Below are 132914 nucleotides of genomic sequence, written 5' to 3'. Positions count from 1 at the left end.
CATCTTGAGTCCCACTGATTTCAGCAGGATAAGCGCTATAGTAAACACTGTCACGTACTCAGCGTACAAAGCTTCCATTTTAAAATCAAGCATTTATTGTCCGTCTTACTGCTGGAAAATACTGAACATTTGCATGCTTTGATCACATACTTTAAACAAAAGCATTAAGAATAATTTTAATATAGTTTTATGCCATGGTTAAAGACCACTAAACTAATTAACTTGAATACTGATATGGAGGCAAAATGACTCCTCAGCTAAAACCACATGACTTCCAGAAGTGACAGAATCATTATCACTTCTTTTTAACTTTGTCTAATTGTGTATGAAGGGTGATAACAGTCACAGGCTGAATTCAGAATAACCTAAGAATATCTTTCAGGTTCAGCAGCAGAAATCTGTTTTTCCACAAAGCCTTTTAAGAACAGAATGTTCAAAGATTATTTTCAGCATGTATCTTCTGTAGAGCGTGTTCAAGAACTATATATCTTCTGCAATATTTCCCATAAAGAGAGTTTTCCAGAAAGGCAAATGGTATTCTGATGTGTGTGAAGGCAATATAGCATTCCCTGAGTACAATTTGAACTTGAGTCACAAAACACTTATGTCCATTCATTTATGTTAAAATCTGCATTGGAAATTAACCTGACAGCTGTGTAATATGTTTCCTTTGTATCCCAAGAATTAGATGGCAAATCAATAACAGTTCAGTCTGAAGGAATAGACTATGCATAAAACTGAGCATGATATTGGATTTATTAGATCTGTTTTAGTTCTCGGCAGGATTTTGCAACATATTTTCCTTTGACAATTACTTGAGAAAAAGACTAGCTAGCTAAATGTATTCACCTATGAGCTTGAATAAGCAGGTGGAAGTCACAATTTCAAAACAATTATTGTTAAGCACGATTAGTTTCAGCTTATTTAGTGGGAAGTTTACACTGGACTGAAAAAAGTTCCTATGCCTTTTACACCAAGATTGGTACAACTGTATCTGTTTAAAATCAAAGGGTGACTGTAGTCAGCAAAGTGACTATACGAAAATGTCATCTTCCATTACAGTCTTAATCCTGGTGTGAATTGAGTCATACCTGCTTTTCCTTCTTCTATTTCCCCGTGATTAAAATGTATTTTTTTTAATCACTTTTAATTCCTGGTAGTTGTGTAGACTCAACACAGCTGTGGGAGAATGAGCTAGATACTTTTCCATTTATATAAGATAAGCAGATTTATTAGCTAGTCTCTGATTCTTTAATCTTTATTATCTGTGATATGATGTGATCAGGTTAAAAAAAGCAGCTTTATTTTTAGAATGTAGGTTAGGTTTTTAGGACTGGCTGCACTGGAGTCCCTCAAAAGAACAAATGCAATGCAGGAACTCTAAGAGACGATGAAAAACACAACCTTCATTACACTATAGTTACAGCCACTTAAAAGCCACATTTTAAGGATTTTTCCCATGTGAAGTTGGTTGGAAAAGTTCACTAGTATTTAATATCTTGCATGCTTGATTACTTGACTTATCTAAAATATTTTTTTTATTAAAAACACCAGTAATATTTCATATATTCTCACAAATCTTGGAAACAATGGCCCAAGAAGAATCAAATTAAGATTTCATTTTCATAAACTTTTAAGATTTCACTTTTTACTTGGTGAAAGTCAGATCACTTACTGAAATATCACAGATAATTTCAAAATATTCTGGAGACCAGATGTTGACATTAAGAGTACTTGACTATATAAAACCATTTAAAATAGTATACTTTGCAAACAGGAATGAACCGGTGTTTTGGCAATATTTTCAATAAACACAAGAAATACCAAATGTAACCAAAAAAGGCTGAGAATAATACATATTAGTTGTCTATGAGATAAGAATTGATAAAAGAAGGGATTTGATTTACAAGACAGGAATACCTTTAGCGCTGATAAAGAATGCAAAAAGGAAACTAGGTGCAGTTCCTTTCTGGAACCAATGACTGGTAATTTAGCTTTACATGTCTCAGTTTTACATTTTGAGGAAAGCTAAGCAAAAGACCAGCGCTAATAGACACAGCACTATGAAATGGAGTGATCTAACACCTGAATATCTAAGCATACCTGCTGACTGTATAGCATTAAATTACATCTGGGCAAATGATTACCCAGTTGACAGTCCTGTACATATAAAGTGTCCTGGAAGCGAACATTTTGCAGACAACAAAGATTTGCTCTGAGACAGATAGAGACTAAAAGAAATAGAACCTAAATCTGTCTATATCATGAATAGTGTAAACAAAATAATGACATATACATAGGCTGAGAAAGGATGTCTGAAAAGGCATGAGATTTCAGTAATGATATCCCTATCTTCATGACCCTGTACACGGATAGCTTGGTTTCTGCTCCCAGCGTAGCTACTCTCCCCAATAACATAACAGGCAAACTTCCCTGTCTGCAACAGTATTTCTAACAAAACATTAGTTCTTAGCCATCTTTGTAAAAAGCTTTCATACCTTCTGATGAAAAATGGTATGTGTGGCAGGTATTACATCTATTAATTGAATTACAGTGAATAAACCCACACACTGAGCAGATAAGTTGGTTATTAACCATCAGATCACTTCTGCTTGCCTGCTTTTTGCTCTGGTATGCACAAGATACTCTTGAGTGTGTTTGCTTGTGAATATATGCATGAGAGAGACAGACAGAAAGAGAAAGGCTGAATGATTGTGAGCATAACAGGTCTCAATGAAAACAAGAGCTAAATCAATCTGGGTTGCCAAGAGACCTAATATTCTATTATGATCAAAATAATGCCAAAGGAAACACAGAGGTCAAGCAGCAGCAGCAAAAAATTCATCATCAGTCAGGGTATGAAGATCAAAAATAAACTCTTAAGAATATTGTTTCATAGTGCAGAGGACAGGGTCCAGCCTGACAGGAAGCCAAGAGACCTTCTTTGAAAGATATTGCCCCATTTGCAATACGTTACAATCACTAAAATAATAATAAAAAAAGAATGATGACTGAGTACTAGATGGCAACATGCTGGATCTTCTATTGGTAACAGATTTTTTTCTTAAAAACTGGACTGATAATTGTTTTACTTTGTGGCATTATTAAGAAGTTCTCCACCATCAAAGAAAGATTAACAATGTGAGAACCCAGAGGGATTAGAGAATCAAGAAAAACTGTAACTGTTTAGACCAAAGATTTGGCAAAACATAATAGTGTCCTGAGGTGCTGGAGCATTAAATGCCAAAAGTATTTGTAGCGTGAGTATTTTGACAGGCTCAAGATTTGGAATTACAGAATTGTTAGTGTTGGCAGCTTCATTAGAGGGCAGCTGACTCACAATGATCTTAATTTTGTTCTCAAAGCGGGATGTGAACAGTTCATAAAGTTCTGCTGATGGAGGAAGAGCCAGATTAGACAGCTTCCCTGCAATAAAAAGTTACAAGAGAGTAGGGCAGTCTGCCCGTTCAGCAATTAAGTTGGAATAATAAGCAGATCTGGCTTGTTTCAAAACATTGCTGTACACATTTATATGGTCCAAACTTGTAAGCGTACATGCAGTCAAGAAGTCCTCAAACAGCGTTTAACTTGCAGCCTAGAACATTCACTTTTGAGTACATCTGCCAAAAAGAAGTCCACAGAAGTGGTATGTCCTTTAGGGCATTATGAGGGTTGTTCAGCTATTATTTGCATACTTCGGAGAAAATCTAGAACTCCATGAAGCACTCAGTAGTACAACAGTAAGCTGCGTTTATCTGGCAGACAATTATGTTCAGTTAAAAATGAATAGAAAGGTAAGGTATCGCAAACCTTATCTAAGGTCTACTCAGACTTTATTCCATTAAGATTTTTTGGAGTCGGGCCAAGAATAAATGGTAGGAACAAGTAGAAAGGAAAGGTGGCAAATAGCACATCCTTTGCCATTTTTATCTACAAAGCCTCTTATCAATATCACTAACATAGCAGATTGCTATCCTCCAGATGAAGAAACAAAGTCTGTGGAAAAACAGATCTTGATTCTATATGGAGTAACTATGGATTTAGTCTTCATACATAAAAAATACATTCTTTGAAACCAATCAAACAAATGTAATGTGAACTGATAAATATATGTATAATATTTGGGGGGCTTTTGTTAAGTGCCCCAGGACAGACGCATAATTATTAAGAAGCAGAATTAGGACACTGGAATCTCCTGTTCCCACTGTCTCTGCCTTTTACAGCCAACCACAAATAGAGATTGCACTGTCACATTTCATTCCCAGCAGCTGAAGAACAGACGACTTTATAAAGCACTGTCCACACCTCTGGCACTTCTGAGGTGACAACCTGTGTCAGAACAGCTTTATTTATACTGTTTTCCTTCAAGTGGGCTGTCTCAAATGTTGCTTAACTGATATTAGCTGAGTGTTAAACCTTAAAGATAAAAGGGATGAGAATTATTAAGAAGAGAAAAATCAGACATGCTGTAAAAGTATCTGAAATGAGTTCAATAACAAAGTGTGTGTGTGTGCAATAACAAAAAAGGTAACCTGTTATACAGAAGATACGGAGAGAAGGTTCCTGTGCCATATGGAAAACAGGCTAGTGCCTAAACTAGAAATATGAGCAGCAAAAAAAGTGCAATGCCTTAAAATTATGCTATTGCTGATAGTGAAGGGCTGAGGTAGACTGACAACAAAGGAAAATGGGTTTACTTTATTCCATGGCTCCACCTTCTATCACGTGTCTGTCCTAAACAGCTTCTTTCAGGAAGTCCCACAGAGACAGTCCCACAAATTTGATTCAGACTACAGAAAAATCATTACTTGGAGTCATGATTTGTAGAGTAGTTCTGTGCTGTCAGAAGATATTGCGCAACCTGCAGCTTCAACATTTGTAGTGATTTTGATTCTGTGCTTCAGCTATAGCCTCATTCCTATTATGGTATTAAAATAACCATGAAGCTTACACCTGGAAAACAAACTTGAACAGCAATCCACACGCCATCATAAAGAGATACCAAAAATTGTTCCACTCCTGTAACAGTGCTTGTCTACCACAAGGGGCACAAGTCTGGGAAGAAAGATCCAAGAGTTCTAGATATTATTCGTCTATCCCTGCTTGTTGTATGAAGTAAGTGTTGTGTACACACAATAACAAATCACAAGGAGCTAGTGACACATGTCTAGAGAGGGTGGTGCAGGGGGCTTATCCAATTCCAGCTGGTGGTAGCCACAGGACTATAGCATTCAGAGTCTTTATTTAATGAATTTCACAGTGGAAAGTCATTCAGTGGAAAGTGGTCCAGAAGTGAATAGATTTCTTTTGCCTGCGCCCTTTAATTTGATGAATAGAGCCTCTGGTAATGCAACTGAAAGTCCTATTTGTGCCAGCTAGGTCATGGGGGTATGGTGTTCTTGGAGCTAACTCTGAGGATGGGACGTCTAAGATTTGGGGTCTAACTACATATTGCAAAATCCTTCCTAAATTGCCTCCACATTCATATAGGTTTTGCCTTATTTGTCTTATGTTTTTTTTTTTTTTTCTGTATTAATTACTAGCAGACAATTCTTCAGTTACTTCTGCATGTTGAAGAAGAGGATAACTTGTTGCTGTTTGTTCTATTTTTGGAAACTGAGCAATTTGCTTCACCCTCAATGTCTTCAGTGTTTATTTTTCCAAGATTAAAGACAGAGTGCATATGGCAGTAATTCTGGTATTTCTTCTTAAGGAGGAATAGTGAAGAACAGTTGGACACATTGGAAAATTAAATTATTGTGTATCTTATCATCAGGAAGGGTCATAAGCAGTGATAGAAGTTCAAACTCTCAGTAAGAACAGGAGTTTAGTAGAATAGAATAGAGTTATAGCACATTTGAGCTTGGAAGAGACAGCTGGAGGTGATCCAGTCCACGCCCCTGCTCAAGCAGAGACACACACAGTCAGTTGCCCAGGATGGCTGTTGAACATTTTGTAGGAGGGAGACTGCACGCTTCCCTGGACAACCTGCGTCAGTGCCCAGTCATAGTAACAGAGATGATATATTTTCTGTTCAGAGGAAGATTTCTATGTTTCAGTTTTGCATCATTGTCTCTGGTCCTGTGATGGTGAGATCCCCCTGAGCCTTCTCTTCTTGTAGAATCACAGACTCATAGAATAGTTTGTGTTGGAAGGGACCTTAAATATCATCTAACTCCCACCCTGGCAATGGGCAGGGACACCTCCCACTGTATCAGGGTGCTCCAAGACCCATCCAGACTAGCCTTGAACACCCCCAGGGAAGGGACACTTACCACTTTCTTGGACAACCTGTTCTCCAGAATGAACAGTCTCAGCTCTCTCAGATATGCTACAGTTCCGTCATTGTCTTTGTGGCCCTTTGCTAGACCTTCTTTAGTATGTCCACGTCTCTTGTACTGGGGAGTCCAGAACTGTGGTCTAACCATCTCCCCCAGCACTAAACCTGCACTAAGTAAAAACTCTTAAAATTAAAATCATGCCAAATAGTAGCTATTTTTCCTGATTTGGTATGTTAATTAATAATAGAAACGAATAATGTAACTTTCAGTCATGCGACAGGGAAGAGTTCTGAGGAAAAAAACAGAGTGGCAAGAAAGCTGTTAGCAAGAATTTTGCATGTGTGAGCACAGCTGCATGCTTTAGCTCAACTATCTGAATGTTTTGATCAAAACGAAACCAACAGCATCATTTACCACCTACCTAATTCTTAACCAGTTGTGTGAATAAGAGGAATTCACTCCTATTCCATTAAAATGCCTACTGCAGTCAGTCCTATCCTGTAGGCCTAACCAAACAATATATGTGGTACAAAAGCAGAGAAGAGGAAGCTGGTGACATCTTGGGAGTGCAACATGGGCAAGTCATCACGAGAATCTACAACAAATCCGCAGAGGAACTGTGTTGTTGAGTTAGTCTTTGCAATGCTTTGGAACGAAAACCACAAAAGCATTTACACTCTGTTGAGTGGAAAGGAAATAGGTATGGAAATATCCAACAGACTATGAGATCCTAGAATAAAGCATGTCCTAAATACCTGCTATTTTTCAGGGTGTACCTACGTGTTCTGTTTAATACTACATGACAGCAGGCATGTCTCACTATCCCATTTCCACACTCCTTTTTCTTTCCTTCACCAATATAAAACTGGATCTATTAGGAGGCTTTAGAGTGGGCTGTTTGATGCTCCAGACAACTACTGCACAAAAAAAGAAGCATACATTCTCTAACAGATCAGCAGGTTCATCTGGCACACTATATATTTGCAAGATTATTTCATATAACAAAAAGGACTGGTTAAACTTTGTCACTTGTGATGTACAGGAAGAGACAATAAAGAATAGGATCACCTCTTCTCGGCTATAGCCCCCAGTTAAGTCAAATCAGGGGCAACACAAAAGGAAGCCATCACAGTGCAAGCTTCTGAATCTGGCTCATCCTGTTTAGTCACAAGGACTCTGATCAGTTTGTGGGTTTTAAACCACATCACAAACCACAGTCAGACTTCTCGTTGATAGTAGCATCTCATGGGCTATGTGCTAGACCCTGTACCGTCTCTTACACAAGTTCTTACAGAAGTATCAGTTCCCCTTTTCAATGCCTGGGGAAAAGGCCTTGAAGAAAATCATATTAAGGAGCTTAGACTATGAAACAACAAAAAATAATGTGTAGTTCCACTTACAGAGAAAGAGCATAATCTTCTTATCAGTGTTGCTCATTGCCTAATCCTCAATAACATGCAGTAATGTGCAGGAGCCTAATATAAAATGGGAGGCTAGTATTATCACTAATGAGTGAGTACTGAGACTTCTTATCTTTTCCTCTCTGATTTCATATGCTACAGAGATTTTCTCTTGAAAGGTTTTCTGAGTAATTATCAGTAAGCACAAAAGGTCTTGATCCAATGTCTCTAACCCTCCCCCCCAAAATTCAATAGGAAATGCTCCTTTGATGACCTTTGTATGTAATCCTACAATGATAGCCTCATAACCGCAGATATGTTAAAATTACAAGTCGGGCTGATGAAACTAAGAAAATCTTTGGGAACTCTTGTATTGTGGAATAATCATGGTTCTAGGCAGCTAGACATTACATTAAGGAAGGGAAAAGGGTCAGCAAAAGCAACTGAGCTCCAAACTCAGCTCCTTATCTACAGTACTCTTTTGTCGGGCTACTGTTCCACCAAGTTGAGAGAGGAAGAAGATAGCTCTGCTTTTAGTTTTCAGGTGTCTCTTAAGTGGCAACTTCTGAAAAATTTATTTCAGTCCTTCTGCAGAAAAAGACATCCTCTGTTCACCAAAGAGTATTCCAATTCTAATCAAAGTGATTTCTCCCTATTTCTCTATATTTTTCTCAAAGTCCAGTGTTGCTACTTCTCTTTTCTATCTGGCTGAACCAAGGCAGGTAAATAGAAATAAATAAAAATTAATAAGGGAAAGATGCAATCTGTAACTACATTCAGAACAAAGGTCATGCCTACATGATTCATGCCAGTAATCCTAGGAAATAAAAAGCATATTAATCCCTGAAAGTCTTTGAACCTATTTCTTCCTAAACTAAAGCACTTCAGCTGTATCCTGTCAACTAGAATTTGAGTAAAGACTGCATTTTCTGACATTGTTTCTGATCCTCACACCTGTCAGTCAAAGGTAGTAGCCAGTAGGGCTACATGTTGTCACTGAGAAACTTTAATAACACAATTATTTTTCCTTCAAGTGAAAAAGGAAAAAGAAGTGAATATACATATGTCTGAGTGTAATTTGGCCTTCTTATTATTACTTTCTTCACCTTTCTTCACTCTATCTTTTTCTTTTTGCACCGTTGGTATTTCTTGGGGGAAAAATGGCATACAAGATAAACTCAAACCGCTTGCCTTTTCACTGATTCTCCTCTTCATCATTATAACCTTATTTCCAGGATAAACTCGAGTAAGTCTGTTCTCCAAGTCCTACTGAATTTACCACACTGCTCATGAGACAGGGCTAAACCAGATGTGTAGTCTTTAAGTACACATGATTTCATATAGTTGAATATAGACTTTCCCGGTGTTGAGGAGATACCAGTCTGAACTAGTTTGCCATGCAAGTCTTGACTTATCCTGATTTAAGGTCTTCTGAAGTCAACAGCAGCTTTGATGTCACCTAAGTCATGCACTCTACTCCCACGTGCATTTCCTGGCTACCTTTTTTTTTAAATGATTTCTTTCAGAGTATGTAAAATTCCGAGGCTGTTTTGAAAGCCAGATTCTCAAAATACTAAACTATCTTTTTGACTGCCAGTATTTTTATGAGAGAAACAAAACTGCCACAGCAGCTTCTGAGTTTTTATAAGTAGCTGGGTTTGGGTCAGAGATGGCTGTGGCAGTGCGTGAAACCTTTTTCCTGCTCCTCATTCACAGAGTTTTCTTACATGGAATATCCTCATTGCTCCTGCTCCAGGACTGCCAACATGTAGGATCTGCTAGCCTTTGAAGTTTGTAGGCATAATACCCCTAATATAACAACAATAGCTCATGATCTATACCTATCTATAATTATATATGGTGATTCCTCAGTTCCTTGAAAATGGAGCTGAGCTGCTTTGTTTGGAAAGGCAGCGGAGTATTTAAAAGACTTCTTCCCTTCCCCAGCCAATTCTGAAAATCTCTGCCAGAATTCTGTTAAAAACAAATTCTATTATTCTAAAATACAACGCCTTCCAAACACATCTGTTATTCAGAAAACACAGTGCAGATAATTTGCAACTGGTTAGTGGACTACAGTTTTAGAATCAAGAAAGTAATTTAATTAATTTCAACTATTTATCCAGAATCTTGAGCTCAGTCTTAGAGCCTTTACTTGCATGACAGCTTTCTACCTCATTCAACTCACTCAGACAACTCTTTGAAGATGATCCTGTTGGAAAAGTAGATGCAAAGCTGGATAGGAGTTCAGCAACTGAGATTTGTTCAAGATCTGAACAAAAGTCAGTGTTTGCGAGTCTTTGCCCAGCAAGGAGATACTGTTTCCAGGCAAGCTACATGTTATGTAAAGCATTTGTAGATACTGATGCTACCTGGTTATCCAATTTCAGACATGATGTCAAGGCTTCATAGAGTGACACAGAGGTCTGTATATTGCTGGAATCAGTATCTCAGGCAGATAGTCGAAGCATCATTTCACAGCACAATTTTGACCCTGTTGTGATTTAGGATGTGCTAGTTGTATTTGACTTCCTGTCAGCATCCTGCTGTCTTAATAGCAGTGGCAACACCGTCCACTGGAAGACAGAGACACAACGGTGGCTGTACTGCTGCAAGCTGCTCCAGTGAGGACTTGTCACTTACTCTTCTAATGGTTTACTTTTGAAAAATACAGATGGGACGTGCAACTGAGCCACTGACCTCTGTGTAGCAACGAGGCAGTGATACGAGTCACTGTGCAAGCAGATGGGCTAAAAGTTTTCATGAATCTCTGAGGAAGCCAGTGGGAAAAGAAAAGAAGGGAAGGAAAGAAAAGGAAACATGAAGCTGTAACTTCTTGTTTATCCCAGCTTGCCACAGCATGAAGTTGTGCCTGTCTTTTTTAGCTGTCCCTCACAGATGACCTATTCCTGTCCCAGCTTCCACAGAGGAATTCCTTCTAATGAATTGATCTGACAGCAATCTCCTTTTCCTCTAGAAATCGTGTTTGGGACACCTGACAATTTTGCTCATTCAGGTCATGTCTGAAATATGATTTGTGATATCTGTAGTCATGCTGATGTGTTCTAGGTCTGAAGGAAGAAGCATATGAATTCTGCCTCTATCTTTGAACCGGTAAGAGGTTCAGACACAACTATGGATAAGCTTAATTTAATCAGATCATAGCCGTGAAATATCTCCTCTACCACTCACACCCTCGGGCAGAAAAATGGCCATGTGTGGACACACTTGGTCTCACTAGAAAAACATCCTTAGCCCAGCTGATCCTTACAGCCTGCCAAAAGTATAAATCCTACACTACCAAATGTAGAAATCCTGCTCAGACTGAAAATGCAATTAATAGGGAAGCATCACAGACAGGGAGAAGAGAAGGTCAGCCAATAAGGATACCCCTGCTGGAAGGCTTCACTAACGCACCATTCATGTGTTCTTGAATATCCTGCTTTGACAGAAGCAAACACCACTTTGCAAGAACTGAGTTTACACTGATGCTTAAGAGGAAGAAAAAGAAAAGATCCCAGTTCTAATTTACATTTCAAACACTCATCTTCCTTTTGTAAATGGTTTTAATCTAATTTCCTAATGACATTATAATTTATGAACCGTGTCATTAAAAGACAACATTTTAGCTGTGGATGACATTGTTTATCCTCTGAGGGAACATTTGCTGCATTAGACACAATATACATAGTCAATGTGTTTATGAAAGGAGTACCCATTTTGTCTTCACATTCAAGAAGATTTACTGGTTCGAATTTACAGATTGGTGTTCCAAGCGTGAAAACAGTAGTTTTCACATCACATGATAGATCAGTCTGCTTTTATAGCAATGTATGAGCACAACAGTTGTGAATAAACTCTGGATTTACAACACTACTGAGGTCTTCTACAAAGGGATACATATAAAACTGTCACTTCCCTGGCTATGCTGTCTGAAGTTAGAGAATTTTGACACAGAACATTGCTAAATCTAAGAAAGTGCTGGCTTTTCTGTCAACTGGGAGAGAGAAAGGGCATAGCCCCCAAAAAGGGAAAGCTTTCCTGGAAGTGAATTTTAAGTATTCACTGTAATCCCTTGCTTTCAGCAGCAGCCACAACTGGCAGTCTTAGGGGTGACTTTTTTCTTACTTGTCAGGTTGATGGAAGGAAAGCTGTGAAGGAAGAGTCTGTAAAAAGTGAGTTCCCTAGAAGCCTGCAGTGCCAATGAAATCATAAGAATGTTAATGTTTAAAGAAGCCTGAACATTTTGGAACAGAGCAGTGCATGGACTTTATCAATCTGATGTTTTAATGAGGAGAAAAGTGCCACCAGTAGTTTGCCAAGCCAAAATTTCTCTATTTTTAAGAATACCACTGACATATCCCTAGATACGATCAGAGAAACATCTGCTCTGTTTCCACTCTTCTGCTGCTTCTGCTAGAAACTAGGCCCATATTTTAAGACATGTAAAGGCTGACATAGAAATAAATCAGGTAGCATTTGTAGGATTAGATTTAAATCCATGAAAGTCTATTTTGAACTCAAAACTAATAACCAATGTAAGGCTTTTGGGCCTCTAATGAGGATTATCTAGAATTTACGGAATTAATAATATAAATGGGAATCTGTAATCTGCTTCACCATCCAAATCATTACTTTGTCAACCAAAACTCTGTGAGACATGCCATCCAAAACATTACACAATCAGGTTATGTTTCCAGACATAAGGAAAATATGGCATCCAGCAAAGACTAAGCCATCTAAAGACTGAAAGAATAACAGAAGTTTCAATGGTGTTACCAATGCACTAAGCATTTCGGCATATAAAACACAACACAAAGTCATATTTCTGAAAGCATTTCCCAGTAAAATTATATTAACCCATCTGATTCTTGAGCTATTTATCCCTTTGCTCACAGTCACAAATTTGATTCGTTTTCAGAGAATCATAGGATGGTTTGGGTTGGAAGCGGTCTTTAAAGGTCATCTAGTTCAACACCCTGCAATGAGCAGAGGGACATCTTTAACTAGATCAGTGTGGTCAGAGACTTGCTCTGTTTATTTAGGGAAATTTAAATTCCCCAGGCTGCCAGGCTATTTCCAAGTTTTCTGACATTTTACAGCATTTGTATCAATGTGTGATAAAAAAAAAACCCAAACAGTAAAACATTTAACGGCCGTGTACAAAAGACCAAATACTTAAAATGAAGTCTTAGCAGTCTTGCTTCACAGGTAATAGAGAGAACACAAACAGCAAGTGGGAAATATGCCATCAGCATCAGTTTCCTATGAATTAAATATTGAGAAGTGACAGCAGTATGAGCAAATTGTCATTCCAGACAATTGCATTTCCATGCATTATGTATATTCTATGTATTTTGTAAGAAGTTCTTGTTTTAAAATGGTTTGTGAGGTCTGCAGAGCTTAGGGGGGGTTGCTGACACTTTTAGAAAATCTTTAAAACATTACACTTTTCCACTAGCTTAACCCTGTGAAGTCCAAAAACAATACTGAAAAGTTCCCTAATTGCTGAAGCTCCTTTCCCAAAAGTGAACAAAGTGTTTAAAATCCCCAGGTTTTCACGTCAGGCCTCTTGGTTCTGCTTTTGATAACAGGTATTCAGTGCTGAGATCGTTGGAGCACCTCTGAACATCTAACTTGTAAATATAAAGGTGTACTGGTTCTGGCTGAGATGGAGTTAATTTTCCCCATAGCAGGTCTCACAGTGCTTTGCTTCCCATTGGTAGCTAGAAAGGTGTTGATAACATCAGTATTTTGGCTGCTGGTGAGCAGTGCTTGCACAGCTTCAGTGACTCCAATATTCCCCCCTCCGTATCTCCAAAGGCCAGTAGGCTTGGACTGGCCAAGATCTTGGGAGGTGACACAGCCAGGACAGCTGACCCAAACTGACCAAAGGGATACTCCATATCATATGGCATCTGCTCAGCAATAAAAGCTAAGAGAAGTTGGAGGAGGCATTGTTATTACAATGCTTGTCTTCCAGAGCAACCAGCAGCTGTACTGAAGTACCTGCTGAAACAGAGAGTAAATCTTCTGTTTTCCTTTACTTCTGCATGTGACCTTTGCTTTTGCTTTATTAAACTACCTCTACCTTGGCTCACGAGATTTTTCTCCATTTTATTTCTGCCCCCCATCTTGCGGAGAAGGGGAATCATAGAGTGGCATGGCAGGCACCTGGCATGCAGTCAAGGCCAACTCAACCTAAAAGAAGTCCACTGCCATCAGTGCAGCTCTCCAAAACTGAGAATCAGAATTATCTCCAAATTTTCTAGAATTCCTTTCTCAAAATCAACATGCTTTCATTACCATTCATTACGAGCACTACTACAAACCCTGTGATGAAATACCAGGGTGACAGCTGTAACGAGTTACTAGGTGAAAAATGTAGTTTACAAAGCTCCAGAATAGGCCTTTTATAAAATAAATGACTTCAAATAAGGAAAATCAACTTGGAATAGGTAACAGAAAGGGGGAAAAAAAGTATAGCTTCAATGGCATTCATTGGAATGAATGCAAATCCCATGCAAACAACGCTAAAATGTCAATACACAGCAAGTTGCTATATCATGCTAGTCAGGACACTGCTTTTTTTCCAAATGCGAGAAATCACCCTGCTTTCCTAGATGCTGTGACACAGAAATTCTTAACAATGATCACTGTACAGAAGTTTACATATGTCTGACCACAAAACTGTTCAGAAAAAAGACATTAAGGGGAAACACCAATTATACGCACTTGCCTACAGCTGAGCACTTACTGCTTATCTTGTAAGCAGCACTAGTGGCCTTTCCTAGGTGCTCACATAATCCTGGCAGAGTTCCTTCAGCTACTGCAGTCCATTTACTGGACTTCTTTTAGGTTGAGTTGGCCTTGACTGGATGCCAGGTGCCTGCCATGCCACTCTATAATTCCCCTCCTCTGCAAGATGGGGGGCAGAAATAAAATGGAGAAAAATCTCATGAGCCAAGGTAGAGGTAGTTTAATAAAGCAAAAGCAAATTTGCTTTATAAGCACACATTTAATGTACAAAAATTTATACAAAATCATTTCACATAGTCAAATTATAACGGTATGTATTTCTCAGAAGTTTCAGCTCTGACTGACAACCCTTCCAGGAATAATACTACAGCTCTAACAAAATTTTCTTTACATCAGTGTATATTTTCATAATGTCCTGAAACATGCAACAAATAGAGTGATATCTAGGCCAACTGTATGCAGGCAACTGTGTATGCTTAAATATGAAATCTCTTTCAAAGTCAAAAGGAAATACGCAGGTGAAGAACTAGCCCCAGATCTTTGTACGTAGCTTAAGGTATTTCTCATGCACTATACTCTGTAAGATAGTTAATTATTCATTCTTTCAATAACACTGCATCTTACCAATTAGAAACCTACTAAGTAGAAGGGATCTTTGATCAGACACCACTTTTAGCATGGTAATAACAATGTTGGACTTCAAGGACACTGAAATTACACATACCTGTCTTCTCTGTATCTTCTAAGCCATATTTCCTATACTAATGAAGCTAACTCTGTATTTCTGTCAGCACAGCAGGCTCCAGAGTGAGTCAAAGAGAGAAATATCATTTATTCTCATCTTTCACACACTTTGAATCAAATCACCAACTCATATTTGTCCATTTAAAACCACCCTTGAAGCAGCTTTCTCCCTGGTTCTGGATACTCAAGTCTTTTCTAAAATTACCAATTTCTGTATAAAAGTTCTCTAATCATCTGACCACCTTCTTTAGAACTTGTAAAGGAAAACTTCTTGTATTTGTTATTGTCACTTTCTTGAACAGCTGCAAGCCCCATTTCTCCTCTTCACTACCACAATTTTCTCTGGTATTTGGAAGGTAGGGACCAATCCCATTCAAACACTTTCTCAGTGTTAGCGGTCTTCCAAGCATTACTTCTGAGTTGCTTTTTACCTCCTATGAGCTTTCCCTGTGCCATTCTTCCTATTTCCTTCTTCCCTTACTTTCCCCTTGCTAAACAAAACCTCAACCAATCACTACCTTAACAATAATTAAAAAACTCACGTGAAAAAAAGCAAAGCTGGATCAATTATTCACCATAGTCACGTGATGAGATGCTGAATCACAACTTTTTCAACTTATTACTTATTTTTTTGAGGAAGAAATTTTCTCCTCTTTTCTCTTCAGGCTGTATATTCTGATTTGCATATCCAGGCATTACCAGCCTAGAAGTATTGATTACTGGAACAGTTATTGACAACGGCATACTTTTCAAACACCTATGAAGTTACCTTTAAGTGTGAGCCACTAGATGGAAGACAGACCACAGACATAGTCAAGAGATATACAGAAAGTGTTTGGAGAACTAGAATCTTTACTGTAAGTAATAATCAGAGAAAGAAACACATAATTTCAAGATGCTATGACATTTTAGCTTCTCAGCTATGGTTTAGCTTTTTTTTTGCCTTGAAAACAAAGAAATCTGATGCTATGCTTGCTCCCTTACTACTGTTTTTTGGGGGTTTTTTTCTGCTAAGGAATCTTATGCAACTCTAGATTTTATGAAAAACAGAATTCAAATGAATGACTATGTGCTAAATGCTCACTGCAGTGAGATGTGCAATTACAGATAGCTCTGATATCCTGTAAACAAATGTGCTCAAAGCAAAAGTGGTTCTGGCTCCAGCTGCACTATTTTGAAAACACATTGCTGGTATATCACCTAAATAAATGCTTTGACCGTTAGAGTGGAAAGGGTGACACTTCAAATTGTATTTGGATACAAAATCTAAAAAGCTTAAAAACTATTCATCAAAAGGAAGACACTTACCCGAGCATAGGACACATTTATTTTGCATAAGTGCACCAGATGACAGGAGAAGTCTAAGCCATTTTACAAGTGATTTAATAGAAGAGACAGCACATATGATACACTCCATCTTTCTGAAGTCATATAAAGGAAAAGACAAAAAACCACAAACAAAACTCCCCATAAACCTCTTTCTTAATTATTCATGAAGGCCATATATAGTGACTTACTTACAATATGTGGACCTTAAGTTGCTTTTTTAAGTGTGGTCTCTTAGAAACAATCCAAATGGCCCTGATATTTTATAGGTTTTAGCCAATTTACAATTGAGAAAATGTTTGAGATGAAGTGGTGTCATTCTGAGTATTTATGGGATTAAAGTTTAGCTTAAACATATGATTTTACTCTGCCAGTGATACATTAAAATCCCAAGAGAAGTTATATGATGGCATTGTGAAACCATATGGACAAAGATCAAGCCTGGGAAAGATGACACACTTTCAGTGCTTCAGGCTGGAGAATCAAAAACTCATTTCAAAGTGAAGAAATAAAAATAAAAGCTCACTTACAGCAGACTTACAGAACACAGCGCTTAGTCCGAGTTATAGCCTGGCAGCTGTCAAGCAGTTAACATTGATGAAAGTGCCTATAGAACCATAAAGCATTATTATTACGTATGTCATGCCCAGAATTCTTTTTACCTGTATAACATGATATACTAGAGCAGTTTGGATGTGAAATATTTCTATATCACTACAATAAATCATAGCTCACTAAAATGCCATAGTGCTGAAAGGAAGTGCTAGAATTATTGCCAATGCTAGCAGGACTAGAAATCAAAATCTGTCAGATGCTGTATGCTTAATATATCTGTCTTCTGCACCCATTTTAAATTGTAGAGAGAGCTCATCAGAAGCAATGAAACACCTCATTACAGATACTATTACTTAAATTTAAGACTGCCAAACAGTAGAAAGTATTCTTCTAGAGGCTTGATTACTTTAGAAAACCAAGCACCAAAATAACACATCTGCTAGTCCTAAAATGCAAAATGTCCTGTAAGTATGTTACAAATACAAGATAGTTTGAAAATATTCTTTTAATGGGCTGTGTAATTATCACAATAGCCTCGTGTCACTTGATCAATAAAAAAACCCCAGCCCAATAAGTTATAATATGTGCTTGTATTATAAATGTGCTTATCTGTAACTTCTACTTGCATGTAAGGATAAAAGTAATATTTCAACTAAAATCTGCACAGCCAGATGACGTCCGCTCTAATATTTGACCCATGTGGAAAGATTGAAGGAATTGGGGTTGTTTAGTCTACACTAAAGAAAAATGAGGGAAGAAATGATAAGGTCTTCAAATAAGCTGCACTGAAGAGGTGAACAAATTGTTCATGGATAGGGAAGATGGTAGACCCTCTCCTGATTTTGCATTTTTTTTTAACATACAGAAACTGTCCCTGTGCAAAGCCACAGTGAATTCAGTGTAATTCTCAGCAGACTGTACTCAGTTTGCCTCTGTAAACAGTTTGTCAAAACCTCCAAAATTTCCAAGATAGTTGAGAATAATAAAAACAGGAAAACAAAGAGGTCAAACCAGATTTTTATCTATCTTCCCTTATTTTTATTGTAGGGATTTCTTTCTTTTCACAATACCAATCCTACTGTTTGTCTGGCATTTGCGTACTTTCAGTTTGATAGCCATAACATCAAATTCCAACAAAAAGAACACATACATCTTTCAGCATCAGGAAGAGATTTTCCATAAAACTGAGTTTTCATTGACTATATTAAGTTTCTGCCTCTTTTTGAGTTTTCCTCCTTAAGCATTGTTTTATCTCCTTCCAAAAGTTATTTAGCATCATCACCAATGTGCGTAAACTTTCCAAGATAATGCAAACCAGATCATGTCTGATCTTGCTGTTTTCAAACCTCTTCAATGCTATTAACCACTCATTTCATTCTTCCTGTCCTGTACACCCATCCTGTGCATGGATGAAACATTCTTATTCATACTTCAACAAACGGGGAAGTCATCCTTACAAACACCAACATTTTTATTGAGAGTGGAAGAGAATTTTGGGGAGAACTGTGGATAGTGTTTTTCTTCATATTTACACAGAATAGACCCTTCTGCATGAAGGAGTATGAAATTAAGGAGCCGCCCAGCCAGATCATCTTTTCTTGTCTTCCCAGCTCATTTCTTGTTGCTCAGCACCCCATGATTTCAACCAGTGTACTACTCTGACTGAACCCCTCTGAGAAAACAGTCTCATCAACCAGTATTTGTCCCCTTTCAGATTCAAAACTTAGAATTAGCTATGGCTCCACCTTCTCCCACACTTCTGTTAACATTTACCTTATGGCTTACACATATCTGGAGTATGAAAAATGTTCCATCCCACATAGTTCTCTTCCCACTCACCCCAAACTTAAAAATATTACTGTCAGAGTGCCGAATAATTTTAACATGGCCTTATATATGCTCCAAGGGGAACCTTTTCCTATTTTCACCATATTCCTCTGGATATCCCACAGTCTGTAATATTTCCTGTTTAGTGTAAGCATAAGCTTCAGAGCAGACAAATACTGAATAGGCAGCCATAATAAAGGTAGATTATATTGTAGATTATAGCGATAAAGAAAGATGGACATGGCAAGTTTTCACCTTCTGGATATTGGTATTTATGAGACCAAGTACATATATGGGATGCAAATGGTTTCTGTGAGTATTTACCTAAAATCTCTAACTATTTTCTAACATATCTGTACAATAACACAGTCCTTTTAAAGTTTGTACATAACTACAGAAATAGATCTGTATATCTTTGGATTTTGTTATTTTTCTGGAGTAAATCTTAATTCCAGAGCTAGTCAAACACCATTATTATGTGGTGACGCAGTGCAAGGAAGGCAGCTGAATCATAATTTTAAATTCTCAGCACCTTATCAAGCTGGCAAAGAAAACAAGCACATATTCAGTTTACCCTGAATAAAGTCTCATATTCACATACTTGCTGAACGTGCACTGAGGTATAGAAGAATCTAGCATAAAAGACAGTAAAGATTTGGGCCTGCTTTGATAGTTAAAAAAGAATGTGAGTATGAAATACAACAACCACTAACAACAGGATGAAAGAAGTACTTTAACCACCCATACAAACATGAACTAGTTTTGGTTCAGCACTAAGACAAACAGATCTATTTAGCTTCAGGGAAACTGGGTAACTGTTTTGAACCATCCCCTGAAGCCTCTTAGGCTCAGTGCTGAGCGGTGAGTGTCCACTGGCAGGGCTTTGGTAAAGCCCTCAGTTTAACAAAATGCCAGCACACAGATTAGGTGCCAAAGTTAAGCCTTAGATTAGTCCAGGTGGTTCTTCAGCTGGGGAGGTACAACCACAGGTATTTTACATCTCTTGAGGAAAGGGCATCTGCTTGTGTCGGTCATCAGTTAAGCAAGATGATAATCTGCTATTTCCGCTCATATGTTATGCAATGTGGAATCAGTAACTACCACTTTCTGCTGTGCCTGGGAAATGATTTTTACTACAGTCACCTGATGAGAAATTTTGTTGCACTCAGATGCACTAATGTAGGCAGCATCTGGGGCAGAATGGAAAACAGAAAAAAAGTGACATCCTCTGAAAAAAAAGAAAGTCTATGACCAGTCTTAGTCAAATCTGTGCAGTAGGGTATGTTTGTGGTGCCTTTTAGTTTGGATAGGGAGACCACTTCTGAAGTGGATCTTTCTAACACTACCACCTACTGTGCTTTGGTTCACACAGAGAGGTCTTCTATGCACAAACTAGCTTCCCATCAATGAAAATAAACCAGAAGATGTTCCAGGAGCAAGCCCAGCACTCTTCAACTGCTAGTGGGCATTTGGTCAGCTGGTCAGATCACCTGAAAAGCATGCAGCCTGGATATCAACATTTCAGCACCGACTGTTGTGTCTACTATTTGCTAGTTGAGGCACAGTCTCAAGCTGAGAATCAGAGACAATGTCAGTGTAGCTGTGGCAACGCAGCGCTTATTGTCCCTTGGGCACTCCACCAGAGCTCTGGCTGGCTTTACAATCAAACCCTCTGCACAGGTGCTATGCCATATACCCATAAACACAGCGCTGATCAGCTGAATGCTGAGTGTGTTCACATAAGCCACTGTCAGCCTCCTGCTTGCAGTCTTTCAGTATTTACTAACAGTTTTTTTTCCCCATATTGTGGCACTTGGGAGGCCACACATTTTACCATGTGCTACAATTTTTGCATTTTCCAGAGACTGTAGCAGCAATGCCATTTGCGATGGGCCCTGAATGCAAATAGTTTTTGAGAAGAGAAGGTAACAGGCCAGTACAAAGGTAATTTGCTAGACTGGGATCCCTCTTCCCTATCTTGGTAGGCAATGGCTTGGGGAAGATATCTGCATTTGATGAATTTGTTTGGTGCAGCTCGCTATTGCTCAAAGCCAGGGACACTGACGTGGGTGCTAAAATCATAGAATGTCATGAGTTATGGATGATCGACAAGGATCATTAAGTCCAACTCCTGTCCCGCATAGGACAACCCCAACATTCACACCATGCATCTGAGAGTGTTGTCTGAACGCTTCTTGAATATTTTCAGGCTTGGCAACATGACTGCTTTCCTGGGGACCTCCACCACCCCCTGGGTGAAAAAAGGTGCCTCAGAGGCTTGCTTGTCTACCCAGCATGTTAAATATGCCAAGGAGGAAAGACCAACAATCCACTTTCAAAAACCTTCAAACAGCCAAGTAGAGGGAGGTGATTCTGCCACTCTGCTTCACTCTCCTGAGACATTACCTGGAGCACTGCATCCAGCTCTGGAGTCCTCAACACAGAGGGCCCCAAAGACCATCACAGGGCTGGAACACCTTTCCTACAAGGACAGGCTGAGAGAGTTGGGGTTGTTCAGCCCGGAGAAGAGAAGGCTCTGGAAGGACCTTACAGAAGCTTTCCAGTACTGAAAGGGGGCCTGCAGGAAAAATGAGGACAAACTTTTTTAGCAAGGTCTGTTTTGACAGGACAAGAAGTAATGGTTTTAAACTAAGGAAGGGCAGCTTTAGACTGTTTATAACGAAGAAATTTTTTACAGTGAGGTTAGTGAAACAGTGGAATAGGTTGCCTGGAGAGGTGTTAGAAAGTAGAGGAGGTGGAAATATTCAAGGTCAGGTTGGATGGGGCTCAGAGCAATCTGACTGAATTGGAGATGTCCCTGCTTACTTCAGGGGGGTTGGACTAGATGACCTTCCTGTTCCCTTCCAACCCAAACCATTCTGTGATTCTTGTGGGATCCTCAAGGAATCCCCCTGTACACATGGACTGGCCTAATTAGCTCCTACAGGTAATTCTAGTTCCTGTTCGGCAAGGCTGAGCCCCCGAGGAAGTCCCACAGCTTCCCACTGACCCTCCAAGGAACTGGCACCATTGACCCCCCCCGCCAGTTGTATTCACCTCAAATGCAGCAAAGGTCCTGTGGCTCACATAAAGAGCAGGAGAACCCACTCAGAAGACATCCATGGAGCCTGAACACTGTAACCTCACTGCTTCCAGCCCAGGCAGGGACCCTGCTGGCTGTGCTCTGTGGTGCTCCCCCCTCTTTCTCACTGAAGTGAAGCAAGGCCAGTGCCGGCTGCCCTCCTTGCAGCCTCCCTGCTTGAGAGAAGTTACTATTCTACTGAGAAGCAGTTACTATTACAGAAACTGGAATATATTTTATTTAAGTTAAAATCCAGTTAAGTTTCATCTAAGTAATCGTATTCTTTGAAAGTCATACAGAAGGCCCCTCTGATAGCATGTTTTTTTATAGCATGTTTTTTTAAATAGTGTTTTTCCTGACACTGTTATGTCTTGTGTTAAGTATGATCTATGCTGAACAGATGTGTCTTCTACAGTCACCTCTGTTTGCAGTCTTTTCTTTTCTCAAATGTAAGGTCAGGCAGAGCTGGCTCCAAAGCTCCAAATTAGCAAGGGTTTTGACTGTTGTGAAGTTCATAATAACAATAAAGTTAGCCCTTAGAAAGTAACAGTGTGCATAAGATTTCTGTGAAAATTTATACACAGAATCATAGAATCATAGAATGGTTTGGATTGGAAGGCCTTAAAGCCCATCCATTTCCAACCCCCTGCCAGGGGCAGGGGCACCTCCCACCACACCAGGCTCCTCAAAGCCTCATTCAACCTGCCCTTGAACACCTCCAGGAAGGGGGCATCCATAATTTCCCTGGGCAACCTGTGCCAGTGCCTCACCAACCTCATCGGGAACAATTTCTTCCTAATGTCTAATCTAAACCTTCCCCCTTCCAATATAAAACCATTTCCCCTCATTCTACCACTATATGCCCTTGTTAAAAGTCTCTCTCCAGCTTTCTTGTAGCCCTTTCAGTACTCGAAGTTCGCTCTAAGGTTCCAGAGCCTTCTTTTCTCCAGGCAGGTTTGCTGCCGCTCTTCCCCCAGTCTGTAGCACTGCACAGGGTTGTTGTGCCCCAAGTGCAGGACCCGGCATTTGGCCTTGTTCAGCCTCATGCCACTGGTCTCAGCCCATCAGTCCAGCCTTTTCAGATCCCTTTGCAGAGCCTCCCTACCCTCCAGCAGATCGACACTTCCTCACAGCTTAGTGTCATCTGCAAATTTGCTAAGGGTGCACTCAATGCCTTCATCCAGGTCATTGATAAAGATACTGAACAGGATTGAACTCAGCACTGAGCCCTCAGGGACGCTTGCTACAAGAAGGATGTTGAGGCTCTGGAGCGTGTCCAGAGAAGAGAAACGAAGCTGGTGAAGGGGCTGGAGCACAAGTCTTACGAGGAGCGGCTGAGGAAACTGGGGTTGTTTAGCCTGGAGGAGACTGAAGGGAGACCTTATTGCTCTCTACAACTACCTGAAAGGAGAGGAGGGTACTGGCCTCTTCTCCCAAGTGACAGGGGATAAGACAAGGGGGAATGGCCTCAAGCTGTGCCAGGGGAGGTTCAGACTGGATATCAGGAAAAAAATATTCATAGAAAGGGTTCTGAAGCACTGGCAGAGGCTGCCCAGGGAGGGAGTGGAGTCACCATCCCAGGAGGGATTTAAAAGACAGGAAGACGAGTTGCTCAGGGACATGGTTTAGTGGCAGATGGGAATGGTTTGACTCGATGATCCAAGAGGTCTTTTCCAACCTGGTGATTCTATGCTTCTATGCTTCTGACAGCACTTGTGACTGGCCTCCAGCTGGATTTAACTCCATTTATCTCCACTGGAGTTAACTCCCTCGTGCTGCCCAGGGCTGATAAAGGATGGAGACTCCCCATACCGGGACAGGGGCTCCTCAAACCGGGACAGGAGCTCCCCACACCCGGACACTCGCTGCCCAAGTACCGACTCCCCAGACGGCAGCAGGACCGACCGCCCGCTCCCAACCCCCGTAGCCGCCCCGGGCGGCGCCGCGCAGGCGCCTCAGCGCTGCTCGCATCGCCATGTCGCGGGGGGGACGGCCGGCGTTCCTCGCTGCTATCGCTTCCCTTTGCCTCCTGGCCGGATCCGCCGAAGGCTTCAAGAAGAGGGGACCCAGCGTGACGGCCAAGGTGAGTCCCGGCCCCCGGGGACGGCGGCGATGGGAGCGGGGTGGGCGCTCCCCATCCCGATCCGCCGTGTAAACGATTCCCGAGCCGCTTCCCGGGGCTTGGCTTGGACCAAAGCGTCCACTTTGCCATTTTATAAGTGTTTAGGGTTTGGTTTTTATCTCGTTTGGGCCTCGCAGAGTGTTGGGGTTGTGCAGCCTGAGGAACGAAAGCCTCCGGGGGGACCTTCGAGCAGCTTCCAGTGCCTGAAATGGAACGGAAAAGGCTGGCAAATAAACTCTCTAGGGCTCGATATGGAGTTTTAGGAAGCGAGCACCCTGTGTAAGGCTGGGACAACACGAGGGAGCGATCTCCATCCGTCGTGTGCAGCCAGAGCAGAGCTGGGACGGGATGTATAATAATGACATAATATGTATCTCACTTAGATGTATGTTATCCCCAAGATGAAAGTGATATAGAGCTGTTGGAACGGGTCCAGAGGAGGCTACAAAGAGGATCCAAGGGCTGGAGCACCTCTGTTATGAGGACAGGGTGGGAGGGTTGGGGTTGTTCAGCCTGGAGAAGAGAAGGCTTCAGGGAGACCTTTGGTTTTAACTTGCTGTTAAAATGAAGGAAGTTTGAATAAAGTGTTGAAGATGTGCTTCTGGGCAGTGTACAGTGGGTATGGAACTGTTGGAACGGGTCCAGCGGAGGGCTACGACGATGATCCAAGGACTGGATCACCTCCCATACAAGGACAGGCTGAGAGAGCTGGGGTTGTTCAGCCTGGAGAAGAGAAGGCTTCAGGGAGACCTTCCACTGACCTTCTAGTACTGAAAGGGGCCTACAAGAAAGCTGGGGAGGGACTTTTAAAAAGGGCATATAGTGAAAAGACAAGGGAGAATGGCTTTAAATTGGTAAGGGGAAGATTTAGATTAGACAATAGGAAGAAATTGCTCCCAATGAGGGTGGTGAGGCACTGGCACAGGTTGCCCAGGGAAATTTGTGGATGCCCCATTCCTGCAGGCTGAGAGTTGGGATTGATCAGCCTGGAGAACAGAAGGCTCCAAGGAGACCTTATTGCGACCTTCCAGTACCTGAAGGGGCTACAAGAAAGCTGGGGAGGGACTGTTCACAAAGCCTTGTAGTGATAGGATGAGGGGCAATGGCTGTAAACTGAAGAGGGGCAGATTTAGACTAGACATAATGAAGAATTTCTTCACCATGAGAGTGGTGAGGCACTGGCCCAGGTTGCCCAGGGAAGTTGTGGCTGCCCCATCCCTGGAGGTGTTCAAGGCCAGGATGGATGTGGCTTGAGCAGCCTGGTCTAGCGGGAGGTGTCCCTGCGCATGGCAGGGGTGTTGGAACTGGATGGGCTTTGAGGTCCCTTCCAACCCAAACCATTCTGTGATTCTCTGCCCCCTTTCTGTACCCCTTCAGACTTTGGGCCAGCTGAGCTTCCAGGAATGGCTACTTCCCGACCCGCTGTTCCTCGGTGGCTGTCACCACAGGCAGCTGGGGAATGTGTGGCCACGTCCGCACTGGCTGAGAAGTTCAGCAAGCACATCTGTTGTGCTATAGCCCCAACAGGAAGAACTTGTAATTTTTACATCATATATTTCTCTTGCAGTGGTTGCTGGGCAGTGGAAGTGGCCAGCTGTTATTTTAAAGAGAAATACTCAGAATATTGGGCGTCAAACAGCATAAACTGTTACCCAGCAGCAGGGTGGAGCAGCATACTGTCTTTGAGATAGTTTGCTTTCTTTTTGTTTTTTTTTTTTCCCTTCTGTATTTTATTTTTATTTATTTGTTTTTTTATTGGAGGTAGATCAATGGTGCCCCAAATAATTGCTACACTGCCCCATCCAGCCTGGCCTGAGACACCTTCAGGGATGGAGCATCCACGTCTTCTTTGGGCAACCTTTTCCAGTGCCTCATCACCCTCACAGTAACAAATTTGTTCCTAATATTCAATCTAAATATAAAGACGGAACATAAATTCTCCCTTCGATGTTACTGTGCTGCTCTGCTTGTAGGTGATGCTCTGAGGTTGTGGGACGACCGTAAATCTCCCTTTTGGTGAGGTGGAACTTTGTTAAGTGACTACAAAGGTAGAAAAGGAGGTAAACACATGACTTCCATGCAGAGTGGGAAGAGGTCTTGCCTGCCCTCCCCCCCAGTCCCCCACTTCGCTGAAGCTCTTGGTATTAGGAGCCATTTTATGGCCACCTTATTTCCCGCTCCCTTGTTGTTCCTGCCTGCCACAGGCTTGGGCATCTGGTGTGGGTTAAAACCTGACCCTGACCACATCAAACCACTGAGTGTGCTGCCAGCGTGGCTCAGTGTTGCAGATCTGTTTCCCTAGCCAGATGGGGTTTGTGCCAGAGGCACATGCAGTAATTACAGATGGCACTGCCCAAGAGACTTGTGGGAGATGCTGCCTGGTAGTGGGATGGGGTTGCACCTGGTTATTGCAACACACTGACATCTGTTTCCAAAGCTACATCTCTTTCCCAAGTCTTTTTGCTGAAGCAGGAGGTGCGATGTGTGTTCTGGTGTTGGATAAAGTAGGGATTAGATGTTTCTGCCCCCAGGTACCTCTCTGCCTTCTCTCAAGAGTGAGTGCCTTGTTCCTGCAGAAAGATGACTGGACTCGTGAAAGCATAACAGGGCAGAGCAGAGGCAGAGTTGCTTCTGTGCCTTTGTTTCTGAACTTCATTACCACTGTTGTCTACAGGTGTCTACAGTTTCATTGCCATGGGCTTCTAGTCTATTCATTTGGGATTTTTTTGGGGTATAAATCTCATACTTTTCAGCCTACAAATCATCTTCTCACAATATATTTCAGTTTAAATATGCATAAAGTACTTTGTTTCTTCAGACCTTCTGCCTAGAACTTCATTCTGTGCCATTTTCTGATTCCACATTGCAGGACATAGACAATTGCAGCTGCCAGTTGTTCTTGTCCAAGCCACTCATAACTTTACAGAACTCATCAAATCATAGAATCTTAGAATGATAGACTAGTTTGGGTTGGAAGGGACCTCAAAGCCCATCCAGTTCCAACACCCCTGCCATGCGCAGGGACACCTCCCGCTAGACCAGGCTGCTCAAGCCACATCCATCCTGGCTTTGAACACCTCCAGGGATGGGGCAGCCACAACTTCCCTGGGCAACCTGGGCCAGTGCCTCACCACTCTCATGGTGAAGAAATTCTTCGTTATGTCTAGTCTAAATCTGCCCCTCTCCAGTTTATAGCCTTTGCCTCTTGTCCTATCACTACAAGGCTTTGTGAACAGTCCCTCCCCAGCTTTCTTGTAGCCCCTTCAGGTACTGGAAGGTCACAATAAGGTCTCCTTGGAACCTTCTGTTCTCCAGGCTGATCAACCCCAACTTTCAGCCTGTCCTCGTATGGGATGTGCTCTAGCCCTCTGATCATCTTTGTAGCGTCCTCTGGAGCCGTTCTAACAGCTCCACGTCCTTCTTATGTGGAGGATTCCAGAACTGGACACAATTCTCCAGGTGAGGTCTCACCTGGAAAAGAGAGAGAAAAGAGGGGCAGAATCACCTCCCTGGCCCTGGCTTCTTTTGATGCAGCCCAGGATTCGGTTGGCCTTCTGGGCTGTGAGTGCACATTGCCAGCTCATGCTGAGCTTCTCATCGGCCAGCACTCTCAAGTCCTTCTTCGCAGGGCTACTCTCAATCACATCATCCCCCATCGTGTACTGAAAATGGGGATTGCCCGACCCAGGTGCAGGACCTTGCACTTGGCCTTGTTGAACCTCATAAGGTTCACATAGCCCCATTTTTCCAGCCTGTTGAGATCCCTCTGGATGATGTCTTGTCCTTCTGGTGTGGCAGCTCACCACTCAGCTTGGTGTCATCTGCAAACTTGCTGAGGGTGCACTTGATCTCACTGTCTATATCATTGTTGAAGATATTGAACAGCACTTGTCCCAGTACAGACCCCTGAGGGACACCACTTGTCGTGGATCTCCATCTAGACTTCGAGCCATTGACCACTACTCTCTGAATACAGCCATCCAACCAGTTTCTTATCCACTGAACTGTCCACCCATCAAATCCCTGTCTGTCCAATTTAGGGAGAAGGATGTTGTAGGAGACCGTGTGAAAGGCTTTACAGAAGTCCAGATATATCACATCAGACAGTTGACTTGTGTCCACTGCTGCAGTTACCCCATCATAGAAAGCCACTTGTGCCTATGCATTTCTAATAATGTCTAACATCCATTTTCCTTTTCTGACCTTCACAAGCCCGGAGCCAGACTTTTCATCGGACTGCTCAGGGTGACTCCAGGTGTCTTTTCTGAGTGGCAGCTGATTTAGGACCTCTTGTTGTGACTGTATAGTCCTCTTCCATGTGCAGTATTTTGCATTTAACAGTAGTTCATTTGTCATTATATTACCTAGTCTGTAGTGATCATGAGATCTTTCTTTCACATTCAGCCTCCCTCCTCCCCCTGAAAACTTCAGAACTGAGTAATAGCAAAGTGATGCCCCACTGGAATGCTCTCCCAGCTTTCACATATCTAGAACTCAGGAACTTTTGGAGATCATTAATAGCTTTTGATACACTTTGGTCCATAAGTTCTTAAAGTGCTTTCTAAACTCTTGCGAACCGGTGAGATTTGCATTGTTCCTGCATATTTTCAATCAAAAATGCAACCAGCTGTTCCAGTATAAAGGATACCAGTGAGAAGCCCAAAGTCTGTCCCTTGATTTTCTTATGGTTTGAGATCTCAAGAACTAATAGAAGCCTGCAGGAGGGGGGAAATGCCTCAGAATACAGAACCTGGTAGAAGCCTGCGCATAAATACACACGTGTCAGGTACCCGAGGAGTCCTAAATGGCTGCTACTGCCAGCTGAGTACTGCTGTCCCTTTTTTCATTTTGATACACAACATCTTGTGTGCGTTATATATGAATATGTTCTTGAGAACCAATTGCTCTTACTGGTGAACTATTTTCTTCTTTTCAGTCTTGAAATACTTACTGCAAATTGTAAATAAGATTAATATCTATAAAAATAAGACTGAAAATGTATAGTCTTTATTTTCTTTAAGAGTTTTTGGTGAAGAATCTGTCCAGAAGTTTTCTAAGATTTGACACTGCTGTGTGGACCAGCTTACTAATGTCTACATGCTTATTGACTTCCCAGAGAACTGAAGGAAATACAGTTAAGGCAACATGGTTTTTCTATGCAAAAGTTGCATCTAGTGCTACCAAATATTTTGATATTTTGATTTCCTAGCCAGAAATATGTACAGATGTGCAGTGTGGCACATAATGAGGAAGTGCAGAGCTTTCCAAAACTCACCAGGGGCGTAGGACAGGTATGTGGGGTGCTAACAGGAAGGCAGACACTTACTGTTTGTTCACAGATGCAGAATGAGCTGAAACAACACTTTCTGGAAGTACTGGGCTTGCTGCTTAGGTGAACAGCTCTGCCATGGATGAAGCCTTCTGCTTGGATTAGGTTTGCAATATGTGGTGGTCTTGTCTCCATTGTGAAAGCGTTTGATGTTACTGCTATCAGGAGTAGCCTTGGTTGGGCTATTTATTTCAGACAGTGCTTCTACTAGGACAACGTTTCAAGGCAAAATAAGGTGTGTTTAGAAAACGAAGGCAATACCCTTTACCTAGATATGCTTGGCAGTGAATTTCAGAGCACTGTGTGTATAAAAACATTTAGAAGTTAGTGAAAGTGTGCTGTTAATACTTTGGGAGCCACACATCTAAGAAGTATGTTATTTAGTGCCAAGGAAATGAATGAAGTGTATCAAAAGGAATTTTATTTTCTTTATAGCGCTTTTATTGCATTAGCTGAAAGTTCAACAGTCAAAACCACATGGAAGATCAAGAAACAGTAGAAATGTTTAGTAGGAGAGCGTGAAAGAGGCATTCACGTTGGAGAGACTGTGGTCATTTATTATCATCATTGGAGTAATTTCTTAGCGTTGCAGACAAGTAATACTTGGTCGAGTGCCACAAGGAACAGCAAATACCACATCATAGGGATACACATTGCTGTTTCCTAGAAGTTGTAATAGTCTTTATGTAACTTTTTCAGAACTTCAAAATCCCTCATTTCCTGACAGCTGTTCCTATTTTCAGTAATTGTTGGAACATTTTTGCACGTTCAAATAATGTATTCATATATTCTGAACTGTATTAAGGTCCTTTATAGCTCATTTGCCTTTTTGAAGTTGCTTTCCAGCAACATCTACATTGAAGCTTTTAGGCAATCAGCTGAACTATGTAGCCTGGTTATTCTTTATGAGATTTGAGTTCATATTTAGGAAGTGACTCCTTGCTTGAGGCATGGGATTTTCTTCCCACTGTTTGTCAGTTTAATGAAGTTTAGGCTTTCATCTGTACTTAATCACATATCACTAATGCCTAGAACAGTTAAGATTATGAGTGGAGAACCAACTATTGTTTGTGGGGAGTGTCAGTACTGTAGTTCCTCGTTGTTGTTCACCACACTGGAATAGCATCAGCGCTCTTCCTTACTTTCAGTTTTCAGTTTTTCTGTATGGCTTTAAAGATATGTGTATCTGGGAGAAATCTTGAATGCTTGAATCTTCTAACTTGTGATACAGCAGTCTCACTGAGCCGCTAAGAGCAATAAGAATCAAAATGAAAAGTTGCCAACTCTCAAACAGTTTTCTGCATAATCTGATATGAGTAGCTCTGAAAGGATTTTTCTTAAACAGCACCATCAGGAATTCAGACTACTACTAACAGAAACCAGCCACAAGCAGTTTCTTAACACCTTACGCTTTCAGAAGTTTGGCCATTTTGTTGTGCTCATGTTTGTATCACTTATTCTTTTCATGAAAATATTCAGGTGTTCTTTGATGTGAAGATTGGAGACAAAGACGTTGGCAGAATTGTAATTGGATTGTTTGGAAAAGTTGTCCCAAAGACTGTGGAGAACTTCATTGTGCTGGCAACTGGAGAAGTATGTTTGCTGTCTTCTTCCACTGTGCACTCAAGTATGGATTGGGAAATGAATATTTGTTTAATGCTGTTTCAGTTGTGACCTGTCACTGTTGATTCAGTGGAGCCTGTACAAGAGTTCCATCCCTGCTTGGGCAGTGGTGTATCTCCTCAGGTCCCTGGGGCTTGGTTCACAAGATGAAATTATGACATATCACCATCTCAGTCTGTCCCTGCCAGGCAGATCTATCATGCAGAAGTACTGTGGTAGATACCAGTCCAATAAAGACTATGGATTTGGTCACCCCACTAATACCTGCTTTGTGGCAGTGCAGCCCAGCTGCATCTCAGTTCAATGTGTCTCTTGCCAGTATTTGTCTCCAGTGGTAGTATAGTCTGTGAAACCTGCCCATTCACCTCGTGTATTTCCATATGACTGTATAGAACTGGATGTTTTATTCATTTAAAGAATTATTTCATTTTCTTAGAGAGGATATGGATACAAAGGAAGTAAATTTCATCGTGTGATCAAAGACTTCATGATTCAAGGAGGAGACTTTACAGCTGGAGATGGATCAGGAGGTAACATGCTTAGTATTTTCCAGGTTCCTTTTCGTTCTCCGAATATCTGCTTAAAAGATGGGCAACCAGCATATTGTCTCATTCTTTTGGCCCACATAAATGAAAAAAAAAACAACGCACAAACATTTGTTTTAGAGCGTCTAGTACTTTTCCAAGCATCTTGAAACATAAGTTGCAATTATTTGGATTGCAATTATTTGGATTGCTGATTACATGTATGTGTAGAGCTTCCTTTGTCCTGAATTTCTGCAGATAGCTCTTTTCTGTCTGTGACTATCCCCATTCAAGAAGCGTGGCTTTGTGTGGTGAGCTGCTGCCACTTGAACAGCTGAGCTGCTTCTATAACATACTGTCTCCAAAAGGTGGTCATCTCCACACCCCCCCCCACCTGCTCTGGCTTTGTGACAGTGCTCTTTCTCTGAGGCACTCGCTGATTGCTCATATACGTGAACCTATTCAAGTCATCCAGTGGAAAACTAATCCATGATGAAACAGTGAAAGCATGTAGAGGGAAGGCAGGTAGGGAAGGAGTAGGCTGTCCTCTCTGCCCTCAGCTCAGCCAGTTCTGTGGGACCTTCTGACATGTGCAGTGGGGAGAATTACAAAACAAGGGCAGAGAAATTAGAACATGAGGGTCATGCCATGGCCTCTTCCCTTTTTTCTCTTACTAAGTTTAAAACCATAAACTCAGTGGTGGTGTGAATGGTGGCTGTGTGTATCCGTTCTCCCTCCTGAGCCTCCAGAAGGCCAGTTCAGTCTGCTAAGGAGGACAGTCCCAGTGCACAGCTCTTGCATTGCATGCATTCTGGCTTCTGATTTCTTCTCTTCCTTTACATGCACATTCTTCACGTGCTACGATTTGAACTGTCTGCACTCAGTGTTAGTGATTTCCCCGCTGAGACGGAATGGAAAACACACATTCCTTTTCCTTGCAGCGAACAATGGGGAAGACTAAAATACCAAAGGCACAGTTCTAGCATTAAAGGTAGGCACTGTTTGTTTGCCTGCTAATACTCTTTATTGGTATAGTATCTGTTGGTGTGTTGAAATCAGTGTCCCCACTGTGCTAGGCACAAAGAATGAGACAGACAGCCTTCTCTTTTCAAAATGATGGTGGTTTAAACGTGACTCAAGTGTTTTCTGAACTATTTTAGAAACATCAAAATCCTTATGTAATGCTTGTACAAATCCACACCAAGTCTTCTGGGCTAACTTCCATTTGGTCTTTGTATATGTCCAAACACGTCTAAAGTGACTTCTTATTAGGAGGAAAAAGTTGTAAAATCTAAATTGTCACAAAACACGGCAGCCTTATTTTGGGTGGCTGTAATTATGTAATTAAAAATTGTTGAAGTATATCATTGTTCAGCAGTGTATGTTAACAGGACCCTTGAAGGTAGGGGTTGCTTGCTTGTTAAACTCAGAGGATAAAGGATCATCAGCTTTAAATCTCTCTCCTTACATGTGGCGTTTTAGCTTATCTTTTTCTTTACACACAAAGTCCTTTTAGTTATGGAACCACTGATGAGGGAACAGTGACATTGCTGCACTTACTCAAACAATGAATCTTCAAGCCCTGAATTTATTAATTGTTTTTCCTGTTTTTTAACAAAAAGGGATTTTTTAATTTGATTTTCTATCATAGGAAGAAGCATCTATGGAGAAAGGTTTCCAGATGAGAACTTCAAGCTGAAACACTATGGCATTGGATGGGTTAGCATGGCTAATTCTGGCCCAGACACCAATGGATCCCAGTTCTTCATAAGTGTGACAAAGCCTTCCTGGTTAGATGGAAAACATGTAGTATTTGGCAAAGTCCTTGATGGAATGGTGAGTCAAAAGTAGTAGATTAATCCATGAAAATCTGAATAAATTCTGTTGTGTTCTATCTGTGTTAGCGTAACTCACACCATTGTGGTTCAAAACAGTTGAGTGTTTATCTAATATGTACGTGGTAGAAAACAGTTTTGAAGACCCAGGAGCTGAAATAGCAAATGGCGACTGCAGAAATGGAAACATAAATTACGCCTTTGGCTTTCAAAGCTCGTTTCACACCACAAGCCACTGAAATCAACACTGACATGTTTGCAGATTAGAGATGGAGTGAGTTCAGGTTCACCTTTTACTAACGCTGTTATCCAGGAAACAATTGTATTGCTACAAGCTAAAATCTGATTTTGTAGCATGTGTTAGTTATAGATAACACTTTCACTGTTAAGGGTTTTTAGAAGCATGTGAATGTAAAGCATACAAACACCGATATTTAGATCTCTTTAAAAAGAAGGAAAAAAGTCTAGTTAATTGCCTCAGCTTGTACACAGCTGCAAAACTGATCAAAAGCCAAACAAAATTCAAGTTTAAAAATGCTACTTCCAACTTTTAGTAGTCTGCTTTTCCTTTTAAGTTGTTCCATTTCATCTGTTTTGAACTGAATGGGGAAACACGAACTGCTGCACTGACCAGTTCTTTGAGGAGTTTGGAAACCTCATCGGAACACTTACCTCCCGTTCCCGCATTCATATTAAATTCAGTTCTCACAAGCTACAGTGGTAGCAGAAAATTTTTGCAAGACTTGGACTAAGTTGATATTCCTAACTCAATTTTTGTCCTTTTAAAATACTACTTTAATTAGTTGCCCAGCGTGAAGCTGCTGGTAGCTCACCTCCTTCTGTCTGACTGGAGAGCATGGTGTCATGACCCAGCCAGGACAGTCCATGGGTTACCGGGATGACACTGTAAAATTTATGGGTACAGTACCCATGGGGCTAAATGAAGGCAAAATGATGCCGAGTGATTTGTCTAAAAAGGAGTTCATTTGTACAGACACTTGTAGAGATAAGATTGGCATTGGCTGCTAAATCTGTGTTAAGGGAAAAGAAAGAGAGAAAAGGAGGAAAGGGAGAGAGGAAAGTGCAAGGATACCACTTGGGCTCCACTCCTTTTCTCTCTCCGAGGATGGCAGGCGCACAAATGGCATCTCTGACAGAGAATTATTTATAAGTTTTGGTGGACCTGCACCTTGCTTCTTCTAGGATAGTTCTGGAACTGAGTTTGGGGTCTGAGATACCGTTCTGCCCCTGCTCTCCCTACTTGCAAGGTTGCAGCATAACCTCTCTGCGCAGCAAGCAGAGCTGGGCCGCTTGTGAGAGTTAGATAAAGTGCTGAAGGGCACTGCCTCTGCCGCAGTCTCAAACGTGATTTAAGGCAGTCAAAAAGAATCACTTTTACACATGGTACCACACTTAAAATTGGTGCGCATGTTACACTCAAGGTAAAAGCAGTCATTAGATTTCTTGAAGCACAGTTGTGTTGTATGATTAGAAAAATAATTACTGCTTATCCTTTATCATTGCTGGATCCACTTTCTGCTCATAGGCTACGGGTGGACCCTGTATATGCTAGGCTGATGAACTGAAAGGATATTTTCAGTTGCCCCATCACATTTTTGTTGGCTGGAAGCTTTTATAGAAGGACAAACAGCCTTCCATGTGCTTGTCAAGTTTGTGTGCATTGCGGAGTGCTAATGTGGCGAGAAAAAAATTGGGAACTCAACAGGGTATAGGTCTTTTTTCAGAAGTTGTTTAATAAATAGTAGTGCTAGGAGCACTTCAGTTGTTTACCTGGTGCCAGACTTGAGCCACTGGAGTTGCCTGGGCTAAAATGAAGTCTTTTTTTTTTCTTTTAACAGTCTGTGGTGCACTTGATTGAACTCCAGCAGACAGATGAACACGACCAGCCCCTTCAAGACTGTGTGATTGTGAACAGTGGCAAAATAGCTGTAAAAGAGCCTTTTGTAGTTGAAGTTGATGACTGGTAAGACCAACAGTCAGAATAGAAAGTGAAACTTAATAACTTCTCTGTAAGGCCTGTTTTTGACTGATCTCACTATCCATTGAGTTTTCACCTTAAAACTGAGGCTGGATTTCATAGAATCATGGAACAGTTTGGGATGGAAAGGACCTCAAAGCCCATCCAGTTGCACCCCCTCTCCCATGGGCAGGGACACCTCCCACCAGACCAGGCTGCTCAAGGCCCCACCCAATGTGGCGTTGAACATCTCCAGGGCTGGGGCAGCCACAGCTTCCCTGGGCAACCTGCCCAAAGACCTCTCCAGCCTCACAGGAAAGTATTTCTTCGTAATGTCTTAGATCTAAGTCTCCCCTCTTTCTGCTTAAAACCATTGCCCCTTGTCCTATCCCTGCACTCCCTGATATAAGTATTTACACAATACTTATCATTTTCCAGATACTTGAAATGTGACTATTTCTATAACAACTTGATGGAGCTGTCACTCCTTGAAGTTCAAGCATATTCAACTAAATCCTAGATCTTGCAGAAAAAGTCTTTCATGAAAAAGTTTAGAAGTACTTCCATTTTTTCAAGGTTTAAAATACATGAGTTTTGTCTCTGGAGGTTTTTCCAATATTTGTTTCTACTTTTTCAACTGAAAATGTTATTTTCTGTATAAATATCAGCATTTTTAAAAATTAAAAAAAAAGCAAAACACAGAAGTGTTTTGAATAAATAAAGTGATTTCAAATAAATACTTGATGAAAAGTGTTTTTTATTCCTCCCTTGCCCCTGGCCTTTTTTCTTACCTCAGTTGATTCTGCAAAATATGCAGGGAGTGCCGCTTTCCAGGAAATGAGATTGCAAGGTGAGGAAGGGTGGTAGATTTCTCTAATCTTAAAGTGTCAGATAAAGTCCATGCTGTCTTTTGAAAAAACAGAGTACTCAGATACAACCCTGTAATCAAGAAAGAGCAGCTTTCTCTGTTGTTAAATAAGATCATCAGTTAGTAACTGATTAAAACAGAGGAGTCCCTGTTTTACAGCACAGTGGATTTTGTAACACCTAGCTATTTATTATAAACCTCATATGCTTTTTTCTTGCAGTTTTGCTATATGTCACAGATGCAACTTCAGCTTCGTTATTCTTGTAATGCTTAAGTAACTCGTAGGCTGACGAGTTAACTGGTAGCTCTTTGACAAGGTCACCATAAGGTGAGTTGCTATGACTTTCATATAGTTACATTACTCCACAGGATAAATGTGTAGATATTTTTTTCTCTTAAGTTTCCAGTGGTTTATAACTAGAGACAGAAGAGCCGATGCCAAGATCTGATAAGGGATCCGTCTATCTGCACAGCAGGTAACACAGCACTTATCTCTGTAGTGACCACTTTCCAGAATGATGTCCTGGAGCCCACGTGAGGGATCCAGACTTTGACCGGTGCTGGGGAAGAGGGAATTCAGCAAAGAGCTTGTAGGTACCTACTGGCACTCCTGTTGTGAGTGAACAGGAAAATGCTGCAGGCAAGGATTTACCTCAGGTCCTCCCATCACACCATTTGTGGCTAGAGGGGTGCTTCTGCCGGTGCACAATCCACAGTCCTGGGGCCTCCTCAGGGTAAATGCCAACGCTTTTCTTCAGAGAGCTATGAAAGGATTTCTCCTGTTTAAAGCAGAGCTAGAGGAGAAATTGTTGAGTGCTCTAAATTTGCCTAGTATTAGGCAATCAGATGTCCATTTTAACCCTGTTAATTTTCGTTTATACTGTTTAAAGTAAAATTTGTCTGAAAAGCAGCACTGGGAAGCAGTGTTATGAAGTAAGAGCGAGAATGCTTCAGGCTGTCTTGCTCAAATAGCTTCCTGCTAGTAGCTGAAAGCTTTCCTAGGGGTTGATCTGTAGACAGTGGAGAGAGTTCTGTTACCTGAACAAGTGCTGCAGGCACAGACCAACCTTTTATACCAATCCCAGCTTTTCACCTTCCCCAGGCAGCATTAGCACAGGTTTAGCAGTCAGCAGGAGGCAACCCATGTGTCTCCAGGATCAGAGATCTGTTTGTGTGTAGCTCTGCAGTTACTGGTTTTGTACAACACTCACTTCTGCTGAAGAATCCAGTGACTTACTGGCTGTTCAACTGCACTGAATTCTCTTGCCCAAGACATGCACTTCTATAAGCCTCACGTGTTCAGGTGCCACGTGGCTGAGAACTTAAAATGAGCGGATGAGTATTTTCTCATGTCTGATGACATAAGCTCAGAGTAATGCCTTATTCGAATAAAAATGCACAAAACCCACTGAAGCGGTACATTTATTTTCTAGTAATTTATTTGTAATGCCCAGTAGCACACATACAAATTTCCAGTTAAATCTGAACAAATACATATATGTGTGTATGTATATGTATCAGTTTTAGTTTTATCATTTTACTACTTAATCATATTCTTGCTCTAGCTTTACCACAGAGCTGGATGCTCTGTGACTTACAAAACATTAAGATATGGAATACAATCCGCAACTTGATGCGAGGAGTAAACATATACACAGATTAGATGTCATAACTGAATTGAGATGCGTAAATGCCATGTAAAGTATCTTGGTAGATTAAATAATTTTGACTGAAATCTAGAAAATTTCCTGAGAGCGCGCTATGAATTTCAGAATGTGGAAGGGTGTTTTCCAATAGAAACTCTCCATACACCTGCACTGGCTCTTTTCCAACCTGATACTAAGGAGCAGATTCAAAATAATTTAAGAAAAATGAACAAAATACTTTGAAATTGCTTTAGTTTTCTTAATAATTTTTTTTTTGGGCAATTTCTCACAAACTCTCTTCAGTGCCAGCACTTTTAATGCATCCCACTGCCAGCAATGGGTAACGTGCTGGGAAAAATCCTGATGCAAAAAGATTTAGTGTAATTTATTACAGAAATTACAGAAATAATTAGTAAAGCTTTCATTTCATTTCAAAGGTTAGTGTAATTCAGTGTATCACTTTCAGCTTTTAGTGTTAAACAGTTAGAGCATGTCAATATTTAGAAGGTATAAATATCTTCAGTATTGTTGTCTCCATATCTTATTTTTTTAAAGCAGCAATTGTAGTGACATTGATTTTATTCAAAAAGAGATAATTTTGAACTTAAAACTGAGGCTGTGCCTCTTCTCAGCATAAATTTTCACAGCAGAGAATGTCAATCCCATTAATTTAATTAAACATGAGTCAGAGACTTGCTTCAGCTTCTTCTATTCACGCATCACTTCTACCTGGGCAATAAATGAGGATAAAATATTCCATGTAGAATGCCTTCTATAACTACGTTCGGGAAGTCATCTGAAGAAAAAAGAAAAGAAAAAAAGCTTGCTTTCTTATCTTTTTCAGTACAAGATAAATGTTTTTGCGAAACTCAACTAGGCAAGGCCTCGTATAATTTGGGTTACTGCATCACTCAACTGTTTATCCGTGCTGCGGGTATGCTATTAGTAATGCTGCTTCAGCACTAAAGCCACTTTAGTGAAGCACTGGGCATTGCATGAATGCGCTGCCAGATTTGTAGCTTATTGATTTAAAGGGGTGTTCTTATACTTAATGCTGCTAGGCTCCAGCTCTTTATCTGAATCTTTTCTCACAAGGAAGATGAATTACACTGGCAGTTCAATTTCTAACAAAATCTCAATATACTTGAAGGAATTCCAAGATTGCTACAGGGAATACTTCAAAGCTGTTTTTCCACTGTGGTTTACAGCAATGTTTAGACTTAGGAGACTTGAGGATGGCTCTACAATCAGAGATGATTATTTGAGGCAGGAAAATTTCAGGCTGGCTGACCAACACAAAATGTCGTGTGTTACAAAAAGTCATCCTATAACATCTGGAGAAAAAACAGCCCACTATGTTCTTACGACAGATGTAGAGGAAGGTGACAATTTTCATGTTCAATTTAGCATGAAAAAATTACATGATAGAACAAGTAAAAGATCCACTCAGAGGAAGTGCACGATATACAGTACTGAAGTGAAAATATTATTCAAATGTACCAACTAATGTGTTTTTAATGAGGAGTTTACTTAAATTACTGGGCATTAAGAGTAAGAATTCCTGATAACACCTTGCAGTCCTAAAATTGCTAGTACACTAGGAAATGGGTTTGCCTAGAATTACAGACTATTTCTGATACAGAACTTTCCACAATAATCAAATACGTCCTTCACCTATTGACAGGATATTTAAAAAAGGGGGATACAACATTTTTAAAAATCATTAGACACTTGATAGATTAGATCACATAATGTAGGTGGGATAAGGTTTTGCCCGTATTTCTTTTGCTAAAAGGTAAAAATTTTGAACAAAAAGTAGATTTGGATTTGGTAAGAAAAAAAAAGAATCCTTATTAGCTTAAAGATGTTCTCTCATAGGTATTAGTAAGGTGGTTCCAGTGTATAAAACATGTTAAAACCAGGTATTTTAGCATGTTCTAACGAACTGCAACTTGCACTATGCATAATTCTCTCCGGCTTCTCCTAGTAAGTCATCATTATAAATTACTTGTTAATATTTTGAATCCAATAATGAATCCTCAAGTTCTGCAAGCTCAGCTATCCCAAATCACCCTGGTAGAATAACCCTATGCTGTTGTCATTAATGTTATTAAAAATACACTTGTAAGGGCAATCTGATGCTTTCCTTCTAAATTAAATGCTGCAGTTTCAGATACCAGTTTTTACTGGTTCCTCTATAACATACAGTATACATAAGAAAATGAATATTGATCAAAAAAATTATACAACTTTAAAGCAGCTGATATACTGCAAAGCTTTGTTGCTTAAAAAAAATAAAGCATACTAATACAAGTTAAATGTATAAATACACCGAAGCACAGTCTTGCAGATCTGTGATACTTAATGGTTTATAGAATCATCAGAACAATTTTCAAACAAGTGACATTAAATCTGAGATTCCACATTTTATCACCTTACGTATTATTTTCAACTTGCGGCATTTTAAGTTCTTTCTTCATTTTTTCTTCATTTTTCTTCAAAGTAGTATGTTTTTGTTTCCCCACCCCCTCAAAAAGAAATGGCCACCTTACTCAAAAAGTAATGTGCTTGTGCATTCAGATGGCGTTATATACAGCATGAAAAAGTGAGTCTGAAAATCTGTTAAGTTTGTAAATATGATTCTCATTTTTTGGTAAGTTGTCCTGCAACCCAACAATGCTTGAAGTCCACTCACTTGAATAATGGTGAGACTATAAAGACAGTGCAGTGAAGAGGTGAAAAAAATTCTTTGAGTATTATGTTCTGGAAATAACTATCAAGCTCATTAAAACCCCACAAATACACAATTTCCTATTTTATAGGAAGATGTTAACACAGGCATTCCTGCATCCAGGAAGGACTAACTCCATATCTGATCCACACAACTGTCATACTTCATGTTCTTCAAAAAGTACATACAATGAATAGTTATTTGCTAATGGACACTTACTTTTGGTCATAGTTTGAACACCATTGGTGGCCTTCTACAAAGGAATCAAGGATCTATCAAACTAAGAATCGATGTGAAAATTTTAGAAAGAAATCTAAATTTTCTCTATGTTGCAAACTAAAAACAATTAAAAAAAAACAATAGTAGTTGTGTAAAAAATCTGTTTCTTCTAACGAGACTCAAGTCAACAAGTAGAGCCTCTGGCTTATGACTTTTTTTCTTCTTTTTTTAAACTTCAGCTGACATTGAAATTTATGTTTTAACTCAATAAGTTAAAGAAGAACTTGCAAATTAATTTGATGTTTGAGGGTCTTCAAATAGAAAGAATATTCACCTGTCATATGAAATTCTCAGTATTGTGTGTCAAGGCCAAAAAATGCCTTGGCAAAAGCCTGCAAAGTCCTTTGTTTCAGATGTAATTAATGAGGCCTACTTAATATTTAAACATGGAGGCACACAGTAGAGAAGGAAAATAAATACCATGACAGAATTGCAACATCTCAGATGGGTGTTTTAGATGTTTTAGAGCAAAGCCCTATGTGGGCTGAAACTTTTAGCACTGTCTTAATTTTTCAGGATAACTGTATAGGAAATCCATTTTCTCTGTCAGGAATGGTACGAAATTAAATGATGTTAATAACTTACATCTTGCTCTCAAGGAATCCAAGTTTGCAATTAAGGAGTATTAAACAGTAAGATTACGACACGTGGCTCACTCTGAATGTCAGTATAGGCAGTAATCTGAACCGGGTTCTAGACACAGGTAACTCTGTGGGTGCCTCTGCATTACTGTTGTCACTTGAGTCAGGAGTGACCTTGGGAACTGACCTTACTGTGCCCAGGTTCGTCAATTTTGTGATTTGTAGTCCAGCCCCAAACAGGCATTCTGTCCATGTGACCGGACTAGTGCTAAGCCAAAGTAAAAAAATTACCCTGTCATGTGTCTTCCAGTGTGGACCTTGGTCACACAGGACCTCTGCACTGGCTGTTTCACCATAGAACTACAACTTGAAGTTCAGTAAGACTCCATGGGCTCAATACTGTCGGGCCACACTACTAGCTAGAGAGACTATTTAACCCTCTCAAAATACATGAGCCCAGTCCCTATAGTTTAGACAAACAGCTTGAAAAAACAACAGTCACAGAATGGTTGCACCTGGAAGAGTCATCTGGTGGTCATCTGGTTTAACGTGCTGCCCAAGCATGGACACCTATAGCCAGTTGCCCAGGACCATATCCAGACAGCTTCTGAGTATCTCCAAGGATGGAAACTCCACACCATTCTGGGCAACCTGTACCAGTGCTTTGTCACCTTCACAGTTGACAGTACTTCCTGATGTTTCTTATGTTCTTCTCCTGCCACTGGGCACCACTAAAAAGACTTTGGCTTTGTCTTCTTTACAACCTTCCTTCAGGTATTCATATACAGCTTGAGAAAATCCCAAGGCAGTACACTCCATTGGCTAAGAAACTACAAACAAACAAGTATTCTTTCCTAAATTTACTCTTAAAATTTTCATTGCTTTCAAGGCAGCTCAAGAGTCTGAGTCTTGATTTCAACACAGTATTCTGTAAAATAAAAAAAAATGCCACATCTAAAAAAAATCTTAAGTTTCAGTTCTGAAAGAAAATTCTCTCTTGAAACTGTGTTGTATTTTTAATACAAAATTTAAGAGAAGTAATAGTTCAAAGAAGTAAAATGACAAAACCAAGAGGAACACACTACTAAAAATGGTATTTTTTTCCTGCACACATTTAATTTAAGACAGAGGGTAAGTGCTATGAATTAATAATGCAAAGAACTTTTTATATATAAAAAAGGGTTTATAACCAGCTATTTCAAACACTCCCTTTGAGCCATGTATTAAGAGATGAAGGCTAACATAAATGTCCTGTGAAATACATCAATTATACTTAAAGTATACAGTCTTTTTTTTTGTTCCCCCTAAAGAGCTCTAGAGGTTATAAATGATAAGAAATAGTAATAATCCAAATGGAAATACAAACACGCTCGCAGTAGATCGACTGGTGTTTAGGGAAAAAGCACTTACAAACGACTGGGCCTCTAAGTTCACATCCTTCAGGCAAACACCCCGAAGGGTCAACAAGAAGAACAGAAAAGCAATGTTCTTCATCTTTTGATTTGAATTCTCAGCAGGTTTGTCTGAGAGAACAACTGGGTGAGAAAACCCCACCCTTTTATAAATCACCCACTCCACTTAGTGTTTTAATGGTTTCTTACACAAGAACTATCGTTTTATTGGCAGGTTATTAGATTTTGGGCCACTGTCATTTGACTAGGCCAGTATTAATAATAATGGGGTTTATGCGGTGCAGGGTCAGATCAGTAAAGTGCTGTTAACAGATGACAGGTTTGATTACCGTTGGCTTTAGGCAAGACATATGGATCTCTTAGGAACAGCAGCACAGGCTGGTGGGACAGTTTGCTGGAAAGGTCAAGAACAGGCATGTCAGTATCAAGGGACAGCAAACAGAATATTCTACAAACTAGCTTTGATAAAATGAGGTGGTTGAGCCGCGCAAGAACCAAGCCAGTGTGTTTATGCACACCAGTGCCAATCCCTCCAACTCCTGGAAGAAAAGGTCCCCGCTCCTCATCCACACAGTGAAACCATCAACATGAAGCTGGAGGTGAAGGGGCTGCAACCCAGGAGTGGTGGCTTGCAGCTGGCTTTGAGATCGCCTCCTGATCCCGCTCTGCTCCCTGGTATCTTGCATAATACAGGCCAGAAAACCACCTACAACCAGGGTCCACAGTCTACAGGCTCTTCAGGCCACCAAACAGACTCAAAATCTCATCATGTTCTTCCAGCCCCCCAAAGCAATTGCTGTACACATCACCCATGGAGAGAAAGCTCTCAGGAAGCCCCTCACATGGCTGTCTCCTACCCTGGTTGTTGTACAGACATCACCCCACAGACAGCACCAACACTCTCCTCTCTGTTCCGTATACACATGTGCCAAGTAGTGCAACCACATACAAACAAAGCTCTATCAAATGCATAGGGGAGAACCCAAACCTTGAATTTCTTCTGCTAAATCTTCTTGTTAAAAAAATTACACTTCAATGGATAAAAAAACATTCCCAGTAATATTTCAGAGCTAGCAGCATTAGGGTTTTGTAAAGAATTTCTCAATACAAGCCTAAGTATGCTCAGTTCACACTACAAATGGATGGATCTAGCACAGAATACCCATGATATTTAACAAATACAACTAATTTTAATGCTAAACTAATGCTATTTTGTTGACTACAAGGAACACATACAGTAAATGGCAAAATATCAAGTGGTTTATTAATCTGGTGTCCTAGAAAGAGTAGAAATCAAGCTCACCTTGATTCTTCAGATTCTGTTTCATCAAAAGAGCTGCAAGTATAGGAAGAGGAAACTTTGGTTACAACACAATTAAATGTAGAGTAAAAAAACCCAAAGCCTGTAAGAACCATCAAAGACAGCAACATTCTCCCGGTCAATAGCTGCAAAATTAGTTTGATGTAATTGAATGTGGGAGAAGAAATCATTCCACAACAACCACTACTTGGAAATGAGAGTCTTTATTTTACTATCAGGTTCACAAGCTTCTCTATCTATCTATGAAGTGATGGACTACGTCCAGCTGAGGGTACTGATGGATGTCATTAACTACCAATGAAAACTACAAGTCTGTTAGCTTCTGAATCACTCTGGAAACCACCCCAGGCACAGATACTTCTGAGCGTAAGAGGGTCTCAAAGCGATCTCCATTTTTTAGAACTTGCCTTCTCTCCACTGGAGATCCAAACAGCCTCCCCTGAAGTGGAAAAGGGCCTCATAGCTTTCAGGGGAGCAAGTCCTGATAACACTGCTGGCCTTTCCAACCATGTCAGTTTGCATAGCAGATGTTATTCCCCCTACAAACCTTACAGCTGCAAATGGTGGCAGAGCTTCGAGTTGCACTGTTTTGGGTACTTCTGTATCACTACAGTCATCATAATCATACTAAGATTCTTTTCTCCCACCATGACCAAGAACCCTTCCCAGAGGAAAGGCAGTAGGACTTTTGGGGCAGACGTCATCAGAAAGGCAAAAGACTCCATTATCAAACACACAGAGGTAGATCATAAAATCATCACAGAGAGAACTTCTATTTTATCCAGATACTTTAACTGTAAAACACATGCAAAGACTTTCTATGCAATTTTAGTGTTTATGAATATCTTACAAAATTAATTTCAGTAGATACTTCAAAATTATATTTTTCTCATCTAAACTCTCCCTTGCTTTCCAAGAACATTACATTAAACCTCACTTCTGTCTCTAAACAGGCTGGATTTATTTTACCACCTTTTGAGGATATATAAACATACTTAACATGAACCTAATGCCCATTTATTTTACAGTGTTAGAGTTGGCAGCAAGACCATTTTAAGTCAATGGAATTGCATCAGCATTGAGTGGATCCGGGCCTTTTGGCCTCCCTGTATTTTTCAGTAAATGAGAGCTTACCCACAGCTTTCTGCTTTTGGCAAGGTAGGTAGATGGCGAACATTCAGGAAATCAAGAAATATTTTAGGGAGCTCTTCATTTTCTAAAATGACTGTCTGAAAAAAAAAAGGCACAATAGAAACCCAAGATTTTTTTCAAGTTTAAGATACTGCACACTTGTATTCAAGCTGCCAAAACATTTCCCACTTGTAACACTTTTCAATTCTCATTTTTTTTACAGCTATTTTGGAGTGCTTAATTTCAAAAGGAAAATCACAGTTCTTAATGAATCACATATAAATACATGCAGTGTATACTACTACAGTCTTTCACCTGCCATGACCAGTGCCAAACTATATGCCTCTCAAGCACAGATGTCTGCTTTTGGAACTAAGTTATTGACACACAAAATCCTGTTTATTTAAAATACAAAATAAAGCAGCTACAGTTCAGTGTTTTCATGTTCACCTCAGAGAAGACTCCTGTCTGGCACATTGGTGGAAAAAGGAAGTCTCCATTTTGTGCAATTTCATTAATGCATGCCTTAGTAAATGCCAACAAGGGAAACTCTTTGCTTGGCTTGACAGATCAGCTTACAATGTACTTCTTATATCTGTGGTGTGACCCCTAATGACAAAGCTCTGATCAAAGAGCCGCTGGCTAGACCTGCCACATTCTTCCACAGCAATGACATAAAGGCCAGATTTCATCCTCTGTTTCTCTATCAATAAGATGATTTACCATTTTCAATAAATTAGTTACAAGTACACTTAAAAATACAGAGCAAATAAACAAGATGTTTAGGTGCAAGTTCATCATGGAAGAGTAACTTTTAAGGGAAACAATAGATCCCTAACAGTTTCATAGAAGTAGACTAAAAGTAATTGTGCACCTTTAATTTCCATAAGACAAACAAAACAGCCCATAAATTTAACAAAATCTCACTTGAAATGTTAAACCCCTAATTAACTACAGTTCATACTTCATATATTCAGAAAAAAATATGTACTTCACGTGCAAATGAAGACCACAAGCTCTTCCCTGAAGAGCTTTCCTTCATAGAAACCCATAGTGAAGGAATGAATGGAAGAAACTTCACTAGATTTATAAATAAAATGACTTGTACAAGAAAAGCTATCCACCTTTATCCCGTTCAATTTCACATTCTATGTTTGGAGGAGCAAAACCTAGAGAAGAAACAAGACTGCTGGTGGGAAGAAACCCTCCTCTGATTGCATTCAGGAGATAACTTATGTGTATTCTTTTATATCACAATATCACTACAGAGACACAACATTACGTAGAGGATAAAAGGATTATAAAAAAAGTTAAGACTGGAAGAGACATCTAGAGGTTACGTAGATTTTATAGCAGGTTTTATAGGAAATGATTTGGTTATTTGTGTAATAAAAACCTAGTTAAGTGTAAAAATTACATAAGATGTGCATAGAATTGAAGAGAGAAAAACATTTGAAAACAAAGGTATTTCAGAAGTTTGGTTTGTTATGTTACATTTGCAAATCTGAATTCGGAGTCTACATTTCTTCAACAGCTAAGTCCATCACTAAAGTGTTTGAAAAGAAGAACAGGGAAAGTGCAGCTTTTGAAATTTTCACTTCTAGACTGTATTGGATGTTAATGAGGACGTCTGAAATGCTGGCAAGTGTTAAGCCTTTCAGTTCACCTCTATATGAAGATGCTGCATTAAAAAATGCCACTTCATTTGCATACTGCAAAATCAGCACTCTGCTGTTGCAGAATTTATCCTGTTCTGCATTCAGGTTATGCACAGAAGGAGGGGTAGAAACAGATGCATATTCAGAGGGTGTGTGAACTGCATAACAATGTGTATGATTTGCTCAAATAAAACCATCTTACTAATTATATACAATAAAGAACTGCAAAAAAGTGGTATGGAGATGTTTAAGGGCTTCAAATGCTTACATGCAACCTCATATTTGCACCTTTTGGCAGGTTTTTCCAGAAGCTGAGTTGCCTGCTGAGGCTGCTGAACAGAGCATCAGTTGTCAAAGAAGAGAAAGGTACAATACTGTATAAAAGGAAAGCTCCCAGTAGCTCTTACAAACCTATTTGTTTCTACTTCCACTCACTCCAGATTAATATCTCAGTCTATTTCTTTTAGTTCTTTTTCATGACACGCACCAAGTGAACCCCAGCCCTGCCAGCCCTGCCCCAAACAAATGTATTTCACAAGAAGGTGTAAGCAAATAGTGCCTGTTTTAGTGTGTTAATCCACAGAGTCTGTTAACTGTGGATAACTCTGCTTTGGTGATTTAATAAACTCTGAAATGCAGAATTTCCAGAGAAGCAAAGGCAATTTTGCACTGCTCTGTATTTTGGATGTTGCCTCTGTTGATTGGGAATTTTGTCATTCCCAGGATTTTATGAAGGGAGGAATGACTCCACTGAACCAAGGAGGAGCTTTCAACTGATGCAACATATTTTGGCATACATTTTAAGGAACTAAAAAAATAAATGAAAGTACAAGATAATTATACTAATAAGAGGGCAAATTATCTTATGGCTTGACTTCATTGGCTTCAATAAAAAAAGTCAGCAGATAATCCAGTCCTTTAGTATACATGGTAGAAACCAAAGGAAAAGAGGAAAAGAACCCTCAGAACAACAACAAAAAAAGCCAGGCACGCTGAAATAGGTGTATCTGCCTACCTGCATTTCCTGCCTCTGGTGGTGGCCCAAAGTGGATGTCCAGAGTAAAACGTAAGCATTCTCAAATTCCTACTTAAGCTGTTAAAAAAATCCTCTTAAAGCACAAAAAAATGTCATCATGGTTGGCTTAATTTATCTGGAACAATTAATGCAACAGATTTCTGACTGGAAACTTGTAAGAAATACATATTTTTGCAACTTGATGTTCTTTAAATAACAGCTGGGCAGAAAAATAATCATTAGGTTAAGTCTGTAAACAACTATCTATAATTCGTTATTAATTACATATTCAACCATAGCCATTGTTCAAGTGAATATATGACATTGGCTTGTAAACATGACTACTACCTTGTTTTGTCTGCAATCAGGGACTTAAACATGTATATTTAACATAAAGATATAAAGAAATAAACCCTCACAATTAGTTGTTAGTAATATGTATTTCTAATACACCTGAATTCGCCAAGATTGTAGCAATGAATTTCAAGTATGGTCTCTGGAGTGCTAAGTAGATTAATTTAAGGAAAAAATAACAGTTTGTGTATTTCCTACCTAAAATAAATTTTAAAAACCCCAAACAAGCATAAACCAAATCTAAACTAAAACACCTAATACAACCCCTGGCAAGTGATTTGGGAAGTGTCTCCAGAAATACATTTTTCAAACTCATTGATTTCAGCTGAACTAAGCGCATAAGCGCCATATTTTCTTAGAAAATCGTAAAGGGTGTTTATCTGTTACTGTCACACTTTAATGAACTACTTCACGCTTCAGGAAAAAAAAAAACCCAAACACACAAGGGAAAGCCTGATGTTTACATCAGCAGAAATGTCTTCTTCATCGAAAGGGTGCAATTATTATTATGTAACACAAATCACAAAAATTCCAATTTTTCTACCTTATCAGTTTCATAAAATCATATTCCCTAAGGATGTAATTGATTAGTTGCACATGTTCTTTCAGTGACATCTGAAATACTTAATTGTCGGTTATCTTTTCTCCTTCAGCAAGTAAAATATAGTCACAAAATTGCAAAGGGACTTGTTCTGCCTTAACCTTAGCTAGACGCCATCATGCAGTGGAAAACAGCGCGAAAATATCACAGGATAATGTTCTCCAACAAGGGAGACATATAAACAGCATAATGATTTCCCACGAGTTTCCTTTTTAGAAAATTGTCACTAAAGCCAGGGTAAATGGTGACATATCTTCACAGAGGACACTGCAAAATCGAACACCGGCATTCTATTTAGGTCCAAACCTACTCATCAGCCAATTATAACAGTAACTGAACATCTTGCTGAAAACCTGAACAAGACCACTTTGCTAACCTTAGGAGATCATGCCACAAGAATGAGTAGTTTTCATGGATTTTCATTGTTATTGTTGTTGTTATTTTTAATGAAAAAAGAGTTAAAAATTAATTTCTTACAATCATCTATCATACATTCTCAAGTTTGCTGCAGCAGCTGTTGGAAAAGGAGAGATAAGAGCAAGGAGCTGAGTTACAAGGTTTTTAAGAGTCCTTACAGACTTTTCCACTCAATCGGCTTTAGTTTGAAATGCTATACTGTTGGGGTGAAAAAGTTCATGACAGTTTTTCCTCTCTTCACAGGGAAAGATGCTTCACAATATCTAATTCCATGGTGCAGCTAAAATGGAGGAGAAGAAAATCAATACATTCCAGCTGCAGTAAGTAGGCTGGAGTGTCAGTCTCCACTGGGAGCAAAATCCACATCTTTTAGAACACTTTATAGAGTCTATATTCTTCTATTAACCTGCTTTTCCTGAACTGCTTTACACAGTCCCATGAAATGATAAAAAGGTTACCAAAAGAACACATTAACTAAAAACCAAGTAGACGAAAGAACCATACTTCTAAGAGCAAGCTTTCCTTTTTTTAAAGTAATAGCAGATACAGTAATGTTATATATTACCCATTATGAAGAACCATGAAGAAACTCAATCCCTTCTTCAGTAATGATTTTGTCATACATTACCAACAAGAATTATTCCTAAATAAATCATCACTTAAATTGTCATAGTAGGGGCCTTCCGCTTTTCATCACTGCAGGAAACATTTATAGAATCAGAATTGTGGAATGGTTTGGGTTGGAAGGGACCTTAAGTATCACCTAGTTCCAACCCCCCTGCCAAGGGCAGGGACACCTCCCACTAGATCAGGCTGCCCAAGGCCCCATCCAACCTGGCCTCCACCACCTCCAGGGATGAGGCAGCCACAGCTTCCCTGGGCAACCTGTGCCAGTGCCTCACCACTCTCATGGTGAAGAAATTCTTTCTAACATCTAATCTGAATCTTCCCCCTACCAATTTAAAGCCATTCACTGATGGGCAGTTTCGCAAGAACAGGAGGACCTTAGAAAACATGCTTAAAACTCTGCATAAAGATACAAGAAGCATGAAAACACCCAAACAGTAACACAGAAGTTATACTCTGTGTGGAGTAGCAGCTAGTTAACACTCTCAGGCTGCATATCAAATGAAGGTCAACAGTAAGTGTGACATCTACACACTGGAGCTTGAAAAAGAACAAGATATTGACAGTAGGTATTACATGCCAAAATACTTCCAACAAAGATCCGTAAGTTATTATCTGAAAGTTAACGTAGAAAAGAAATAATAAAAGACGTGCAGGGGAGAATTGCAACAGAGAACAGTAGAAAAACTCCTGCACCAACTTTCAGATCAGTTTGTTATACTTCCAATAAGCTTAAAACTCACCAGGTATCTCATGAGTGACAAATTCATCTATCACAGCAGTCTCAAGCTACACAGAAGATAAATTAACTGTATGGAAGAGAAGTCCATCCAGTTTCATCACTGAAAACACGCATGCAGAAATTCATGACAGCACCTACCATGTTTACTTAAACATTATCTAACATAATAATGTGACCCTTTACTCATTTTGAATAAGAATACTACAAAGTAAGTTTTAAGGTATTGAGTACTTCAGTTAGAAAGCTAGTTAATTACACCTTTACAGTTTCAAATATTTAACTAGTAAGTGGAGAGTAGGTTGACTTGAGGCTAAGTGTACAAATATAACCCATTTGATGTGAAAAACACAATACTGAGGTTTTTTTTCAGAAAAAAAAAAACCCAGGGAGGTTATTCTCCCTCTATACTCGGCACTGGTGAGACCACACCTTGAATACTGTGTTCAGTTCTGGGCCCCTCACCACAAGAAGGGTGTTGAGGCTCTGGAGCGTGTCCAGAGAAGAGCAACAAAGCTGGTGAGGGAGCTGGAGAACAAGTCTTACGAGGAGTGGCTGAGGGAACTGGGGCTGTTTAGCCTGGAGAAGAGGAGGCTGAGGGGAGACCTTATTGCTCTCCCTACAACTACCTGAAAGGAGGTTGTGGAGAGGAGGGAGCTGGGCTCTTCTCCCAAGTGATAGGGGACAGGACAAGGGGGAATGGCCTGAAGTTCCGCCAGGGAGGTTCAGGCTGGACATCAGGAAAAAATTTTTCATGGAAAGGGTCACTGGGCACTGGAACAGGCTGCCCGGGGAGGTGGTTGAGTCACCTTCCCCGGAGGTTTTTAAGGAACGGGTGGATGAGGTGCTGAGGGGCATAGTTTAGGGATTGTTATGAATGGTTGGACTTTGGTGGGTCCTTTCCAATCTGGTGATTCTATGATTCTATGAAAACTGCGAACATAATGTAGTAGGAGCAAACAGTGAGTCTCTCTGCAGCAAAATAGACTAGCCCTTGAAACATTAGAAGTAAAGTGCAACAGACTACAGTTCCTTTGAAAAACAGAAATGAAAGGAAGCAGTCAATATAATTTCCTGAGACACTTCTCAAAGGATTGTAGGTTAAGACAAAGCTGGATGTGAAATGAAGAAATCAAGAGAGCAAAAGGAAAAGAAGCAGAAGGGCAGGATGAGTTAACGCTATTAAAAAAAGCAGGGACAAGAAAGGCTTTTGAAAATAATAAATAGGAAGAAATAGTACAAAGAGTATGCAGATCCACTAATGACAAAGAAAGACACCAAAATAAATGTTGATTTTAAAATGGCTGGATTGAAGTGTTTTTTAAAAGTCAACGGACCACCATGACAATGGACAATTAACAAGTAATTAAGACCATGTCAATAATGCTGCTGATAAAAAATAGGTGCAGGAATACCTTAGACAATAACATATATATCAATTAGTAGAACCAGAAAACACACAACTAGGATGGTAAAGAAATTCGGTAGTTATGTTTGGAAAGATCATCACAAGACTACAGGGAAAGAAGGTCTTGGAAAAAACCAACCATAAAAAGAAGCAGCAATACACAATTCAACAACATGCAAAGCAGAAGAGATATTAACTTGCAGTGCTGTTTTCTGAAAGCTTAAATGAACTAAATACAAATACACTATAATGAAAAAATTGAGGTAACATTCAGGTTGCAAACTACAACACCTTGAAAGTCTGGAAAGCGGTAGGTTTTTTTTGGTTTCTTGCACAGGCAGATGCTGCTCTCCTTCTGTGCCGATCCTTGGGCACTGAGGAGGAGGTTGGATGGGAAAAAAAGATGGAAAAACTTGCAACAGTATCTGATCAGGTAATTAAAGACTATCATAAATACATACTCCACTTTTAGGGCAAACAAAGCTGGTACTGAAAATGTCAGTTCTAGAGTTTCCAAATTTGCAAATGTTTCTTCAGTCCAAAGACTTTTCTTCTGAATACTGGGGTTTGGTGCATGTTCCTGTCCTCTGTGTATATGAAAACCCTTTCTTAGAATCATAGAATCACTTAGCTTGGAAAAGACCTTTCAGGTAATAAAATCCAACCATAAATCTAACACTGTCAGGTCCATCACTTGTCCAAGGCATCACAACCAGTGGCCTACCCTGTCCAGATCCCTCTGCAGAGCCTTCCTTCCCTCAAGCAGATCCACACTCCTCAACGTGGTGTCATCTGGAAAATTACTGAGGGAGCACTTGATACCATCATCCACACCACTGATAAAGATATTAAACAGAACTGGCCCCAACATTGAGCTCTGGGGAACACCGCTTGTGACCGGCTGCCATCTGGATTTAACTCCATTCACCACATCCAGCCAGTTTTTTACCCAGCAAAAGTACACATATCCAAGCCAAGCCACGAGCAGCCATCATCGAGCCATCGGTATTCAACACTGCCAGAGTTAAACTCTGAACCCTCAGCATATATTTTTAGTTTTCCTTTTTTTCCCTTTGGATTCTCATCAAAGGATGTCTCTAATTGAGATCATAAAATACACAGAAGAGTATTTACTTGTTACAGTAACACATCAGCAGGATCACAGAGCATTGGTCCAAAGGACCTAAGGGAACTCATTCATGAATTTTCTGAGTTAATACCCGTGTACACCTCATTGTTTGTGGCTGCCCTAGAACTAGAGGAGTAAAAAAAATTACAAACATATTTTTTTTAAAAAAGAAGAGTACTATGAGAGAACTGGGGATTTATAAACTCATACACCTACACTCATACGCATGGATAAATATGTCTCAATGGAAAATGTCACAGACTGTCCTGTTAAAATACAGATGCTGGATTGAGTGTTGGATGTTTTGGTTGGATAATATGGTTGTGGTCAAATACCATAGCTTTAAAAGAACTGAAAGGGCCCCCCAAAGTACTGAAACATTTAAAAATAGCCTTGAAATAGCATTTTGATTTATTTATTGCTTCATAAGAAACACCCCGAAGCTCTAACTTGTTTTGCTGGGAACGAGGAAAGAGTCAGGTGGTTGGTGAAGACTGAGGACGTTAGCAATGAAAATAAGTCTCGTGCCCCACAAGAATGGTGATCTCACGCAAATGTCATATCGGAAATCTGAGGATGATTTCCTCATTTGCGTTGTTTCCAGAAGGTATTCTTACAAAAATGCAATTTAACTCTACAATAACTTATATTGTCTCCCTGGTATTTTCTTGTCGGAGGTTTTAGGTCAGAATAAACTCTTGAGAAATGACTCGACATTCCCTTTGAAACTAATTAGACTAAGCAGCAGGTACCCACTCCAAAGAAAGAGAATGTAGAAAGCATGGGGAATTCACTGCACCTGGGGGTTAATGAACTCCTTGTGTCATTTTTTTCAGAGGTAAAGAAGGGGTAACATAGCTGAACAAATATATTTAGATTTATATGGCGGGTGGTGGAAGGTTTTGGGTTTTAGCTTTGACTGTTGGTAGCCTTTTCAGTACAAAAGGTGGTGTTGAATAAGGACTCCAGGCTATTATGTGTTGTTGGAAGAGTAACTGCAAGGAAATCAGTAAGCTTAATTTTAAAAAATTTGAAGCTTATGTTGAATTTTAATAAGCTTACCAAGAAAATATGTATTGCATTTACTTACTGTTAGCAGCAAAGCAAGGCAAAAATCTGATTTTTTTTTGCTGAATTATTAATATACTATCTATTTACTCTGATATCCTAATCCTGTAGTTAATGAAGGGGGTTGCTTACATAAGGTCAAAGAAGCATGAGGTAAGTTTTGACCACTAACCAACTTAGAAAGGAGAGAGACAGGGGAGATGAGGAAGACCAGTAAGTCCTAACAATATAAATAGACACAAGAATGGAAAAATAATATAAATGCATTTATTTGTGAAGCAAATGGTTTTATCATAGGACCACTGTAACAGAGAAAATCCCGTTTAAAAACATGCACTTTTCCAAGCCCCATTAAATTATTGATAATTTCTGTTTGTAATAATTCTTATGTTTAAAACATTTCCCTAGCCCCACAGGACAGCAAGACCAAAGCAACTAAGAACAATGTGGTAGATGCTGTGCTGACAGCAGTAGCCATTGATACAATAGCATCTGCTTTCTGAAAAACTTTCCAGGTTTTGTTCTCTTTGAAAAACATTCATAAGAAATTTCTACTCTAGATTGAAACCAACAGGTCAAAGTCAAAGATTCAGACTATCTCTTCTTGCCTGCTTATGCTACAGAAGCATCAGACAAATAGTCGAGATGTAGTGACATCTAACCACATGGATATTAAAAAAGCTTTCATAATTTCATAAATTACACAAGCAAGTTGGAATCAATGTAAGAAAAGAAGTTTGAACAGATGAAGTGGGACATTTTTTAACAAATATTAATATGCATGTTTAAATGAAATTCTTGAAAAATAACTAGCTACTAACTATGCTGTGAGAATATTTTGTCAGGGGTTATAATTTATGGATTATTTTCATTAAAAAGGAAGGCAAAATAAATGTCATAGAGGAGAACAGGGCAGTCATAACGGAGTAAATTATTTTACATTCCTAAACAATATCAGAGCAGGGAGACACTCAAGACTGTTCAAAAATCACCCGTAAGCACTTCCAGCAGCAAGAGTCCCTGCAGAACAATCAGGTGAGCAAACAGGACTTTAACTCTGAAAATCACATTGTCAAAATATTGAACTGGTCCAGTTTTGTCACCAAGAGGCCAAGATTGTTAACATTCATACTACCACACTTCTGGATCTTGACATATGTGTTATTTCTATGTTAAAATACATTGACTGAGGACAGCACCCTGCTTCCCACTATCACCAACCATATTACTCTTCCAGCAATAAAACTTTAAGTTATTTGAAGTGTTTTGTCTTAGAAAAGCCATTCCTATGCTCTATTTACTGAAACCTTTTTCTATCTACATTTCATTAAAATCTGTCAAATTAAAGATCTTGTTTGTGTCAGAATTCTGCATTAAATACATTTTCAAATAAACTTTCAGAGAAAGATCGTTGTTCCCTCCCCACACCCATTACAGGCAAGATTTGACAGCAATTTATTAAATTATTTACTCCTCAGTGAAAGTAACTGTTTACAGAAACAAGCCCAGCACACTGCAGCATGATTTTGTCTTGCAAAGGTGTTGAGAGTTTTTACACTTGTAGGAAAAAATGAGTATAAATAAAACAGCAGCAAAGAAGTGTGGTGTAGAGACTGCAGCGCTAAATCCTGGATGCTCTTCACAATCTTAAGTACTTGGCTTGCTTATGGATTCAATCTGCAGTGGGAATCAATGTCACCAGAAGTCCTAGAACTAGATAAAGTAACTCCCTTTCTCTGCAAGTGCACAATCTCTGCCGTCTGTTTGCATAGAGCCTGCTAACAGAAGCTGCAAGGTTTTCCCTGTTCTTTCTTGCCAAAAAAACCCCAAACCCAACCCTAAAACAAACCCCCAAACCCCCTGTCCTTCCTTCATCACTCCCACCACCCTGGCAAAAACCCCTCACGTCTCTTTCAGAGAAATGAGCATGCCTTGTTACATGCTGCTCTGTAACTATAGGAGCAAATCAATAGCAGCTGAATGCCATCTGCTTCGGGCAGCAGAACAGCACCAAAAGTGTGAGCAATGCATCTTCCCTTATTGAAAGGTTATTTTATGCAAGTAAACAATTCATCGTCTTCTTGCACGCTTGATGCTCATTTACCACTTTTGATCAATAAAATATGCAAAACAACAAAAAAATTGAATCCTAAGAGTAGTTCTGATGCCAGCGTGATAGTTAATCAATATCAGGTCTCTGTTCAGTAAGGCAGGCAGTAGGGTAACTCCTTTATTGTATGAACCCAGAAAAAAGTGTGGAAATGCATCTTGTTGCCCCTAAAAAGCAATAAGAAACACAACTTTTATCCTGCAAATTAGAAAAGAAAAAAAAACCCGGAAGAACAAAAGAGGAAGCACTATTTTAATTGTATTTTTCCCCTCCCTATGGAAAGGGTACTTATGTCAGCTTCCCTGATCATTTGTTACAAAGAATTTGCTGTTATGCTGTTCACAGAGCTATACTATCATTAACACAGATACTTGGTAAAATCTTAGCCATTACAAGACATACTTTAGACACCAATCCACTGCTTCCTTCTAAAGCTGCTCTACCTTATTAAGTCTTGGTTTTCAATGTATTTATGTTCCAGGTGAACTCAGTTTTTCTGTTAAAAACAAACTGCTATGGGAATTTCTTTTGCACAGTGTTTCTTTTAGTCAGACCACAAACTGCCTTATTACATTAAACCTCCTGACAATTGATTCAAGTAGAATACTTCTCTCCCAGCAAAGAAAACATCATTTTTACAGATATTGCAGAACAAAATCTCCAATTTAAACAGTTTCTTAAAATAATACAAAATACTTGGAGTAACAGTTGCTACTCACAAAGGCTCTCCACTCTAGTGAGACATATATTCTAATATTAAAAAAAAAAAATCACCTACTCTCTCATTTGAACAGCAATTTTGCAAATTATACCACAAAGATAAAGCCACAAATTCAGTTGCACACTGTATGTTCTGATCTGCACTTAATACTGCATTTTATTTATTGATCTTTCCTGCTTGTGCCTAGATACACAACTACCCAGGTATGTACACTTTACTTACTTTTGGTTATTTGAACTGGAAAAAAGGTTTGTACATTTCCCTAAAATAGTATCTTATGCAGGACTTCCATTTAAGAAAATTACCAAGTAAAAGACTTAAAAACACCCAAACAACCAATTAATTTTCTCAATTCATAATGCAAAGACACTTGCCAATGTACTGGCTATGGACTTCCAGAAACTATTTATTAAAGTGAAACCAAGCAATACCAAATAAAAGATAATTTCATGTTCAGATTAGAACCAAACACAAACCTGCAGTCAAGCAGCAGCACTTATACACAGGAGACAGAAAATCTCTTATTAGTTGTTCAGTTCTCATAATTCTTACAAAAACAAGGGGAAAAACATACCTACAAATCAACTTGAACAGCATTTTTAAGGTCATTCCTGGTAATTAATAAAGCATGCATTTGCATATATAAAAAAAGACCTTCTGACCAACCAATGAAACTTATTGCATGTAGGAAAGGTTTTGGGTTTCAGCTTATTTAAATCTGTGAACCAGAGGCAGACTTTTAAGCAACAGCACAAGATTTTTCTTTTATAACCTTGTAAGACTGCAGACATTTGCAGTTATAATAGGCAGTTGCCCCTTCTACATAATGAAGCTTGGGTAAAGCTCGTTCTGCGCGCTGCCTTCAAAAATGCTTATCAGTTTATATGAACTTCAATATACAGTTTGATCACATTTATAGAAGCCAAAACAATTTTGATCAAATTAATAATACAGAACATAGCAGCGAAAGTGCAGTAGCTTTGAGTCAATGACCCAACTAGCAGCAAGGGTATAATTTAAAGTCAGAAATTTCCAGTGCATGCACCGTTAGCCACAGTGAACCTGTTACTGCTCTAAAGGGAATTGTTTGCCTCTTATTAGATTTTCTACAGCACAGCCATAAGTGATAAATGTACTGCTGTACTCACTGTCAAGTTAATCAATGCTGCCAAAGTTTTGTTGACCTAACAGTAATCCATAAAGTGAGCGGCATTTTCTCTATCCCTATGACATCTTGGTCCTCAGTGGGGATACAAATCTTACAACAGCTTCCTAAAAAAAATGAAAAAACAAAGCAAAGCAAAGCAAGGAGAAGAAAGATATTTTCAAAATTCTGTCTTTAAATTAGCAGACTGTGAGAATTCCTTGCCTCTCTGACAAATTGCTTAAAAATGAAGGCCACAAAATGGATTCAGTTTGATGGTTAAAATGGATAACTTCACAGAGGATAAAGCCTTGGCTACTAAAATGAAGGTAAAAAAAAAAGCTCTAGGAGTCTTCCAAGGAAGTTGTGAATACGATTTACTCGTGACTATAGATTAGTGCACTGGTTCACACAGAGCACAGTACAGCAATTCTGAAGACAGTAATGTAAAAACAATAATAAAAAATCACCACCAATAAAACTTGTCTATTGCTGTGTCTGGCTGTGATTCACAGTACATGAGAGGCATCACCACTGAAAAGAAGAAAAAGTCAGGAAACAATCCCTAGTAGAATGAGCTGCTCTATAAACAAACTGCTGCCATGCTCTCACAAGCAATTATAGATATATGAAATATGAATTGCCATTGATTTTTCTTCTAGAGGTCACTCTGCTCCATGTTTTACGCACTCTAGGCATTTATTTGAGTGGCAAACTGACACGTTTTTACAGAATTAACGGAGCAATGTAATCCTTGCTCAATTGCAAGTACTTCATTATGGTTCTGTTCCTTGACAGTCGTCCCTCCCAAAACTCACCGGCAAGGGAGTCCTTCATAAACATGAGGAACAATCCAATTATTTGTGAAAAGAGACCATGCTAACTTGGGTCAGCAAATGCTTATTCTTCTGTGCTGATGGCAGACAAGTAGCATTAGTTGGAGGGCTGCATTTATCACTGCGTAGCAGTTCCGCAGATGATGTTCTGATTTAGCTAGAACTCTCCACATTCTTGTTATTGAAAGAGCGATGACTTCTTCAGAAAGGAGAAACAAGGATGCAAGATAGCCCCCAACAGAAGTAATGTAGCTATCTGTATTTCTGTTAGAAAATGTCATAACATTAAAATACTGCAAGAATACCAAATCGCTCTCTACAAATCTCATGTTTTTGATGGTATTTTCACACTTAGCAATTGATGTTCCTTACTCATCAACTGGAGAACTACTTAATTTTGGCCAGTAAAGTCTGCAAATGAGGTTGAAAATGAGGTTGAATTCATTAATCATATATTCTGACAGTTTTAGACAGCAACATTCTTTACCTCCATCATTCACTTTTGGTCTCTGGGTTTCCCATGCAAGAACAATTTGCAAAAAGGCTGTGTTGCACCCTTCCTCTCTAGTGATTGTTCTGTCCCTGAATGGTTTACTCTTGGCATCGGAAGCTAAATTGTTACATTTTAAGTCACACTTTTGGGTTCCTCAATGAAAGAACAGAACACTGCAACAATACTGTGGTACAGAAAGCTTAATCAGACTATACTCCATGATAAGCAAATAAAGTAAAGCATGCCATCAGTGCATGTATGACTGGAGAAGTGGTGGTCTGAAATCAAAGTGGATGTGGATATTGTGTAAAGGTTTACAAGGGATTTAGAGCAGAACTGAAGTCTACAAAAAAACTTACACTCTCTGTTGACTGGACACAGAAGTGACCTTCAACACATGATCATCAGAAAATAGCACTGTGACTGACACGTGGAATGAATAAATCAGTCAAAATGACAAAATGAAATTTCAGGGGGGAAAAAGAAAGAGGAAGGATGGGAAAATGAGTAGTGACTTATGACGTTGGAAGAATCTACTATAGATATAAAAGTAATAACATGGTGGTTGAGATAGTGATAATATGCTGGCTGTAATTGGTTAATATACTACATGGAAAATAATTTAGATGCCTCCAACCACAGATTAACAAGTCCAGCTTTTTGACCTGACCTGTATCTTGGTGTCTATCAATGGTTCAGTGGTGGACTTTCTTCTAACTTCTTTGGTGAATGTCACCACTTTGTAAAATTGGGCAGAAATAATCAAACTAGAAGTTTAATTGGCAGAAATTCAAACTAGAGCAATTTGGGTTCTTTTTGTTTGTTTGCTTCTTGGTCACATTCAATTTTTATTGAGATGCCAAGCCTGGATGCTAAGCATCTCCTCTTAAATGCTGTCTGTATTTTTACATTAATCATAGTGTAGTTGGGTATCTGCATTCGACCATATCTATCAACAACTTCCTGCATCATAAGAGCAAAAATTCACAACAAAACTCACTAACCTTTATTTCCAACACTACAAAAAGACTCCTAAATCTTATGGTAACTTAATCTTGCAGTACATGTCCTTATCACTGCCACACCTAAAGCTGGATAACTAATTCAGGGTGCATGATTAAACGTGCCTGAATTTGATTAACTGTAAAAAAAAATACACATGTAAAGCAGGTAAGCACTGTTGCACAGAATATAAATACAATGTCATTATGAAAAAGCAAAGTGCTTCCTAATCCTGAAGTTATACCACTGCTGTGTGGTCTTTGCTCCTCTGTAATCTCATGTGGCTTTACGAGTGCTTTTGAAATGCTAAATTAGGCATCTTCCCCATGGAACCAGGTGCGAGAAACGGATCTTATGCGGAAAAGCACATTTGGAGATCTGAATGCTCTGACATCTGGAGAAATGGGGAGAGGTTTCACTTGTCTAACTTCCTCACGATTTCTTGGGGACATTCTGGACATTTTCCAGAAGTAGCTCTGAAAACCACAGTTACTCTGAATATAGCTGTTATCTCCCAGTGACTTGCCAGTAAGGCTATGAAGAAAAACACTGTAAATGACCTGTGTCCAAAGTGCTACATCTGCTGCAGGATGTCTATTATCATGAGCTCATGAGCTGATACAACACCATACTATCACAGTTATGAATACTGTATTTCCCTGATGATGATATTCTGGAAATAAAAAATAAGATGCTTGAAAAATGGAGGATGAACTCCCCCAGTAAGATACACATAACTGGAATGACATTTTCTCAGAACATTTTATTGGGAAAGTTATCACTGACCTTTTCATTTTCCTAGAATAGATATACCCAGTGGGTTGCAGCAGCATAAGAAATAAGATTTTTATCCAACGATTTTAAAGCTGTAATTCTACAAAAGCAGACTCCAGTCACATTGCTGCTGTAAAGGCCAGGGATGCACCGCACAAACTACTGTTCTAAGACAGCAGTTGTAAAAGCTGTCGCAGCTGGTATGTTTGTGCTGTCAGTTTACATGACCTGCACAGCAGTGATATAACTTACCTAAACAAGGTAGTTCTGTAAAAACTGACTTAGAAATTAGACTGTTCAGTGCATAACAGACTATATCTTATCCTCTCCTGCCTTCTTGATGGAACACATTACTCCAAACCCCTATATATACAACTATCAACAACTGAAAGAACATACAATACTTTCTTTATTATTATACTAATATTCAACACCTATGCATTTATTTGAATACTTAAGGTAACAGAGAGACTTTCTCATCATGCAGAAGCACACATTTTCAAAAAGTGAAAGGCTGGCACTTAAAGAAAGCATCCAGGCAGTTCTCCTATGGTTTGTCATTAAGTGAAATATCCAGAGGACCCATGTGCTTACAACATGTGGGTCAATACCATTTGGCATGCACAGACAGATGGAAGAAAGGAACACTCATCAAAAATGTTACTGGTTATTAACACAAGCAAACTACGCTTAGAGATTACTATGTCTACCAGACAGTAACAAATACAAATGTAGTATTAGTAGGATTGTCTTGAACTTCAGATGCAATTGGAGTAAATCTTGTGATCAGCTGTGAGTTGTAGGATCTGTGATTTTCCCATGTCTGTTAATTCCTGCAGCATGTTGAAGAAGAAATGTACATAGCAAAGGTGTCAAATACAATCTGACGTTTTGGTAACAGGGGTCTTGAAGAGAAACAGCTTTTTAATGCTTTTGTTACAAGGAGAAACAAACAAGACTAATTCTGTATCACAAGTGGTTACTCTGAGCTCTATTTTATTGCATCAGTGCTTCTTATTGCTTTATGTAAAATTTGCATTCATTGATAATGTTGGTTTACTCTGACTGTTACTCTGAGCTGTGAACTAATTGCTCTCAATTAATCTGTTCCACTCTTTGATAGCTTATTTATCAGATTGGGAAAGATAGATTTAATGGTGCTTGCTGGAAACAAGTTCTTTAATTGGAAATACCAGAGTGTTTAGCTCACTTCGTGCTCTAGCAATTAAGGACAATTTGGAAAAGCGTTTTTCCCCCTACTATTGTCTCCTTGATTAGATTTCCAAAGAAGCAGACAAAACAAATGACAATACCACCTACCAATATTGGTTCAAATAAAAGCCCAGCAGCCAAATTACTTACTATGAGAAATGTGAACCATCCCCATCAATTCCAATGCTGTGTTACATTCATTTTGCTGTATCTTTGCTTCCCAAGTAGGTAAATGGCAAAATTTCTTTCAAAATGCATAGCTCTATGCCTGCCTCTAAACAATTATCCCTTTCCACAAATAAGCCAAATCAACAGAAGAAATTATTTTTCTTGATTAAGCTCCCACATTTCTCTTGGGATGGAACAAAACAAACAATTAATCTTTCCTTATTTGTTCTCCAAAGAACCTGCATCCCTTAAACGTACGATAACCAGGGTACCTGTGGCAGGCAGTCGGCAGCAATTAGGCTTGTGCTGAAAATGAATGGACTAGAGTCAGAATGCCTAATCTGCTGAGAGTTTCTACAGGAGGGCAAGGTTAGACCAGGAAAATTCCCTTGCTGTGGAAATACTGTTAAAAATTACCACTTGACTTCAGCATAATTAACAAGGTTTGGGAATTTATATGAACTGAGTAATTGAAAAGAATCAGCAAGAGATATATACATTAATCTTCACCAGTTACAATGTGCCTAATGAAATTAAAGGTTCTACTTCTCCTTCACACTTTGTTTCTGCAAACTTTTTTATCCACAGAATAAAAAGTATATTAAATAGCAACAATGATAATTATGAGAAATTAAAAAGAAGAAACTGCATCACAGAACTTAATTTTTATATCAATACTTCTTTTAAATATATATAATTCATAGTATCTATCACAACAAGAAACTCTACGGAAGTTTCTTATTTTAATGCCGATGTTTTTAAAATCAACAAGAAAAATCCATTTTATAGCCATAAATCTAAGCATTACAAATTCACTGAATGTAATGCATATTTGTTTGCAACTCTACATGCTCTTGAATTCAAGCCTGTCTCAGTCAAGACATTCTACAATCAACAGCTTCAGTAAAATGAGATTTTTTTACATTTAATTAAATCTGTGTTATACTCAGCTTACAAAGACAACAAGCAAGCGACAAGAAAAAAAAAGGCAAGCAATGCTTATGTGTATGGAGGCAGACAATATTAGCAAAAGATGACACACATTTGTTATTCTCCTTGGCTATCCAGGAGCACAGGACCTTCTACCCTTAGTTCACGGTGAAATCTTTCAACAGATTTCAGAAAGGAGACAGGCAGGACTGCACAGAAGTCAAGAAAAGGAAACACACACAAGGGAATTATACCTAATGCAGGAGAGTTCAATTTACCGCAGGACCAAAGGAGAAAGCTCACTGACTGCCTTCTCACAACCTAACTGAGGAACACTAGTCGTCTCCTCCTCCATTCACCTCTCTCAGTTCATGGAAATTCATCAATCAAACTTTAATTCAGCTTCCTTATGTGTAAGGAATTATTTAATGTTGCTTGCATGATCCCATATCATTATTTTGCCACAAAATCAGTTCTTCATCCAAAGCACAGAATGGATGGTACTGTTACTCAGCATATATTCAATATTTCATTTTCTACCCCTCACCTTCAAATGGGGCCTGTGTTCTATCTGCAAATCCAAGTCAAAGACAGAATTATTCACTCATTTATGAACTTTCTTCCCCCAGCCCTCCATATGCAATTTATAAATGCAGAAAAAATATAAATGCTTGGTCTTCAGTCACAAAAAGAGTGTAGATACAAGAATGCTACCAGGTTGCACAAAGGCAATGATTTTGCAGACCTAGTTCTAAACTACACACTACTTTAGTGCTGTACTCCAATGAACAACCATAACAGAACATGGTGTGTCACACTACACATGCAATAATAAAACACTCTTTCACTAGAAAATGTTTTCCCCTCCACTGGCAATTCATTCAGTAACTTTACTCATTAATTTTGAAGGAAAAGCCCTTAAGACTCAAGTTGCCTTGCAAGTCCAATTTAAAAAAGCAATAATCATTTATACTTAAAAAAATAAGAATTAGTTTATGCAAAACAACACAGTAGGAACTGAAAATCTTAAAGACATAGGAGAAACTGATTCTTTTGACTATATTGAATGATAATAAAGACTCTGAAAATTTAAAGCCTACTTGACACACGAGCAGTTACCTTCATGGTAAGGAAGGTGACCATTTTTTCTTTCACCATAGGTAAATAAAGTAAGTATTCTCATACTTTGTATTCCTCTAGAAGGAATCATGGTTAGTAGAACAACTGGCCATCAGCAGACGATAGTGACTATAGCAGTGTATCACCACCTGTTTTAATATCCCTAGCTCTGCTTAAACCTCGCTGTGACATAGCCAAAGAACTTATTTTCTCCCTCCTCTTAAAATACCTTATTCTTAGCTTATGCAGGTGACGACAGAGACCATCTCTCACTGGATATAAATGTACAATTAGTACAGTTTGATGTCCACCTTAACTTGAGTGAAAGTAACTAACAGAAGTGTCATGATATGTAGTACAATGAAAAGAGAAAGAGCATTTAGACATGTTTTCTAAAGAATGAAATGAGAAAGAATTTCATGCAGCACAATTCTATGCAGCAAAACCAAAGAGATCAACAAAGGTGAAGGAAAAAACATGAATCGTAAACCACAATACAGCACCACTTGAGAAGCAAAAAGTATAACTCTTTGAAACATAAACCAGGTAATTTTCCTAAGCATGCCTGAAAAATGCTTGGAATATTTCTGCAGGAAACACATCTGCAAACAGGCACTCTTAATAAATGTCTCTCCTTTAAATTATCTACAGAATTATTTTGCTTTCCCATTTTCTCTCACTTTCCACCTCTTCTTAACAAACATGCAATCCTGCATGTGTCAAGCACACCTCTTTAAAATTCACAGCCATATAAAACTAGCTATGTATCTGCACCACCGAAGAAACATGTATGCACAACAGAATCTTAAAAGAGCTGGTTGCAGCAATGATGGATTTAAGTTATTAACCGATCAAAAAAAGATGGATGGTGGTCTGCTTTTCTTAATCTACATCATCATCTAGATCTATTTAAAGATATGTGGTACACTAACAAACTTAGTTAAGGTTTCGATAAAATCAGTAGAATAATCTGCCCTGTTACACTGAGACTGTATCGATCAATAAAATCACTTGTACTAGGAAAGTACTGTTAAGTACTGACAATCCCAGCCATTAATATTATTTAACACTCTGCTCACAATCTTTAATGAGAACAAAGAACATTTTGTCTTTTCATACTTATCATACCATTGTTTTTAGAGCTCCTTACATGTATAGTTCAAGCCTGATTACTGCAGACTAAATGGAGTTAGAGAAGGAAAACACTGTATAATTTTGGATAATGGAGAGAATTTTCAAAGGGATTAATAGATGTGGGTGATTCAACAGACTTTTCAGCAAAACATCAGTTAAAACTTATTTCACTGAATCCAGATTTTACTTGCAACTTTTTAACACTAGGCTCACTCTTCTCAATGTATTCACCTGCATTTAAAACAAAACTGGTTTCCAGAAACAGCAAACAGGAAGATAAGCATCTGTTCTGGACTTGATGGGATTTTTTTTTTTTCTGCAAATAAGCCAATTTGATCTTCAATTAGTTAGAAATAGACCCCAGCAGTGAATGCCTACACAGGACAAAGGGAAGGATTGCCTCTCCAGAAAGCTTTGTGGCAGTTAAAGAATGACACAAGGAAGTCAAAGTGAATTCTCGCAAGCTCCTGCTCTCAGATACGGGTAATGGTTAAACAAAAGTCTGGTGGGGGAAAAAAAAACAAAACAGGTCACGCATGCAGAGAATAAGGTGGAAAAGAATAAAAATAGGGCCACGTTTTGCATAGAAGTTTTATAGCTTACAATTTCTTCCTCCAACTTCAGCTTTTAAATATATAGCAAATCACCTCCCATGTGTAAAGCGTTTGGTAAAGGCATTAGCATTTACAAGAAGCTGTACACAGTCACATCTGACCTGCATATCTCTTCATTATGTAAACATGGTCCAGTGATATATTCTCAACCATATGATTCAATATTTTTGTTTTAAGGATAGTGTTCATGATGCACACAGATATGACCATGAAGACACATTCATGTTTTATTTAATCTAGTAACAAGCTGAAACACAAGTATGTGTTTAATTACTTTAAGAACCACATAAGAAAGGTCATAATGGTTCAGACCAAAGCTCCATTTAGCACTGCACCCTATTTATCTATGACAATGGCTACAAATGGATGCCAAGGAAGAATATAAATGAGCAAGACCATATTCTTTCAATACTCCAGCAGTCTCAATAGTTATTTCCAACTTGAGAACCTTCTATGTTTGATATAAACTTCTCTTCCATGAACGTTCTCAGTCTTCCTTTGAACCAATCTAAAATTTTGCATTCACAACACCGTTTGGCAAAGACACACCCATATACAAGAATAACTAAATGCTTGATATAGAATGCATTTCTGAGAATATAAAGGAAGAACAATTGTAACAAGTGTTAACATTGACAGAGTGGATAAATGCGATGAATGTGAACTATACAGAAATAAAATGTGAACAGCTGAATGATCATTGAATAGTTCTACGATTTTACCATTTCCAGAATTAAAAAGTAACCAAGTTGATTTATTTTTATTGGGCAAAAGCAATGTCTCGCAGAAGTACACATATCACATGCAGATCTCAAAACTTCTAAAGAGCTCCAACAGTACTGGTTCAAAAATGCCTACCTCTACCGACGTTACATTTCTTTTCTTCTTTAATATTGATAATGGAATGTCAAGAACTGTTCCAATTAGAAAGCATGTACAGATTGCTTCTGATCCTAGAGAACGATGTCAGCTTCAACCAGCTTACAAACCAAGATCTCCATGCCTTTACATGAAATCCTAACTTTCATTCTGCCTAGCAGAGCTCAAGGTGACTTTTATGTACTACCATGGGATAATTTTTACTCCACTTCACAAAGACAAAAGAAAACATTGAAAAATCCTGTGCACCACCAAGAATTCATCTTCCCCACTTTCTGATCCTACTCCACCCAAGAAAACTCTGAAGCAGTATTTGAGCCACAGTTACAGAGGAGGATATTTGGCTATTGAAAGGCAAAGCTCTAGTCTATGCACAATATAGAGTACGTGCTGACTGGCAGCTGGAGTCTAGGTGGCTTTTCTTAGAGCAGAGGTGTCTCCAGTCTTATTGAGGATGGACAAGGTTATAAATGACTGGGTTCACATTCCCCTTTGTTAGAATACCAAGAAGCCAAGAGAAATTGAATCAGTTAAGCAATGAAGAACTAATGAAACTTGCTGCTAGGTGATGGAAAACTCTTTTTCTTCTCAATTAGATAAAAAAACCCCGAAAAATCAAATTATCTCACTCCTCAGAATGACAGCAAAAAAGGGTAATGACTGACACTCAAAGAAAGTAGAAGAGTCTTACTCTCAGTTACAATATCTAATGCTGTACTAGTTCTGCAACACAGTTTCCAAATCAACAAAAAGATCTTTTTGATTTTTATTTCTTTAATTGATCTGAAGCTTTTACGATGCAACAGCATGCAATTAGATCAACTTAAAAGAAAATAGTTCAAAAGCTTTAGAATACAATTTGCATTGATGACTAAAACCAGAGTGTTGTTTCTCTTTTCTGGGGTTATGGAAGATTATTTAACCCTTCATCCATATCTATTGATTTGTTCATACCTATTGTCCAGTCAAGAAAGGCTGTTTGTTTATTTATTTAAGCTTGATGACAAGGAATTTAGTATCAACACTTACTGAAGTCATTAAAGAAAATCATCATGGTTGATGAAGAAATGACACCTTTTCCGTGAGGTGTGACGCCAAATTTTCCTTGAGACAGTTTTCCTTCCGCAGTCACTGATTGCAGAAACAGATAATTTGTCTTCATTTTTTTTTTTGCAGTTGCTGTTGAACTGTTCCCCAAAAAAGAGTAAAAAAATGCAATATAATAATGGGTGATTTTCTCCTTTATATTTCTGATGCACTTACTCATAAAGCAACTACACATTATTCATCACCCCATCCACTGTTTTCCTTACTCCACCCTGCTGGAAACTAAGACAGCAAAGGAGCAGAGGATTGGATTGTACTTTCTTAAGAGCAGAATCATAACAGATATGGTTTTATTTATCTTTTTCAGGAAGGATTGGTAGTTAAAATATTTTTAAAGAGAATTGTATTTTGAAGAATACTGAAATATAGGTCAAAGTGCTTCTTAGATCTCCAGATTATTTCCTTACATGGAAAACAAATCTCTAGTCCCGTTTCATAAACTCCGTAATTCACTTGGAAGATTTGGAATCCTGAAACTGCTGGAATGTTGAAGTTCATGAAGTCCTCACATCTCACAGCCAAGCAGCACTTTAACCAATCTTATCTCCAGGAATCAGGACTGTTCTCTTTGTAAAAAGTTCAAGAGTAAATAAAAGGCAAGTATGTTTTCTTGACCTCACCCAAGAGAGAAATATTAGCTCTACGTATTAACTCTGCTTGGAGACATACGTACACACAGACCTTACACACATACAGAGCAGTTCAGAAAGTTTACAGCCTTCTGTTTTATATTAGCATCTTGCCAGCCACAAGAAGAATTTCTTCAGGTCACCTAGACCACAAGAAACAAGTTAGTATCCTGAAGCTCATAAAAAAATATGGGTCTCCTCCAAAATCTACCTCCATATGCAAATCATTTCAGTGGGGATCAGAAGCAGACACATGGTCTCATGCTGAGGTGTGGGTGCCACTTCACAGTGAATTCTGTTAATGATGCCTGTTATCTTGTTGGACTGATGATATCAGCAAACGATGAGATTTCTTCTGCCCAAGGGGGTTAGAAAATATCTATTCCATTGAACTTTAAAAGGCAGACCTGTCAGAGGGCAAGTCCCTGGGGCAGAGAGACTGGATGGCAATAACATCCAGTGTCAGCTTACTGGGACAAGGATATGACCTAACTCCAAATCAGCAGAGAGCAGGTGGCTAGATCAAATTCTTTCCCATTACCAATTCACTGGAAATAAGCTCCATAAAAACTGCTCCTCCAAGAGTACATCATATAAAATCTATTTGTAACACATACTGATCTGATTGACAATGCAGCTGAAGCTGCTTCGATAACCAATTAGGTAAGGTCCCTCAGTGCTGCCCTTAGGAATCCCAACAGCGTCTTCAATGTCCAAAATAACACCCCAACTACCAGTTCAGCTGGTCCATCTGGAAAATGACCTACTGAACTCATACAAAAATGAAATGCAAAAGTGAGCATTTCAAGTGATCTATATCTCCTTTAAATACACTTCCAAAGCAGACCATATTTCTATATTTTGTTGTGATACATGGTCAGTACAAGATTATAAAGTGGACTAAAAAATTGAAACAAAACCAACCAAACAAACACCACCCAGAACCTACAATGTAAACTACAAATCTGCCCTACCACCTTCTGTACTTACCTTTATTTTCTGGTACTTTCAAGCAAATGTAGTTCTCCAGGCTTACAAACACACAGGCTTTCAAAGCAGGCTCAGTTGGCAGCCATGCTCAAATTACAGGCTCCTACAAAAACCAGCAACCTCAATTCTATATCTTATACCTTTTCTCCACACCAGAATCCTCAGGAAATGTGTCAAGAACAGACATTTCACAATCATAAACAAATCATAGCTAAGTTCAAATCTTGGTGCAATCTACTATTACTATTACAGAGATTTTTGTCAGCAACAGTGTAACCTAATGATTTATTTTACAAATTTCAAATTAAAACCATTTACATTATCACCTCTGCTGTATTACGAGATACAAGCTCAGATATACAAATAAGTAACTATTTAGCCAGAATTTATATCACACAATAATTGATTTATGGTAACTCTTACTTGATAGTCACCACAAAGTAATTAGAACTACTTCAGTCTTCTTCCACCGCCAGTAATAGGGATCTTCTTAACTGACAAAGACTAAACCAGCTCGATTTCAGTCCTGTGTGCTGCAGGTTATGATCACGCACAGAGACAGTTACCATGGACCAGAAGAGGAGCAGTACCCTATTGCTTCATACTAATTTGCTTGAACGTTTGGGGCCACACTCCGTCATCCACTTATCTTTGCATCTGCTTCCTCATTAATAAATTAAACACAATCATTCTTTCCTTTTGTCAGTTAGTGGCTTGTTCTCAGAAAACGCAAGTGCTCTGTATTATTGATACACATGCAGCTGAAATACTAGTGCTTACTAGTCAATTGTTCCACAGTGTTAGAAACTAAAGTTCTAATTTCTAGCCCAACTTCAAAAATATGAAAGTCACTTAAAAACAATACGGATAAATATTTTTTTCACAGTTCCATGAGAACTGGTTTGTTTTAACAAGAAAAAATCCCCACTCAACCTTTCAAATACAAGAGAAAAATAAGACATCTCATTAATACTAGCTGACAGTAGATGCTGATAAATTTAAGAAAATTACTATTTGTATCTCACAATGTAATAATATTTGGTTTATTCATAATTTTGCTGTTCTTCAGAAAGACATAATTAAAAGTTTCTGAGCTCCTGTCCATCCACTCCATGAAACAAACAAAAAGGATTTAAGAAAAGGAAAGGATTTAAGAGGGTGATTTCACCACAAAGAGGTCACAAAGAAGTAACAAGCTACTGGCAACTGCAACACCCTCCAGCTCAGACAGGGGCATTTGTTGCTTTCTTTACCACTTGACTCAGATTGTTTCTACTATTCTAATTTCATATCATTACCTTAATCTGCATTCAACTAGAAAAGACTACTTAATTAAAAATATCTTAAGAAACCAATATGATTAGACCATGTCAGATACAGGTCTGTATTTGATTACTAACTGCATGGTATGTTACTCTTGCCTGTAGAGTTTTCAAGGTACAAAGTGCAATAATGAATATGTATTATATAAAATAAATTATTTGAATGTAACATCTGCATAGATGATCAATCTCTGCATGAGATTCTGGCTGGCTTTGAAAAAACAGTTAATGATGTTCTTCACGATGAGAGTGGTGAGGCACTGGCACAGGCTGCCCAGGGAAGCTGTGGCTGCCCCATCCCTGAAGGTGTTCAAGGCCAGGTTGGATGGGCCTTGGGCAGCCTGGTGTAGTGGGAGGTGTCCCTGCCCATGGCAGGGGGGTTGGAACTGGATGGGCTTTAAGGACCCTTCCAACCCAAACCATTCCATGATTCTATGACTACCATGAGTTCGTAACAGTTTACCAGCTGCAAAAAAGGCCGATTACTAATATCACCACTGATGACAGCAGCCATCTTATTAATCTTACAGATTAATTCTCATTAGTATCACCTGAAAATATGTTTGCAATATTTTATATGCATGGTATTAAATGGTGATCAAGTCTTCTGAAATTGTAGTATGTTCCTACACCATGCCTTAGAAAGTACACAATTGTCTAAAATGAGGCTTCCATTATTTTAAAAATAAAAATTTCACTGATGATTAGTTCTGTTTTCTGTCAGCAAACCCAGAAATTAATGACTATGACAACAGTAATAATGATTTTTATTCTTGTTTTAATTCAGCATGCAATTACTATGGATATAACTTAGACACTTGTCATATCTTAATCAGATGACATCCAGCAGTCACAGAATCATCGAAGGGTTTGGGCTGGAAGGGACCATGAAGGTTATCCAGTCCACACCCCTTGAAGTGAGGAAGGACATCTTCCACTGGATCAGGCTGCTCAGAGCCCCATTCAACCTGACCTTGAATGTTTCCAAGGATGGGGTATCCACCACTTCTCTGAGCAGCCTGTGCCACTGCTTCACCACCCTCAGCAAAAAAAAAAATTCTTCCAAGTATCAAGTGTAAATATCTCCTCTCTTAGTTTAAAACCATTATCCCCTGTCCTGTTGCTAGGGGCCATGCTAAAAAGCTTTTCCCCACCTTTCCTCTAAGCCCCATTTAACTACTGAAAGGCCATAATAATGCCTCCTCAGAGTCTTCTCTTCTCCAAGTAACCTCCAACCTAACTGCATATTCCTATGATAGCCAGTGTTGACAGAAGGGGAAAAGTTAACAAAACGTACAAGACTGTACAAGAACAAGAGTTGACTAACTCTTCCAGTAGGGGGCGATGTTATTTTAGTTTACCAGCAATTAAAAAATGACAACCAATTCACCCTTTATCTTTTCAACAAAATCAACTTTCAAAAGAGAAATTGGTACATATGCCTTAGTAGCGATATTCTTCAAAAGCCAGTTCCATGAAAATCAGAAAAAACCACAAAATTCAGAGCAAATGGCTATAAAAGAAAAACATAACGATGATGGAGCAAGCTGTGTTGACAGCCATCAAAACCAAAAAGGCCCCTTTGCTTTTCAAAATAAAAGTCTACGATAGTACTGTTTTTTCACCGACACAGTAAGTTTAAGTTTTAGATGCTAAAGTTGCTATAAGTATCAAAGAGCAAGAAGGAAAAAGATGATTTATTTTTCCAATGTAACAATACTGAGTACTTAAAAATAAAAAATAAATTATGTTGCCTGAATCACTCCTTATATCTCAGAAAATAATCTAAGCTGTGCTTTCCTTCTTATTTTCTAATTCCTTTTTAACAGTTTAATGTCAGAAGTAATACTGTCTCATATCACACTATAATTCTATTCTCCTCCTTAAGAGTTTTCCTTAATAAACTTTCCTGAGAATAACGGAGGTTCCTGAGTGGTGCAGATTACCATCTACTCACTAAGAATGCAGTTCACTGACCATGTTGCAGTTCACCATACTTCCAGTTGTGCCACTGCAACTGGGAATGACATAAATCAGATCTCTGTAAGTTTTGCTACTTTTACCACTCTGATTTGAGTAAAAATAGAATACTCACTTCTGCTTTCTTCCCAAAACAACTATCTTTTGACTCAGATAATTTTTCTACGATCCCCTTCAATAAAACAGTACTTGCATCAGTACATCTGAAGACGCAGTGAACTGAGAAAGTCTCTAGAGGACATCTTAATCTGGCGTTGTCACAAGAGAAGTGGCTGTGAAACTGCACTACAGGGCATTTTTAAAGCAATCACGGTGACAGTAGGAATTCTGTTGATCAAAAAAGGCTGGGATGCATCACCGGTATATTTAGATGTCTTTAGTGTCTGGGTCATTCCTGAAGACTCCTTTTACAGTCAGTACCAAATTCAGAACCGAACTAGACAGTCTGTAGCAAAATCAGAACTGAAACAGGTACAATCTAGGACTAAAATCAAACTTTCCAAACTGACTGAGATCAATATTGGGTGACAGGTGTTTTTTTCAAATGAATCAACAATTCAGGTATAGTATGTATAGTAGAGGGATATAGATTCTATAAGCTGATTCTTCCCTCATCTGTCTAAATAGAGGCTAGTTAAGTAAAGACTCATTGTATCTCTTCTGCGACACTTTCCATTGGTAGGATCAGAACAACTTCAGAAATAATAGCATTATTTTCCCCATTTTAGGCACAGAAAAACGAGGTACTAACAGGTTCACTGAAGTCAGACAGTATCTTCTGCCAATATCTGGAAAAAAATGCAAAACAGTCTGGATTCCTAGCTGCTAGACTTGCTAAGTGAACAGAAACAATCATGGCTGGTAAGTATCCAGCTCGTTTCCCACCTCTAAAATTGCTGATCAGTTAAACACTCAACTTCATACCTGTTGTATCTTCAAATGCTTTGCATACTACCACTCTGGAAATGGATGCTGCTCTTACTTTCACAGTGTGAAGAAGAGACTCACCTGCAAGTACAACTCCAAGCCTTGTCGTCGCTGCTCCAGAACCTTGGGGACCCAGTTTCTCACATGCTTTGAAGGGATCTCAGGGGTCCTTATGAACTTCTTGAGCTGCAAATGAAAAGAAATGCAGACAGAAACAAAGTATAATAATGTCCCTTTAAAGTAAAGACATTTACGTTAGAGATGAGGCAGGAAAAGTAAAACACTTATGTGAAAAGGACAACAGCACAGCAATGAAGTTACTTAACCTCAGCTCACTGAAATAAAGCAGACTTCATACCTAGAGGTTGCATTTAAAAATCTCCATGTCTAGCTGCCCCAGACAGTGAAAAGGAACACTACTAACAATTTCTTGTGCTTCACAGCCTTAAAACAAACCAGCAAGAGCTACATGGAAATACTTGAGTTCCTGATTAGTTAGCCTGGCAGGATACCTCCCAATGTTACCACAACGTACCCAGATAGCACCTTGCTAATTGAGGTTACAAAACACCACGGCTATTTGTAAGTCCAGATTTCAACAACTATGAGCAGGTGGGAGAAGGGAGAACTAACCATTTCTCTGGAGAGATGGCAATCAAGGGAGCAAAATATCTATGCTCTCAAATAGCACCAACAGTTGCATTTAATACCTTATATGCAGAAATAGCAAGATTGCCACTGAATATATTTCCAAGATTGCTCCGTAACTATTCCTCTAAAGATTCCCATAGCAGGCTTTTACAGACACATACGGAAATGAGTACATGCATACGCATGAGTGCATACCGATAGCCACAAACACACAGCCTGACAACACCAAGGATCCTCTTGCTGGGGCAAACAAAAAAATTATTAAAGTTTTCCTCAAAACTACAGAGCAAAAATAATAATTCGAATAGATTCCATTGCATTTTAATAGAAGGTGACATTACACATTCTTTCTGTTGGATATTGCCTCTGAGTAAATCTGAGGCAAGGAATGCAACGAAAGAAGCTCAAAATTGACTTTGACATGCACACCCATGGGAGACTGAGAATTTACATTTCATTTCTGAGCTTGCTGAGATGTCACTATAGGAAAAAGCAGTGCCAACATATCAACGTCTCTACAATCACAAGTAACGAAGCTGCAGCAAGGAAATCTCAATTGCTCTGGAAACATTTTACAACTTCGTTGTTTCTTAACAGTGCTAAATTACAATTAAATGTGAAGTGAAAAAAACAAGCCACCAAAAAAAAGTCCCAAATCCATGTACTTTTACTGACTGATCTTAAAGCCAGAACATAAAGCCCCGTTTTCTCCTCTAAATTGGTTGAGAGTATTGAAGAAGCTACGGTCACAGCTGTTGCGAACTATGACAGCACCTGCAGATGAGTAACAAATGAGGAGAACGCTCCAGATGAAAGGAGACAAATCTGAAACAATACAAGCATTCACCGAGGTCTAGCCGCTTACAAGATAAATACTCTGTGGCTGGTACCTCGGCTGATGATTAACAATCCTTTTGTGCTCTGTGGCCCTGTTGTGTAAAGCATCCAATAAACAATTGCTTAAACGTGCAAGCATGGTACCGTACTATATATAGATATAAAGTACATGTTATATAGATGCACAAGGAAGAAATGTTAAGCCCACTTTCTTATGATTACAAGAAGCCAATAACATAGTGCAAGAAATAATGATTACAATGTCAAAGAATATTAAGCAAATCTACATATTTATTAGTTATATTGCTTCTGACCTGTCCCTACACAAGAAAAACTTATCTGAGGACAATTATTGTCTGTAATACCTTTCGGTCCACAACACTGACCTAATGCCTGTTTGACATACTGTACTCTCTGTTTCCTAGCAGATTAAGAGATAGGTCAAATTATCAAGTAAAGAATAATGTGTCCTAGTGTGAAAAATCAATATTATTTAGTGTACACTAATTATTCTAGAATTATAAATAACTGTCATAATGATGTATGGAATTCAAGATTTTGCAGATTTTAATGCAATAGTTGTAACACTGTCACCTTCCAGCATTCTAGTGCTTAAAAAGTAATACCAATATTTAAAACTGTAAAGGAAGAAATACAAATACAATAAATACAAATAAAACATTGTATTTTTAACCATGTTATACACATAGGAACAATTTAATTCTTTCTAAAAACCCCTCCATATGAGAATTATAAAAATTTTGTTTAGCCTTGAGTCCAATACTGTAAATGTGAATGGTGCACAGCCTCAAAGGCCTGGTTTGTCAGTCATGACCAAGGCAAAGTATAATGACCTATGCAAACAATTTCAAAAAAGCCAACAGTAGGGGATGTTTTCTGTCAATGGAATAGTTTCTCCTCCTGGTTTAGCATGGCAGTCTTGAAAAGATTTCAAACCTTTTCCACTACAGCCAGATTGCACAGGAAACGGGACTTCACAATTTTTACACAACTGGAATATAAGAAAGATCAAATCCAGTTTTGTTTAAAAAAAAATAGAATCAAACCCTTAATTGGCATTCCAACGAATGAATAACATCCAATATGAGCAACGGTGTCCTCCTTCCTCCATACAATGCCCGTGGAGCACAGCCTTCTCCAGTGAAAGGCACAGTCTCCCCTTCAGCCTCTATTCCCATTTCATGCCACAGCTGTTCTCTGAAGAAGCTTTGTTTCTCCTGCTTACTACAGTGTCTCCAGCACAAAGGGCACCCTGAATATGCAGTAAGTCTAAAGATACCTTTCCAACTGCCATGTACTCACAGCAGTTTAGAGTGAAACTTACAATTTAAATTAAAGGGCAAGAAAGGAATGAAAAATAAATACCTTATTGGCATGCTGAAAGCGAACTGGTATCTGCACCCGAGTATAAATAGTGTCACGGGATGTGAACAAATATTTCACAAAGAATAATCAAGATACAAGTTTAAAACAGTCTTCCTGAACAAAAATTGTTCAATTACACCATCTGCTTATTTAAGAGTGCTGAGATTTTCTGCCCTAACACAAAACAGAAAGTAGAAAAAAAGGGTGAAACATCATAATGCATTACCACATATCCTTCACGATTTCTGTAGTGCTGAACGCAGAATCACAGAATAATTTGGGTTGGAAGGGACCTCAAAACCCGTGCAGTTTCAACGACCTTGCCATGGGCAGGGACATGTCCCACTAGACCAGGCTGCCCAAGGCCCCATCCGACCTGGCCTGGAACACCTCCAGGGCTGAAGCAGTCACCACTGCCCTGGGCAGCCTGTGCCAGTGCCTCACCACTCTCATCAGGAAGAATGTCTTCCTAATGTCTAGTCTAAATCCTCCCCCTTCCCATTTAAAGCAATTTTCCCTTGTCTTATCGCCACATGCCCCTGTGAAAAGTCCCTCCCCAGCTTTCCCGTAGCTCCCTGCAGGTACTGGAAGGTCACTATAAAGTCTCTCTAGAGCCTTCTCTTCTCCAGGCTGAACAACTCTAACTCTCTCAGCCTGTCCTCATAGCAGAGGTCCTTCAGCCCTCTGATCATCTCCGTGGCCTCCTCTGGACCCTTTCCAACAGTTCCATACCCTTACATTGGAGATTTCAGAACTGGACACAGGACTACAGGTGAGGTCTCACCAGAGGGGAGAATCACCTCTCTCCTGCTGGCAACGATTCATTTGATGCAGCCCAGGATATGGTTGTACTTCTGGGCTGCGAGCGCATGTTGCCGGCTCATGTCGAACTTCTCATCAACCAACAGCCATATGCTCCCGGTACTCCCAAGTACAGGTTCAGAGCATGAGCTGTTCAACTATATTTACTGCACTTCTACTACAACTTCAGAATGCAAGAATTAAGAAAAGAATTGTTGTGAAAAACATGCTGGGTGGTTTGCATCTGTACAGGGAACAAATAAGAAGAAGTCACTATCATGTGTGTAGAGCAATATAAACAGACAGCAGGCAGATGAAGAGTAGGATGAAACAAACTGAAGAGTGTTGCAAAGTGTCTGATTAAAATACTTGTTTATCACGTTTTGCTTATTTTGCTGTTTCTGGAGGGAGAGAAAGGGACTGTCATTTATGTTTCTTCAGTTGTTCTAAGGAAATCTCTGCAAAATGAGTTACTGCAGAGGAAGCAGTGTAAAACGAGACAAATCTAAGAATAAGACTACAGCCATTCATGACTTTTGTGGGCATTAACTGCAATTCCAGAAATGATAGTGAAAGCAGACAATGAAAAAGGGAAGAAGAAAAGGAAGACGCATGCAATACTTTTGGGTTTTTTATTGCCTCAGTCTTTAATAAAACTGATGGACCTTGGGCTGTTAGGTTCACTGAGTTTCAGGAACCTAAGTGCAGCAACAGAAACTTTCCATTTGTTAGCACTGAAATTGTAAGGGACTTAGTGTATCAGCTGAATGTTCCTAAGTCCATGGGGCCTGACTTGACTCCCTCTAGGGTACAGCAGAACACTTCTCAATCACCTGTCAAAGGCCTTGGGAGTCTGGGGAAGCTCCAGCTGACTGGAAGCTACTCAATGTTATTCTACTTTGCAAGAAGGTTTTAAGGGAAGACCCAAGAAACTACAGATCTAGTAGCCTAACCTCAGTTCCTGGAAAAATTATGGAGAAGATTATACTGCATGCTATTCAAATACATTTAAAGAATAATAAGGTAATCAAGCACAGTGAACACAGGTTCATAAAGGAAAAGTCCTCTTCAACTAATTTAATACCCTTCCAGGATAAGGACACCTGCCCAGTGTACAAAGGGAAAGTGGTGGATTTCGATTTTCCAGATTTTAGTAAGGTTTTTGATGCTCTATCCTTCTATCATTGTATCCTTCTGGACAAGTTGTCCTGCTGTGGGATAAGCAGGTATACACTGGGTATGGGGTAAAGAACTGGGTTAAAAGGCAGAACTCAAAGGGTTGTAGTGAATGGGGCTACACCCGTATGGCGATCCACCACCTTGAGTGCTGTGTGCAGTTCTGGGCCTTACAACTTACAAAAAATCTTAGGGTACTTGAATGCATTCAGAGGAGGGCAACAAAGCTGATGGAAGGGCTGGAAGGCATAGCCTATGAGGGGAGGCTAAGGACTATCAGTTTGTCTAGTTTGGAGAAAAGCAGGCAGAGGGATGATCTCATAGCTCTCTACAGATTCCTGAGAAGGGGAAATGGAGAGGGAAGTGCTGATGGCTTCTCCCTGGGATTCAGTGACATGATGCGTGGGAATGGTTTGAAGCTGTGCCACGGCAGGTTTACACTGGATGTTAGGAAGTGTTTCTTTACCAGGAGGATGGTCAAACACCGGAACAGGCTTCCTAAAGAGGTGGTCGATGCTGCAGGTCTGTCAGTGTTTAAAAGGTACTTGGACACTGCCCTTAATAACATGCCTTAACTTCTGGTCAGCCCTGAAAGGGTCAGGCAATTGGACCACACTATCATTGTTGTTCCCTTCCAAATGTAATTATTCTGTTGTGTTCTATCCTAACTTCAGGAGATGGTCTACTTGGGCATGGTATTTTAAGCACATAAATTCTGAATTCCCTCTCTTAATAGTTCCCAACTTATTTAGTTGTATAATTTCTACTCACTTGCTTTACTTTCAATTCCAGGATCACTGTCATATGTGAAATAACTAGACATCTATTGCATGGCTTGGGTGATGTGACACTGTTATCATGTGGTATCATACTCAACGTGAATACAAGGGGAAAAATATGAGACATAGCTAAATTAAAAGAATAAACAAGGAAATGAGTATTAAAAGGTAGCAGCAGACAATAGAATCACCAGGTTGGAAAAGTCCTCTTGGATCATTGAGGAATCCAACTATTCCTACATGCCACTAAACCATGTCCCTGAGCACCTTGTCTACCGATCTTTTAAATCCCTCCAGGGATGGGGACTCCACCACCTCCCTGGGCAGCCTGTTCCAGCGCCCGATGACCCTGTGAAAATTCTTTTTCTGATATCTAGTCTGAACCTCCCCTGGTGCAACTTGAGGCCATTCCCCCTTGTCCTGTCCCCTGTCACTTTGGAGAAGAGGCCAGCTCTCTTCTCTCCTTTCAGGTAGTCATAGAGAGCAATAAGGTGTCCCCTCAGCAATAAGGTCTCTCCTCTTCTCAAGGCTAAACAACCCCAGTTCCCTCAGCTGCTCCTCGTAAGACTTGTTCTCCAGCCCCTTCCCCAGCTTTGTTCCTCTTCTCTGAACACGCTCCAGAGCCTCAACATCTTTGTAGCGAGGGGCCCAGAACTGAGCACAGTATTGAAGGTGTGGTCTCACCAGTGCTGAGTACAGGGGCAGAATCACCTCCCTGAACCTGCTCGCCATGCCATTTCTGACAGAAGCCGAGATGCCATTGGCCTTCCTGGCCACCTGGGCACACTCTGGACCATGTCCTTCTCCTCCAGGCAGCTTTCTAGCCACTCTTCCCCTAGTCTGTAGCACTGCATAGGGTTGTTGTGCCCCAAGTGCAGGACCTGGCTTTTGGCCTTATTAAACTTCATGCCACTGGTCTCAGCCCATTGGTCCAGCCTGTTCAGATTCCTTTGCAGAGCCTCCCTATCCTCCAGCAGATCAACCCAACTGGGAAGATACCACAACTAGGAAGCAAAAAAGCAAGGAATACCAGCACATCTTAATTATAGTGCAATAAAGCAAAATATATTCTTGGACTTTTGAGGGTAAACACACAAATCAGTTAATAGTTGCCCTTTCTTTACCCAGGTTTACTTATATCCACGCAGCATAGAAGGCTGGCAAAATCCATACTCCCTGCCACCAGGATAATGCTTCTGCCCTGAATAAGATAATTCCTGAGCTGATTCAGGGACATGAGCAAACATTCTAGGGTGGATAAGCTCCTCTTACACTGCAGCGGCAGAAGCTGTAACACTCACGCTCCTCAGAGCAGCCTGTGAAGAAGGTCTTGGAGGTGCTGCTTGATGAGAAGCTTGACTTGAACCAGCAATGTGCAGGTGAGAAAGCCAACTGTATCCTGGGCTGCATCAAAAGAATTACTCCCCTTCTGCTCTGCTCTCATGAGACCCCAACTGGAGTATTGTGTTCAGCATAACAATACTGGAGTACTGTGGAATTCTCAACATAAGGATATAGAACTGTTGGAATCGGTCCGGAGGACAGCTATGAAAATGATCTGAGGGCTTAAGCACCTCTGCTATGAGAACAGGCTGAGAGAGTTAGGGTTGTGCAGCCTGGAGAAGACAAGGCTCTGGGGAGACCTTATAGGAACATTCCAGTACCTACAGGGGTCTTCAAGAAAGCTGGGGAGGGGTTTTTTCCAAGGTATGTGGTAACAGAACGAGGGGGAATGGCTTTAAATTAGAAAGGGAAAGATTTAGATTAGACATTAGGAAGAAATTCTTCCCAATGAGGGTGGTGAGGCACTGGCACTGTTTGCCCAGGGAAATTGTGAATGCCCCATTCCTGAAAGTGTTTAAGGCCAGGCTGGACAGGGGTTTGAGCAGCCTGGTCTGGTGGGAGATGTCCCTGGCCATGGCAGGGGGTTTTAAAGTCCCTTCCAGCCTAAACCATTCTATGATTCTATACTGAAGGCAAGCAGCGTCATTTAGAGCAGCTGAGTGTGTGCACTCACTCCACCACCACTAAGAGCTATAAACCAACAATGTTCAGTTGACTCGCATCCTAAGAACAAAGGACTGAAGCTCTTCATTGCTGCTGCACTGCCTGCAAAGGGCTGCAATGCTTTAGCAAAATTCTCCTTCACAGCACTTGGCCTCTGTAAGGCAGGAAAAAATGTAACACTTGCTTTTAAGCTGCAGAACTGTACAGCAGCATCCAGTTCAGCATGGAAAGGAAAAATACTTTTCTTTTAACAGTGAACAAAACAATTTAAAGAACAATTAGTGGATAACTAATCTCGAAAATGTTGAGTTCCCCTTCATATATGAGTAAGATGATTCAGTAGACAAGCTTAGCAAATATTTTATATCACATTCATTGTCTGAAAAGCAGCAGAGTGAGATGATCTATTCAGTGTTCCCACCCTACTCTGCATTGGTGTGGCCTCACCTCTACTACTGTGTGCAGTTTTGGGCACCGTAGTATAAAAAGGATCAAAAGCTACTGAAGAGTGGCTGAAGTCACTTGGTCTCTTCCACCTGGAGAACAGGAGTCAGAGGGGGTACCTCATAGCAGTTTATTGCTTCCTTACAAGGGAAGGAGGAGGAGCAGTCACCGATCTCTTCTCAGTGGTGGCTAATGACAACCTGAGTGAATGGCAGGAAGATGGGCTGGGGAGGGTTAGGCTGGATACTAGGAGAAGGTGCCTCAGTCAGAGGACGGCACTGGAACAGGCTCCCTGGGGAGGAAATCATGGTGCCAAGCTTGACAATATTCAAGAAGCATTTGGACAATGCCCTCAGACACACGGGGTTATTGCTGGTGTTGTCTTATCCAGGGACAGCAGTTGGACTCAGCAATCTTTGTGGGTCTCTTCCAACTCAGGTCATTCTGTGATTCTGTCTTTTTCATGTCCAGTTTCCTGGTGTATGCAAGTTGTTTCCTCAGATTTACATATAGCAGGTTAGCAACAGATTATAGAACTAATAAATTATTTGCCTAACTGGATAAAAAACAAAAACATATTTATTTGCTATAGGAACGTGTCCTGTTTTGTGATTTTACAAGAAAGAAACACACTACAGACAGCATTTTAACAATACAGCATGTAAACAATGATCAAAATGAAAAGCAGAGTCATTAACATCTGAGAAGTCACCATCCCCTTCCAAAAAATAAAGAAACTGAGAAAGTTGTGAACTCAGTTCCAGAGACATGAATCACAACATGCATTTAACCATGTATAGTAACAACTTCTACAGAGAGGAAAACATCATAGATACAGCAAAATAAGGTCACATCTTATAAAGAATGAGATCACTACCTTTTTATGAAGTGCATGGAATTCACTGTATCTCTTCTCCACAAAATGTTTCCTTCCATTCATTAGCACCTCTATTTTAAAGACCTGAAAATTATAAATAATAAAAAGGAGATTAATGTTACTTGCACAAACATTTCTGTGACATGGCAGTGACTTCATATTTTACCACAGTCATTCCCAGTAGGTGGTCCCAAAAATCTGTGATGACTCACAAGGAACACAAGTACAACAATGATTATCAGGAAGTATAGCTGAATCTTCTGTTAATAAGTTTGTTCAAGAAATATACAAAAACACAAGTTAAGCTTGGATGGTATGCTGTGCATGAAAAATTAAGCAATAAAATATTCCCTTTCAGAAATACTTACTACATTTTGAAGTTGTTACAAAAAAATTTAAAAACAGAGGATGTGAAGAACAAATAAAAAAGGAGAAAATAAATAAAGATTCAGTCTTTTTCTATTTTACAACACACCATATTAACACACTCACACGTGCCCACTAAGAACTGGGTAACAGATACAGTATGCTATGCATACAAAAGGGAAAATAAATGCAAACAGTATATCATAGGTTAATTTCTTCCTAACTTACAAATTCATCAGCAGTCTCAATTGAGCTTGTGCTACCATCTACACCCTGGGAAATCGAAAAACCCAACATGGCAAATGCTTGTTTTCTTTGTATGATACATGTGACAGCTTTTGTTGCTGCCTCTGGAAGGTTAAAAGGCCAGGAGAAGAAGCTCTCTGGATCCACTAATTAGTAGTCACTAACATGACATTTTCTTGATTCTCAGGTCACCATGTCAGTTCTGAGGGCAAGTGATGAGAAATATTTTGAAGTACTCAGGAAAACATGGTCTATTAAATAAAGACAAGATCAGCAAAAAAGCAATAGAGAAAAGGTGCTTGGTCTATCTAGTTCTTTGTTTTCTGTTTTGCTCAGAAAATGCTGGAAATCATTATCTCCAGGACAGTGAGAGGTGATGTTCAGGACAGATGATTACATCAAGACCCAAGACCTAGGCCAAATAAAAAGTTCTTTGAAATAAATTTCTAAAGACTGTTTATGTCTGAATGCAGAAAAAAAAGGGAATTCTGTCACAACATGCCCAGATAGCACCGATCAGAGCAAACACACAGAAACCTGCTGGATAAACAATTCCTGTTGTCCACTAGAACTGCCTTTCAAACAGGTCAAAATGCTATAGTTTTCACCGGCTAACCAAACCACATTAGAAATGGACAGCATTTTATTTAATCTTGAGGGAAATGCATCTACCTTTGTTTGAATGCAGCATGGACGGGACTGCAGTCACTTCACACCAATGTTTACACCACCAAAATTAGTTCAGATCATTGTAATCCATCAAAATAACTTGCATTACATTCTACCTCTCTGAAAAGAACTAGTTCTGTGTCCTAATCACCACAAGCAGATGACCTTATTTGGGTGCATTGATTCCACCCCCAATCTATTTAGATAACAGTTATTGGCTCTTAAACAATTTTCCTCTGCACGTGAAAACCTCCAAAGCACCCTTAGGAATACGTTGTAAGTTCAGAGTTGTAAAGAGAATCACATCCAAAGAAAAATCTTCATAGGCTTTTTTCTTCAGTTGAGACAACATCCTAATTACATGAGAGGAAAACATTACTTACAACTTATATTCTACACACCGTATGAAAGAAACAGTTTTGCTCTGGATTGCACAGGAAAGTCACTGTATTGAAGAAGTTTCAAGGATAACTTGGTGAGAAGCATGGATTACAGAATACGAACCTAGTTATGTCAGAAGTGTCCACGAGTCACTAGTTAAGGTGTAGCAAAGGTTTTGAATTAACTTGATATTAAATCTCCTGTGATTACAGGCCACTCATAATACCCACCTACACCTCAATTATCTAAAAGCCACCACACCACCATTACTTTAGCACTTCTGTTGGCTACAGGGTTTGCCAAGCAATTTGTAGAAGTCTAAAGGGCTCCTGCCTCAGCTATAAGCACTCCTTTGATAGGTAACTTTCTTGAGAATCGTAGCTTGGCTCATGCAGTCCCATTTTGGTTTTAGACATATATGTGTGACTTCAGAGAAATGTCTTTCCCTTTAAAGCCTATAAACGTGTCATTTTATAAAGGAGAATACTTGGAATACAGGGAAGAAAAGAAATATAAATCCCTCTGTGGACCTTCTATCAAAGCATGTATCTATTTTGTTCTGTGTTTCACCACTGGTGAAGGAATTGCAGAAATGGCTTCAGAACACCAAAAAATATGCAGCATTTATCCAGCCTCCTTTTTAATCTTAGCTAAGTTTTAATTACTGTTTGCACAATTTTGGTAACAAGATGACACTGAAGAATATATTTGTCCACCACTTCTGCAGAAAATGTGAGACAAGAGAACCACAGCTTCCCATGAACAGTGATACCACTTCCAAACCCACAAATCCGCTACCTTTACACCCTCAACTGGTTGTATTATTATGGTGGCTTTAACTTTACCTTCTACTCCTACTGTCCAGAGCCCCTGGACCCAGCTTTGGGAGCCATCTAATATTACAAAGCTGGACAAGAGATCTGATATACACAAGGCTGAAAATTACAGTTTGACAACAAAACCCTGCAAAAGGTAGTTGTTCCCAATCTACACACTGTGGCACGTGTATTTCAGAAATATAAAGCAATCTGTGATAAATAAGTGGATGAACTGTAAATGTTTTCATTTAATGCAAATCTAATATTAAATTGATTACAAATTAACTTGTAAAGCAGACATGCAAGTAAGTAAAATTACACATAGTGTGCTTATGAACTTCATATTATTAAGTGGCTTTATTCAGACAGCATAAATTCCAGGTTTGTCTCCTCACTGCTAACCAGATCACAATCCACAAGAGCAAACTACAAGTGCAGAAACGAGTTTCTGTGCCATCATTTCATATAACAACACAGCTTTGTGTGAAAGACAGAAAGATACACTAGCTCATGAGAGAGACAGGATCTCTTCATGGATTCAAAATAGCTGTAGACAAACCTTGCACAAATTTAATTGAGCAACTGCAGGCCCTGACAGAAAAACAATGTAAGGAAACTGGTGAACACAGATGAAAGTGCCAAAATAAAGACGGAAGAACTATGGGAGAAAATATGCAACACTGCAAGGAAATTACTTTTCTTGTAAAAATGTTCATGTTCTACGAACAGATAACTCTGAAAAGACTTTACTTTTTATAAGTGACAGTTAGTTAAATGAAAAATGCAACAATTAATCACTGACTAAGACAAGCAAAATAGCCATTGAAATACCAGAAATTATACTGTAGTGAAATTATATCTGCAGTTCATCCTGACTAGGACACAAGGGACCATAGATACCAAGACACTAATTAGAAAAGAGTAAAGAGTACTTGTAAACCATAATCTGAAACTAGAAATCACTCACCTTTCTTGCTTACTACCACAACAGTTCTCAACGGTGCTTGCGCCAAGCCAGAGGACCAGTATTCATTAAAAGCATTCTTCCAAGAGAATTTAACCCACATAAATGATGTATGGGGCAAATAGCTTTCGAATGGATATCAGTATGAATAAAGGTGATCTTTTGCCTAACAGAATTGCAGATATACCACTGCAATTCATAACCATCAAACCTGTGAAGGAAAATCTTTATGAATTCCTATGGTTTTTGTTAATACAATAATAAAAACTTCCATTTCCAATTACAAAACATATAATTAAAAAAAAAATAAACACAACAATTTTTTTTGCCCCTACTTTGTTACAATGACGTGGATTATAGTCAGACCTTAGAAACCATTTTCTTCATTTCTTATTACTAGCAAGCATGTCTCTGTTTGCCATTTTCCTGAATTTATCAATTTCTGATCATTAGCAAATCTCTAATTGAATGATCCCTTTTCAGAACTTTCATGAACACTGACATTTCTCTTCTTGTTACAGAAACTGGACCATAATACATAATAACTAAATTCAGTTATACACTGGCAAACAACCGCTACTGTATCACTGTGCATTTCTAAGACAGAAAACACAGATGGAAGAAACCAGGAACTAATAAGACATACAAGAACCACTTTCTCTTCCTGTAAGCTCACTGTTTTGTAAGTGCACATCAAGAACTGTGTGGTAAAAAACACTGATACTTTCCTCTTTCAGTTCTTACCTATGTCAAACGTTTACACTAGATTTAAAAGTACATATTTTTTTCTGATAATTTGACACCAAAACAGGTAGCTCCAGTACCTTTGTCTCAAAAAAACCCAGAATGATTAATTTAATAAAGACACACAGGCAAGAAGGGCAACCTGACTGGGAGTAGGAAGGAAAACTAACAAGAATATTTCTCAGCTTGGTTTTCTATTACATAAGAACTACAAAGACGGCACTTTTATATTTGCTTATGGAAATTATATTAACTAAACAGTTTACGGTAAATTAATACTAACACATTGTGTATAAATATAGACGGAAAAATTAATTGCAAAGTACATAGACTTCTGAAACATTACAGTTGAGAAAGAGATTTGGGGCAGCCTTGTTTAGAACGAGGAGGTACAAAAACCAGAAGCAGAAAAAGAGAAGTGTACAAAACCCAGATACATTTGTCTAACATTCATCAGGAAAGAAAATCCCACAAAATTCTAGTACTGTGCTTTGTCTCCCTCAAGACCAAGCTCACCAATACTAGTTCTATTTAATATACTACTTACAGAAATAAATATATCCCTTTAGTCTGCTTGACAGACTTCTGTCTGAGGAACAGTTAACGCATTCAAAGTGTCAAGAAACTCAACCTTAACCTTTGTCATGGCCATATGGAAGGAATTCCAGAGCAAATGAAATGACAGCTATGGTCCATGAAACACTAATAGGATTTCCACGTGTTTAGTGTTTCATTATTGTTCAGACAACGGCACATTTTCTGTCTCAGTTGTGCTATGACTAGAACAAGACCACGGCATACAGCAGAGATCAAAAAAATGACTTTAAAACCATTCCTATCCAACTGATCCAAGGGAAAATGATAGTCCACCAAATCAGTGGTAAGAGCATGTAGGTGGTGGTGGTGGTAACCAGAGCTGCACACAGCTGCACCAGCAGTTCAGTATCTCAGGGGTGTAAGGGCCTCATGGCAATGCTCCACACTTCTGAATGCCCTCTAGAGCAGAGGTGGAGACAGGGACAGCATTCAGAGCCAACTCAAACTTCATCTCAGCCTTGATAAAACTGAATCTTGCTATCCTCCGAATGAAAACAAATTAATGTATTCTAACTTCATCCCTTGGAAGAGGGGGGCAGCAAAACTCAGTTCTGCAGTGGGCACAGGGGAGCTCAAGGGCGCAGAGACAGTCTGACATGGGTTACGGAGGCATAAGGCGTGGGAAATCTCCCTTTTTCTCTCTCGGGCAATCACAGTCCTTTCTAGTTCTCCTCTGTTTTGAACCCATTATTTACTTTGGGTTATGCCCACCACATCCATTTGTTGAGACTTAAGACCTTATGTGCTTTAGGTAGGCAGCTTATAGTCACATCTTTGTCTCCTCCCTGTAGCAACTGTTCTCTCCACCCTACATAAGCAGTCCCTACAGAAGCTCCTGCATGGTCTTCCCATAAGACCATAAAAGAAGTAAAAGACAGGTATCAGAAGAGTGTTGGAGGGGAGGATGAACAGGGACAGAGCTGAGAGCCATCCACCCTTCCTAGCAGTAGTACTCACATGTGCTGAACCCTTTTCATGACATCCCTGAAAGCAGGTAGAAAGAAGAAGCTGCAGACGGCAGCTCTGCTAGCACAGATCTTTGGAGCTCTGGTGCTTAAAGATAGGCAATGAGCCCCCAGCTACCTCTGCCTCTCTGCTGACCCAGGCAACTGATTGTTGCATCTGTGCTTCAACCTCCGGAAGTACAGCCCTATTCAAAACAAATGCTTCACTTTTACCGGAGGGCTCGAAAGATATTCAGATCCATTACATTATTCATTACATGATACACTTATCTTACCTAAAGTCAGCCAAAAAACTGGGTTGTACCCATAAGCAGCCCCATAAGCAGCATCATCATGTCTGTTATCTGAAATCAGACTCTTTCACTTAGTCCCAATAACACTCTACAATATTAAGTTACACCACATGAAAAAAGTATATAGTTCTATTAACTATGTAAATAATATATAAATAACATAACTGATATTATGCAGTTATGATGTTGCTTTGTTCAGAGTCTATGACGGAGAAAGACCATGTCAGAGAAGTGACACATTTGCTGCTGGATTTCCAGGTTATTCCCACCAGCTCCAGCCTGTGCATCTCCTGGCCTGAAGAAGCAGCCTTATGTTTTTTTTAACGCAATAAACAGATTTTCTCCTGTGACATAAACCCATTGAGAGGAAAAGTATGTTCTTTCACTGACTCCTTCTGTTAAATCTCACATTACTGCAATCTAACTTGGACTTTCATTACAAAACCAAAAAAATATGTGTACCTAAGAATGACCACAAGTGCAGCTCTAATAAACATGGCTCCTATTTCAAATGTCTCTTTACTAATTTTATGTCAGCCTTATATTTACTGAAAAAGCTGTCTCTTCACTAACACTTACCAGTGCTACTGGTGTTAGTACCTACCCAGACCAGATTACAGTCTCTTCAAGAATCTTTCAGCATACAGCTTGCCTTTCCCACTGATACTTCAGAATAATTACGGATATTCCTTCTCCTACATTATTTTGCAGTACGGGCATCCATCCTCTGCTTCGTAAAATGGCACAGTTCTTGTAGGAATTATGTACAAAAGGTGTGCATAAGACTCATGGGGATTTTCAGAAGATGGTCTTTGAGAAGTGCATCTTGTAGTTCTTAGGGTTTAGACGAAGAGGTAGTAAAACAACATATAGTGCAACCCAGACAGTTTTGTAATTCCTACAACATGGGAAGCTTGAGGGAGGCTTCAACAGATCTGTCACTGTTGAATGAAAGAGCAGCTGACATGTAAGAATAGGGAGTTTTCTGATTTCTTTTTTGAACTCCCTTTAAACCAATCTTTTCCAAACACATGGTTCATAAAACCCCATAGGAACTCCTCTGTCATTTCCTGAAAAATAACTTACTTGGCTTTCCAAACTAAAAAGCCTCTCCCTTGCCAGCAAAGCACTGACTGTGGAAATCTAATTTGTAATCAAACCAAGAAGATACAAGATCTGACTTGCTTTTGATATTTTTCTTTAGTAGTCCTGCAGAGCACAACTGTTACACAGATGATATTCTTTTAAAAGCTCATTGTCACCACAGTCACCTATTTGGCTAACTTCCTCAGAATCAAGCTTAAGGAAAAATGTGTTGATCTTTTACTGAAAAAGGAAAAGTTACTAATACATGCTAATGCCTACAGTTACACAGACAGAAAAAATAGCCTGCTCTATTTGTCCATCTGGATCATCTCAATGTCTCTTATCAGAAGTGTTCTGCTAATAGAACAACCATGAGACTTTTTATGGAAAAGATGAACTTTCCAATAGAAATAGTACATTGGGAAAAAAATACTTGAATACTGCAAAAAAACGCCAAACTGATGGCAAAATTATATTGACATGAAACAGATGAATTCTAAGTTTCATGAACTATAAGGACTCTTCTATTTTGTCACAAAATCCTTTGCTATTTTATCTGCAGAGTCCATAAATAAAGTTCTTCCACTTCTCAAGGCAGGACATGACTTCTAACCACAATGAAAATGCCCCTGTATTGCAGCCAACTAGCTGCAGGAAACTCCTTTTTGCAAGACGCTAGACACAAGTCAAAGTATTTTCTAGAGACTTCAAGTCTGTGTTACTTTGTCTGTACTTGTATTTGCTGTCTGAAAAACACCTGGGCCACCTAAGACCTCCAAAGTACTGCAGTTTTATTTACAAATAGAAATGTCAAATGGTGTCAAAGAACACAATAAAAGAGTATACATATAACAGTGTGATGAGCACTATACTTCAACGAAGCTAGCTTTGTCCTGTCTTATATTTCATGGCATGTCTACCACGGAATGTGAATTTAGCCTTTTCCTCTGCTAGTATGTATGTAAACATACATAAACATCAAATACAACAGCATTTAGTCAAGTTACACTATACACAAGCTATTACAAAATCAGCTCCACTTTCTTCATGGTGAGTAAATACCAGGCAAAAGAAATACTGTATACGCACCTTACGTCATTTCTTATTAAGGTCTTCACAATAATCCATCTGAGAAGTCTCTGCTCCTCTTTATCTGTCAACATGAGTAGTTTATCCGAATTAATTTTTCAAGAGCAGTAGTCAAAGTAGGTTGCTTTTCTGAATGTCTGTGCAGCTTAGTAAAGATCCTTCAAACGTGACATTTAAATATTGAGATTAGCCTGTCTTCAGTCCCAAACTGAAGGATTCAATTGCTTTTCTGTTAATGAAGACGATCAGTCAGGATGCATGCAACATTTTCAGGCACTTCCTTTCAAGGAGTTAGCTCATCTAAACTTTCACTGAATGAGCACTGGCCTGCCTTCCAGAATGGAAACCTAATTACCTGTATTATTGCCTGCCACCTGCATTATTCCTACGTGCAGCTGAGAGCACTACTTCAAACACCAGCACTTGTTTCTAAAAAGAATAGTCATCACATCAATTTATAAAAGAATGCCACCCAGCCCACCAAAGGCTTCTCTTGCCAGGTTAAGCTCTTTCAAATGGTAACTCAAAGTGGGATGAGGGAATAAACTCAAAGCGCTATAAGGCAGTTTCATTCTTACTGGAGTAAAACTGCTGTGACAGACACAAGATCTGAAGCAGATTACCAGGATGTGGTTATCGATACATCCAACTGCTCCTCACATATATGGAAGGTGGAGAGAATGGAAGTGACAAAGTCAGCGCCACAACTGAAGAAAATGCAACAGTGCCCCAAAATAATGAACTATGGTGCTCATATTAAGATTTAAGTTTTTAAGCTTCTGAACAGAGCATTTATGTTGTAGTTGGCCTAGAGGCTGTTGTGAATGCAGATATTTTTGAGCCAGATTTAATCTAGTTCAGGTAATGCTGTCAGAGTTGACAGTAGCAGAAGTGCGGAAAGCAAAAGTTGCAAAGCTTGTGGAAACATCTGGACAAAGCTCAGTGCAAACGGGGCCAGCCTGGCTCTTTCATGGGTACATCTGCAGGAGCTGCAGTCAGCAAGATGCAGGTATCCCACAAAAGTGTGACGTTCAGAGGAATGCAGTGTTCAGATTTGACTTGAACTCCAGGGAAGAACGCAGGGACATGAATAATTTGCTTTCTTTAATTAGAGCTACAGTATAAACCCAAGCAATGAGCTGAACTGAATGAGCTGAATTTGACCCAAACACCCATGTCTAAGAAAAGTGAACATCTAAACTGCTTATGGAGACTACATCCAGTGCAATTATGTCACTATATTGCAGTATACATCTTATATATTAGAAGCAGAAATATATCTTATACAGTAGCAGCACAAAGACTAATACAAACCTATATCCAGAATAATATATATAATTAAAGTATCCTATTAGCAATTCTGTGATAAAAGATTGAACAACCTATCAGAGAGCACTGGTTGTACAATTAAATATTTATCATTTCAAAGACAACAAAAATTGATTCAGTGAGAATCATGCTAATTTGCAACTGGCCTCTCAATCACTTAGAAGATAGTGAGGTAACTATCTAGTAATTACATACTGCACGTGGATTCAGCCAGATAAAGTATTATATTTCCAACACACTTTCAGAGAGATTTTAAATGAGATATAAACTGAGTCTGATATTGGAAACATGGAAATAAAAGTGTGCATACTGCAAATAAAGCAACAGGCCCTGGATGATTGAAAATTGTGCCAAATGTTTAATTGCTGACTGATGCTTGAGCTGAACACAACACACCAATCATTTCAAATGTATCGGAGCAATCACAGTTAAAAAGTATCATTCACAGGTCTAAAAATCTGAGATCACTTCCTCAAAGAAAGCAAAAAGACAGAGCCAAGCATGGACTACTGAAGAACTAACATCGCTTTAACACTTCAGTAATAAAAACAAGTAGATTTCTAAACACAGCACTATGAGGAAACAAAAGCCTAATTTTCAGCTGAAATTTGAGAGTCACACTTCATGTCCTTGTCCTTGGGTATAAAAGAACAAGATTTACTGTACTAGAAAACTCCGGATATTCACCTGCAGACATGAACCAAGCTCCGTATTTGAATATGTAGGGACTCAACTCCTTACAATCAGCTGGACAAATGCAAAACTCCGCTCAAGAAAAAAATGACAGATAACAATGAGAAGCCATTACAGATAGAATGTGATTCTGTCACAGCTATCACTCCTTCCCTCACTCTGAGGCTTCAAATTTTCCTTCTGCCTTATTACAAACTTAATGAAATCTTCACTCTCCTATGCAAACGTCATTGAATTTTCCCAGTTTTCACCTTTTGTACTGAATAGGAAAACTTCTACTATTTGTATTCACACAAACCACTGCAACAAATAACTTCTTCAACTATTTTTTATTACAAAGCATCTATTATTGTGATTCTCCAGTGCCTCACTGCAGAAGGAATGTAAACTTTGCTTAGTTTACTTTAAGTTCTTAGTTGCAGCAAAAGTCCATTCTTCTACACATTTACAGAATGCACCACTTCTCTATTTAGAGGGCAGGGAAAATTCAACTTACTTTGTCGTGTACATTAGATGCCATCTTATCTCCAGCTGCCTCCGCAAGCAACTGTTCATGTTTCCGTACAGTGTCTGTCTCTACTTACATTTTCTTTCACCCACATATGCTTTTCACAGGTAAGAAATCTGAAGGGGGAATGAAGGGACATTCCCTGGCACAAGTTGACTCCTCACCTTCTTGTTTCATGCTGTAGCTCACACATACTACTGCTATTTTTAATTAACATCTCAATAACATTTCAAGAACATCTAAGATAGAGATAATTTAATAAAATATATTAAAGGAGTTAATGGCAGTGCTAGGAGTTATTAAAATAATCTAATATTTTCCATTACGAGTCTGTTCTCAGTTTACTTATAGTATTGCCAACCTTTAATTTTTGGGCTTGGACTTTCCATACCAGGTATGTGATTCAGACAGAAAATATTTTTAGAAAGTTACAGCTGAGACAGTCCAAACACATTCTTAAAGAAAAATATATTTTACTTTACTGACGCCAAAAGCCCCAATCAAAACATCCAAACCCAACCCAAAACAAAATCCAAACCATTTTGCACAAATTCCCCCAAGATGTGGACAAGGAGACTATAAAGACAGCTGGGAGGCAAATTTGGCCAACCCATAAACTTCTGGAGAAAAGTCTGACTCCTAACAAAACTTTGCACAGAGCATGCACGTACTGCATGTTTTCCAATGGCATCAACACTATTGGTACTCTGTTATTTTTACAGTGCTTTCATGCTGACTGGAAGTTTATGGCATCTCCATAAAGTTAGGGGAAATTTCAGGCCCACAAAATAGTTTTCTGCAGTTCAGGAGCTGCTATGATGTTATGGAGCAGAAGAAACACTCTTAAAGCTGTTGTAAGAAAGAGGTGCTGGACAGGAATCTACACTACGGTGCAAACATCACTTGAAAAGGCTGTGCTGCACCACCATTAAAATAAGTAAGCCAAGAAAAAGCAGGAGAAGGAGCTTCTAGTCTGCGGGACTCTAGCTCCTGTAACCCCGAAGGGAACGCATAACTTCATCATAGAATCATAGACTCACAGAATGACTAGGTTGGAAAGGACCTATTGGATCATTGAGTCCAACCATTCCTAACATGTATGAGTCAGAAATGCATGTCACTGTAAGTCACATGGTATCCCTCTTCCCTCCTCATCACTGCTGATGGGGTGGGCTGGGTGATAAAAACTTGGGCACTTCTTAATCTAGAGGTCGACAGTAGGGGCTTGGGAGCTCCATGCCCACCAGTCATCTGTCTGGGACAGTACCTATCCACCGACACATCCTCTTCCCTTCACTCCCAGTCACCTGCCTACGAGTAAAAGTAGAAAAAGGAAAACATTAAGAAACAAGGGTTGTGAATTTAAATATTCAGTATCACTTAAGCTTTTCACACAATTCAACGCAGCATCTCCGCACACATTTACTTGCAACAGTCACTGAAACGCTACTTTTCTCCACTGAATGTTTGTTCAGCAGGTGGGACTTACAATGTTGTGGGAACAAATGAGCAAAGGGATGATGTCCTTAGGGGCACTTTCTGTGTAAGAACTAAAAAACATTCAAAAAGGCAGGAAAACCATATGTGCAGAATGCATGGCCCACAGATTAAGGCAGTCATTTTGGAAACTTCAGATCCAAGTGCTTCTGCAATGCTGAACAACTTATATCACGCTTTTTTCCTAGGAAAACCTACTCAGAGCATCCCACCTGTGCACAATTCAGAGGCCCAAAGTTAAAATCCCAAGTCCTCAGAAGACTCAGCAGATGCACAGCAGAGATAAACAATATGCTTACACCCATTCAGACAGCAAACACATCCTACCTTGGATACTCTTGCACAGATCCTGATTTCAGGACATCAGAAATTAACTCTAGAACTCACGCACTTCTTCCCAACTTTGTCAGCAAGGTTTTTTAATAAGGAATGAATAAAAAATGTGGAGAAAAAGCCCCCAACTCCCCCCAAAAGCTCACCACCAAACCTGGCAAATGCACACACAAGCCCAAATATCTCCTGAAGTCAGCTCCTCCATGCACAGCTGGTGCTGGCATCTAGCTGATTTAACGTGAGAAGCTGTACGGCTGCAGGGATCACTATTGTTCTACACATAGATACAACATTTCTCAAATGCCCCTTCTGGGACATATTAAAGAGGTAGAAGAGGAAACACAAGAGCAATTTCACAAAATGTAGTATTGATTCTTCTACCTGAGGAAACTCTCAGCGAAACATATCTCTTTGCTCCTCCACCTCACGAGCGAAGTCTCAGAAAAGACATTAACCTGCAAAACCATGAACACCTGCAGAATTTTGCTCTAGATGGTGTTTTTGGCATACATAGACACCACGTAACTGAAAAATGCAACTACTAACAAACACTGACCGAAACAAGTGGAGGGTTTTTAAGTAGAACAGACTTCTCTACTTATTCTGAAGACCACAGAAAAAGGAGAAAACCAATTCTTTAAAATGCGTAAGTAAAAAACTGCTAGTGTTAAAAGGGTGACGTTTTCCTATTCCTGTATTACATTCTACCTTTTTAAGATCTTGACTATTAACTGTACATGAAATTGTAACATCCTACTAAAACTGAATGCAACATTTCTGACAGTTAAAGACTAACGGGATTTGTAATGGTCCTAAAGAAGATATGAAATATTAGTATAGATTACAGTGACAAACTTACTAAATATTGATAATTACTTAAATTAATTATTTTGTTATAAAGTAATTTCACAAAAAAACTAAGACTTGAATGATTTTGGACAGTTCTCGCTTTATGTTGGGTTTCAAAATGTCCTTCTCCCAAGATGTACCACCACATCAATCAGCAAGATAAAAAGGTTGTAAAATTCTACCTATCAGAAATAGAAATAAATATTGTGCAATGTAGAAACCTATTTCCAGATCTTTCTCTGCACTGAAAACAACACTCTCTACCAAATCTCCTTCTATATATTATTTTAAAAGAACCAATATAAAACTACTGCATACAAAGCTCACTCAATTTTTTCTAGAAAAATAAGACTAACACCACACCAAGTTGCCTCACAAGGTCCACATTAGACAAACACTGGAGTAGGGGCCTGGAGAGGTAGCAGAGAAAGTCAAAACATCATAGAATGAAATCCTGCGCAATCTATCTCTGTGGGCCCTGCTTTGAATAGAGGTAGCGCTGGGGCATGCTTGTACCTCTGTGGGCCCCTGCAAACCTAAATGACCGTATGATCCTATGAAAGCTCCTTCCCCAGGACGAGGAAGAGTGAAAAGAAAAAAAAAATCCTTCCTTTTCCATGTTTGTTTTTTGTAACACAGATAGAAAAAACAATCACACAGTCACAATGTTTCCTTTGCCACACATTTGTACAGTTTTGTGTTACTGAGAAGCAAAACTCTTTAGCTTTGCAGAGTAACTACTTTGAAAACTTAAATTGATTCTGATTTATCAAATGATATCCCCAACCTGTTGTCTCTGCGAAGACCCTGTTGCAATATTTTGATGAAGGCTGATGGGATGGGAAACAACAGATATTCCCATTAGCTTCACACTACTCCTCTTCCTAAAAGATTTTCATGTTTCCCACTAGGCACCAGTAGGTCCAAAAGTCACTGTTCAAACAGTAATTTATTCACAATTGACAACACACTTCCTAAAGGAGAAATAATGCTAGTTTGCTCAAATGGCAATTCCAAAAGGCAATTCCTCACTTTTCTGGTTTTCTCTATTTCCTCAGCGACTCTGGCAGTGCTTTCTTTTGTATTCACTACTTTGAACCCAAACAAGGATAATACTAGCTTTTAAGGGTTCTACAAACAAAAGTGAAATTTCTCACATTGCCAGTGATCTAATAGTATCCTCTTCATTGTTATCACTGAACAGCATAGCACATTGCCCGAACAAAGGTTCCAAAGCTAACTAGCAACTGGTGTTCTCAGTATGTCATAAAAGTTGCTGGATTAATGAAGAGACTTATCAGATTACCAACATGTATTTATCATGCACTTAATATACACAACACAATTAAAGTTACTATATGTGATCAGGATTCAAGGTGAAGTTTCTAGTAGGAGAAAGTTCTGTGTTCAGAAGCCTTCAAATCGTCAACCTACGTTCAATGAAACATGCTGAAAATTGAAAATTCAGCAGCTATTTAAAGTAAAATACATTTAATATCCAATAAATAAACTGTAGAAATTTACAGAAGCAAAACTCTCTTTTTCTGTGTTTACTGAAACTGGTCCACTATGACATAAAAATCACAGGATCCATGTTCTACTGATGAATACTGACCCAAACCTGACAGAGCCTCAGGCAAGACATGCGCCCCATTCTGTGAATATGTACTAAAAGCAGCAGAAGCATTATGCTGTCCAAGCAAACTATTATTAAGTGTCCAGGTCCCTCTGGATGACATCCCATTCTTCTGGTGTGGCAGCTACAGCACTTAGCTTGGTGTCATCTGCAAACTTGCTGAGGGTGCACTCAATCTCACTGTATATATCATTGTTGAAGATATTAAACAGCACTGGTCCCAGTACGCACCCCTGAGGGACACCACATGTCATGGATCTCCATCTGGACTTCGAGCCATTGACCACTACTCTCTGAATACGACCATCCAACCAGTTTCTTGTCCACTGAACTGTCCACCCATCAAATCCATATCTCTCCAGGAGAGAAGGATGTTGTGGGGGACCATGTGAAAGGTTTTACAGAAGTCCAGGTAGATCACATTTGTTGGTCTTCCCATGTCCCATGTAATAAGAGGCATTTAAAATGTTCAACATATCAGGAATAGCAGTCTGAAAATAGCTTCAGTATTTTTTCCTTTTCTTAAAATGGGAATTCAAATGCTTTACGTCTTTAGCGAAAACTCCCAGGGATGACTCAATGACCCAATACCTTCCCTCTTCTACTTCCTTCATGCAAACTGGCTCACAGTGCTGTCATACCAAACTCAACAAATATTCTTCCACAGGTTATGGTCCAGTCTAAAGTAAGAACTTAAAACATGTTTCCTCTCTCCTCCACCTCCTATTTCAAAGTATTTTAATCAGTGAAAAGTTGTACTTTCTAGACTTTGCAAAGAAAAAAATGTTCTCTGGTTAAAAAAAAACCTCAAGTGACTGGCTTCCAAATCAGATTTGTACTGTCCCCTCTCAAGACACCTATTTACATGAAATCTCTTATAGTTTCTCTGCCTGTATAAAATGCAGATGCCACTGCACATCAGGCCTGTGTTTGCCTCTTTGCACAGACAGTCCAAAACAGTTTTCCTGATCTGTTTCAACTTGAAATGTTGTCAATATATGGATTGTCTTGCTTTCTAATTCAGTGAAAAATCTAGTTTTCCATTAGTCTCTGCCTTTCTAATTTTCGATACAGCTTTACTAAATGTAATTATTAAAGGCAGATTCAAGAAAGCAATTACTGAGCTACTGGTTTGTATCTCTGAAGTCTTAATAAGAAACAAGAAGTTGAAGTGACAGAAACACTGCAAAATCTGTAAATAAAAAAAGGGCTATGTGTTTACTTTAATACATAGAATGCACAGAGAGAAAAAAACAGAATGGTATAGAAAATTGCTATGATCAGTATGTTTGGGATGAACATACAACTTCCTGTTGCCACAGATGAGTTTTCATCTTTATATCACTGCACGGTGTATTTATGATTGCAAGTGTATTTCAGAACTGTTGCAGCAATAGCTGTAGAAAGAACTTTTCAAATATCACATCAAGAGTGGGACTGTGCACAATGGGAAAGGGATATTTTACCCACTTCATTTGGGATTTTCAAAGTATTCTGTAAATTATTCTGGAAAGCACCACAATGCTGCAGAACCCTCTTGTAGTTTCTAGATAATTTCAATAAACATTCTCAAGATATTTGAGTCCAGACACACAAGACTGCAGCTAGAATACTTTCCTTCTGCATGATTTCATTCACCTTACAGGTCAATCACCTCCCTTTCTCCTCCACAAAGAAATGGGTAATAACCTGGCCACAATGAAGTCAGTAACAAAAGTTACAGCTACAATTTGACACCACTCTGGTTTTGTGACCATTATTCTATACACAACAATTATTCCAATCTGCTGAAAAATAATTTTGACTATTTTAGGTATTAGAAAGAGTAACAATGTTTCTTATTTGCAAGGAAACAATACTGGCTCTGAGTGAGTTCATCAGCCAAACTAGAAATCAAATCAAAATAATTTTCTGATTTAAAATAAACTTCAGCGTGCACAGAGGCTTCCAGCAGCCTACCTGTTATCACAACAGTTCATCATATGCAGTAAATTAATTCAAGCAGGCTAGCAGAGTAGCAATTAATGACTTAGCATCACTGACTTTACTTTCTATTGTACTCATTACAAATGTGTAACGGCAGATGAGCACCTAGGCATTCCTGGTACACAACTCAAAGGTGAGGTGCACCAAATAATTAACAAAAGGAAAGGCAGAGACATGACCTGATGTCTGAGAAAAAAGAGAACACAATTATTTTAGAACGCTTTTGCTTGCTATTCTTAACCAAGATTTATTCCCCTCTCAGAAAACCCGGTCAAAGTTTTCCAGCTGAGGACAGCTATTGTTTGAGCCCTGGAGAAAATCCCTTAGAGATGTAAAGCCCAAACCAAGGACTCCAGAAGTCAATGGGAATCACGACTCCCGCTCCCAGACCAGGCCTTTCAGCTGAGACATCCTGGTGCACGTGGTCAGTATGGCAAGTGACCAGTGAAGACCAAATCCCTAGTACATAAGCACTGGCCACATGGCACACAGCTAAAGCTTGCCACAGTGGCAACACAGTACCAGACCTGAGGGCTCTTGAGCTTGCCATCATACAAACCATGCTTCAGTGTAATGAATAAGAATATTAAAGCACAATAGAAATATTAGGGTAGTGAACACTCAACTGGATGATAGGTAGCTTCACAGCAAATCTATATACATATGCACACACCACCAAACAAAGGCAAGACCCTATCTTCTCAGGAGTTTTGCCAGTGCCCAGGAAAGCAGTGTGGAGGGCAACCTGTTACCAGTAAGATTGCCATTACAAGCAAGCTAGAACACGTATCTCTCTACTGATACACCAAAAGGTGTTATATGGGATTACTAAAATCATAGACTTTTTAGAAACAGATTTAATTTTACATATACTTACTGTTTCTTCAGAGTCATGACTTCCGTGTTTTCTTTCTTATGAGGTAGCAAATAAACTAAAGATATCTATGTTTAAAGCTGAAGAGGGGCTATTCATAAAGGCTTGTGGTGATAGGACAAGGGGGAACGGGGCAGATTTAGACCAGACATAAGGAAGAATTTCTTCACCATGAGAGTGGTGAAACACTGGAACAGGTTGTCCAGGGAAGTTGTGGCTGCCCCATCCCTGGAGGTGTTGGAAGGCCAGGTTGGATGGGGCCTTGGGCAGCCTGGTCTAGTGGGATGTCCCTGCCCATGGCAGGGGAGTTGGAACTGGATGATCTTTAAGGTTCCTTCCAAGCCAAACTATTCTATGATTCTATGTTGCATAGGAAGGATTTAATCAACCTTCAAGATGAAAAGGCACATACCATGCTCTTGTTCAAACAGCTTAAACGTTTATCTAGCCCCAACCATTACAGAAACTTTCTCTCCTGACAGAAAATTGTGGTCTGGAACTTGCGTTGTAAACTCCTTATGGAAAAATTGGAGTAACAGTGTGTTGCACGATGTTAAGAGCCATAGTGCAGCAACTACAAATGAAATACTGAGTAGTAATAAGCTCTCTACTCTTTGCACTAGCTCCTATGGCAGCTAATCCTCATTGCAATCATGAAGCACACAGTAAAAAATTCAAATGAGAAAAACATTGCACATTTTAGCTACAACTCCCCAGTATGGAATACATGTTTTCTTCTTATTACCCTGCTGTCAATTTTGAAGGTTTTTTAAGCTTCATCTGAAAAAAAACCCAACAAACTCAACCAATCAAAACAGCTCCATTTTTTTTTATCCTGTGGTGAAATGTTGAAGAAGTGAATTCTCTGATGCTTGGAAGAATATGTTAGCGTAAGTAGACATTTTTCATAGAATCATATAATGGCTTGGGTTGGAAGGGACCTTAAAGCCCATCCAGCTCCAACCCCCTGCCATGGGCAGGGACACCTTCCATCAGATCAGGCTGCTCAAAGCCCCATCCAGCCTGGCCTGGAACACCTCCAGGGCTGGGGCAGCCACAACCTCCCTGGGCAACCTATGCCAGTGCCTCACCACTCTCATTGGGAAGAATTTCTTCCTATTGTGTAATATAAACCTCCCAATTTAAAGCCATTCCCCCTTGTCCTATCAATACATGCCCTCATAAAAAGTCCCTCTTCAGCGTTCCTGTAGCCCTCTGTGGGCACTAGAAGCTGCTCTAAGGTCTTCGCAGAGCCTTCTCCAGGCTGAACATCCCTAACTATCTCAGCTTGTTCTCACAGCAGAGGTGCTCCAGCCTTCTGATCATCTTTCTGGCCTCCTCTGGACTGGTTCCAACAGTTCCAAACCCATCGTATGCTGGTCAGAAGAACGCTTGCAGTATATATTTAATCTTCCTTCATTTTAACAGCAAGTAGGACCCAGGATGTAGTATGAAAAGAACAAAATAAGAGGTAACTTCTAAGTAGGCCACTTAAAACATTGTGTTCAGTGCTGCCCTGTAATATAAAAAGCCATTTTTTTTCTTCAGTCTTTTTGAATGATTTGACTCGTACAAGCCACGGTCATTTTGTTACATGCTTATGGAAAATGAAAAATCTTGTCTGTAGCAGCATCAAATCATTTATACACAACAGACATCAGCTGTCATTTCTGTCCATCCCAGCAGTACACCTCTCCTCACACTTCTCTCTTTAGTCTAGGTGAGCTGTCAAGTTTCTTATTTCTGACGTGTATTTACATCATTCAATGACATCTGACAGTAGTGAAAGGCCACAGAAAACTGCTTATTGATCAGAGCAAAACTAGTTGGCGGAACAGATGAGGTTGTATCACAGAAATGCAGCCACACTCAGGTGATGACATTTTGCTCCCTTGTACACAAGTGCTTAATAGAATACAACTTCATTATATCATGCCACTAGTGCTTAAAGAATTGCACAGTTCTCATGAGTGTTTTGTCTATGCGGTGATGAGGACAATCTATTTGTACTGGTACCAATGTATTACTAACCTGTTTTGCTCATGACCACTTGCAAACTACCAGCCAATGTGTCCTGATGAATATACTAAGAGACACTGAAGACTCAATCTTGCCAAAATCTAATTGAGCTGACCTTTTAAAAAAAAGATGGAATTACCATTTAGGGAGCCAGATCTACTCAAGATTTACTTCTGTAAAATTCTGTGCTGCTTAGTGAAGACATTTTAAATCACCATTTTTAAGCTTGGGACTGGTACAGTTTCCCAATGGAAGTGATAACTGATCATTAGTGTTTCAGAGGTTATTATAGCAACTTTCATGAGAGTCTTTCAAACTGCATTGATTTAAATGCTGAAGAGTTCGTGAGCAGAGGCTCTCCATGCAAACCATCCTGCAGCTAAAATATTAATTTTCTTATTTTTATTACTTTCTTCTTTTTGATATCTTGAGTAGAAAAACATGTCAATGTAACCTCATCTTCCACAGAGTAACCTGTAAGGATATAATTACAGCATACAACCATCCCTTACAGAATCTATGTTTGCATTAGCAGACTAACTGGAAAACTCAAAGCAGTTCTAGCACAAAGTAAACTCTAGTGATTAAAAAAACCTAGCATATTACCACAAGCACCTGGATAACTTGAAATCATGAAACTTCTAGGGGTACTCTGATCACAGCACAGACCTCAGATGGACTTACTTTCCATTTCACCTCTTACTGTAGACAAGTGCAAGTAGGTCTTTTTTTCAAAGAAAAAATCCACATAGTGAAAAGATGCCAATGGTCCACAAGCAGCTCTTCACAATGGATAAGCTTTGCTCAGCCTTTCTAACTTAAGCCTTACAGTCAGGTTAACTACTTATAATTGAAAACAATTTCTGGATTCAAAACAAAACTATTAGCCACATTGGGCACTCAGAAAATCCCTTCCATTTCAAGGGGAAAGGGGCAAAAGACTGGAGTTCGCAGAGGAGGTATTTCCTATCCCTTGACCTAGACAAGCAGCATGAGACCAGAGGTAGACTAAATCCAAGTACAGCATAATTAGAGAAATTCAAGCTTTAAAAATTAGAGAGAAATGCAAATGAATAACACCTTAAACAAGCAGAGTACATCTGCTATTTCTCAGCAGAAACAACACTATCCTATATATGACTTACTAACAAAAGAAGACAACTGCAGCCTTGCTGTTTTCCGTTCAGTTGTAACCCTGAAATTTCTTTCAAATAAAAAGGATAACAGTTAAAAGAGCCTTGTTCTTTTCTTGGTGTTCTTGCAACAGACTTTCTGCAAAAAAATCTAGAAGAATTTTGCTTTCAGAATGAAAAAAACTCGCGGTAAACAGAGGTTGTCAGAGGTCACCTGGCTAAGTTTGGATCAAGTTTCAGGTACAGAGCAATTACTTTCCCCACTCTGTAAAATCCCACTCTAATAAAAATTCCCACTTTCTATTTCAAAGGAAAAAAAACAAAGAAGCAGTGCAACAGTTACAAGACTGAATTTATTTATCAACCCTGCAAAACACTTTTCCCTTTGTTTTTTTCTCAGAAGCAGATAAATTGATTTCACTAAACCTTAAGAATTTCAGTGTGTACTAATTACTTGTGATGGACAATTTCAGCCAGAAGCCAATACTTACTATAATTCAGAAAAATAAAACCAAGGACTTAAATCTTACCAAGTGGCTTTCAAATATATCTTCAACTTTTTTCCACAGCTAGCTTGGTTTAGATCTAACAGAAACTGTGTCATCTTAGATGCTGTGGTTCACAGTCAGCATTTGTTTGCACACAAAACCGTGCATATTTAATATGTACAGCTCTAAGGGGAAAAAGGAAGATTAAAAAACCAGCCACACATTTAATGTATATGATGCCAAATGTCTGAAAAGCAAAGTCTCTGTAATCTTCTCGAAGTTAGTGGGAAGGGAAAAGGAAGTACTCCAGACAATGGACAGTACAGATAGGATGCTATTTTATGTATATTTAAGAAACTTATTTTAGCACTGACTTTTTCTTTAAACAAAGACAAAAGAAGTCTTCTGCATTTCTGCCATAAAACCATTTACTGCATAAGCTTTTATTCATAAGAACTCAAAATTATCAAGAGGAATATCTTTAGACAAGAAGTCGCAGACAAATTACATTTTGTCCTTTCCAAGTCTGGTTCTTGTACTTTGTGCTTACACAGAAAACAGGAAATTCTCTTCAACTCAGTTGTCTGTTATGCATAAAAATCTGGGCTCCAAGCCTTGACACTGATACTGATGATGGCAGCAATTCATAACCAATCATGAAAAAAAAAAAACCCTAAAGTAAGCTACTTTTAAATTAACCCTGGATCTAGAACCGTTTGCTTTATTTGAAGTGGGAATTATCTATCCAAAGCACAAGAAATGTCTCTCCAGTCAATGAAATTAAGCTATCCTGAATTACCCCAAAAATCAAGGATACACTACCCAGTATTAATCGTTCCCAAATTTTGGTGGACATTTGGTGGAGTGACTTCTCTTAGGAAAAGCAAGAAACCATACATTTCCACTGTAATAGAACAGGAGCTAAGAGGACTGGAAACAGAGACTATATGAAAGATTGCTGACACATGGATACATAGAGGATGTGCAAAATTTGATAGTGAATTACAATAATCTTTAGATATAAAATTATTTTCACATATGATAATGTTACTACCTACTTACTTCTAGATTCAGTTTTTATTTCCCTAAATCAGACCCTAACTGCAGGTCATAACTGCAATAATCTAAATCGCCCATATTTAGGACATTATTTTAATATTCCTTCCTTTCATTACAGGAAAACATACATCACAGGCATTTCTTTCCATTTTAGAAGAGACAGAAGACTTTTTCTTGCCTGTGAATAATTCACAGAGTGCCTACATCACTGCATCCAACTTCAAAAGAACAGAAACTGACTCTTTATGACAGGGATATATGAACTGGGTAAATGCCCAAGTCATTGCTCAAAGCATGCCTGTAGCAGTATCATCACTTCTTTCTAGACAAGCAAACTAAGCTGAAGCAACGACTTTTCTGTTTTCCTAGTTAAACTCAATGGAGTTAAAGTCAAAGTCAAAAGAAAAACTAATGTTTGGATTCATTATGCATCAGAGGAATCTTTCTGTGCTACTGGAAAAGTATAGATCTTAGTGCCATAGGCTGTTGTCTTATTAAAGTTTACTATAAATGAGGAATCTAACGTTTTTAAAAGAAATCCTCAAAGACTATGAAAAACAAATGTATGCAGTCATAAACACTTACAATGTTTACCAATTTGCAGTAATTTACGTTTATCTCCCTGCTACCTTGAATCCCAAAGCATAAGACACTACAACCTGCATCATATAACGACATCTTTCTATTGGGAAACACATGACTTAAGAGGGCACCCTTGAGCAGGGGCTCATCTTTGCACTGAAGGCACAACATTCAAAGTGTCCCACACTGCAGATCTGAAAACTCCTACAGTGCACTTCCATGTCATTTTTTGCTCCCTCCTAGAGCTTCAGACTCTTACTCCGCTCCCTGGCAAAATGACTGATTTGTGCTATGTACAAATTTCAGTGTAGAAGCAGTAACTTCCCAAACCAGTACAACATTTAATACTGGACGTTACAACAAGCCTTTTCACCTTACCCCAGTGTAGCCCTTAGCCAGCAGCTAACAGTAGGCAGCCGCTCTCTTGCCTTTCCCCACCCTGGGCCAAGGAACAGAAAGGGCAAGAAAGGTTCATGGGTTGAAATAAAAACACTTTTAACAAAATAATAAAAAAAGAATAATGATGAGACTGAAACTACTAATAATAAAATACACAAAACTATATTCAGCCTGAGTCTCTGAGTAGTAGTTGTGGAATGTGCGCTTCCAACAGTGAATGCCAGACAGTGAACACAGGGAGCACAGCAGTTCTAGTGGGTGCTGAGATCACAGCCAATGCTGAGAAGTCACAAAACCAGAAACTGGATACCAGGCGCAGGAGCACTGAGAGCAGGGGACTCTGTGAGCAGGTCAGAAGCTGACGAGGAAGAGGTCTGTTCCAGAAGACTCTCCCCTTGATCATAAGCATGACATTTATGGTATGTAATATTTCTGTTGGTCTGTTTGGGTCAGCTGTCCTGGATCTGCTCCTCCCAGCTTAATACACCTGCTTACTTGTAAAACATGGGAAACTGTGAAAGGTCCTCGGTTTCCTAAGTAAACACCTATAAACATCAGTATTTTTCAGCATTCTTCTCATACTAAAATCTACAGAAAACTAGCGGGAATTAAATTAATTCTCTTTCAGCCAAGCATAAACACTGCCCAACCACAATTAAAACCAGGATGTGTTATCAACCTTATTCTCATACTAAACCTAAAACGCTGCAGCTACTGAGAAGTGCAACTACTGAGAAGAAAAACTGACTCTATCCCAGCCAAAGCCAGGGCAGTAGCTTACTGTTAACTCTCAGTTACACTACCAACTGTTTGTATCTGTGAACTGTGTTTCTTCCTCTATTTTTTTTTAGTGATTTTTACTTTTCTTACATTCTAGGGTTTTTATGCTAAGTTCAGGTACACCTGAAAATGAGATCGAGTTTAAAAAAGGTGAGTCACTACATCAATGATTTGATAAAAAGAAGCCTAAACGGAATCAAAAATGAAAATGTACATACAGAAAAACAGTAAATTAAAGAAAAAACCAATTGCACATTCATTTACAATGACAGAAACACTGTTTAAGTCAATAAAATAACATATTTCTATCTTCTCAGACTCTAGATCTTGTTCCCTTTATCTCGTCTGAACATACAAATTTGGTGATCTTGTGAACATACTTCAAAAACCATTCTTTGGACATATTTTGAAGAGAGATGACTGCGTGTTTCCTCCATACATAAAGAAGCAAAAAGATTTAAGGTTTCTTTTTCTAGTACCTCTTTCACCAAGCTGCTGTTTGAAAGTGCAGCATAATTCAGTATGCCAATGTTGTGTCACATTCCTAATTCACAACAAACTCCTGAACTCTCCTGGAAAGTCTTATTTCAATGTGCCTCAGAATGGATAGCTTTTTTTGAAGAAAAAATTGCAAGTAATACAGTATATCACTGAGTAATAAAACAATCATTTGCCCATACCAAATATTCCCTTTAAAAAAACCCCCACCTATAATGTCCCAATTATCACTACTCATTTACCATTAACCATCAGAATAAATCATATGTAAATCACGTTAAGTAGTATGTGCTATGTTAACTACTAATATTACCTAACTGAAACTAATGATGACAGTTATTACCATGTTAGCAACACACCATTAATTTCAGCCACTGCAGAGTTTTGCTACATACTCATCACCTGAAGAGGTGGTAATATATTTATGTCCAATCTTCTAAAGTTTTTAAAAGTGTAACAGAAGATAATAATGTATTTGAAATAAAAAGAGCAAGTTTTTATTTCAAAGACCAGTTTTGAAGAAATAAAGGCTACATATAAAGATGTTAAAATAGTTTAGGCTTCGATGACCAGAACAACCGGCATACCTGGTGACAGAATCAAGAAAAGCTGTGGTTCACTTAATTTGTAATGACTTCACTGGATATGCAGATAAACATCAGAAGAAGAGAAAATAAGTAGTCTCACACTACGCTAAAAAATACTTGGACTGAAGCTGAAGTAATTTTGTTAATTCAAGCGACATTTGCTGAAAATACGCTTATAGCTCTCTGTTACAGGATTACTAAACTTGTTACTCTACTACCCTAATAAAAAATATACAAGGTCTGACACAGCTCCCCGTCTATAGCTCTGGAACCCAGAGTGGGAGGGGTGAGACAAAAGGATGGCTATATAACATGTTCTAACCTGAGAAAAGGCTCAGCTCAATCACTTCACTCAGTACAAGTGGATGTGTGTTCAAAATAGAGATGCTTTCTTACCCTCGGTCAGAAAATGTTGGCATGCAGCAGCCCACAGGGCTTTGTCTGTGAAGCAGCTTTTAGCTAACAGTATCACTGTGTTGAGCAGCCACCCTGTTCCCCTGACTTGGCTCTCTCTTCCCAGAGCTCAGGTGGAGCTCAAAGGAACCGTTTTTTTGTCAACTGAAAATGTGAAAGAAAGAACAACAGCGATACTCAACAGCCTTTCAGAAAATGATCTCCGGGATTGCTCTGAATGGTGGCAGCACCATAAGCAGCTGTGTGTCAGCTCAGCGGGGCATAATTTTGAAAGTCATCACAGTTTATTTTCTTAATTTGTTAAATAAAAAGTGTTATGGGCACAGTCTTGGGATTTTTTTTGTGTCAGACCCTGTATCATAGTCATTTAAAGACATTTCCATACTTGTAAAATATCACTTTTAGAATCATCTAGCAAAATATCAATTTTATAAAATAAGAAATCAAGAAAAAGACTGATATTCTTTATCACTTGTTTCTCCACCATCTCCTCTATTCCATGCTATGCAACTCTTAGGAAAGAGATGACAGTCAAGGAAAGGGAGAAACAAAGATATTCATTATAATAATGCAAAAATTATCAATATAACTACAATTTCAACCAATTCATTAAAAAAAGGAAGAAAGACACAACCTGTGCAGATTCTCTTTCAGAGTGGAATGTGTGCAAAAGTGATCAGCATAAGTTTTCAGATACTGCTCATCAATCAAATTAAGCAAATCTCAGCAGGCACTGAAAAACGAGCAATGCTGCTGCACGCTATCTTGTGATTGCCTCTTTCTGCTCCCATCTGCTGTTGTACCAGTACTGTAGAAATCAATCACTTTATTTTTCCAGGCAGACTTGGAAGCAAAGACTATGAGTATCACAAATACAGTCTTACACTCTATGTCAGTTTTACCTGAATCCACACTACTCTCTACGCTTTTCTAAAGCAAACTACCAGACCACTATGAATAAGAAACTGAAGTCTCAGGTCCTGCATCTCAGCTGGGGCATCATACCACCATGATTTTTCCTGGAAACAGGGCTTTCTCCACAGACCACTTACACAGAAGACTCAAAACGGCTTCAAGACATTTCAAAATAAGGTTTGAAATCCACAGAGGATTGTCCTGAAGGCACAACTGTTGCACAGAGTAACACGTGTACAGAAACTGCTGCAGTAAGTGTGGAAGAAGTTGTTAGGGGAAGGGATATGAAAATAAACATCATAGCTAACCCCATCTGATTACATGCAATGCAACCCTCATTAAGGAATTTCAGCAATTAAAGTATTACAAACAACAAATCTTACTGTTCATCTTTAATTTAAAACTAGATAAACGCTCCAATTTAAGAAAGGATTAAGATACTTATGTCCTTTCATCCTTCTTCAACCTTGTATAGAAAACATTTCAAATCCTCAGATACCGATTTTAGGGCAGGGCAGGGAGGAAAGTGGTATTTCACAGCACTGTCACTACAGAAAAACTGGAAACAGGTGGATCTTTTATGCTGGTTTGAAGTGACCACATTGATAATCACCTAGTTGCAAGATTAACCACCTGACTTAGAAGAACAGGATATTATCAGCCATCTATTACATTTAATAGATACATAGTTTAGAAGGAAATACATCCTTGGTATCTTTCTGTTAGACATGTTAAAATGGCCTTAAAGTTTGGGTTTTGAGTGAAACCGAAGAAAACATTACCGAAGCATTTACCTGACTCAACAACCTGCCACACTAGACTTGCCAGACTCTTTTATTGTTTTAGGTCAAACAACAGCAGCTCCAACCAGGACCACTTTCTTTTCAGCACACCCCATTTTTCAGCAAACTGCAAAGACTGTCTCAAAGTTAGACACTCCTGAAACTGTATCATTAGACATCCAATCGCTGACATGGCCACACTTTGCCACTAGCTTATAAAATGTTAACTATTACATCTGTTTCATACAGATACTCACAACTCAAAGACAATAGAATAATACAATAAGTAATGAAAACAACTATTCTCCAGGATTTATTCTCAAGTGTGCCAGCATGCACAATTAAAAAAAATCCTAATTAAAATTATTTAACATACATCCTAAATTCAATGCACAGAGTGACCCCTACTGGTCTGTCAGACACCCCAGCAAAGATACAAACTGACAAAAATCATCACTCCAAGGAGTGAACCTGAGCTAACCTATCTGAGAATCCTCAGATAAAGAGCACGTATACCTTATTCAAGTTACAGACTGACTGATACCAATAACTCAGTAGAGGCAAAAATACTTCACTGCTTTCTATGGTCTTCTAAATAATCGTTCTTCTTGTTATTATAAATAATAACATAATCAAGTGAATGGCGTATAACAAACCCTTACCACATACTAGTATCTATAGCTGAGAGTCATGATATTATCACAAGTTTCAATTTTGTCCAAAAATTTTCTTAAAAAACACCCAGGAGAAACAAATTTGTCTACTACATGTTTTAAATGAGAAAAACATGTACAAACTGTACTTTTCCAAGTAAACACAAATAGCAATTACAATGAGCCCCCATGAATCCCACTGTGCTTCCTGCTCTTATTTTATACATTAAAAGTAAGGTTACAGAAGTACCTAATTATTTGTCTAAATTTTGTTTGTTTTAGTATACAACTAAGTAATAAGACAGGTAACCAATAATGTGCTCTGTAATACACACTATCACCCAATACACTATTTTATTAATTTAAACAATTGATTTTGTAGGAGAATCAGTTTAAGGTCTTAACACTGAGTGAAGAATATGGTTATTTATTTGAAGTGCTGAATGTTCTCACATTTTTTATTAATATACGTATTAGACACATATGCATACACTTCCGTGTGAAATCAGTACCTAAATAGGATCACCAAAACCCAGAAAACAGCAAAGCTTACACTAAGTGCAACTTCTAAGTGCATTCCTTTCACCATTGGGCTCTTTATTAAACAGACATGATTATAGCATGAAGCATGCAGGAAATGACCCTGGCCCAGGTTGCCCAGAGAAGTGGTGACTGCCCCACCTCCGGAAGTGTTCAAGACCAGGTTTGATGGGACTTTGAGCAACCTGATCCAGTGGAAGTTGTCCCTGCCTGTGGCAGGGGGGCTGGAACTGGAGAGGCTTTAAGGGTCCTTCCAACCCAAACCATTCTACGATTCTGTAAGAGGCACCAACCAGGATTAATTCCTAGAATCTAGTAACAGAAAGCAGTACCAATTCCTGCTCCTGAAGGAAACCTATGCTTAGAAAGCTTAAGCAATAGACATATAACTCTAATCTTCTCTCTGTGTTTCAAAATCCTTGAAAATTAAAAAGAATATTCTGTAGCATCTGCAAGTTTCAACTGCACCTAAACCAAATCAGTCCTGTATTGCTCAGTAAGTGCTTCATACTGGGAGCTTACAAAAAGCCATCCCTTGTTCCAGCTGCTCAGGAGTAGCTGGAACCTGTAGGCAGCACCTGGACCCTGAAGCTTCTCAGTGGTCACCAGCAGGCACGGCACCTCTTACTCCTGACCACTTGTCAAAGTTGTTGAAGCAAACATTTACAGCCAAAAGTTATTTTTAAAATGCATTCAACCAGCTCTAACTCGGCATACTAAATCCCTAAGGCCTTCAACAGGAGCTCAACATTTTACAGAGATTTTATTTTTGGGAGCCATATTTAAATATTTACAATGTTACACAAAGGAGAATAAAAGACAAAAAAAAGCAGTGGCATGCTATAAAACATTTAAGAAGCCTGTAACTTGTTTTTTTCTTTTTTCAAAACTGTACAGTGAACTTTACTATTGTTTTCAGTGAAACACAGTGCACTACAACAGCCAGTATATAAGTTTATATTTATACATTATTATGTCAAAGAAATTACAAAAAAAGAACAGAGGTTAAAAGTCAAGCAAACAGAAGACAAGGAATTCAAGAAATAATGCTGTCTGTGTACAAATTTATCTTTCTTTTTAGGCTTAATGCTTCAAGAGATAATTAAAAACTTCCTTTCAAGGTCTCAACACTATTCAGTGAGCAACTGCTTAGCATTATCGTGGCTGGTCTTGCTCATGTTTGATCCCAGGCCTTGTAAGTGTGCCATCTAAACATAGAACTAAACCAAAGCCCAAGCTGAGTGGTGCCGTTGATTGGCCAGAAGGATGGGGTGCCAACCAGAGGGACCTTGACAACTCTGAGAAGTGGGCCCAGGTGAGCCTTATGAGGTTCAACAGGGCCAACCGCAAGGTCCTCCACTTGGGTCAGGGCATACCATCAGCCCTGGTATAAAGACAGCATGAAGCAACTGAAAGCAGCCCAGTGAAGTAGGACTTGGGAATAGCAGTGGAACTAAATCTGGGCATGAGTTGGCAATGTATGCTGTCAGCCCAGAAGTCCAACCATATGTTGGAAGCATAAAAAGAAGTGTGACCAGCAGGTTGAGGGAGATGATTCTGCTCCTCTGCTCCACTCTCGTGAGACCCCACCCGGAGCACCATACCCAGCTCTGAGGTCCTCATGACAGGAAAGAAATGGACCTGCTGGAGTGGGCCCAGAAGGGGACCTCAAAAATGATCAAAAGGCTGGAAAACCTCTCTTAGGAGGAAAGGCTGAGAGAGCTGGGGTTGTTTAGCCTGCACAAGAGAAGGTTCTGAGGAAGACGACTTGTGGCCTTTCAATATGTAAAAGGGGCCTTTTAGAAAGATGGATAGGACAAGGGGCAATAGTTTTAAACTAGAAAAAGTGAGATTTAGATGGGACATAAGGAAGAATTTTTTTATCATGAGTATGGTGAGACGCTGGAACAGGTTGCCCACAGAAGTTGTGCATATTCCATCAATTAAAATGCTAAACGTCAGGTTTGAACTAATTAGCAACTAGATCTAATGAAACATGTTTCTGCTCATGGGAGGGGGGCAGACCACACGATTTTTAAAGGTCTCTTCTGATTCAAACCATTCTACGAGTCTATGAGAGACTTTTTTTTTTATGCTTCTAAGCTGTCTACACCAAAAGAAGGGCCCTAAATCTGTTACAAACCCTGATTCTTTTCTCTGTAGTAGCAGAAAGTAAGGCAATGCCAAAGCTTTGCTGAGCCAGCTTCTGCACCAGATATAATACTACATTAGTAAGCTGCTCTGATCACACTACAGTTTTTTATCCACATCAGTTTCAAAACCCTGAACTCTGTACAGAAGTGCAAACTCACGCTGTGATGGCATTGGTGTAAAAACATATTTGGCTGACTTGGAGATTTCCACACTCAGCTCATTTTCTGAGTAAGGTACCGTGGTACCTTGTCTCTTATGCCCCTTGTTAGTGGCTGGGCACTCTGTGCACGCACAGAGCTGTCAGGTTAAAACCACCCATAAGGTTTGGACCTTAGTCAGTAATCAAAGTCAAATCTTCTGTCTCCAGTGCTTGGGTGATCCAGCATTCAGGTCTCCAAACCGCTGACAGTCAATGTATGTCAGCCACCAGACAGGTCACCTGACTACTAACTTGCCTTCCCTGGGGAATGATAAATTAGACTCCAATGTTCTTCTGCAAGTCTGTTCATGATTTATAAATGGAAACACGTTTTACTGTCTACAAACTAGAAATTAAGAACTGTTACAAAGCAGGTGGCAAGAACAGGTTTGTAGCTGGGGACTGAGTAAATGTTGACTCGTATTGCCTACTTACACACTTCCCACCATAACCTTGAGAAATATGGAAGTTGTCTGCCTAAGCCACCACAAATCAAAATTTTTCACTGCAATCATATTCCTTGTTAGGGACCACGATTCTTGCATACTAGGGATTCTTAAATCCATCAGCATCAAACTATTAGGAACATCATGTTACCTAATCTGTTGGATCTTACTCTCTGCTACTGATAATTTCTGATAAATACAGCACTTGGCAACAGTTTCCAACAAATTAGCACCTTATTTTCCTTTCTCAAATAATCTTTTCAATTCACCAAAACTGTTTTTAATTCTGTTCCTGTTCCCCAGCACGTTCTCAGCCACCTCTACCCTGCTGTGATGGTGAATTTAAATAAAGACACTCTTATTGTATTATCCAGGTCATCTGAATATCAACTAATTCAGGACCTCAAACAGACCCCTCTGCAATACAATGCAATAAATTCTTCCTGTGGTGACATACCCATGTGCTTCTGTGTACCTGCGCCCACATGCGTAGAAACACATGTATGTGTGAACATGTCTATGTTCTGTCCCTACCTGAATATAATGACATTACACAGACCACAGTATTTTATTGGTTTGGATGTTTGCTTAGTGGAAACTGACTTAGATTGCCTTCACTACAAACAAAATTTGTCTTAACAGCATGCTCACTGGACTCAACTAACTTGCACTTTCCACAGCCAACCACATTTTTTTAACTAGGAGACAAGGCAGAGCTAGTTCACCGATTCGCCAGTAACATTCACATAAGCTAGCACACCACAAAAACCTACATATTTTTAAGAAGCGATCCTACAAAAAACTCCACCAACAAATAAAAACAAAACATACTTTTAAAAGTTGGTCTATGTCAAACTTAAAAAGAAACTCTTCTTTCTTTTTATGTGCAATATCGAACAGCAAGTTCTGATCCTAACCCACAACTTCCTGAGGAGCTGTATAACACAACAGTATTTTTCTGAATATATATAGAACAGAAAAGGAAAAAAAACCAGGCTCATTTAAAAATTTTGCTTAGCTATGCAAAACTGCTTAGAAAATGTGGAAGCTACAGTGGGAAAGAAAAGTGGCAGACTTGCACAGACTTGCTAGCGGGGTGCTCAGAGTTACATTCCTGTAAGGAACTCCCCAGGTAAAACTAAAAAGAAATAGTTTGTGCTGAAGCATTTTTATAAATCCCTCAGAGATACCATAAATATTAATAAGAACATATTTTTAAATGGTCTGTTAAATATTAAGGCATGTGCATGTATGCTATACTAACGTACTAACAACTGAATAGAAGTCTGTTCTTCCCACAGGATTCACTAAAATGTTTGTGGGCTTTTTGGCTCTCCAGAGAAATCCTTGTTAAACCAAACTAACATGTTCAAAATAACAAGTTTCAATGATCTGGCAGTTTTTAAGGACAGATTACTGACATAGTTTTGAATGTTTCTTAGATGAAATCACTAACATTAACACCTTCACATAATCGATTGGTGTCAACAGAATTCTGGAGAGCTATGCTGCAGGCTCCAACACTAAGGTAGTAATCAATTAAGGAAGTCAGCTGAAAAAAAATGATGCAAAGATCAGAGTTGTCAATGGCAAAATAATCTCATCTCAGTAGTGTCAAAAGAAGAGTAAAAAAATGCCACATACTTGTTTCACAATGCAAGAAAACTATTCTGAAGAAAGATTTAGTAAACCAGTAATCGTCAAATAACTATTGCAATTAAAGTCTATGAAGAAATTATTCAGGAATCTATGTTCTAGACTATACTTATGTAATTTTATAGAAGATACATTTCATATGAATTGTATGAGCTTTTTTTTTTACATTAGCAAAGAATGTATTTGCTAAAAATTGCAGTGATTTTATTTTAAGTTTAACACAGGGAAAAAAAATATATACAGTTTAGTCCCTGGAAATTAATTAACATTTTTACAGGTCTTGGGTGATTTTCTTTTTGATCAGGGAGAAACAAAGTCACTGATTTTTGGGAATATGTTCCATCTGTAAACAACTCCCAGGCACAAACAACCCTGCTTTGTTGAGCTGCTAAGTTCTTGAACCTGCTGAGTTAGCAAGGATGTCCACACCAGGGTGTTGAGAAGGGGAGCATTAAATATCACTCAAAATAGGGTTCTCATTCCTCCATACTCTTTGTTTGGCTATCACCATCACGAGGGCCTCTACCATGCTAAATGCCATAGAAAGCTACCTGACACAATCTGCAGTGCATTCTTTACCTTCCACAAGCAAACCATCAGAATCTATTAAAATTACTTTACGCCGATAGCACTAGAGACATGACAAATCACAGGCCAAGAGTCAGATACCAAAGAATGTGTCTCAGGGCGTTGGGGCCAGCCCCATTTGCAAGCAAATGATATTGTGTGAAGCTGGCATGCTCAGTGCATGACAAACTGATGCAATTTCAGTACTGTCGGAGAAGCTGGGTGAGATTTCTCTGATGCTGGCTATGGTTAGTGTACAGAATTGTGCAGAGTTCCCAGATTTGAATCACTTGGGGCCTGAGAGGGCTTCACTTGACAAGCCACAAATAATTACACTACACTCTTTCAATTGTACTCTATTATTTTGCCTCTTATCTCTAGGCTTTGAGGACTCATGAACAAGCAAGGTCGCTTCTATTTTGACCGTGATACAACAAAACATTGTTCTTTCGTGATATGATAAATAAAACACAGCCCTGCGGACTAAACATTTTTATCAGGCCTATTTTCCACTTTTATAAGCAACAACAACTTTGGAAGCTTGTTAGAAGAGTAGAGATTGGGAATAACCATGCAGGCAAGTTCATGAGCTTTTGACTTAGGAGTGTGATACAGCTATCTCGTTATAGTAAAAACTCATTTGAGAAACAAGGCATTAAGTTCTTAGCCCTTAACAGATAACAGTTATATCTGTGATTACTTTAAGCAGGTTTTTACCCCCTTTCAAATCAACAATTTTTGACAATTTAGTGGCCGGGTAGCAAAAAATAGTTTTGAATGTGCAGCATGTTGCCAGTAAGCTTCAAAGCTAAAGTAGCTGCATTTTCTGTATCCTTTCACAAAATGCGTTATTTAAACACCTTGGCAGCTAGGAAATTTTTGCACTAGTGGTATTATCCTGGCCACTGAATTAAAAAAGGGCAATGACATTCATAACAGTCACACTTTAAAAAAAAGGGGGGGGGGCAAAAGAAAAAGCAGTGGCTTTCATGGTTTAAGTATCTGACTTCTAGTCATCTCTTCTTAGTTTACACAACTTTTGCCTATCAGAAGAAATTCCCTTCTCCCATGGTCTAGGCAGAAAAATGGCTTTTAATCTAGAGTTCTGTTTACAAACTAGATGGTACCACGTTTTGTTCAGCCTTAAAACTACAACGGAGGTTTTCTGAAGCTGCAGTTAGATACAAACCATCTAGTAATAAAGGAAAAATTCAACTATGAAGACTAAATGCACACAGAGAGAAAACGGTTCTATCAAGTACCTTACAACTGTTTCTGATTCCATTTAACATATTTTCTTTATGTTTATTTTTAGGTAAATATATAGTAGCAAGTACGCACCAAAAGGTAAAAGGAAAATGTTAAAGGACTCAGTTGAAAGCATTGAACTTTCAATACATTCCCTTATACTGTCTCTCATTCAGACCAATATAAGTACTATATTTCTTGAGAAGAAACAATTACTATCCTTAATAACACTTCTAACAATTTCTTGCCAAGTTGTTTAAAAACACATCTGAAAACGTACTTCCCCTCTTCCCCACTGGCACTAAGAATTCATGGCAAAATCTGGAAGTCTGACATTGTAACATTCCAGCAAAGAGAATGCGAAACTGAAACTACAAAGGAACAGGTTTTGATATAGAGGAGAATTCCAGAAAGGGAATAAAACCCAAATATATTCAGCTGTACTTCAGAATCTACATGAGGTTCAGAATCTCTGCATCAAACAGGAATTTTTAAAATATGCAGAGGAAATAGTGCAAAGTTTGTAGTCCTTACAATCACACATCCACAAGCACATTCTGAGTGCTCAGCAAAAGAAAAGGCCTCTGACATTTTCTATTCAATACTGAAAATAGATGTTTCCAGTGTCTACGGATTTTTTACGCTCCCTCAGTACAACATACATGGAAGTTAGATCTCTGGCTTTTAGAAGAAGAATGGATCTTTATTTAAAACCAAGCATTTAAAAGTCCTTTAACTTGCTTTTAAGAACGGAGTATTTGGGAGATTCATGTAGTGTACATCATTGTGGGACAAATTTTTTCTTAGAATTAGGAAGAAATCAGAAAAGAAAAAGTCTAATAGATTTTCTGATTCTATAGTATATTCTATATTCTACTGGCATCTACAATTAAAATCCAAGTTTGCTTTGCTTATTTTTCCTGAACATCCCTTATTTCGTATCTTTCAATCAAAGTAATTATTTTTCTAGCATTGCCTGATGTTACTATAGATATATTAGTCCATTAATTCATGATAAAAAAGAAGACACGTTCCTTATGTTTCCACATCTCAAAAGAACAAGAAAGTTAGATTGGAATTGCCATCACAGTTTGACTGCAAGGAAGACACATGACCAGGAAGCCTTATTCCTGGAAAGAGTTTGACTACTAAGTAAAGAGTACATCAGGGGATCTATATGCCAACAAACAGAACTGTGACACACTGCAAGACCAGGAGTAAAGGAAGTACGTATGGTTGCTTTTCATAAAAGCAGTTTGCTGTAATCAATACAAACTCACTGCTGAACAATTGATTGTTTCACCACATAATCAAGACTCTTTCTTTGTCCTTATATAAAAGATGATAGGTAAGCTTTATATTTCATTATTTTCCAATTTGGAGATACTGCAGCACATGAATACCTTCTGCCTAGGCATAAAAAGAGAATTCATTTTTAAAAAGTGAATCAACTGCAGGAGGAGACAAGGAATAAATAAAAACAAATAACAAAGATTGGCAATTCTTATCTCGCAGCTTTTAGGGTAGGCTAAGAAGAGAAAAGACTTTCACCTAAGTTTTATACCATTTTCATTATACTGAAGAATTAAACAGTCAAACAATAATAATACCATTTTAGATTGGCATTACTTTTCACAGCATCTCATCAGGTAAACAACAACTGCCCAAAGTAGACAACCCTTTCTGAGAGTGATTTTTGAAACTCTGTTCCATGTACACAATTCAACAACTGTCACCTAGAGGCCCTGGTCTTAACTGAGATTCACAAACACTGTGACACACAAATAAATAATATACTAAATGGAAGATGCAGTGGAGGTTTGACTGTCATTTCTTATAAATTACTTACTCTAGCTACACTGGTGGCAGCTTCGACATGCAAAAGCATCTTTTCAGATTTCCTGTTTATATGCTTTTAGAGCTGAAGGGTTGTTTTGAACAGGAGGTGGAGCTCTCACTGCACCAGCAGAGGAGCAATGAGAGGAAACACATCTTGTTTAAAACCTGGAATGGAGACGGTGCTCTTTTCCCATGGTATGCTCTTTCTGTCCTATCTTATTACCTAAAAGTATCTAAGTGTTACTGTTGTGCCCCAAATACTTCATTTAAAAAAATCCCAACAACTACACAATACTTCTTGGTTGATGTGAAATGCTTCTAAGATGACATATAGGTTGAAATAATAATAATAAAAAGACTGTTGTCAGAAAGAGATCATCCATGTTTCAGCTACATCTTTATCACCAAGACATCTAAGAATAGTTGGTTAACAGACTACATACACTTCTTTCATTTCCCATTTAAAATACTACTTTCAAATGGAATAACACCACTTCTGCTTTGTCATCAAAATCCCTCTACAAGTTGTTATTTTAGCATTCCCTAAGCCAAAAACTGAAAATGAAAGGTTCATAGAAGTTGTCATGACTCTTTTAAACCAGAGAGATAATGGTTGCTTACGATAAGAGCATTCAAAACGAAAGCTTTCATTTGCACAGTTCCATGGTGTACTAGTATTTAGAATCCAGATTAAAATCTAAGTACTTCCACTGTACTCAAATGTAGCACTGAAATTCTACCAGCAAGCACTCTGCAATGCAAGGCTCTTTTCTCTATGTCCTCCTCACTGCCAGCGAACCAGAAAGACCTTTCTTCACCTCAGCAAAGCTGGACTGAGGCTGACTAAACTTTGTCCTCAGTAGCCTCTTGAGTAAGAAACACAATTATGTCACTAAGCAGCAGTATAAAGTCCCATCAATTTCCTTCCTATTTCCTGAGAATTCAAAGATAATCATTACAAGAAACAAGAAACACTAAGATTCACATACATTCAGCATCCAAGCAAACCTTTAATTCCCAGATATAAAAAAAAAAAATCATGAAGGAAATTAGAAAGAGAGACAGCTAAGGCCAAGAAGAACGTGTTTGTGTAAATTAGCAGCCCAAACAACATTATTCACAAAGAACACAAAAATTGAAGTCTGCTAGTGGGTGAATATCTGGTGGTTTTGTATTTTCCAGCAGATAACTTTGAATTGTAATGGTCTGAAGACTTGCCATTTAAAGTTCCCAGTTATTCTAAAAAATTAATACCTATCATTAAAAAGACAACTTTCTAAAACTGCTCCTGCAATACGAAGTTACTTTAATAACCTTGTCACTGCTGTAGAAGAAAAACACACCTTTAACTTCTTCAGGATTCACTGCTCCCCTACCATAAAAATGATATCATACACTGAAATTCCAAAATGACTTTATAGATGCCACAACAATGATGACTAATTATAAATTAAACCTGGAATCAGTTACATCAAGCATTAAAAAGTCTGAAGACCAATTAAATGTGTGTTATGGTAATAAAAATCCAGAGACATCTATTACACTTTCCTTCCTGTTGGATTTTACAGCCCGGGGTATTCTCATTCCTGGAGAGTAAAAAGTGGACATAGGCTTAACAGTATCTGCGCTGACAAGCTTTTACTTCCATACTACACAGCAAGAAAACACCAAATGGAACAGTAAAGCACAAATTCCCCTAATGAAATAACTCGATTGCTAGTGTTGTATTATTAGCAAAATGTTGCCACTACCACCTCTCAAAGATTCAATGGAATGAAAATAAATCTTTATTGTGATGCACGTTTGAACATTCTGCCAGCTCCTGTCTTTCTGAAAATGCAACTTCCTCATCAAAACCACAGACCAGTGGATCTTGAGAGTGAACTGCGTTTACTGACACAATATGTCAAGTTTTGGTCTTTCAGACAGTAAACTGATATGAGTCAACATGCTGCTCCTTCTTTCTTCTACTGCTGACACAGGCAGAAACACTGCAGAAATACATCAAAAGTGATTTCTTGCTCAGAGAAATCTTACATGGCCCCTTCCACTTGGATTTCATGACTGTGATTTGGAAGGGGAAGTTGGGGTGGATCAATTGCACAACAATCAGAGATGACTGGAGCTGTATGTCTGTCTAATCTGTCTACAACCTGAAGCAGATTAAATACGCTAAAAAGAAAACAGCTTTAACTGACTGTTACAGATGTGAGTACATTCTGTTAGTTTTTTACTTTGGTTTTACCTTCTCCAGCTTCTGCCTTAGCTGCCTTCATGCGCACTGAAAAAATTCTCTGTGCCTTACTTTATACACTTTGAGTTCCCTTTGTATACTAAGTGGTCAGTTTCATATCACTGGCTTAAAGTCTGTCAACAGGAAAGCTGACAGGAGGGAAAAAAATTAATCATTGCTGCTGACAAGTACAAAAGTTAACAACAACAAAAAAGATATTTTCAATAACAGCACACTTTGCCTTAAATTATCAGGTCTGTTTCTTTCACTAATACATGCTCCTTCATTGGAATTAAAATTTGTTTTTTAAACAATGTTCCTATATAGCATATTTCTAATATTATAGATTCATTGGCATTGTCAAGTTATCTTAATCTTATTCATTTCCCCATGCAAGAGAGAAAAGTATCTGTACAGACCTACTCTAGCCAGCATGTCGAAGTCAGTGATTCTCCCCCTCTACTCCACGTGAAGTCTCACCAGAGAGTACTGGAGCACCTCTGCTATGAGGACAGGCTGAGAGAGTTGGGGTTGTTCAGCCTGGAGAAGAGAAGGCTCTTGGAGGACCTTAGAGCAGCTTCTAATATTGAAAGGGACTACAAGAAAGCTGGGGAGAGGCTTTTTACAAAGGCTTGTAATGACCAGACGAGGGTAAATGGCTTTAAATTGGTAGGGGGAAGATTTAAATTAAACATTAGGAAGTAATTCTTCACAATGAGGGTGGTGAGGCACTGGCACAGGTTGCCCAGAGAAGTTGTGAATGCCCCCTCCCTAGCAAGTGTTCAAGGCCAGGTTGGACGAGGCTTTGAGCAGCTGGGTCTGGTGGAAGGTGTCAAGCCCACGGCAGGGAGTTGGAATGAGATGACCTTTAAGGTCCCTTCCAACCCAAACCATTCTACAATTCTATGATTCTACTCTTGACTCCCTCGTGGAGATACCAGGACACCTGACACTGGAAGAGGTTGCCCAGGGTGGCTGCCCCATCCCTGGAGGTGTTCAAGGCCAGGATGGATGGGACCTTGGACAGCCTAATTTAGTGAGATGTCCCTGCTTATGACAGGGACGTTGGAAAAAGATGACCTTTAAGGTCCCTTCCAACCCTAACTATTCTATGATTCTATAATTCTATCTAAAAATTCTCTATGAAGACACTAAGACAAAAAAAAAAATCTAATTGACCTAACAGATCTAATATTTCTATCTAACCTCTTTGAACTTGGAGTTACTGGTCTGTCACTGATTCCAAAAGGACCTGTGTTACAAGGTAACACTTGGTGAGCTTGTACAAACCAGAATGGTAAGCAACAAGTTTTCACACTGGCAAATTTCATACTCAAGACAGAGATCCCATTCATATTTTCTAAAACTTCAAAGTTCACATAGTCCAGAGACTCAGTGAAAGGGTTAGAACAGTAATACTTCAAACTGCTTTTATGTAAACTCATTCCCATAATTACTTCCTTCATGCTTTATAACTACAATACTTATAAATATATCCCCTTTATCTTCACATTCATCACTTGCTATTGTGGCTTACTCTTAGGCTTCATGTGGAAGAACATCTAAAAAATCCCCTTCTTGATTTTATGCACACTTACTTTAACAGTAAAGAGTGCTGAAATACATAAGCTATACCAAACTTTAAGTCCTGGCAGTTTTATACTTCCATAAACAAACGGTATAGCCCAGTAATTAAACTGCTATTTCTACAGAGGTGAAGTCTATGGACACTCAAAAAATCCACAGTACTTTAGGATTCTACCTGTCATATCTTACTTGGACAACATTTGCAACTCCTGGAGCAATTTGTGGAGAGTAGTATCGGAAGTGTTAATTAAAAACGTAGTAAGCACATGTGTCAGTCAAGTATGCCCCCTGCTCTACAACACATTTAAATGTATGTCACCTTGACCTGCAATATACCACTGTAAAATTCTTTTGGTCAATATAAATCAAATGTACACTAATTTATTCAGCAAGTTTCCTAGCATCTGAATCAACTTTAGAAATCTAACTAGTATTTATTATTCTGTTATTGACAAAGGAAGCATATTTAAATGATAACAAGAACACATGGGTGTCATTTCGAAGTTGAATTGTTCCCTAGGGACATCCTTAGTAAGCGTCTACATTTAAAGGTCATTCACTGTCAAATTATGAACAACTGTTGCATTTATTAGCACAGGCTCAATAGTTTGGAAGCTAGTGTCATCAATTTAAACTGACAATGAAATCTAATTGTCCACAAAGAAAACAGACATTTTCCTTATTCTGTGTTTCACCATTTTACATACATCTCAAACAGACAAGTGCAAATTTACTCTTTTTTTGCGGGGGTGAGGGGTATGGAAAAAACATGTTCAAAATCAGAGGACAAGCACTTTAGTTACAAAGGTGGAAAAGAGTAAATTTCATATTTACTTCGTTGACAGTTTGGCATAATAGACTTTCTTTTCGTTTTTCTTCCTAACCTTTCCTTTCCTAAACCAAACAATCACTGGTCAAGACTTCACCCTTTCTAGTTCTTACTTTCTTGGTAGTTTTTCCTTTGAAGCTAGGAGGAATTCCCAGTTTCTGTGGAAAGCCACTTCCTCTCTCTCCCCAGAACTGCATTCCACTATTTTAAAGGTAGCCGGTGGTTGATGGGTCTCAGTCTGACCCATTTTTCCAGGGCTGCCTAGCCATACCAAGGATAAAAAAAATATTATCTGAAACAACAGGTTTCACGGAAAACAAGCTGAAAACAAACCAGGAAGTTGATAATGAGCTTCCTTAAATGAAAGGACAAATATTCTTGTTGTATCTTTTCTTTACAGTAGCAGCCCGAATCCAAGAGGAACTGGATTCTGTTCTGCTAAAGAGAAGGAAACAGAGATTTGGAGATGTCAGGAAGTTGTATTTCGGTAGACATGCAGAGTCACCGCAGTGAGGAAGCGCCCGCTTCCAATCTCTTATTCCATTCAGGAGGTCACCACAGTCCCTGTTGTTAGCAAAGAAACCACACTTCTCAAAAACCCTTTTTTCAGCTCTGTTTCTCCACAATGGCCCCCAATAGTAAAGAAGTTACCCTCTTTTAGCCCCTGGCACACTACTGGGCTGGTGGGAAACCCGCATGTGAGCAAACTCCTATCTACCCCAAGCTCCATCATCCTGTTCTGTTATTAACCACAACATCTCTGATAGTTCCTTGTTTCCCCTCCTCCAAGAAAACACTTAATTCTGAGCAAGTCAGCACTTGTGGGAACGAGAATAGCAGAAAATCAACTGTGTAAAGTTGTATTCTTTTCATCACAGAATCACAGAATGGTTTAGGTTGGAAGGGATCATTAAAGGTCCAATCCCCTCCAACGGGCAGGGATATCTTCAACTAGATCAAGTTGCTCAGAGCCCCATCCAACCTGACCTTGAATGTTTCCAGGTATGACACCTCTACTACCTCTCTGGGCAACCTTTTTCTGTGTTTCACCACCCACAAAGTAAAAAATTCTTTCTTAGATCTAGTCTTAATATTCCCTCTTTTAGTTTAAAAGCATTACCCCTTGTCCTATTGCTACACCCCCTGCTAAAAAGTCTCTCTCCGTCTTTCTCATAAGCCCCTTTTAAGTACTGAAAGGTTGCAATGAGATCTTCCCAGTGCCTCCTCTTCTCCAGGCTGAACAGTCCCAACTTTCCTCACAGGAGAGGGGTAGAGCCAGCTCCACAGCTATGCTTCTTTTGATGCAGCATTGGACACAGTTGGTTTTCTGGGCTGTGAGCACACACTGCCAGCCATGCTGGCTGTCTCAAATCACTTCCATGTCCTCCACATGCCCTACCATAGCTTGTAGGAGGTCCTGTTCCATGATCTTCATAGAGGTGAGGCTGACAGGTCTGTCATTCGCAGGGTCATCCTTTCTACCCTTCGTAAAAATGAGTTCAATGCTTCCCTTTTTCCAGTCACCAAGAATTCACCTGACTGCCATAACTTTTCAAATATCATGGAGAGTGGCTTGGCAACTACATCAGCCAACTCCCTTGAGGCTCTGAGATGCACCTCATCAGGTTCCATAGACTTATGTGTGCTCAGATTCACCAGAGGGTCACGAAACCTACATTCTGGTACAGTGTGAGGGACTTCGCTCTCTCCCTGTCTTGAGGTCACTCAGTCCAGGGGTGCGGGAAGAGGGGTTGCCAGTTAAGACTGAAGCAAAAATATTGTTGATTACCTCAGTCTTCTCCTTGTCTTCAGCAGTTTGCCAGTCATGTTCATCAGGCAGGGTACACTTCTTTTGATCTTCTGCACCACACTCTCTTTTAAATGTTAATACTATGTAAGCCTGATGACGCACAATAACTGAAATTTAATTATCTATATAATTCCATGGAAAAAAACATACTTCATGTACATACACTGCACTAGCCTAGGATCACACCTATCCCCTTTAATTTGAAGGATACGTTTCAAAGAGATTCAATACTTCAGTGTTGCTTCCTCCGCTTATCTCAACTTTTCTAATTCATCAGATTCAGGTGGCACAGAAGATCTACTTAATCACAAAGTCTTCAACATGCTGCTATCCCCATATTTTACAGCAGTATCTAGCAAACCCACAGCTTCTGACTATTAACCTCCACATAATGAGGTCCAAAAGAATGAGAGCTGATGTGGTTTGGAGATGGCAATGTTCACAAGCTCCAGCCTTCAAAAGCGAAATCAGGCTTTTGCTCAGTGCAAAATAATTCTTATGTTACTGTTTCTTCTTAGGTAAATCTCTCTGCCTACACACTATCTTCCCAGCTAGTGCAGAGCAATGGTAAGCTCTCATTAACCTTGGTTTTGCTGGAGGGAGGGCTTACAGTATATTCATTTGCATTGACCATGAATTTCTATGCTTGGAACAATACTTATGCAAATTATTTAACAATGTAAAAACCTGACAATTAAGTTAGAATAAGCCTTGCTCACTCATCATCCATAAAGTCTTTAAAACATAAAGGAAATCAACATGTTATTATCAGAATAGACTTCCCTATCTTCTCCCGCAAGCATGCCTGACCCAGAGGAACTTTAGTTATGACTTCTAGTACAGTTTCACAGTCAGGGAAATCCTTAAACCAATGCACTTGACGGCATAAAGCATGGTAATTTATTGTATGCGATGTGGTATAGAAGCCCCTTCATCTGATTGAAGAGGCAAAGTAATCACACAGGAGCAACTACTAAGCTCTGCTGAGCCAGAGCAAGTTTCACATGCATGAGTTTGACTCATCACCAGTGGAACTAAAAGGAACAGGGCTGTAATGATCAACAGTGCTGTAATAATCAAACATTTTCACTTTCAAGATAGTTTTCTTGAATGACTTCTAGAAATAAACAGTTTCATTTCTGATTTCTTTGAAGCTTAACATTCATAAAATTTAAAGCCCCAAATCCTCCAGATAGCAGGATTCACTGCCAGAATTACTATTAAAGAAACAAAAAGCACAATAAAAACAAAGACTAAAAAGGTTATGGCTATGAAAAATTTTGTTTGAGTGATATGCACACCTTAAAAATCACTATCCCTTCAACCAACCTGTCCAAGTAGGACATGCTGGGATCAGTTTCTGCTATTGCAACCACACTCAATAAGAATGTTTTAAAACCAGTCTAATTCCCCCAAAATGACGCAACATGTCGTTTGGGACCATTTGCCACTTCTACGTTCAACCAAGAGGCAGAAATATGAATGCAGTTACACTTCCATGTTAAAGCATCTAAAGTGTTTTACACGGCTTGTAAATATTTGCCTGTACCAAGGACCAAAGAATATATACAGCATTAGCATCAGGTTAGCTACCTAGCACCAAAGGAGAAATGCACTCGCTTCATGCAATTATGCCTACATGGATCAAACCTACAGGAGTAAATTTTTTCCCTAGCGTTTCTTAACAGGTCAGAACTACCAAATCAATACCCTTAATAAAAGAAGCTAGCTTTGAATATCCACTTTCAGTCACATGCCCTGGGCCCCAGTACAGAGCACGTGTCCACTCCGCAACGTGTGGGAAAGTTTACAACTCAACAGCTCCATCAGATGACAAAACCACCGACATGAAAAAGTCTTCTGGAAATTGTGTAAACTGAGCCCTCTACTGAAGCAGGGTCAGCTAGAAGAGGCTGCCCAGGACCACAGCCAGTTAGGTTTGAGAACCTCCAAGAATGGAGACTTCACAATCTTTTTGGACTACCTCCACCAGTGCTTGACGACTCTCATGGTAACAAAACGGTGTTGTGTTATGTTTAAATGGCAGTCACTGTATTTTGATGTGTGCCCACTGCAACTTGTCCAGGCACTGAGAACCACCGAGAACAGCCTCACTCCCTTTTCCTCATTCCCTCCCTTCAGATTACTAGAGCACAGTAACGAGATCCCCTGATCCTTCTCTTCTCCAGTCTCAACAGCCTTTCCTTACACAAGAGATCACAGAATCACAGAATGAGCCAAGTCGGAAAGGAGCCATAAGCATCATTGAGTCCAACTCCTATCCCTGCATACGACAACCCCAAAATTAACACTATAGAATCATTAAGATTGTGCTTACTTAACCATGTCCTGAAGTGTCACATCTATATATTTTTTTAATACCTCCAGGAAATGAGACTCCAACACTTCCCTGGGCAGCCTCTTCCAATGCTTGACTGCTCTTTCAGTGAAGAAATTTTTCCTAAAATCCAATTTGAAACTCCCCTGGCACAACTTGAGGCCATATCCTCTCATCCTATCACCTGTCACTTGGAAGAAGAGACCAGCATCTCACTACAACCTCCCTACACGCAATTGTAGAGAGCAATAAGGTCCACCCTGAGCTGCTGCCATCAAGGCTCATTTTCCAGCCCCTTCGCCAGCTTCACTGCCCTTCTCTGGACAAGCTCCATTATATTTAAATGGTATTCGCTGTATTTTGATGTGCAGTCATTGCCACTTTTCCTGTCACTAGGCAGACTGTTCCAATGCTTTACCACTCCTTCAGTAAATAAATTTTTCCTAATATCCAATCTAAGCCTACCCTGGCGCAACTTGAGGCCATCTCCTCTTGTCCTATCACTTGGGAGAAGAGACTAACATCTGCCACACTACTACCTCCTTTCAGGGAGTTGCAGAGAGCAACAAGGTCTCCCGTCAGCCTCCTCATCTCCAAGCTAAATGACCTCAGCTTGCTCAGTCTCCCCTTCCTCACACTAAGCCCCACACCGTCCTCTCTCCCCATGCCAGGGAGAGCCCAGATCAAGACCCCATGCCCAGAAGCGCCCCTCATGGCAGGCACCAACCATCTCTCCCCACTCACTGCCTCATGCTTCACGACCCCGCAGTGCCAACCTCGTGCGTGGTGGAAGATGCATGGAAGGTGTGTGCGTGGAGATGCCAGGAGCATGTGTGGCAGGAGATATTGTATGAGTGCATGCCCACATGGTGGAAGATGTTGGGCGGCTCATGTGAGGCAGGAGATGCTGGGTGGGCACGTGATGGATGTCGGGGGCCCACATGTGGCAGGAGATGTTGAGGAGTGTGTGCATTGCAGGAGATGCAGGGGGCACAGGTGGCGGAGGGGCGCATGCAGAAGATGCAGGGAGTATGCATGGCAGAAGATGAAGGGAGGTCATGGCAGGAGATGCTGAATGGGTGTGCATGCTAGGAGATGCTGGGAGTACGCATGGCAGGAGATGCTGGTGGCATGTGGCGGGAGATGTTGAGTGGTTGCACAAGCTGGAAGATGCTAGGGCACATGTGGCAGGACAGGCCGGGGCGTGCATGGCAGCAGATGCTGGGAGTGCATGCGGTGGGAGATGCTGAGTGGGCATGCATGCTAGGAGCTCCTGGGATCATGTGTGGTGGGAGATGCCGGGGGTGCGCACATGGCAGAAGATGCTGGGAGCACGTGTGGCAGGAGATGCCAAGGGCGTGCATGCCGGGAGATGCTGGGGGTGCATGTGGCAGGAGATGCAGGAGGCAGGTGTGGCAGGTGGGCATGTGGCGGGAAATGCTGGTGGCATGCATGGAAGGAGATGCTGGGAGCGAGTGTGGCCAGAGATACCAAGTGGGCATGCATGCCGTGAGGTGTTGGTTCATGTGTGGCAGGAGATGCCACGGGTGTACAAGGCAGGAGATGCTGAGAGCATGCATGGCAGGAGATGCTGGGCAATCACACGCGTGGCAGGAGATGCCAGGGGTGCATGCGCAGGTAGATGATGGGAGCACGCGTGGCAGGAGATGCCAGGGTGGTGTATGCCAGGAGATGTGGGGCACGTGCGTGGTGGGAGATGCTGAAGGTGCAAGCGTGGCAGGAGATACCGAAGAGTATGTGTGGTGGGAGATGCTGGGGAACACGCGTGGCAGAAGATGCCACGGGTGTGCATGCTGGGAGACGCTGGGAGCACGCGTGGCAGCAGGTGCCGGTCAATCCCACCCCCGAGGGCTGCAGGAAAGGCACCTTCACACCGCCCCTCGCGCTCACTGCAGCCACATCGCCCCCATTACCGCGCCCCCCCGGCCCCCTCCCACTCCTGGGGGCGCTGGGGGTTTGTCCCGCCCCGCCGCCCCTCACCGTGTAGCCCCGCTCCAGCTCGCTCTCCTCGTAGCGGAAGGAGGGGATGTACACCTCCATGACGGGTTCCTCGTACCCCCGAACCGCCCCCCAGCCCCAACCGGGCGCTCAAGCGCCCGCGCCGCCCGCCATCGCCGCGCCGCACGTGACCCCGCGCCGCACGTGACCTCCTCGCGCGTCACGTGACTTGTGGGGCGGGGCTGGGCGCCAAGGCCACGCCCCGGGGGGAGGGGGGAAGGGAACCATGGTGGGAGGGGGCGAGGCATAGGAACAATGGCAAAGCGTGGGAGAGGTTTGGTTTAAGCTAAAGTGGAGTTCACTTTCATCTAAGCAATTGTGGTTTTGAAACTTAGGCACAATGTCTGGCAGCATGTTTCCGTTCAGTGTTTTTCCAGCCACTGTTCATTCTTTGTGGACGATAATACCTGGTGTTCAGTGTGATCTGTGCTCAACAGATGTATATTCTTCTGTAATCACCTCTGTCTGCAGCCTCTTCCTGTGTCTGAGGCTCTGGAGCGTGTCCAGAGAAGAGCCAGGAAGCTGGTGAGGGGGCTGGAGCACAAGTCTTACAAGGAGCGGCTGAGGGAACTGGGGTTGTTTAGTCTGGAGAAGAGGAGGCTGAGGGGAGACCTTATTGCTCTCTACAACTACCTGAAAGGAGGTTGTGGAAAGGAGGGAGCTGGCCTCTTCTCCCCAGTGACAGGGGACAGGACAAGGCGGAATGGCCTCAAGCTGCGCCAGGGGAGGTTCAGGCTGGCCATCAGAAAAAAAATTTTTCACAAAAAGGGTCATTGGGTACTGAGAGAGGCTGCCCAGGGAGTGGTGGAGTCACCATCCCTGGAGGGATTTAAAAGATGGGTAGACAAGGTGCATAAGGACATATATTAGTGAATGGTTAGACTCAATGATCCAAGAGGTCTTTTCCAACCTGGTGATTCTATGATTCTATCTCAAAGCCAAGGTCAGGCAGAGCTGGAGCCAGCTCCAAATTAATCATAGAATCATCATAGAAATAGTTTGAGGATATCAAACTAAACTTTGTTTCAAAATGCTTAAAAACATCCAAAGTTACAGTAAATGTTCAGACCATGAATAATTTTTAGGAAGTTTCTACATGTTGTCTTCATAGAAAGTCATAGAATCATAGAATAGTTTGGGTTGGAAAGGACCTTAAAGCTCATCCCATTCGAACCCCTGCCATGGGCAGGGACGCGTCCCATTGGATCAGGCTGCTCATAGCCCCACCCAACCTGGCCTTGAACACCTCCAGGGATGGAGCAGCCACAGCGTCCCAGGGCCTCACCACTCTCATTGTGAAGAAATTCTTCCTTATGTTTAGTCTAAATCTAAATTAGCAAGAGGTCTGACTGTTGTGAAGTTCATAATAACAATAAAATTGGTCCTTAGAAGAGAATAGAATATGCATAAGATTTCTGGGAAAATTTATCCATTCGCATGTAAGTGGGAAATCCATTCTGTCCTAGCTCTTGTCTCCCCGCACACAATTGATGGAGATGGCTCCCTTGGGTCTGATAAAGGGTGCTTACTTTCTGAAACTAAAATAAGTCCTAGGGAGTTTATTTGCCGGCATTTTCAGTATGATTTCAGGTACTGGAAGGCTACCATAGGTCTCCCCTCAGCCTTCTCTTGTCCAGGCTGAACAACCCCAACTCTCTCCTTACAGCAGAGGTGTTCCAGCACCTGGATCCCCTTCATAGCCTTCTCTGGACCTGTTTCAAGAGCTCCATATCTTTTTCACGTTGGGGATAATATGCATGTGAGTGGGAAATACATTCTGTAACCATCTCTTGTCTGG

The 132914-nt window shown here is 39.5% G+C and overlaps 2 protein-coding genes across 4 annotated transcripts; one reads left to right on the top strand and one right to left on the bottom strand.

Annotated features, from left to right (window-relative positions):
- Positions 1-23920: 23920 nt before the first annotated feature.
- On the top strand, positions 23921-36112 carry PPIC (peptidylprolyl isomerase C). The gene is made up of 5 exons (XM_009562907.2): positions 23921-24057; positions 30905-31018; positions 31485-31578; positions 33224-33408; positions 35267-36112. The coding sequence occupies exons 1-5, from the start codon at positions 23950-23952 to the stop codon at positions 35393-35395; spliced, it is 630 nt and encodes a 209-aa protein (XP_009561202.1). The 5' UTR covers positions 23921-23949; the 3' UTR covers positions 35396-36112.
- A 1561-nt stretch (positions 36113-37673) lies between these two features.
- On the bottom strand, positions 37674-131253 carry SNX24 (sorting nexin 24). Of its 3 annotated transcripts, none has more exons than XM_054054236.1 (7): positions 131099-131253; positions 83420-83503; positions 74543-74647; positions 45358-45452; positions 44206-44238; positions 43232-43296; positions 37674-38695 (listed from the first exon to the last, which is right to left on the bottom strand). In XM_054054236.1, the coding sequence occupies exons 1-7, from the start codon at positions 131156-131158 to the stop codon at positions 38625-38627; spliced, it is 513 nt and encodes a 170-aa protein (XP_053910211.1). In that variant the 5' UTR covers positions 131159-131253; the 3' UTR covers positions 37674-38624. The 3 variants fall into 3 exon arrangements, with proteins under 3 accessions (XP_053910211.1, XP_053910213.1, XP_053910212.1); XM_054054238.1 differs by lacking the exon at positions 131099-131253 and adding an exon at positions 91638-91670; XM_054054237.1 differs by lacking the exon at positions 37674-38695 and adding an exon at positions 38703-42418.
- Positions 131254-132914: the final 1661 nt, after the last annotated feature.

Source organism: Cuculus canorus, chromosome Z (genome assembly GCF_017976375.1).
Source record: "Cuculus canorus isolate bCucCan1 chromosome Z, bCucCan1.pri, whole genome shotgun sequence".
Classification (NCBI taxonomy): domain Eukaryota; kingdom Metazoa; phylum Chordata; class Aves; order Cuculiformes; family Cuculidae; genus Cuculus; species Cuculus canorus.
Note: the sequence above shows the minus strand (reverse complement) of the source record. Positions and strands in the feature narration are given on the sequence as shown.

What these genes read in the sequence shown, in the direction of transcription:
- PPIC (XM_009562907.2), top strand. Translation starts at nt 23,950, where the DNA reads ATGTCGCGGGGGGGACGGCCGGCGTTCCTCGCTGCTATCGCTTCCCTT. An exon ending in GACCCAGCGTGACGGCCAAG is followed by an intron (nt 24,058 to 30,904) that starts GTGAGTCCCGGC and finishes GAAAATATTCAG; the next exon opens with GTGTTCTTTGATGTGAAGAT. An exon ending in TTGTGCTGGCAACTGGAGAA is followed by an intron (nt 31,019 to 31,484) that starts GTATGTTTGCTG and finishes TCATTTTCTTAG; the next exon opens with AGAGGATATGGATACAAAGG.
- SNX24 (XM_054054236.1), bottom strand. Translation starts at nt 131,158, where the DNA reads ATGGAGGTGTACATCCCCTCCTTCCGCTACGAGGAGAGCGAGCTGGAG. An exon ending in CCAAAAGCAGAAAGCTGTGG is followed by an intron (nt 44,239 to 45,357) that starts GTAAGCTCTCAT and finishes CTATACTTGCAG; the next exon opens with CTCTTTTGATGAAACAGAAT. An exon ending in ACAGAATCTGAAGAATCAAG is followed by an intron (nt 43,297 to 44,205) that starts GTGAGCTTGATT and finishes TGACCTTTCCAG; the next exon opens with CAAACTGTCCCACCAGCCTG.